Source organism: Salmo salar, chromosome ssa18, assembly GCF_905237065.1.
Source record: "Salmo salar chromosome ssa18, Ssal_v3.1, whole genome shotgun sequence".
Classification (NCBI taxonomy): domain Eukaryota; kingdom Metazoa; phylum Chordata; class Actinopteri; order Salmoniformes; family Salmonidae; genus Salmo; species Salmo salar.
Genome location: NC_059459.1, coordinates 67,315,740 through 67,451,580, shown reverse-complemented (window position 1 = coordinate 67,451,580; position 135,841 = coordinate 67,315,740). Strand labels below are relative to the sequence as shown.

Sequence of the window (135,841 nt, the reverse complement as noted above, 5' to 3'; positions counted from 1 at the left end):
GCTCATCTTCTTTATTAGAAGGAAAAACAGACAAAAAACACTTATACAAAAACAACGACGAAAACAGTCCTGTAAGGCTAACAGCTATACACGGAACAACGGCCCACAAACACAGTGACAAAAACCCCCTCCTTAAATATGGGCTCCAATTAGAAGCAACGAAGAACAGCTGCTTCCAATTGAAGGCCAAACCAAAAAACCCTGAACATAGACTAAATAGACACAGACATAGAAATATACTAACATAGAACATAGAACATAAACCAAAAACCCAGAAACAAACACCCCCTGCCACACCCTGACCACACTACAATAACAAACAACCCCTTTTACTGGTCAGGACGTGACAGTACCCCCCCAAATGTGCAGACCCCGGATGCACCAAAACACAAAACCCCACAAAATAAACCCCAAACTAAAGGGAGGGAAGGGAGGGTGGCTACCGTCAACAATGGCTCCCGTGCTACACCCCCCCTCCGCAATCCTCCAACTACGGAGGTGGCTCAGGCTCCGGCCTTAGTCCCCATCCTAACCTGCCCACCCCCCTTGAAGGCTCATGGCTGTAGAGCGACTCTGGCTGCGCCGGACTGGGCGGGCGACTCTGGCTGCGCCGGACTGGGCGGGCGACTCTGGCTGCGCCGGACTGGGCGGGCGACTCTGGCTGCGCCGGACTGAGCGGGCACACTGGAGGCCTGATGCGTGGGGCTGGCACTGGAGGTACCAGACTGGTGACACGCACCACAGGGCTAGTGCGAGGAGCAGGAACAGGACATACTGAACTGGGCTGGCGCACTGGAGGCCTGATGCGTGGGGCTGGCACTGGAGGTACCAGACTAGTGACACGCACCACAGGGCTAGTGCGAGGAGCAGGAACAGGACATACTGGACTAGGCTGACGCACTGGAGGCCTGCTGCGTGGGGCTGGTACTGGAGGTACCACACTAGTCACATGCACCACAGGGCTAGTGCGAGGAGCAGGAACAGGACGTACTGGACTGGGCGGGCGCACTGGAGGCCTGCTGCATGGGGCTGGTACTGGAGGTACCACACTAGCAGGGGCGGAACACGACCCCCCCCATCCTGGGAAAAATATGATTTGTCCCCCCCAATATATCACTGAAACATAACTATGTAATTTAACCTGTTATGGCTAGGGGGCAGTATTTTCACGGCTGGATAAAAAACGTACCCGATTTAATCTGATTACTACTCCTGCCCAGTAACTAGAATATGCATATAATTATTGGCTTTGGATAGAAAACACTCCAAAGTTTCTAAAACTGTTTGAATGCTGTCTGTGAGTATAACAGAACTCAAATGGCAGGTCAAAACCTGAGAGATTCCTTTACAGGAAGTGGCCTGTCTGACCATTTCTTGAACTTCTTTGCCATCTCTATCTTTTACAAAGGATCTCTGCTCTAACGTGACACTTCCTACGTCTTCCATGGGCGCTCAGAGCCCGGGAAAAAACAGAATGTCGTCATCCCAGCCCCAGGCTGAAACACATTATCGCCTTTCTCAAGTGGCCGATCAAGGGACTGTGGGCTTAGGCGCGTGCCCTGGCCGCCCCCGTCTTTGTGATTTTTCCTCTGTTTGCCGAAAAGGAGATTCCCGGTCGGAATATTATCGCTTTTTTACGAGATAAATTGCATAAAAATTGATTTTAAACAGCGGTTGACATGCTTCGAAGTACGGTAATGGAATATTTAGAATTTTTTGGTCACGAATTGCGCCATGCGCACGACCCTGATTTACCATTTCGGATAGTGTCTGGGACACACGAACAAAACGCCGCTATTCGGATATAACGATGGATTATAAGAGACCAAACCTACATTTGTTATTGAAGTAGCAGTCCAGGAAGTGCTTTCTGACGAAGACAACAAAAGGTAATCAAACTTTTATAATAGTAAATCTGATTTTGGTGAAGGCTAAACTTGCCGGGTGTCTAAATAGCTAGCCCGTGATGGCTGGGCTATGTACTTAGAATATTGCAAAATGTGCTTTCACCAAAAAGCTATTTTAAAATCGGACATATCGAGTGCATAGAGGAGTTCTGTATCTATAATTCTTAAAATAATTGTTATGCTTTTTGTGAACCACACGACTTTACCAAGTTTGTATTTTTTTATCTGTTTTAAAACAGAAACGGGAAAAAAAGTTCCAAAATAAAAATAAATCTTCAACGGGATTTTACATGCTAATGTAAAAAGCTGGTTCTTGATATAAATATGAACTTGATTGAACAAAACATGCATGTATTGTATAACATAATGTCCTAGGTGTGTCATCTGATGAAGATCATCAAAGGTTAGTGCTGCATTTAGCTGTGGTTTGGGTTTATGTGACATTATATGCTAGCTTGAAAAATGGGTGTCTGATTATTTCTGGCTTGGTACTCTGCTGACATAATCTAATGTTTTGCTTTCGCTGTAAAGCCTTTTTGAAATCGGACAGTGTGGTTAGATAAAGGAGAGTCTTGTCTTTAAAATGCTGTGAAATAGTCATATGTTCGAAAAATTGAAGTTTTTGTATTTTTGAGGAATTTGTAATTCGCACCACGCCTATCATTGGATATTGGAGCAGGTATTCCGCTAGCGGAACGTCTAGATGTAAGAGGTTAAATAATATTTATAATACGCAATGAAAGCAATTGTGCTGATTATAGACTCTTAATAGCGCATTTTTAAGTTTCAAAAGATTGCAACCCCCCCCACCCTTTGCCTCACAATGGTTTGATCCACTGCCAGTTCCTTAGCTTGCTACGTAACTGACGTGAGGATAATCCAGTCAATCGCGCACACACACTAGCTTTATATGCAGAGCTAGCGCGCAAATATTAACTATTAAGCTAGCTAGTACCTATTCCATTTATGTGGCGTCGTCAAAGATGGAATCAGCATGCAGATGATGTAAATTAGTGCTTCAAAGTCCCTGTGATAAGGTTAGCGATAAACTGAAATCCAAACTGAACAGAACTACACTCTCTTCTAGCATTGTCTTAAATATATTTAATGGTCTCGTTGCAAAAGCTAAATTGTCGCAAGTGAACTTTTATTTATTTATTTATTTATTTTATTTCACCTTTATTTAACACGGGTAGCAAAGATTATAGCAAACACCACTGAAACTGAATTGGTGCTCGGTAGTTTTGCAAATTCAGCTACTGTTGGAAGCCAGCCAATATGAAACAAACTATTAAAATTACAAAAGGTTGCAGCATATGTTGTGTAAATGGTGAACTCATACAGCTGTCAACTCTTGTCATTTTAATCCGTTTCACATTTGCTAGCTACCTTTTAGATCGAAGCCCAAATAGAATGATAAAAGATAAGATGATGAAGCCCATCTCCTACTGTAAATAACCTACACACTGTGTGTGTAGCCAGCCAGCCAGCCAGGTAGAAAAATGGCAGAAAAATAAAAGACGGACATCAGAGTATTTTTCAATACACCAAAACGCATAGTAAGAACCCTAGTAGCCTAATATCTCAAATACTAGTTGATAAAATGTTCATAAGAAAGAAATTAAATTCTAATGGAAATGTTTCACAATGATGTAATTAGGCAGAGCAGGCAACAGATGGCACACAGACAGCAGAGTTGGGGACAGATATGCAGGGACAGACTGGCAGAGACAGGGAGTCTCAGGTAAGTTTGTTGAGTCTTTGTTTGGCAACATTATGAAAGGTTCTCAATTTTTTTGACTTGTAAAATAGGAACATAATTGGAAAATGCCATGGATATCCCCACTCTCAACTTAAACTGGTGACTGAACTAAGATTTGTTAAAGGCAATGGTATTGCTGTTGTGATTAGTTGTGTAGTTTTGGGTACCGGTAGTTAGGAGTACGGCAAACACCTTATTTCTTTGGTTCCTCAATATACATTTACCATATTACAATGTAGGCTATGTGTTACAGCACTATTTTTGGTGTCCCCCTCAGGAATTGCTCTTGAGAAAATTTCATGTAATTGTCCCCTCCAAAGTTGATATCAGATTTTCGCCAATGCACACTAGTCACACGCACCACAGGGCTAGTGCGAGGAGCAGGAACAGGGTAAACTGGACCCTGGAGATGCACTGGAGGTCTGGAGCATACGGCCTGCACAACCCTTCCTGGCTGAGTGCTCAACAAAGCCTGGCCATACTGAGGAGCTTTCACCAATTGCACCGGCCTGTGAGTGCGTCTGGGCAATATGCGCATTTCCACATAGCTCGGTGCCTTCTTCATCCGTCGCTCCCCGTAATCAGCACGAGGAGTTGGCTCAGGTCTATTGCCTGACTCCACCAATCTCCCTGTGTGCTGCCCCCCCAATTTTTTGGGGGGCTGCCTCTCAGGTTTCCTTGCCAGCCTTGTTCCAGCATAACGTTCCCGATCCTCTCCAACCTTCCTCCATGGTCCTTCTCCAGCTAATATTTCCTCCCATGTCCACGACTCTAAATAGCTCTCCCGTTGCTCCTTCTTCCGCTGCTTGGTCCTTTCTTGGTGGGTAGTTCTGTCACGTTCGTCGTATGGATGAGACCAAAACACAGCGGGAATGTGAATGCTCATCTTCTTTATTAGAAGGAAAAACAGACAAAAACACTTATACAAAAACAACGACGAAAACAGTCCTGTCAGGCTAACAGCTATACATGGAACAACTACCCACAAACACAGTGACAAAAACCCCCTCCTTAAATATGGCCTCCAATTAGAAGCAACGAAGAACAGCTGCTTCCAATTGAAGGCCAAACCAAAAAACCCTGAACATAGAAATAGACTAAATAGACACAGACATAGAAATATACTAACATAGAACATAAACCAAAAACCCCGAAACACACTAAACAAACACCCCCTGCCACGCCCTGACCACACTACAATAACAAACAACCCCTTTTACTGGTCAGGACATGACAAATGTAAATACAACCCATATTTATGTTTATTTATTTTCCCTTTTGTACTTTAGCTATTTGCACATCGTTACAACATTGTATATAGCCATAATATGTATATTGTCTTGGAGCTTTTGTGAGTGTAATGGGTGCAGTTTATTTTTAATTGTTGATTTAACTTTTGTTTACAATCTATTTCACTTGCTTTGGCAGTGTAAACATATGTTTCCCATGCCTATAAAGCCCTTTGAATTTAATTGAATTGAGAGAGAGAGACTGAGAGACAGAGACAGAGACAGAGACAGAGAGAGAGAGAGAGAGAGAGAGAGAGAGAGAGAGAGAGAGAGAGAGAGAGGATGTGATAATACAGCATGACAACAGTGTGTGGGCAGTTCTTCATATAGGCCTCATATGCCTGCAGAAGGGTTTGCATTAGCAATCCGGCATACTCATGGTACTGTACATGAAAATCCCATCCACTTGTGTGTTTTCAGGAGGAAGTGGTTCCTATGTTACTTACAAAGGCCCACTTCTACGTTTCAATTTACATGTTGTTGAGGTGTAACTTCCTGTGACTGGTGGTCTCCATGGCGACCTACTTCTGTTTCTCAGGAGCAGTGACCAAAGAGATTCTATTAAATTAATAGAGCGGCTATGTCAGACCCAAAATGGGGTAAAGATGGCAGCCATATTGTTCAGGGAGAAATCCAAACCAGTCTAATTGGAATGAACGGCAGAATAGGCAGAATCCTGATTTTACTTATGCAGGAAAATAAAAGTAAGGTAATATATCAGAAATTGTGTAATATAATTATTTTAAACCTAAAATATTGTAATATAATTATAAATCGACTTTATACAGGTTTTATACCAAATGTCCCTATAAGTAGCCTCTAAAATATACACAGAGAATACAAAACATTAAGAACACCTGCTCTTTCCATGACATTGACTGACCAGGTGAATCAAGGTGAAAGCTATCATCCCTCACTGATGTCACTTGTTAAATCATTAAAGAAGGATTTTTAAGCCTTGACACAATTGAGACATGGATTGAGGTGAACGGGCAAGACATAAGATTTAAGTGCCTTTGAATAGGGTATGGTAGTATGTGACATGCGTGTCAAGAACTGCAACGCTGCTGGGTTTTTCATGCTCAACAGTTTCCCGTGTGTATCAAGAATGGTCCACCACCCAAAGGACATCCAGCCAACTTGACACAACTGTGGGAAGCATTGGAGTCAACATGGGCCAGTATCCCTGAGGAATGCTTTCGACACCTTGTGGAGTCCATGCCACTACAAATTGAGGCTGTTTTGAGGGCAAAACGGGGGGAAGGGGGTGTGAAACTCAATATTAGGAAGGTGTTCCTAATGTTTAGTATGCTCACTGTATGTGAACAGACCAAAAATGTCTAAATGTGTGTATTATTGGAAAGCTGTCATGCTATTATTATACAATACCAGTACATGTTGCATTTAAAACTGTTCTAAGTCCTGTTGTAAACTGATTTCAACCAGTGTATGGCTGTGGATTGCTTTGTTTGAATGGAATGTTGGCATATTGGCAGTTAATCTAAAACATACAGTGCAGATTTTATTTTACACAAAATCTTATCACAGAACTGGCAAACCATGATTGACCAACTCCCTAACCAAAATGGCTGACATTTATCCCATCATAAGAAGGTTCATGTCCATTCTAGTATTCTAATTCCTAATTATATGGCCGTGACACTATGACCTCTGTCTGTCTGTCTGTCTGTCTGTCTGTCTGTCTGTCTGTCTGTCTGTCTGTCTGTCTGACCACATAGGTCTAAACACATAGACACATACAGCCCCTAACTGGAACAGTGGTCTTACCAACCATGCAGGTAAATATCAGAGTCAGACAACCACTAATGTCATGAATCACCTTGACCTTGTCTGTATGATGAGGAGGCAATATGCAAGAACTGTTAGTCATGCATAGGCAGGTGTAGGTAGGTTAGCACTTGGAATTCAACACAGTGATGGAAACATTCAATATTGTTACCATGTTATATCACATTCTGACTTATGAGTCTGACCTTTGTTTACTTGGAAGACCCCTTTGCAATCATAAGTGTGAATGTCCACATTTCATTTTTCATTTTATTAAAAACAGTCAAGGCATTTGTGTGTGTTGGTTGTAGAACTACAGTAGTATAATGTTAAAGTATAGTGAGAGGTCATTACTATTTTAGATGAGGGGGGTTATAAAATGTTGCACATCACTATATTTTTATCAGAGAAAGCATGTCATATGTCTCAAGTTCTTGATATGTATTTCTGTTAGTATTTCCTGATGTTACAACTGAACTATAACTGATCAACCTAAAGTAGTAGTTTGGAGAGTTCTATTGTATTGCATTATACTGTATTGTATTCCATTATATTATCAGGGGTATTAGTTGTGTAGTCAGTGTCAAATGTAATACCTGACATTTCATTATAGAGTGAGGCTGTCAACAATGTAGTTTAATTAAACGCTGAAATGTTGCCTTCCTAACACTTTTCCTGTAATGTTGAGGAGCCCAACAACTCTATTAGGCTGAAAGGAGAGCTGAACAAAGTAGGTTGGTTGTATGGAAGAGTTGACCATGAGGACAATATCTGTTTACTGTAACAAAGCATTCATTCCATCTGGTGGATAAAATATAAAGGTTTATTAAAAAAAAGCACAATGCAAAGACATTGTAAAAGTACAGGTCATTAGAAGCGAACATGTATATGTGACATTCATATAGAAAATATGTTATTCTATCATCTGAATGACAGAAATAACGAATCAATGATAATACATTTCAGTACATTTACAACCCAACAATTCAATACACAATACAAAGCAGATAGAATTACTGTAGCTTTTTATAAGATCTACCATCATTACACCATATCATTTATTTAAGCTGTTACAGTAATACACACGGTTAAATGTAATATATTTGTTGTATTTATCTGGTAAATTAAAATAACATACAAATCCTTAATGTACAAGGTGTTATTGTGTGTGTCCCACACAGAAAAAACACATGAGAAATGTAAAGTGAAATCACGTTTTCACATGTGCAGTTTCTGTCATCACATGTTGCTTCATATGTTGTCACATGTTATCACACTAACTTCACATAAGATCACATGTGATCACATTAACTTAACATAAGATCACAAGTGCTTTTGGAATACTGCACATGTTCACTTGTAAAAATGAATGTGTTTTTTCTGTATTTGTGTGTTCGTGGGCATGTGTGTGTACGTGCGCGTTTTTATTTGTGTGTGTGAGCATGCCTGCATGTGTGTGTGCTTGCGTGCGTTGAGCATGCATAACCCATGTTCCCAGATTGCTCCCTCTCTGATGGCGTGTCCCTCCATCTCCCTCAAGGACCTGTAACATATCACCACACAAAGTTATTTATCCCTCCATCTCCCTCAAGGACCTGTAACATATCACCACACAAAGTTATTTATCCCTCCATCTCCCTCAAGGACCTGTAACATATCACCACACAAAGTTATTTATCCCTCCATCTCCCTCAAAGACCTGTAACATTTCACCACACAATTTTTTTTTTGTGCTTGCAGTCAAACAAAGTCCTAAGAATAAAACAGAGATATACTGTATCTATTTACAGTATACTATGATATATGAGCATTAGTTCCTTGTAAGTGTAATACCCTGATAAACCATGTATTAGAAACATGCAGTTTACTTACGGCCTCTGCTGTTCAGCCTATGTTGTGTTACTTTCATGTGCAAGCTTCAAAGAAAAACATCAGTAATTTAAAGATCCAATGCATTCGTTTTCATCTCAATATCAAATCATTTCTGGGTAACAATTAAGTACCAACCTGTGATTGTTTTCAATTAAAATGGTCAAAAACAAACAAAAAGCTTCTTTGCAAAAGGTAATTTCTCAAGCAAGAATTTTGCTAGGACTCTCTGGAAGTGGTCTGAGTGGGGAGGGGAAAACTGAAAATTAGCTGTTATTGGCAGAGCTGTTCGGAACTCTTTCTTACTGGTGTTTAACACATTTTCGACATGGTGATGTCACCATGGAAGGCCAAACCTCCATCCCACCAAAACAGGTGGAAATTTCTATCGGTCTTTTCAAAACAGCTCTTAAACTGGAAGGGCATTATCATAAACTAAATGGGCCTATCACATGAACACGGGACTTTTGAGGCACTGGAAGGGATGATGCTGCTCGAGACACGAGGAGAACTGAGACGGACATTATAGTTGTTGAACTTACAACTTTTCCATTTGAAGGGATTATGGATTGCATTTAGCAAAGAGACTGTTGTTCAATTTCACTTACCTCTGTCACGAATCCCACCGAAGGTGGCTCCCCTGCCTGCTCGGGCGGCGCTCAGCGGTCGTTGTCACCGACCTACTAGCCGCCGCTGATCCTTTTTTCCTTTTCGTTTGGTTTGTCTTATTGTTTGCAACTGTTCCTCATTTGTCTTTTGATTTTGGTTATTTAAGCCTGGTTAGCCCGCCCAGTGTTGTGCGGGATTATTTTAGCGTCAGGTTGTATTTTTTCATTGGATGTGCTGGCGATTTACAACTGTGATATTGTAGGCTGGCTGTGCACCTGTTTTGGGTACTTGGCATTTTTTCCACGCCATTTGTGTTGGCGTTGTTCGTGTTGTGTTTTTGGATTAAAATAAACACACAGTTCCGTACCTCTGCTCTCTGCGCCTGACTCCTACCACCACTCCTAGCAATCGTCTGACAGAATCCCGCACCAGCTATGGAGTCAGCAGGAGCAGCCTCCCCTCCTCTCCCATCGATGGAGGAACGGGTCCTTCACCATACCACCATCCTCCACCGAATCGGCTCAGCGATGGAGCAGATGATGGAGAGGATGGACCGATGGGAGAGGAGTGGCCTCCCTACCGCATCCCCAGCACCAACTCCCCCTCCACGATCTACCCCTCCACCGATGTCCGGACCCGGAGCCCTACGCCTGGCTCTCCCCAGGGAGTACGATGGAGCGGCGGCTGGGTGCCAGGGGTTCCTACTACAGTTGAATTTGTACCTGGCTACCGTTCATCCAGCTCCCTCCGGAGAGGAGAGCGTAAGCGTCCTCGTCTCCTGCTTAACGGGACGTGCCCTGGAGTGGGCCAACGCAGTGTGGTACGGCCCAGACTCGGCAAGGGATCACTACCCTGAGTTCACCCGCCGGTTCCGGGCCGTGGTCGACCACCCAGCAGAAGGCCGGGCGGCGGGTGAACGGCTGTTCCACCTGCGTCAGGAGACGAGGAGCGCACAGGACTTTGCTCTGGAGTTCCGGACCTTGGCTGCTGGAGCGGGGTGGAACGACAGGGCCCTGATGGACCACTATCGGTGTAGCCTCCGGGAGGACGTCCGCCGTGAGCTAGCCTGTCGGGACACTACCCTGTCGCTAGACGAACTAATCGACATGTCCATTCGTCTTGACAATCTGCTGGCTGCGCGCGGGCATCCAGACGGGGTCCTGTTGGTTCCACCTCCAGGTCCTCCAGCTCCCATACCTATGGAGCTAGGGGGGGCCGCGTCCAGGGGAACCGGAGGAGGAGGCTCCCCTTGTATCCAGTGTGGTCGGAGAGGACACACTACCGACAGGTGCTGGGGGAGCTCCTCTGGGAATCGGGATGGCAGGCGGAGCACTCCTCGTCCATCTCAGGTGAGTAAGCACCAACCTCACCAGAGCTCCCTGTTGGTCACATGTTCGTTTTAGTAACTTTCCCCTTGTTTTCTCCCTCTTTTCAGCATAAGGCGCTAGTCGATTCAGGCGCAGCTGGAAACTTTATGGATCGTGGGCTCGCATTAAGGCTAGGGATTCCCCTGGTGTCGTTGGACCAACCTTTCCCCGTGCACTCCTTAGATAGCAGACCATTAGGGTCAGGACTGGTCAGGGAGGCCAAGGTGCCACTGGACATGGTAACGCAGGGGGATCATGGGGAACAGATTAGTCTCTTCCTCATTGATTCTCCTGCGTTTCCGGTGGTGCTGGGGATTCCCTGGCTGGCCAATCACAATCCCAATATTTCGTGGAGACAGGGGGCTCTCAGAGGGTGGTCAGAGGAGTGCTCAGGCAGGTGTAAGGGAGTTTCCATCGGTGCGACGACGGTGGAGAGTCCAGACCAGGTTTCCACTGTGCGCATTCCCTCAGAATATGCCGATTTGGCTATCGCCTTCTGTAAAAAGAGGGCGACCCGATTACCACCTCATCGACGAGGGGATTGCGTGATAAATCTCCAGGTAAACGCTGCACTTCCCAGGAGTCACGTGTACCCATTGTCACAGGAGGAGACGTTGGCTATGGAGACATATGTCACGGAATCTCTGAGACAGGGGTATATTCGGCCCTCCATGTCACCCGTCTCCTCGAGTTTCTTTTTCGTGAAGAAAAAGGATGGAGGGTTGCGTCCGTGCATTGATTATCGAGGTCTAAATTCCATCACAGTAGGGTTCAGTTACCCACTACCTCTCATCGCTACGGCGGTGGAATCATTTCACGGCGCGTTTTTTTCACGAAACTGGACCTCAGGAGCGCGTACAATCTGGTGCGTATCCGGGGAGGAGACGAGTGGAAAACCGCATTCAGTACCACATCGGGCCACTATGAGTACCTCGTCATGCCGTACGGGTTAAAGAATGCTCCAGCCGTCTTTCAATCCTTTGTTGACGAGATTCTCAGGGACCTGCACGGACAGGGGTGGTGGTGTATATTGACGACATCCTGATTTATTCCGCCACCCGCGCCGCGCATGTCTCCCTGGTGCGCAAGGTGCTTGGGCGACTGCTGGAGAATGACCTGTACGTCAAGGCTGAGAAATGTGAGTTTTTCAAACGAGCCGTTTCCTTCCTGGGGTATCGCATTTCCACCTCGGGGATGGTGATGGAGGATGACCGCGTTAAAGCCGTGCGTAATTGGCCGACTCCGACCACGGTAAAGGAGGTGCAGCGGTTTTTAGGGTTTGCCAATTACTACCGGAGGTTTATCCGGGGCTTTGGTCAAGTTGCTGCTCCCATTACCTCACTGCTGAAGGGGGGTCCGGCGCGCTTGCGCTGGTCAGCAGAGGCGAACAGAGCGTTCAGTCGCCTGAAGGAGCTGTTTACCGTCGCTCCAGTGCTGGCTCATCCGGATCCCAATTTTGGCATTCATAGTGGAGGTGGACGCGTCCGAGACTGGGGTGGGGGCCGTGCTATCACAGCGCTCGGGCACGCCACCCAAACTCCGCCCGTGCGCTTTCTTCTCTAGGAAGCTAGGGCCGGCGGAGCAGAACTATGATGTGGGGGACAGGGAGTTGTTAGCTGTGGTCAAGGCTCTGAAGGTGTGGAGACATTGGCTTGAGGGGGCAAAGCACCCTTTCCTCATCTGGACTGACCACCGTAATCTCGAGTACATCCGGGCAGCTAGGAGACTGAATCCGCGTCAGGCCAGGTGGGCCATGTTCTTTACCCGTTTCCGGTTCACGATCTCTTATCGGCCAGGTTCACTGAACACGAAGGCCGACGCACTGTCCCGCCTATATGACACCGAGGAGAGGGCCATCGATCCGGCTCCCATTCTTCCGGCGTCGTGTTTCGTAGCTCCGGTGGTATGGGAGTTGGACGCGGAGATCGAGCGGGCGTTACGGTCGGAACCTGCACCATCGCAGTGTCCGGCAGGTGTTCAGTACGTACCGCTTGGTCTCCGTGATCGATTGATTCGATGGGCCCATAATCTCCCCTCTTCGGGTCACCCTGGGATCGAGAGGACAGTGCGGAACCTGAGGGGGAAGTACTGGTGGCCCACCTTGGGTAAGGACGTGCGGTTTTATGTTTCCTCCTGCTCGGTGTGCGCTCAGAGCAAGGCTCCTCGACACCTGCCTAGAGGGAAATTACACCCCCTTCCCGTTCCACAGCGGCCGTGGTCACACTTGTCAGTGGACTTCCTCACTGACCTTCCCGTATCGCAGGGGAACACCCCGCTCCTCTGCTCTCTCCACTGGCTTCCAGTTGAAGCTCGCATCCACTACAAGACCATGGTGATTGCCTACGGAGCTGTGAAGGGAACGGCACCTCCATAACTTCAGGCTCTGAACAGGCCCTACACCCAAACAAGGGCACTGCGTTCATCCACCTCTGGCCTGCTGGCCCCCCTACCTCTGAGGAAGCACAGTTCCCGCTCAGCCCAGTCAAAACTGTTCACTGCTCTGGCACCCCAATGGTGGAACAAGCTCCCTCACGACGCCAGGACAGCGGAGTCAATCACCACCTTCCGGAGACACCTGAAACCCCACCTCTTTAAGGAATACCTAGGATAGGATAAAGTAATCCTTCTAACCCCCCCCCTTAAAAGATTTAGATGCACTATTGTAAAGTGGTTGTTCCACTGGATATCATAAGGTGAATGCACCAATTTGTAAGTCGCTCTGGATAAGAGCGTCTGCTAAATGACTTAAATGTAAATGTAAATGTAACACCACTATCCTGGTTGTTGTGGATCGGTTCTCGAAGTCCTGTCGTCTCATCCCGTTGCCCGGTCTCCCTACGGCTCTGCGGACTGCGGAGGCCCTGTTTACCCATGTCTTCCGGCACAATGGGGTGCCCGAGGACATCGTTTCTGATCGGGGTCCCCAGTTCACGTCCAGAGTTTGGAGGGCGTTCATGGAACGTTTGGGGGTCTCGGTCAGCCTGACCTCGGGTTTCCACCCCGAGAGTAATGGGCAGGTGGAGAGGGTGAACCAAGAGGTGGGTAGGTTTCTAAGGACGTATTGCCAGGACCGGCCCAGAGAATGGGCGAGATACGTGCCATGGGCAGAAATAGCCCAAAATTCTCTACGGCACTCATCAACCAACATGTCACCGTTCCAGTGCGTGTTGGGCTACCAGCCGGTCCTGGCTCCATGGCACCAGAGCCAGACCGAGGCTCCTGCGGTGGAGGATTGGGTGCAGCGCTCGAAGGACACCTGGAGAGCCGTCAAAGACGCACTTACAAAGGCGAGTGGACGGCAGAAGAAGAGCGCTGACCAGCACCGCAGTGAGACCCCTGTGTTTGCACCAGGGGATCGAGTCTGGCTCTCGGCTAGAAACCTGCCCCTCCGCTTGCCCTGCCGGAAGCTGGGCCCGCAGTGTGTAGGGCCGTTTAAAGTCCTGAGGAGGATAAACGAGGTGTGTTACCGGTTACAACTTCCATCTTACTACCGTATTAACCCCTCGTTTCATGTGTCTCTCCTCAGGCCGGTGGTGGCTGGTCCCATGCAGGAAGGTGAGGTGCCGGAGGTTCCTCCCCCCCCGCTGGACATTGGGGGGTCCCCGGCGTATAAAATACGCGCCATTCTGGACTCCAGACTTCGGGGGGGGCCTACAGTACCTCGTCGACTGGGAGGGGTACGGCGCGGAGGAGAGGTGCTGGGTACCCAGGAGGGACATTTTGGACCCTCCACTACTGAGGGAGTTCCACCGCCTTCATGGGGATCGCCCTGCGCCTCGTCCTCCGGGTCGCCCTCGAGGTTGGTGGCGGCGCGCTGCGGGAGCCGCGCGTCAGGAGGGGGGTACTGTCACGAATCCCACCGCTGCCTGCTCGGGCGGCGCTCGGCGGTCGTCGTCACCGACCTACTAGCCGCCGCTGATCCTTTTTTCCTTTTCGTTTGGTTTGTCTTATTGTTTGCACCTGTTCCTCATTTGTCTTTTGATTTTGGTTATTTAAGCCTGGTTAGCCCGCCCAGTGTAGTGCGGGATTATTTTAGCGTCAGGTTGTATTTTTTCATTGGATGTGCTGGCGATTTACAACTGTGATATTGTAGGCTGGCTGTGCACCTGTTTTGGGCACTTGGCATTTTTTCCACGCCGTTTGTGTTGGCGTTGTTCGTGTTGTGTTTTTGGATTAAAATAAACACACAGTTCCGTACCTCTGCTCTCTGCGCCTGACTCCTACCACCACTCCTAGCAATCGTCTGACAACCTCTTACAAGTGTACAGAAAGTCTTGTTAAATATCTATAGAATTTACCTGAATTGACCTCTGCTGTGTGGAGAATTTTGTCACGGTAGCTTACCTTGTCAGATCAGGAGCTGTTTTGCTGCTTGCTAGGTCCAACAGTGTCAGTGACTGAGTTTTAAGAGTACACTGTACCCGGGGTTATATCTTTATTCCTATATTGTAATTGATTGTCTGGTATTTGTGTAACTGCTAATGTTTTATTCAAAATATATTCTCGTAAAATTGCATTCTTTGTGTGTTTGTATTTTCAATGAGTCACTCATTTTGTAGTGTCGGAAAACATTCTGAAAACAGTAACATAAGCCTTTATGTATCTATTAGTAATATCCCTAGTCTCTCGTTTTTCCTCTAGTGAGTAAATATCATACTAGTTCATACACTGAGATGTACTTTTCACAATTATTCCCTTGCTGATCTATCCAAGTCTGTGGTGAGAGGCTGACATATGTATCAATAGCATATTGCTATTAGTCTTACCTGGGGTTGTGCCTGGCTTCACTTGAGAATAGACTGAATCTGCCTCAGGTGGGGTTGTTGTTTCTGTAGGGAGTGAGGACAAAATACATAGATATTCAATATAGGTTCAGAGGTGTGAGGTTCTGATAGGGGGAATATGGAGGGAGGGATGTCCAGTCTTACCTCTCTTCTTCTTGGCTTTGGTCATCTTTTTGAGGACAACCTCAGCATAGGTCACATCAACAGGTCCAGCTGCTGCTGACAAAGGACATTTCCAGTCAACAAATTAAGTAACTAATTATCTAATATTCTGCCTCTTCATAAAAACTCTCAAATTGTGAATTTAGTGACTAACTGCCAACTTGTAGAATGGGTCTTACCTGTGGCTTTCCCTGTCTTCACCTCAGAGTAGACTGGACTTTCTTTTGGATCAGCTGGCTTTTCCGAGGAGCAGGAAGAGGGGCAGAGATTTTGTACATTTAACTTTATTTTTAAATATTGTAAATGTTTTAACTAAACTTTTATACACTGCACATTATTAATTGATGTCACAGTTGAAAGTCACCTTTCTTTTTCTTGTCCAACTTTTTGAGTTGAATCTGGGCGTATGTCACATGACTTGGTCCAGCAGCAGCATCTGAAACATACAGGTGATACACTAATATCTCTACTTAGGACTCTATTCAGTCTGTATTGATGAAGGGTTACAGATTGACTGACAGAAATGTAAAGGTCATTTCTGATTGAGCCGACATATACAGCGTTTACCTTGAATGCTGTCTCCACTAACGTGGGAACATTGCCTTTAAATTTAAATCACACTGAAACGTTTAACTTCCACGATATGGACTGAATACAGCCCTTAGTCTTAGTGTGTTAGTCATATTAAACACATGAAGAACATCAACAGTAACTCTATACTGTATTCATATTAAACACGTGAAGAACAGTAGCAGTAACTCTATACTGTATTCATATTAAACACATGAAGAACAGCAGCAGTAACTCTATACTGTATTCATATTAAACACATGAAGAACAGCAGCAGTAACTCTATACTGTATTCATATTAAACACATGAAGAACAGCAGGAGTAACTCTATACTGTATTCATATTAAACACGTGAAGAACAGCAGCAGTAACTCTATACTGTATTCATATTAAACACATGAAGAACAGCAGCAGTAACTCTATACTGTATTCATATTAAACACATGAAGAACAGCAGCAGTAACTCTACACTGTATTCATATTAAACACATGAAGAACAGCAGCAGTAACTCTATACTGTATTCATATTAAACACATGAAGAACAGCAGCAGTAACTCTACACTGTATTCATATTAAACACATGAAGAACAGCAGCAGTAACTCTATACTGTATTCATATTAAACACATGAAGAACAGCAGCAGTAACTCTATACTGTATTCATACTAAACATAACATACACAATACAGTACCATTAACATTGTTGTCTGAGGGATTGATCGTGTCGTAGATGTGACCACCACCTGTTGGTCAAAGAAGAGAGAGACAGGTTAGTTAGGTTGGTTCTCCCTCAACTTGTCTAGGGACAGAGAGTACAGTAACATGTTGTTATATAAAGTGGATGTTGATGAGTCAGTGTATGAGGTTACAGAGAGAGGAGTGGTAGAGGTCTGGGTTGAGAAACTGACCATGCTGCAGAAGTGTATACCCAGCATCAGGAGCCCGGCCCTGGGTAGATCCTTGGTCCTGTTGGGGGTCCTGGTTGGTGCTCTGGGGCTGGAGGTTCCTAGAGCGAGAGATATACTCATGAAGAACTAAGATGATACGTTACTGAATTAATATTGTTGAGAGACAGGTATACTCACGAGAATGTTCTGTTAAAACAGGAACCTGTAAAGAGAAATGCATTCTATTATATAAGGTAAATTCTGTTTTGAACTATTGTAATTACACATTTTTATCCTAAACATGAACTAAAAAGTTTAATGATGAATGAAAAAATCTCACCTTTGGTGTTTTTAAATCTCCACAGCAGGACTTAGAGAATGACCAGTAGAACACCAGCAACAACCAGACCCACAACCACTCCTACTAGGACTGATGTAGAGGATCCAGGAGATACGACTGGAGAGAGAACAGCACAACACCATCAGACTCTGAACAAAAATATAAATTCAACATGCAACAATTTCAATGTTTTTACTGAGTTACAGTTCATATAAGTACATCAGTCAATTGGGGAAAAAATTATTAGGCCCTAATCTGTGGATTTTACATGACTGGGCAGGGGCGCAGCCATGGGTGGGCTTGGGAGGGCATGGGCCCGCCTACTGGGGAGCCAGGCCCAGTCAATCAGAATGAGTTTTCCCCCTGAAAGTGCTTTATTAAATACAGAAATCCCCCCCTCCTCCTCAGATTACCGGATGTGGAGGTCCTGGGCTGGCGTGGTTACACTTGGTCTGTGGTTGTGAGGTAATAATCTGTGTAATGATCATGCTGTTTTATCAGCTTCTTGATAAGCCACACCAGTCAGGTGGATGGATAATCTTGGCAAAGGAGAAATGCTAACTAACAGGGATGTAAACAAATGTCTTCACTAAATTTGAGAGAAATAGGCTTTTTGTGGGTATGGAACATTTCTGGGATCTTTTATTTCAGCTCATTAAACATGGGACCAACACTTTACATGTTGCGTTTATAATTTAGTCAAATAGGTGTATAGACCAGACTGTATCTTTTGATAATTTAGTTGAGAGGTCATATTTTCTATGGGAATACAAATCCAAACATCAACACTAAAATAACTATCACACAGATGAGGAAAAGGTAACTTGAGATCATAATCGTTTTCTCACCTCTCACTGTCATCCAGCTCTCTGGTGATTCTCCCTTGTCAGGGGATTTGCATTTGTAGAATCCTTCATCTGACTTGGATACTGCAGGGATGGTCATCTCTCCTGTGGTCTCATTCTTGATGAGTACTCCATCTTTGTAGAAATCAGCCTTGATGTTTGAGCTGGTTGTCCAGTATTTGCAGGTCAGAGTCACAGAGTCTCCTTCAGTCATGGGATGGACAGGGCTCTCCAGGATCACATCACCAGCTGTTTAACATAATATATAAATAATACTGTAAATCTGAATACTGGAGTCATCACCCTCAAAATATTATGATCTTGTATTTTATAAGAGATGCAATTCAGTTACAGAATTGAACATCCTATCATACATTGAAATGTTGTTGTTTTTTGTGTATGAATGTCGTATAATAGACGTACCATCCACTGTGATGTTGACAGCATTACTGTACTCTCCTGATCCAGACTCACACCAGAACACTCCACTGTCCCCTGTGTATGTGGACCTGATGGTACATGTTGACCCTGTTATTGATCCCCAGTTAGAGACACACCCTGACTCTACTCCTCTCTCTGTGTATCTCATCAGTCTCCATCCAGTAGAGTTCCCCTTCTCCTCACAGCTCAGTGAGAGAGACTTTGATCTAAAGTGTTGAGTTGTGTTGGGACTTATTCTGAGAGACACTGAAGGCTGCAGATCTGAAACAAAGAGAGACAGAGTCAAACCTTTAGTTAAATAATATATATTATACACATGAGGGAGACTTACATATGTTTTAATGCAGTTAGTTACCTCCTGACCAGAGAAACTGAGGTTCACTGTAGAGTGAATTATAGACTGGGTCTCCTCTCCCAACTCTACACACATATCCTCCTGTGGGAGTAGGACCAGCAGGAATCAGAGTGTAGGAGTCTTCAGTAGTCCCATTGTCAGATTGGGGCAGTAGAGAGTAAGACTTGTCTGATAGGGAGGGTAACCCAGCTCTGTAGAGAACAGTCCTGTACCAGGAGAACCTCCAGCCTGTAGACGTCTTGTCAACTTCACAGCTCAGAGTCACTGAGTCTCCAGGGTTCAGCCACTGAGGAGAGATACTCAGGACAGGTTGGGGTTTATCTGTTATGAAGGAAGTATTTAACCTTAAAAATATTTGAGAGAACAATCATGACACATGTAGGCTTAAGTAGACTTACCAGACACAGTCAGTTGTACAGCATCACTGGTTTCAGAGCGCTTGTTTCCCTTCACACCCTTACAGGTATATGAACTACTGTTAGACATGTAGACAGGACGGATTCTGTACTCTTGGTTTGTATTGGAGTAGACTAACTTCCTGTTATTATACCACTCATACTGCCAGTCAGAGTCTCCTCCCCCCTGTATGTCACATCTAATACTGACAGTCTCTCCACTGAATATCTGGGACCAGTTGGGTTGGAGGGTCAGAACAGCTACAAGTCTCTCTGCACAGACACAACAAATAGTGAATATGTTGCACACATCAGAATACAAATGACACTCATCAATACTCACAACAATAGAGCCTGAAGACATGAAAGGTATGCTGTAACATATGGACAACACGTAGACTACATATTATTAATCCACATAGGAACCCACTTTCCTAAACAGTATAAACTCACCAGTAACATTTATCTGGACTGGGTCACTGTACAGGGTGTAGTAGACTGGGTCTCCTCTCCCAGCTCTGCACCAGTACTGTCCTCCATCAGAGACACTGACCCAGCTGAGTGTGTAGGAGTATCCAGAGGTTGTGGTTACTGGTGTAGAGTCTGGTCTGTGTCTGTACCAGTATAACTTCCATCCAGGAGACTCTACAGTACAGCTCAGTGTCACACTGTCTCCTGTGAATACGTCCTCCTTGTCTGAAGTCAGTGTAGTCGACGGCTGATCATCTGGAGTACTACATTATTATAATGATTTATGAACCACTTATAGCTCCAGATACGGGCATATCCGACTGAACACGTCAGAGTGACTGTCTCTCCAGGGAACACAGGGTTTCGCTCTAGATTCAGTTCAGCTTTGGGAAGAGCTGCACAAACACACAAGACATTTTGTTACCACTAAATAGCATAATTAAAACGTGGCCCAATGTCACGTGCTTACGGGCATGAAGGCACTGATGTGAATGAGAGATAAGATGACTTACAGTATGTCCAGAAAAAAGCAGCTTTAAAAATCACTAATACAGAAATAGGATGAAGCATTAAGAGATGAAGGCTTGATGAAGAGAACAAATATCTACCATCATCATCTTCAGAGTGTCCAGAGTTGATGTGTATATTCAGCACTACAACAAAGATAGTCACATTGCACCAATATTAGCTTGAAATAAATAACAACATGCCAAATTCATGTTTCTGATTACCAAATCTGTCCTGTACTTTATTTTAAAGGGGCAATCTCAAACTTTTAAATGAATCATAGCAATTCATTTTTTAAGAGTATTTTTTAATTGCCTCATTACCTTAGTACAACTGTCTTATCCCACCATTACTGAAAATATACAGTTATTTTATGACAACATTTGTTAGCTAATGTCAGTGTATGTAGATGAATGAACTTCTCTAGCCCCATACATTTTACACTCTTATCCGGAGAGAATTACAGGAACAATTAGGATTAAGTGACTTTCTCAAGAGCACGTGGAAAGATTTTTGACCTAGTCGGCTCTGAAATTCCAATCAGCAACCTTTTGATTACTGGGCCAACGCTTTAAACTCTCGGCTACCTGCCACCCTGTATACCACAACAAGTGACAGGGTGAACGTTTTGTGGTAGTTGGAATTACGGACTGCAGCTTTAAATGGCCACTGACTTTCAATGTTCTGCATACAGAGAGAGTACAGAGACCAAAAACGAAATAACCACTCATTAATCTCTTAGCACAGTTTACTATAACTGTAGAGAAGGAGCTCTCAACCATTTACAACAATCACAACTTGATACTATATGTCACGTCCTGACCAGCAGATGGAGCTAGTGTTTTAGTTTTGGTCAGGACGTGGCATGTTTGTGTTGGGTATGTTTGTATTGTTGATTGGGACTTCCAATTGAAGGCAGGTGTGTTGAGTTGCCTTTGATTGGAAGTCCTATATAGGTGTGTGTGTTTTTCTTTGGGGTTGTGGGTGGTTGTTTTGCACTGTGTTTTTAGCCTGCAAACTGTTGCTGCTGTCGTGTTATTGTTTTCCTGTGGATGCCTTACTTGAGTCTATTAAAGTATGAGTATTCACAGTCTCGCTGCGCCTTGGTCCATTTCTACAGAAGGAAGCCGTTACACTATAACACATCCAACAAATATAGCATTTTGCATTCCTTGGCAATTACAGCACATTTTGCAATGACTGAGTTAGCACTACTTTTTATTTCCTGAGTGATGACCTGGTTAAATGCACACCACACCACCACACTAACCAGGTCTGCATGGCATCTGCTATACAAGCTCAGGTTCTCTCACTTCATATACATGTACATACATACATATACTCATTACATATACATAAATGGCTGTAAAATAGTCATATGTTTGAGAAATTGAAGTAATAGGATTTTTAAGGTTTTGAAAATCGCGCCACAGGCTGGCAGTGGCTGTTACGTAGGTGGGACGAATTCGTCCCGCCTAACCCCCCCCTTAAAAGATTTAGATGCACTATTGTAAAGTGGTTGTTCCACTGGATATCATAAGGTGAATGCACCAATTTGTAAGTCGCTCTGGATAAGAGCGTCTGCTAAATGACTTAAATGTAAATGTAAATATACAGATGTAGGATCTTCATTTGTCACAGCGTAATGTTGCTTGATCAGTCATTAGGCTATTAGCTGGCCAAAAGTACACTACATGAAATGAAAAGTATAATATTGTTAGTACAACCTTGTGTTAGTGTGGGTTTTAGGTTCATTTATGTAAATCACTAAGCTCATCTGCATCTGCATTTTTTTTATGTCTTATTCGTTTTTTCCATCAAGGCTTAGAAAATCAGGCAATTAGTGTTCATACTCAAACACTAACTCAGTACTTACAGAGTTGCACACAGAGCAAGGTGTTCTCCATTCTGTCCTGCTGACAATCTCTAAACAACAATTATTCTAACAAACCCCTCAACTTCCTATTTGAGGACAAACCGATTAGTTTGCGTCTCTTTACTGTCAACTTCCCTGTGGCTCAGTTTGGTAGAGCATGGTGTTTGCAATGCCAGCATGGTGTGTGCAACGCCAGGGTTGTGGTTTTGATTCCCACGGGGGGCCAGTACAAAAAAAATTGATGAAATTAAATGTATGCAGTTGCTCTGGATAAGAGTGTCTGCTAAATGACAAATATGTCACACTGAGAAAGAGAGTGAAATAGACTTTAGAGAAATGTACAGAGACTTTGAGGAAAAGAGACTAACAGTTGATGGAGTGTTTATTTTCTGACCAACTTCTTGGCCTCATACTGGTTCACACGTCTTTATTGGATTAAAGGAGGATGGAACGAGAAAAGAGATCTGAGATGAGATCAGAGCTTGTGGTTTGATATCAGAATGTGCAGATGTTAGTTCCATTTTTATACCCACCATGCACAGATAGATGCCTCCCCTCAAACCTTTGCTATGGTGACTACTGGTATCCCAGCTAGCCTCAGCTTCAGCTATCCCCTCCATACACACATACACTATTTCTATAGGAGGAGCATGTGTCAGAACCACAGTCAGCTAGCTGACTCTTCTCAGGGGTTTGGTGGTTGACTTGTTCATTAGTCAGATGATTCTGAGGGACACTTTTAGTTAGATAGTGTCTACATTGATATGTCTTTGTTATTGTGTTGTTTATGGTTGCGTTTCAATTTGTTTGTTTATGTGATGTGTGTCAGTGTGTCAATTGTTTATTCGTTGTGTGTGTGTGCATGTGTGCAGTTTTTTTGTTGAATTATAGCACGTAATATTCTTTACTGACACGGACAAAGAATGAATGCAGTTCAGTGAAGTTTTGGTGGGAATTAAAGTATTACATTTGTCAAATGTCTGTTTTTTTTCTTCTTATAATGCGTTCATATATACATTTTATTATTGTATCAGTTTTTTTGGTCTTTTGTGTTAAAATAAAGACAATGATGTGTTCCTCATTTGCATAAATACACCAGTTGTATTAGTAAATATGAATAAAGTAACATAAAGGGGAGGAACAGGGTGGCTGTCACGATTGTCGTAGAAAGGAGCGGACCAAAGTGCAGCGTGTGTGTCGTTCCACATTTTTATTGAACTGTGAAACTATGTAATACATACACAATAAACTGAACGTACAAAAAACAACAAACCGTGACGCAGAGTAAACACACACTATCTCAAAAACAATCTCCCACAAACCCAGGTAGAAAAAAAACTACTTAAGTATGATCTCCAATTAGAGACAACGAGGACCAGCTGCCTCTAATTGGAGATCATCCCAAACAAAACCCAACATAGAAATACAAAACTAGAACATAACAACATAGAAAAACTAAACTAGAAAACCCTCCCGTCACGCCCTGACCTACTCTACCATAGAAAATAACATCTTTCTATGGTCAGAACGTGACAGCTGCACCCACCAAACACTTGCTCTGTGTTTCCTTCCTGTACTTTCTGGACTGCCTCTTTAATTATTTTTGTTGTCACGTTCTCTTGCAGAATCCAACAAGTGTGTCAATAGCAGGATAACCTCAGATTAAAACCCAACAGGCTTGGCTATAGATTACACCTATCTAAACATATTTTACATTATTTGCAAGGTCGGACATGCTATCACTATAATTTCAGGGTTCATTTTCCGAAGTTGCTTTCATTTCATCTAATTGAAAAAATGGAAACTGTATTAAATTATAACTTTTTGTGGAATTGAAAAATGTTAACACTGATCAAAATGAAGTTATCTTTCTTGTCTTTATTGTGATATAAGTGTCGAGACAGTACGTTAAATCCCTGATGAAGCTTTAGCATTCTTATAGATTCAATGGAAAGCCATTGTATCCCATTGAGCCCATTTCATCCATTACCGGAGTGTGTTTGACACATTTCCACGGTTGAAACGTTAACCGGAAAAAATGACAGGCAGAAGCACGAGTATGAAAGACTCTCAGCAGTAAAATGAAAGTAATCAATCCATCGAACCCCTCAAACTCAGGAAATAGATGACTGGAATGACAGATCCTCAGGTGGGTGGGGCATGTATGTTTCTACAGTCACAGACTCACCATTAGTGGGTACAGTCAGGTAAACATCTGGGGGTTTCTTACACCACCCACAGGGACAGGCCTGTAACTAACTACTCCACATTCTGGTAGACCACAATTCTTATTATTGTTTTACCTTTATTTTAGCAGGGAGTCCCATTGAGACCAAGGCCTCTTTTCCAAAGGAGCCCCGCATGAACACAATTTACAACATTTACAAAATTAAATCGTACAATGTAGTAAGAACATACAATACCACAAGCAATTTAAGAAGCAGACATTCCTCAACAATGAGGACCTCCATTAAAATCTTGAACTGCCCTAGAGTCACCAGATCATCAAGGTGCAGAGAGCAGATCATTCCATACACAGGCCCCCAAACAACTGAATGCAGATTTCGCTAATTCAATCAAATGTATTTATAAATCCCTTTTTACATCAGCAGATGTCACAAAAGGGTGCAACAGGTCAGTACCTCAGGAGTAAATGTTAGTTGTCTTTTCATAGCCGAGCATTCAGAGGTCGAGACAACAGGTGTGGTAGAGAGAGAGAGAGAGAGAGAGAGATAGAGAGAGAGAGAGTTGAAAACAGCAGGTCCGGGACAAGGTAGCACATCCGGTGAACAGCTCAGGGTTCCCTAGCCACAGGCAGAAGAGTTGAAACTGGAGCAGCAGCACAACCAGGTGGACTGGGAACAGCCAGGAGTCATCAGGTCAGGTAGTCCTGAGGCATGATTCTAGGGATCAGGTTCTCCGGGAGAGAGAGAGAATTACAGGGAGCATACTTAAATTCACACAGGACACCAGATAAGACAGGAGAATTAAACCAGATATAACAGACTGAACCTAGCCCCTCGGCTCATGGACTATTGCAGCATAGATACTGGAGACTGAGACAGGGGAGAGTATAGCCCATGAAGATCTCCTAATTCTGTAAGGATCAACTCTAGAATTAGCCATTCCTGTGATGGGGTCTGGTGACTCGTATGTCTGTAATTTAACAATGAATTAAGGTATGGTGGAAGTTTGAACAGGAGGGCTTTATCAACAAAAAGAGAGCAGTGCATTGATCTACGAGCCTTAAGAGTGCCAGCCTACTTTCTGATACAGAACACAGTGATGTGTACTGAACCTATCAGCCATAATAAAGAGTGGTGTGCTATGATAAACTGCGTCCAATGGCTTCAATACGGTTTCAGCTCCATTCATATATAGAAGTCGATATCGCCATAGTCTAAAACCAAAATGTATGTTGACTGAATGATTTGTTTTCTGCTGTTTAACGAAAGGCTGTTTAACGAAAGGCCCTATTCCTTTAATGGAATCCCATTTTAATTTAAAGGTTACCCACAGATTTCTAACATAACACATTTGCCTTTGCCTACTAAATTATCCTTGGAACTAATAAGCATATGAACTCACCAGCAGCACGTAAATGCCACAATTGTAGCTGTCTCTTTGCTTGGTGTGTGGTATTGTTGTTGCCTGCCAGGGAACATTGCTGAACACAGATTGTGTGCCGGTTCTGTGTGTTCGTTCCTCAAACCAGTATCTGTTCGGGGAGGAAAACATGAATGAATAGGCTATGCCATTCTCTCCTCACTGTTATAGTTCCAACAATATTCATACACCTGCATAGTGTCTCATAACACATGAATGGTTGCTCGGGATTGAGACGGCATGCTTGAACGGAAATCAATAATGCTTGGGGCAGCAGGGTAGCCTAGTGGTTAGAGCGTTGAACTAGTAACCGAAAGGTTGCAAGATCAAATCCCTGAGCTGACAAGGTAAAAATCTGTTGTTCTGCCCCTGAACAAGGCAGTTAACCCACTGTTCCTAGGCTGTCATTTAAAATAAGAATTTGTTCTTAACTGACTTGCCTAGGTAAAAAATAAATAATTATCCCTTCATAGCCTACAACATTTATAACATAATACATAGGCTTATTAAGTCGTGAATATGCAACTGGACTATAAATGTAACAATAGTCTCAACATTGACAGGTCAACTTAACTTGCCATTATGGAGTTCTGTATGCTGGACGTTGGAGAAATGGTTTTAGAATCTTTTTGCCAGACCATACAATAGTGGTGGAAATAGTACCAATTGTCATACTTGAGTTAATAGTTAATAGAAAATGACTGAAGTAAAAGTGAAAGTCACCCAGTAAAATACTACTTGAGTAAAAGTCTAAAAGTGTTTGGTTTTAGAAAAAGCAAATGTAAAATATACTTAAGTAACAAATGTAAAAGTTTAATGATAAATAATTTCAAATTCCTTAGATTAAGCAAACCAGAAGGAAAGATTCTTGTTTTTTGAATTTTCAGATTGCCAGAAGCACATTCAAACACTCAGACATACTAACAAACAAAGCATTTGTGTGTAGTGAGTCACCCAGATCAGAGGCAGTAAGGGTGACCTGGGATGTTCTCTTGATAAGTGCATGAATGCTAACATTTTCCTGTCCTGCTAATCATTCAAAATGTAACCACTACTTTTGGGTGTCAAGGATGTATGGAGTAAAAAATGTATGGAGTAAAAACTACATTATTTTCTTCAGGAATGTAGTAAAAGTAAAAGTTGTCAAAAAATATAAATAGTAAAGTCAAGTACAAATACCCCAAAAAATTACTTTCAAGTATTTTTACACAACTGGATTTACCATACCTGATGTGCTTGACCAGGTTCTCGCTCATATGGTGCTCCGCGTTAGGGGAACCAGTAGGGTCCAGGACAATGGCAGAGTGGGTCCTGTGATTGACATACTAAACGCAAGTGGTAATACCAAGTCAGTATATCAAAATGGCCTCACTCATAACATATTCAAGTATAGTACTGTCCAATCTCTCACTAAATTATCTATCTTGTGCAGCTTACCAAGAGTATCCAGTGGTAGTTTGCCACGTTGCAAGCTCCAATCAAGCAACTGTGCTGCTCCAGACTGGTCTACAGGAAGAGGAATGAAGATACATTTATATGGTGTTGCAGGCCATCTTTTGTCAGGAAGGGGGCAGCTCTCCACACATTGACCCCTCTAGCCTCTTATTTTGAACCATGGCACAAAAACAACTCTGCAGACATGCATTTACCTTTGACAAGGTGCTCTTGCGCATCACCACCTTATCCCCATGCAGGATATTCCCTGCCAGAAGGTGATCCACAATAAAAACATCCCTCTCCACTTGAAGGTGTCATGACGTTGGCCTGTGGATAAGGTTTATGACCCCCCCCATAAATACCTTTCTCCCTTCCCCTCTCTTTCTGACCCTACTGAAGGACTGTTGAATAGCCTGTGTTAAATATAGAGAGTCTGGGAACATCAAACAAATCGGGAAAAGGAAACATATTTTGGTAATAAAACCAGTTGGAAATATGCTTTGGAACGTAATGAGTATGGATGTCAGATCGGTTGTCATCTGAGACATTTTGACTGATGACAGGACGACATAAACTGTACCTGGGAAAGTATTCACCCTCTAGTTATCAGAGTCACATGGAATTGTTATGCAATTGAAATGTTTGATATTGAAATTGTTTGTTAGGAGATTAAATGTAATTTTAGCTTCCAAATGAGAGAATTGGGTTTTCATAAGGAAAGTGCCCTGCTTGATCAGTGGCCCGCCCCTGTGAAGAGACAGGGGTTATAAACGATGAAACACATCTTTCCCCCTCTCCACTATATAAGCCTTTGATGAAAAGATAACCACATGTTCCAGTACGTGAGGTCTGCAGCCTCTACGTTAGAAGGACACACATGTCAAGTACAGAACTAAGCCAACCTCGGCGTGAGCTTTGGTGGCGAATGGTATGAACTTTGAGCTTATTCACTACAGAAGTGATACTTCCTAGCCGTTGAGTTAGCAGCGGCCGCTGTAGACGTGGGCTAGGAAAGAACGGACGACGGATCCAGTCTAACAACCAAAGATGAAGTTACCACCACGTATCCAATTTATCCCCAGAGACATTCTTCCCAGGACCGGAAGATCTGTTGGCCAACCCGGCCAGCATCTATGACCAATCTACCGAAGCGCAGCTCAGAGTAAATATTTATTGCATTTTCCTTTTCCAAATGGGCGGTAATTTAGAATGCATAAGATAATGTATTTACGATAGCATAGCTGCTGTTTCTTTGTTCCTAAGTCTTCCCGCTTTTTCATTTAAGCCAACCCCCTTCCTTTGTGTAACAAATGTCGGCTCCGCCCACCAGGGACGTTTTCTGTATGACATAATTTGTATTCTGTGTATATGTAATTCTGTGTGATTAGTTTAGGTATTTAGTAAATAAATAATTAAACCCAATTTTGTATTGCTGATTCAACTTGTTAGCCAGGGTTCGTGAAGATAACCAAGAATTTACAACTTTCATTATGAGACTGAAAATAAGATGACGGCTATCGATGTAAAATATTACTAAGTATTTTAAGAGTTTATTCGGAAGATAACGGCTCTATAAACGTTCTTCCGTGGTGCCCCGACTTTCTAGTTAATTACATTTACATGATTAGCTTAGTCAGGTAATATTAATTACAGAGAAAGGATTTTATAGAATAGCATGTCCTATCACTTAATCTGGCATAGCCAAAGACACGACAAAGGTCAATCCTTTTCAGTTGGAGGTAAAAGTCAATTACCTTAAGCAGAATGGCATATGGTTGGTCAAAGTTGACATGATTCCCAGGCAATACAGTTTAAATGTACTTTATACCAACTGCACCCATGGAAATGTCATACAATTCAACCATAACATGTAGACGACCTGAACATACCTCCCCACTAAGCCACTCATGTGGCTTCAATGTAAGGAAGTCATGGAGGTGCAGGATGGCAACGGATCCCTCCAACAAAATCCTTGCGGTTGCCCTGTCCACGCTATCTGACGACATTGCCCACAGGTTCTTCACCTATACAAACAGATTATGTTCATAAAAATGGTGTCCAAACTGCCTAACTGTACAGTTGCGATCAACATGCAGTAGGAAAACATGCAGAATGTAACCGAAACAGTCACATTCCACTTACTCTATTCTCCAATTCGTCACCCCTGCTGGGGTGTTTCTCAGACAGAGACTTTTGGAATGGGTCACCCTATTGAATAACAGTGACAGTTCAGTTTGGGACAGGCCTGCATTTTGTGTTCATGGATATACATAAAACCCATGAGGACCACATGGCTTAGTAAAATGGTCAACATTTTGTGACATCCCCAAATGAGATAAAAATCTGTTGATCAACGGTTGATTGTTCTTCCTGGCGTTTGGCAGTCGTCTGGACATGCTCCTTGGTGGCACACTCATGGCCATAGCGTTTTGCGCCCAGATGCCTTGTCCTTAGCTTTATTGGCATAGGACTGTCCACACTTCCGACAATGGCCAGTACAGCTGCTAGTCGGAGGACACACCTCTGGGCACTGTCCGATGCAGAGTAGGAGCACGTCTCCGTTGGCAATAGAGTAATGACGTGCTGTTTGTCTGAGACTCCCTGGTAGAGGAATGATTAGGTGATTGGCACTGAAGGGGTTATACCAAGGTCTCATACCTTTTAAAGGGTTAATACATTGTTTTATGATAAACTGTAAGGTCTCCTCTTCTAGGAAACCGCTTAAGCTCATACTCCTCCTGTCTGGGCCCCACAGTGGCTATCTGTAACGGGCGTCATATAGAGGGGACCAAGGCGCAGCGTGATGAGTGCTCATAATAGTATTTTAATGAAAAACGAACACTTTGACAAAAGAAACAAAACGACAGCCAACAGTTCTGTCAGGTTACACGAACTAAACAGAACATAACAACCACAAAACAGAGGTGGAAAAAAACCCTACTTAATTAACCTCTTGGGGCTAGGGGGCAGTATTTTCACGGCCGGATGAAAAACGTACCCAATTTAAACTGGTTACTACTCTTGCCCAGGAAATAGAATATGCATATTATTAGTAGATTTGGATAGAAAACATTCTGAAAGTTCTAAAACTGTTTGAATGGTGTCTGTGAGTATAACAGAACTCATATGGCAGGCAAAAACCTGTCTGACAATTTCTGTTCCTTCTGTAGCATCTCTTTCGAAATTACAGTATCTGTGCTGTTACGTGACACTTTCTAAGGCTTCCATTGGCTCTCTGAAGGCGCCAGAAAGTGGATTGGGGCGTCTGCTGTCTCTGGGCAAGTTACAGGAACTCTGTTTGTGAGTGGTCTGTCTAAGGACTCACAGACTGGAAATCCGCGGTCACGAGAGATCACCATGTTTTTCTTTCCCTTTTTGAATGAACACAATGTTGTCCGGTTGGAATATTATCGCTATTTTACAAGAAAAATCGCATAAAAATTGATTTTAAACAGCGTTTCACATGCTTCTAAGTACGGTAAAGGAACATTTTGAAATTTTTTGTCACGAAATACGCCCGCGCATCGTCCTTTGTATAGTGACCGAAACGCACGAACAAAACGGAGCTATATGGACATATCTATTGGTTATTTGGAACCAAAACAACATTTGTTGTTGAAGTAGAAGTCCTGGGAGTGCATTCTGACGAAGAACAGCAAAGGTAATCCAATTTTTCTAATAGTAATTCTGAGTTTACTGAGCCTCGACGTTGGCGAGTGTCTGAATAGCTAGCCTTGATGGCCGAGCTATGTACTCAGAATATTGCAAAATGTGCTTTTGCCGAAAAGCTATTTTGAAATCTGACACCGCGATTGCATAAAGGAGTTCTGTATCTATAATTCTTAAAATAATTGTTATGTTTTTTGTCAACGTTAATCGTGAGTAATTTAGTAAATTCACCGGAAGTTTTCGGTGGGTACGCTAGTTCTGAACATCACATGCTAATGTAAAAAGCTGTTTTTTGATATAAATATGAACTTGATTGAACAAAACATGCATGTATTGTATAACAATGTCCTAGGAGTGTCATCTGATGAAGATCATCAAAGGTTAGTGCTGCATTTAGCTGTGTTTTGGGTTTTTGTGACATATATGCTTGCTTTGAAAATGGCTCTGTGATTATTTCTGGCTGGGTACTCTCCTGACATATTCTAATGTTTTGCTTTTGCTGTAAAGCGTTTTGAAATCGGACAATGTGGTTAGATTAATGAGAGTCTTGTCTTTCAAATGGTGTAAAATAGTCATATGTTTGAGAAATTGAAATTATAGATTTTTTGAGGTTTTTGAATTTCGCGCCATGCGACGCCATTGGCTTTTGGCTAGGGGTTCCGCTGGCGGAACGGGGTTCCGCTAGTGGAACGTCTAGATGCAAGAGGTTAAGGTCCTGGAGTAGCCTAGCCAGTCTCCAGACCTTAATCCCATGGAAAATCTGTGGAGGGAGCTGAAGGTTTGAGTTGCCAAACGTCAGCCTCGAAACCTTAATGACTTGGAGAAGATCTGCAAAGAGGAGTGGGACAAAATTCCTCCTGAGATGTGTGCAAAACTGGTGGCCAACTACAAGAAACATCTGACCTCTGATTGCCAACAAGGGTTTTGCCACCAAGTACTAAGTCATGTTTTGCAGAGGGGTCAAATACTTATTTCCCTCATTAAAATGTAAATCATTTAATAACATTTTTGACATGCGTTTTTCTGGATTTTTTTGTTGTTATTCTGTCTCTCACTGTTCAAATAAACCTACCATTAAAATTATAGACTGATCATTTCTTTGTCAGTGGGCAAACGTACAAAATCAGCAGGGGATAAAATACTTTTTTCCCTCACTGTATCTCCTCCCATGTCCACAGGTCCATATCACGCTGCTTGGTCCCTTGGTGGTGGGTTGTTCTGTAACGGCGTCATATAGAGGGGACCAAGGCACAGCGTGTTGAGTGCTCATAATAGTATTTTAATGAAAAACGAACACTGACAAAAGAAACAAAACGACAGCTAACAGTTCTGTCAGGTTACACAAACTAAACAGAAAATAACAACCCACAAAATACAGGTGGAAAAAAACCCTACTTAAGTATGATCTCCAATTATAGACAACGAGGACCAGCTGCCTATAATTGGAGATCATCCCAAAAACACCAACATAGAAATAGAATACTAGACTTAAACATAGAAATATAAAACATAGAAAACCACCCAAATCCCCCCGTGTCACGCCCTGACCTACTCTACTATAAAAAATGACATCTTACAAGGGTCACGACGTGGCACTATCTGAGGTTCTGAAATTACGACTGGTTTTCTGAGAACACAAGGCTGCCGCAGGCCTGATGAAAACAGCCACCTGTCAGAAGATGCTTAGACTCGTTCACCCTGTTATGAACCTATACTTGTGATGAAAGGTTAAGTTTCGGTCAAACCCACTTCTGAGCTTTTAATTGCTCATGAGATGGTTGCTGCTGTCAGGGGCAGGGTAGATTTATTAAAATATTGTTGCCAGGGAAAGTCACACAAGGGGGACTGGGGAGGCTATATAAGTTAGAGGATGTCTTAGACTTTTTGCAGACCCTGGGGAGCGCTCTCATATTAAACCGTACTCTGTACCAACTTCTGCCTACAATTGTATTACTAAAGGAGAATTGTAATACTTAAATAAAGAGTCTGTGTTTCCTTTCCATTACTAAAATATGTTTGATAATTATATAGACCTGATCATCTGTTGAAAAAATTGACCAACAGCACCAGGAGGATTCGTCCTTTTGCCACAATCATCCTGCCCAAGGCCTCCGCTCCAGTTTCTGCCATGCAAACCTCTTCCTGTGCCACACATGCCTGCATGCCTTCAGCAAAGGACACCGTGTGATTCTCCGACATGTGCTAAGTGAAACTGGTGGTGGGCATTCACCTGGAAAACCAGGTAGCCCCCAATAACACACCTATTTCCCAGGTGCTCTCATTTGTTGACTTCTGTAACTGTAAAAGCCTTGGTTTCATGATCAGAAGCCTACTCCCTAAGTTTGTTTTATTCACTGCTTTAGCACACTCCGCCAACCCTGATGTCCTAACCATGTCTGAATCCTGGCTTAGGAAGGCCACCAAAAATTCAGAAATTTCCATCCCCAACTACAACATTTCCCGACAAGATAGAACTGCCAAAGGGGGCGGAGTTGCAATCTACTGCAGAGATAGTCTGCAGAGTTCTGTCATGCTATCCAGGTCTGTGCCCAAACAGTTCGAGCTTTTACTTTTAAAAATCAACCTTTCCAGAAATAAGTCTCTCACTGCTGCTGCTTGTTATAAACCCCCCTCAGCCACCATCTGTGCCCTGGACACCATATGTGAATTGATTGCCCACTATTAATGTTCAGAGTTCGTACTATTAGGTGACCTAAACTGGGATATGCTTAACCTGTTTGGGATAGGGGGCAGTATTTTCACGGCCGGATAAAAAACGTACCAGATTTAATCTGGTTACGACTCCTGCCCAGAAACTAGAATATGCATATAATTAGTGGATTTGGATAGAAAACACTCTGAAGTTTCTAAAACTGTTTGAATGGTGTCTGTGAGTATAACAGAACTCATATGGCAGGCCAAAACCTGAGAAGATTCTATACAGGAAGTGCCTTGTCTGACAATTTGTTCTCCTTCTAGGGCATCTCTATCAAAAATACAGCATCTCTGCTTTATCTAACCACACTGTCCGATTTCAAAAAGGCTTTACAACGAAAGCAAAACATTAGATTATGTCAGCAGAGTACCAAGCCAGAAATAATTAGACACCCATTTTTCAAGCTAGCATATAATGTCACAAAAACCTAGAAGACAGCTAAATGCAACACTAACCTTTGATGATCTTCATCAGATGACAACCCTAGGACATTATGTTATACAATACATGCATGTTTTGTTCAATCAAGTTCATATTTATATCAAAAACCAGCTTTTTACATTAGCATGTGACGTTCAGAACTAGCATACCCCCCGCAAACTTCCGGGGAATTCGCTAACATTTTACTAAATTTCTCACGATAAACGTTCACAAAAAGCATAACAATTATTTTAAGAATTATAGATACAGACCTCCTCTATGCACTCGATATGTCTGATTTTAAAATAGCTTTTGGTGAAAGCACATTTTGCAATATTCTAAGTACATAGCCCAGGCATCACGGGCTAGCTATTTAGACACCCGGCAAGTTTAGCACTCACCAATATCAGCTTTACTATTATAAAAGTTTCATTACCTTTTGTTGTCTTCGTCAGAATGCACTCCCAGGACTGCTACTTCAATAACAAATGTTGGTTTGGTCCAAAATAATCCATCGTTATATCCGAATAGCGGCGTTTTGTTCGTGCGTCCCAGACACTATCTGAAATGGTAAATCAGGGTCGTGCGCGTGGCGCAATTCGTGACAAAAAAAATCGAAATATTCCATTACCGTACTTCGAAGCATGTCAACCGCTGTTTAAAATCCATTTTTATGCAATTTTTCTCGTAAAAAAGCGATAATATTCCGACCGGGAATCTCCTTTTAGCTAAACAGAGGAAAGAAAACAAAGCATTCGGTCGACGCGGGCACGCGCCTGAGTCTCACAGTACTGTAACCAGCCACTACCCAAACACGCTACTTTGTTTCAGCCAGAGCCTGCAAAGCCACGATTCAGCTTTTTACCGCCTTCTGAGACCCTATGGCAGCCGTAGGAAGTGTCACGGGACAGCTAAGATCCTCACTCTTCAATAAACAGAGACAAGAAGAACGACACCTTGTCAGACAGGCCACTTCCTGCCTGAAACCTTGTCAGGTTTTTGCCTGCCAAATGAGTTCTGTTATACTCACAGACACCATTCAAACAGTTTTAGAAACTTTAGGGTGTTTTCTATCCATATGTAATAAGTATATGCATATTCTAGTTACTGGGTAGGAGTGGTAACCAGATTAAATCGGGCACGTTTTTTATCCAGCCGTGAAAATACTGCCCCCTAGCCATAACAGGTTAAAGAAGAAGTTACAGGTCTGTGAGAGCCAGAAATCTTGCTTGTTTGTAGGTGACCAAATACTTATTTTCCACCATAATTTGCAAATAAATTCATAAAAAATCCTACAATGTGATTTTCTGGATTTTTTTTCTCATTTTGTCTGTCATAGTTGACGTGTACCTATGATGAATTACAGGCCTCTCTCATCTTTTTAAGTGGGAGAACTTGCACAATTGGTGGCTGACTAAATACTTTTTTGCCCCACTGTATGTGTGTAAGACATCTACTGTTTGTGTGGAGGTATGTGCATAAGTAGGGAGTGAGCATAAAATTAATGTCTTTGTATAATGGACTTCAGAACGTTCTCTGAATACACTGTACGAACCTTTTGCAGAAGCTGAGTCTTTGCCTAATTATTATTAACCCATTGTCTTACAAACCTTGGGGATTGGGCAAAGCTTATTGATTGTTAGTTATTATCATTGGGATAGAAAATTCTTCTGACACTTCCGCACCCTTAGTTTTGGTGAACGGCGCGGAAGGCTGTGGGATCCCTTCTGAATCCATCGCTTTTGGTCCGCCTTCCAGTCATCACATGACGAGGAACTACCCGCAAACATAAAAAATCTCTCCAGGCTGGAGTGGTGGAAGGTGGGAAACGTTAGCGGGATCAACCGTTTCAAACATTTCAGCTGCTTGTGCTGGTGTTAAAGGCAGCAGGCGTGTGGTCTATACTTGCTGGGGTATTGATTGGGGGAACTGGGGTAGAGATGGGGCAATCTGGGAGACGGAGGGGGGTTGCGCATTGGCTATCCTTGCCTTACTCCACACGTCGTAGAGTTGACGACGATAGCTGAGGGTGTTCAACCTTTCTAGTTCAATGACCAGCACAGAAGATAATACATTTTCCTGATGGTAGCACGCTGCTGTAATTTCGTCTGGTGAGAGGCCTAGCCTTTTAACAACTGAGGCAATGCCATCAAAAGTTGGGGCCCTCTTTCTTTTTGGCATTCTGATAAGTATGGAGATGACACATAGGACAAGTTTTGCAGACAGTTACAGGCTAACTATATGGAATGTTATATGGAAAAATGTCCCCTAGTGCTTTAAATAGTTTACCAAGCCAGATTGGGGTCCATTCAGAATTAAATTGAGACCTGTTACATTCTACATCAGTGTCACGTCCTGACCAGTAAAAGGGTTCATTTGTCATTGTAGTATGGTCAGGGTGTGGCAGGGGGTGTTTGTTTTGGGGGTTTTGGTTTAGGGGATTTTTGTTCTATATTTTCTATTTTTATGTTTATTCTAGTTTTCTTTTTCTATGTTTGGCCGAGCATGGTTTCCAATCAGAGGCAGGTGTTTTTCGTTGTCTTTGATTGGAAGCCATACTTAGGTAGCCTGTTTTCCTTTGGGTTTTGTGGGTGGTTGTTTTCCGTTATAGTCTTTGTACCTGACGGGACTGTTATCGGTCGTTTGTTGTTTTTTGGTTGAGGTGTATTCATTAAAGAAAAAGAATGAGCACTTTACATGCTGCGCCTTGGTCCCCTTTGTACGACCCCCGTTACAATCAGTTACTTCTTTTTGAATGGAAATAATCAGTATGCAGAATTTGACATTGAATGTAAAGAACATGGATTGAAAGTGAATTACATTAGTTAAATTTTTTTAATCCATATCCCCCCTGTAATCAGTGATCATTTCTAAATACATGACTTGGCCAATCATGTCTAAGCAATGATTACTTCCAGGGAGGATGGAATTGTGCTATGACGCATAACCACAGTGAGCTGCAGGCATAATTCACATAAGCAGTAGCTAGGAGGCCACTGACCATTATTATCATGATTATTTATTTTTTAACAGCGGTCACTTACTGTTGTGTTACAATAGTAAAATACAGAAGGTGAAATTTCGAGATTTGGTTGTGCATCAGCAGTTTGTTAGCAAATAAACGTTTGTCACATACACATATGTTATCGCAGGGGCAGAAAAATGTTGGTTTCTACCTCCAACAATGCAGTAATACCTAACAATACAAAACACACAATCCTAAAAATGTATATAGTAAATATCAGAACAAGTATTGTCAGTCACTGAGTCACAATTAGCCATGTCAGCTACAAAAATGTAGATTGGTAAGTTAGTCAAGCCAGTTATCTAATCTTCTTGTAATAATGGCCTGATACCGACTGGGCATGCAGGGCATGTGCCCAAGGTCCCTGACCTCCAGGGGGCCCGCAATGATTTTGTTAGTCACTCTCACTAAGATATGGTTAACATTGCATAAGTCTTGGCAAAATGTGTAGAACTGCAGCAAATTCACTGTAATACTGCACCTTTTCTCTGCTCCATGGCAAAATGAGTCTAATTGCATGAAATGTTTTCAAAATTGCTAAACCTTTCCCCGCACAATGGCAAAATGGCCACAATTGAAATGCAAATAATCATTTCAATTTCGACGTCAAGAGGGGGGGTGGGCGGGGGCACTACAACGTTTTGCCAGCGAGGCGGGGAGCCCCCAAACCGAATATCGGTTAGGGCCCCCAAAAGGCATGTTAAGATCAAAATGAAAAACATAACATGGACAGAGGAGGACCTGGGACTTCTTCCACAAATCATCTTACAGTCAGTGCTGATCTAGGATGTGTCTATAATCTTATTCTTGTTGTAAACTGCAAAACTGACCCGAGAGGAACACTCCTACTCTGAGACACTTGATACGTAAGGCCCCAGGTTAGATTGAATGTCGACACTTGGCCCCTGGGGTTGAGTGGGGTTATATGGGAATCAAACTTCATGCTAATGAATTTACCTGGAGTAGGAGTGATGAGTTATTGCTGACGTGGACAAGGCAGAGGCTCAAGTGTTTCCAATGTATGAGATATCTGTGGAATGGTTACAGACAGTATACAGGTCAGAGGTCAAAAGTATATTATATGCAAATAACAGGATTTGGTTGTGCGGCTGACAATAGTGGCTCGCTCAATCTTTTACATACATCCTTCCTTTCTTCCTCCCTAGAAGTAATCACTGATTAGAAATTACTAGACAGGTTAAAGCCATGTAGTGGAGGCCTTGGTTTCACCTGCCCATTCCTGTCTAAGCAGTGATTACATAAAGGAGGGAGGAAGGAGTTACACAGTCATTTGTATCAAACATCTCAGTTTTCCCAAAGTGCCCCCTTTCTATTATCTGCATGAACAGGAAATATGGTGGAAACTCCTTTTGGGCCATGCATAAGCCAATCTAACGCTTTCACATTTATGGCGAATAGTGAATCATATCATGTACGCCCTTCAGGAGAAGTGAGTGTTTGATGTCATTACACTAAACTGAAATAATGATCATCATAAGTGATTTCTTACAGACATCCCACCAAATGATGTTAAATATATTTCAAAACAACAAATTAAGAAAGACTACAAATGAAATGCTTCACTCACATATTAAACATATTCAAAGTATGTCTACAAGAACAAATATAGCGATGTGCAGAATTAGCTATTTCAATTGTCATTGATTGACATTTCCCCTCATCCCAAATCACATGTCATGTCTACATCAAGTAGCACCTTTCCATTTAACTGTGTAGTAGGTCAGCCAACATGGGACAAGTGCTGGGGAAAAAAATAGTCACACGCTAGATCAAACAATGAAATGCGAACAAAGTTCAGCAGGATGTCATCCAGAATGTGGAAATTTAAGGCCCTTTGCAAGGGGTCAAAGGTCACAATAGGGCAGAATGGAAAGTATCACCAATAACCAGAGACTGGATGCATTATTAGTGTATTTGTATATAGTTCTGCATATACACAGAAAAAAAACAGTTAATTTGTCACCTGTCAGTTGGAATTTCTCTACCCCACACTGTCAGATTGTGAAGTTATAGTTGTCGTAGTTCATGAATGTCTTTGATAGGAAAGTTGTGGTTAGCTAATGGCCAACTTCCACCAAAATTGAGATTTTTTTTTTTTGTGTGTATATGTAAGACTTAAAGCATAATAAATGCAAAAAGTAACTAAATGTTTTCTGATAGGGTTTACTACATCATAGGCCCTGTCCGGGGGTATCATTGGACGGGGCCACAGTGTCTCCCTCCCTACCCCTCGTATCTCAGCCTCCAGTATTTATGCTGCAATAGTTTGTCAGAGGGCAAGGGGCAATCTGTTATATCTGGAGTATTTCTCTGGTCTCATGCACCCTCTAATTCTCTTTCTCCCTCCCCTCCCAGAGGACCTGAGCCCTGGAACCATGCCTCAGGACTTCCTGGCCTGATGATAACAACCTCTCCCTCAATGTGAGCAAGACAAAGGGGCTGATCGTGGACTATAGGAAAAGGAGGGCCAAACAGGCCCCCATTAACATCAACGGGGCTGAAGTAGAGCAAGTCGAGAGTTCCAAGTTCCTTGGTTTACACATCACCAGCGAACTATCATGGTCGAAACATACCAACACAGTTGTGAAGAGGGCACGACAAAACCTTTCCCCCTCAGGAGACTGACAATATTTAGCATGGGTCTCCAGATCCTCAAAAAGTTCTACAGCTGTACCATCGAGAGCATCCTGAGAGGTTGTATAACCGCCTGGTATGGAAACTGCTGGGCATCTGACCATAAGGCGCTACAGAGGGTAGTGCGTACGGCCCAATACATTACTGGGGAAAAGCTTCCTGACATCAAGGACCTATATACTAAGCGGTGTCAGAGGAAGGGCCAAAAAATGGTCAAAGACCCCCCCAGTGTTTTTACACTGCTGCTACTTGCTGTTTAATATCTATGCAAAGTCACTTTACAAATTACCTCAACTAACCACTGGACTTGAAAGAAACACCTCAATTACCTCAACTAACCGGTGCCCCCGCACATTGACTTGCTACCGGTACCCCATGTATATAGCCTCGTTATTGTTAAGTAATTTTCTTGTGTTACTTATGGATTTTATAAAAATGTTGGACTTTAGTTTACTTAGGAAATATTTTCTTAACTCTATTTCTTGACCTGCATTGTTGGTTAAGGGCTTAAGGGCTTGTAAGTAAGCACTTCACGGTAAGATCCACAGCTGTTGTATTCGGCGCATGTGACAAATAACATTTTATTTGATTTGGCTTGGTTTTTGCTCTGGCATGTACTGTCAACTGTGGGACCTTATATAGACAGGTGTGTGCCTTTTCAAATCATGTCAAATCATTTGAATTTTTCGTAGGTGTCCTCCAATCAAGTTGTAGAAACAGCTCTAGGATGATCAATGGAAACAGGATGCACCTGAGCTCAATTTGAGTCTCACAGGGGATGAATCATTATGTAAATAAGGCATTTCTGTTTTTTATTTGTAATGAATTTGCTAAAATGTATAAACCTGATTTTCGCTTTGTCATTATAGGGTATTGTGTGTTGATTGAGGGAAATTTAAATGTAATCAATTTTAGAATAAGGCTGTAAGGTAATAGCATGTGAAAAAGGGGAAGGAGTCTCAATACATCCAAATGCTCTGTCTGACTGGTAGAGTAGTGGTTATGGTGGTTGATCTCCAAAGGAGGTTTTGAGAGTTCAAATCCCAGAGAAGCAATTAATATAGCAACATTTTTCTTGTTGCCTTTGAGGGCCTGAAAGAGAACTTGAGGTGTGTAGGGGGACATTTACATTTACATTACATTTAAGTCATTTAGCAGACGCTCTTATCCAGAGCAACTTACAAATTGGTGCATTCACCTTATGATATCCAGTGGAACAACCACTTTACAATAGTGCATCTAAATCTTTTAAGGGGGGGGGGTTAGAAGGATTACTTTATGCTATCCTAGGTATTCCTTGAAGAGGTGGGGTTTCAGGTGTCTCCGGAAGGTGGTGATTGACTCCGCTGTCCTGGCGTCGTGAGGGAGCTTGTTCCACCATTGGGGTGCCAGAGCAGCGAACAGTTTTGACTGGGCTGAGCGGGAACTGTGCTTCCTCAGAGGTAGGGAGGCGAGCAGGCCAGAGGTGGATGAACGCAGTGCCCTTGTTTGGGTGTAGGGCCTGATCAGAGCCTGAAGGTACGGAGGTGCCGTTCCCCTCACAGCTCCGTAGGCAAGCACCATGGTCTTGTAGCGGATGCGAGCTTCAACTGGAAGCCAGTGGAGAGAGCGGAGGAGCGGGGTGACATGAGAGAACTTGGGAAGGTTGAACACCAGACGGGCTGCGGCGTTCTGGATGAGTTGTAGGGGTTTAATGGCACAGGCAGGGAGCCCAGCCAACAGCGAGTTGCAGTAATCCAGACTGGAGAGGACAAGTGCCTGGATTAGGACCTGCGCCGCTTCCTGTGTGAGGCAGGGTCGTACTCTGCGAATGTTGTAGAGCATGAACCTACAGGATCGGGTCACCGCCTTGATGTTAGTGGAGAACGACAGGGTGTTGTCCAGGATCACGCCAAGGTTCTTAGCACTCTGGGAGGAGGACACAATGAACTGACAGTGGCTAGTTCCCATCAAATGGCACAAATTAAGTGACACCTTGTATAGAATGTCCTTATAAAAGAGTTGTGATAACATATTATGTCGTGGAGTAACAATACAAACCTTCTCTACAAAAGCCTACTTTTAACTGGGGGCATGCTTTGTAGACCATTCAAAGGCGTTCCGATACCAGGTCCCCCTGAAAAAACCACATGTTATGATAGCTTAGAAACAGTAGTAGGCAAATTAAGGGTAAAAGGTACAATTATATGATGATGGTATATCATTTCTAGCGTCTATTTGCTGGTAATTGGAAACATGTAACTTTCGAATTGCGTCCCCCATTCCTAAACACATCCATCCTATAATGTAGGTTTTGAAGGTTCATAATCTATGCTTGTAGTCATCAGAAGAAGATTGAGGAACAGTTGGTGGATCCAAGAAGTACAAGCCCCCACATCATTCTCCAACCTCTGAAATGTTGTCTTTGGTGTGTGCCATTCAAAGGTGTTCCTAATCTTGGTCCCCCTGAAGAAAGCCACATGTTAAGATAGTTTAGAAATAGTTGTAGTAGTGGTTATGGTGTTGAAATTCCAAAGGAGAGGTTGTGAGTTAAAATCCTTGCAAGAGCATGCCAACTTGCTTTTGTTGCCTTCACAACAATGTTGAGGTCGGGTTCCAGAAGGACATTAGACAGCAAGGGAAATTGGATTATAAAATGTTAGGTTAAAGCAACTGGTGTTGAGTAGGAGTGCTGTTCTACGATCAAATCCACACGTCCATATAATCTTATTCCAGAGACAACTGATTCAGTATGATCTAGGCAAAGCTGATCATAGAACAGTACTCCTCTGTACGCATTTATGAAATGTCTCAGGCTAAGAATGCTGAACTGGAATCAGTCCCCCCCCACCCCCCGTCAAAATAATGTTATTCATTCTACTCAGAAATGCTAAACAGATTTACACACAAAGTAAAGATACGCTAATAGAAAATGACTCAAGTAAAAGTGAAAGTCACCCAGTAAAATACTAAGTAAACGTCATTGCTAAAATATACTTAAGTATCAGTGGTAAAAGTATGAACGATTTGACTTTCCATATATTAAGCAAACCAGACAGCACGAGTGTCTTGTTTTTTATTTAAGAAATAGCCATGGGAACACTCCAACACTCAGACCTAATTTATAAACGAAGCATGTGTTTAGTGAGTCCGCTAGATCAGAGGCAGTAGGGATGACCAGGGATGTTCTCTTGATAAGTGTGTGAATTGGAACATTTTCCTGACTAGCTTAGCATTCGAAATGCAACAAGTACTTTTGGGTGCCAGGGAAACTGTATGGAGTAAAAAACACATTATTTTAAAATTAAAAGTTGTAAAGAAACAGAAAGAGTAAAAGTACAGATACAAAAAAAAAGATATATAAACGGAATGTAGTGGAGTACTTGAAATACATTTTTGTTAAGTATTTTACACCACTGGACTTGAAAGGAACACCTCAATTACCTCGACTAACGGGTGCCCCCACACAGTGACTCTGTACCGGTACCCAATGTATATATAGCCTCGCTATTTTTATTTTACTGCTGCTCTTTAATTATTTGTTACTTTTATTTCTTATTTTTTACTTAAATTGTTTGTTAAGGGCTTGTAAGTCAGCATTTCACTAAAAACGTTGTGAACCTGGTGTGACATTATTGAAACTGTGCTGACACCTAGTGGACATCAAGAGAAACTACACACACACACACACACACACACACACACACACACACACACACACACACACACACACACACACACACACACACACACACACACACACACACACACACACACACACACACACACAATAACCTTAAAACAGATGGGATGCTTTACATACATTGCTCTTTTTTATGAGACACTAATATACAGTATATGTCCAATAAACAGACATTCAAAAGTCGGAATGTAAAGTCAGAATGTAAAGCACAAACGACTGGAAAGTTCTTCAAAAGCTGCTGTAGTGAGACAAGCATCTTGAGGTTACCTGAAGTAGGTCAAAGCATATATGTGTAATTTTCTAATTTATTTAATCTTTATTTAACTAGGCAAGATGAACTCAACAACATCGAAACAGACACAAGTTACCTGCTGTATTTGGAAAACAGGATTAACACAGAGAGAACTTGGCAAAATACAATGTATGTTTCTGTAGTACGAGTAGGCTGGTATATACAGTATCATCAGCAACAATTGTGTACACACCACCTAGATAATAAAATACTTGGGCTAGCGGTCATCAGTAACATTTCAACCATAGCCATAGCCTAATTGAGGCGCAACAGAGTTCCCCGGCAAATGCCGGAACACCGGAAATAATAACTAAACCAACAAATGAGAAACGGTGGAGGCTACCAGAATGAAGAGAGACATTTTTCAGAATAAACGTGGTGAGTGAAAAACGTAATTACATAGCTTACTCCCTACCCGGTATCTCATTCTATCACTATATGACTTTGTATGCGTTGTTTGTTGGCAACCTTGATATTTACAACGTTTTTGGAATGGATTCCTGTTGGAATGTTCCACAAATTATACCCACCCCTGCCAAATTGAAAACCCTAGTCATTGGCTACTCCATTAACCGCAGTTATCCTTAAAACGAATCATCCAGCGATCATACACTGTTTACCAGGGGGCAGGGCTACCAACATTAAGGCTAATCTGAAGATGGTGCTGGCTAAAGCTAAAACTGGCGAGTGTAGAGAGTATAGAGATATTGTTATCCACGTCGACACCAACAATGTTAGGATGAAACAGTCAGAGGTCAGCAAGTGCAACATAGCTTCAGCGTGTAAATCAGCTAGGAAGATGTGTCGGCATCGAGTGATTGTCTCTGGCCCCCTCCCAGTTAGGGGGAGTGATGAGCTCTACAGCAGAGTCTCACAACTCAATCGCTGATTGAAAACTGTTTTCTGCCCCAAAATATAGAATTTGTAGATAATTGGCCCTCTTTCTGGGACTCACCCACAAACAGGACCAAGCCTGGCCTGTTGAAGTGTGACGGACTCCATCTTAGCTGGAGGGGTGCTCTCATCTAATCTACGAACAAAGACAGGGCTCTAACTCCCCTAGCTCCACAATGAGATAGGGTGCAGGCCAGGCAGCAGGCTGTTAGCCAGCCTGCCAGCTTAGTGGAGTCTGCCACTAGCACAGTCAGTGTAGTCAGCTCAGCTATCCCCATTGAGACTGTGTCTGTGCCTCGATCTAGGTTGGGCAAAACTAAACATGGCGGTGTTTGCTTTAGCAATCTCACTGGAATAAAGACCTCCTCCATTCCTGTCATTATTGAAAGAAATGGTTATATCTCACATCTCAAAATAGGGCTACTTAATATTAGATCCCTCACTTCCAAGGCTGTTATAGTCAATGAACTAATCACTGATCATAATCTTGATGTGATTGGCCTGACTGAAACATGGCTTAATCCTGATGAATTGACTGTGTTTATTGAGGCCTCACCTCCTGGTTACACTAGTGACCATATCCTCTGCGCATCCCGCAAAGGCGGAGGTGTTGCTAACATTTACGATAGCAAATTTCTATTTACAAAAAAAAAAAGACGTTTCGTCATTTGATATTCTAGTCATGAAATCTATGCAATCTACTCAATCACTTTTTATAGCTACTGTTTACAGGCCTCCTGGGCCATATACAGCGTTCCTCACTGAGTTCCCTGAATTTCTATCGGACCTTGTAGTCACGGCAGATAATATTCAAATTTTTGGTGACTTTAATATTCACATGGAAAAGTCCACAGACCCACTCCAAAAGGCTTTCTGAACCATCATCTACTTTGTGGGTTTTGTCCAACATGTCTCCGGACCTACTCACTGCCACAGTCATACTCTGGACCTAGTTTTGTCCTGTGGAATAAATGTTGTGGATCGTAATGTTTTTCCTCATAATTCTGGACTATCGGACCACCATTTATTACGTTTGCAATCGCAACAAATAATCTGCTCAGACCCCAACCAAGGATCATCAAAAGCTGTGCTATAAATTTCCGGACAACCCAAAGATTCCTAGATGCCCTTCCAGACTCCCTCCACCTACCCAAGGACGCCAGAGTACAAAAACAGTTAACCACCTAACTGAGGAACTCAATTTAACCTTGCGCAATACCCAAGATGCAGTCGCACCCCTAAAAACAAAAAACATTTGTCATAAGAAACTAGCTCCCTGGTATACAGAAAATACCCGAGCTCTGAAGCAAGCTTCCAGAAAATTGGAACGGAAATGGCGCTACACCAAACTGGAAGTCTTCCGACTAGCTTGGAAAGACACTACCGTGCAGTATCGAAGAGCCCTCACTGCTGCTCGATCATCCTATTTCTCCAACTTAATTGAGGAAAATAAGAACAATCCAAAATGTATTTTTGATACTGTCGCAAAGCTAACTAAAAAGCAGCATTCCCCAAGAGAGGATGACTTTCACTTCAGCAGTGATACATTCATGAACTTCTTTGAGGAAAAGGTCATGATCATGAGAAAGCAAATTACGGACTCCTCTTTAAATCTGCGTATTCCTCCAAACCTCAGTTGTCCTGAGTCTGCACAACTCTGCCAGGATATCTCTTGACACATTGATGAAAATAATCATGGCCTCTATACCTTCAAGCTGCATACTGGACCCTATTCCAACTAAACTACCGAAAGAGCTGCTTCTTGTGCTTGGCCCTCCTATGTTGAACATAATAAACAGCTCCCTATCCACGGTATGTGTACCAAACTCACTAAAAGTGGCAGTAATAAAGCCTCTCGAAAAAGCCAAACCTTGACCTAGAAAATATAAAAAAACTATTGGCTTATACCGAATCTCCCATTCCTCTCAAAAAAATTTAAAAAGCTGTTGCGCAGCAACTCACTGCTTTCCAGAAGACAAACAATGTATACGAAACGCTTCAGTCTGGTTTTAGACCCCATCATAGCACTGAGACGGCACTTGTGAAAGTGGTAAAGTACCTTTTAATGGCGTCAGACCGAGGCTCTGCATCTGTCCTCGTGCTCCTAGACCTTAGTGCTGCTTTTGATACCATCGATCACCACATTCTTTTGGAGAGATTGGAAACCCAAATTGGTCTACACTGACAAGTTCTGACCTGGTTTAGATCTGTCAGAAAGATATGTTTGTCTCTGTGGATGGAAATTTCGATGTTCCTCAAGGCTCTGTATAAGTACCACGATTGTTTTCACTATATCATTTACCTCTTGGTGATGTCATTCGGAAACATAATGTTAACTTTCACTGCTATGCGGACGACACACAGCTGTACATTTCGATGAAACATGGTGAAGCCCTAAAATTGCCCTCCCTGGAAGCTTGTGTTTCAGACATAAGGAAGTGGATGGTGGCAAATGTTCTACTTTTAAACTCGGACAAAACAGAGATGCTAGTTCTAGGTCCCAAGAAACAAAGAGATCTTCTGTTGAATCTGACAATTAATCTTGATGGTTGTACAGTCGCCTCAAATAAAACTGTGAAGAACCTCGGCGTTACTCTGGACCCCGATCTCTCTTTTGACAAACATATCAAGACTGTTTCAAGGACAGCTTTTTTCCATCTACATAACATTGCAAAAATCTGAAACTTTCTATCCAAAATGATGCAGAAAAATGTGTCCATGCTTTTTCCACTTCTAGGTTAGCCTCTTCAGCATCTGATCCCGTTAGCGGGATCAAAATCCAGCGAAAAATCATATCGCCAATTAGCATTAAAAAAATATCATAATTTAAAAAAAATAATAATAATATATATATATTTTTTTTATAGATACACCTCTCCTGAATCGACCCACGTCGTCCGATTTCAAAAAGGTTTTACAGGAAAAGCAAATCATTAGATTATATTAGATGAGTCCATCGTAAAAAGCAGCTTCATAGCCATTTTCCGACCAACCACTTGCATCACATATAATCAATAAACAGCTAAATGCAGCACTAACCTTTTACAAACTTCATCAGATGGCACCCCTAGGACATCATGTTATACAATGCATGCATTCTTTTGTTCAATAAAGGTCATATTTATATATAAAAACAGCATTTTACATCTCTGTCTGACGTTGACTACCTAATTTCCCCTCAAAAGCGTCCCGGTAAACAATGCTACATTTCAATAAATTGCTATACTATAACGATTTTTTAAATGTATATTGTCAATCTAACATTTATAGATGAATATCTCTTGAGAACACCCGTCATACCAGATTTTAAATTAACTTTACTGGGTAATCACACTTTGCGATAAAAGGAGATGCGATACTCAGAAAATGAGCTAATATACAGAGCTCGGCGCCATCTTGGACGCAACAGTATGAACCATCTCATCTTGTATAATATTGTCAATAATCGCCTACCTTTAGTTGTCTTCATCAGAAAGCATCCCAGGTCCACAACAGATGTATTTTCGGTCAAAAAGTCCATACTTCACGTTCCATTAGCCTGATGTTGGTAGCGCGTCCTATGGCTCTCTCCAAGCGCAGCTCTGAAGTTCATAATAAAAGCAATCCTCGCGCATGTAGGTTCGTTCAAACATGTCAAACGTTGTATAAAATAAATCTTCAGGGCCTCTAACACCAAGAGAGCCAATAAGATTCGAGGGGGATGATGTCATGGCCTTTAAAACCGTTTCCAAAGGTGGGGGCAGACATGGCCGCCGCGGCGTCATAATGGTGATGGCCCATCCCCTGTGACCAATTTCAAACTCGTGTCATTCACTGAGTTTTGACTCTATAAGGCTCAAACCACTGTGAAAGGACTGGCGACATCTAGTGGAAGCAATAGGAAGTGCTCACTGAACCATGGTTAACGGTGTGATTAATAAGGAAAGATGAGAAGTCAAGTCCACAATTCAGAATTCCACTTCTTGTTTCAATCGGTCTCGGGGTTTTGACTGCCATTTGAGTTCTGTTATACTCACAGACACCATTCAAACAGTTTTAGAAACTTTAGAGTGTTTTCTAACCATATATAATAAGTATATGCATGCCCTATCTTCTGAGTTTGATTAGTAGGCCGTTGAAAATGGGAACGATTTTTTTTCAAAATGCGCTGTGGCGCCCCCTATCCTAGGGTATCCTTTAGACTACTGCAATGTTCTACTTTCCGGCTACCTGGATAAAGCACTAAATAAACTTCAGTTAGTGCTAAACACGGCTGCTAGATTCTTGACTAGAACCAAAAAATGTGATCATATTACTCCAGTGCTAGCCTCTCTACACTGGCTTCCTGTTAAGGCAAGGGCTGATTTCAAGGTTTTACTGCTAACCTACAAAGCATTACATAGGCTTGCTACTACCTATCTTTCCAATTTGGTCCTGCCGTACATACTTACACATACGCTACGGTCACAAGACGCAGGCCTCCTTACTGTCCCTAGAATTTCAAAGCAATAGCTGGAGGTAGGGCTTTCTCCTATAGAGCTCCATTTTTATGGAATGGTCTGCCTACCCATGTGAGAGACGCAGACTCGGTCTCAACCTTTAACCTCTTAGGGCTAGGGGGCAGTATTTACACCGCCGGATAAAAAACGTACCCGATTTAATCTGGTTACTACTCCTACCCAGTAACTAGAATATGCATATACTTATTAGATATGGATAGAAAACACCCTAAAGTTTCTAAAACTGTTTGAATGGTGTCTATGAGTATAACATAACTCATATGGCAGGCAAAAACCTGAGAGATTCCTTTACAGGAAGTGGCCTGTCTGACCATTTATTGGCTTTCTTTGACATCTCTTTCCAAAACAAAGGATCTCTGCGGTAACGTGACACTTCCCACGGCTCCCATAGGCTCTCAGAGCCCGGGAAAAAGCTGAATGTTGTCATTCCAGCCCCAGGCTGAAACACATTATCGCCTTTGTCAAGTGGCCGATCAGGGGACAGTGGGCTTAGGCGCGTGCACTGGTCGCCCCCGTCTTTCTTTTTTTCCCTCTATTTACCGAAAGGCAGATTCCCGGTCGGAATATTATCGCTTTTTTACGAGATAAATTGCATAAAAATTGATTTTAAACAGAGGTTGACATGCTTCGAAGTACGGTAATGGAATATTTCGATTTTTTTTGTCACGAAATGCGCCATGCTCGTAACACTGATTTACCTTTTTGGATAGTGTCTAGAACGCACGAACAAAACGCCGCTGTTTGGATATAACGATGGATTATTTTGGACCAAACCAACATTTGTTATTGAAGTAGAAGTCCTGGGAGTGCATTCTGACGAAGAACACCAAAGGTAATAACATTTTTGTTATAGTAAATCTGATTTTGGTGAAGGCTAAACTTGCTGGGTGTCTAAATAGCTAGCCCGTGATGGCTGGGTTATGTACTTAGAATATTGCAAAATGTGCTTTCACCAAAAAGCTATTTTAAAATCGGACATATCGAGTGCATAGAGGAGTTCTTTATCTATAATTCTTAAAATTATTGTTATGCTTTTTGTGAACGTTTATCGTGAGTAATTTAGTAAATTGTTAGTAAATTCCCCGGAAGTTTGCGGGGGGTATGCTAGTTCTGAACGTCACATGGTAATGTAAAAAGCTGTTTTTTGATATGAATATGAACTTGATTGAACAAAACATGCATGTATTGTATAACATAATGTCCTAGGGTTGTCATCTGATGAAGATCATCAAAGGTTAGTGCTGCATTTAGCTGTGGTTTGGGTTTATGTGACATTATATGCTAGCTTGAAAAATGGGTGTCTGATTATTTCTGGCTGGGTACTCTGCTGACATAATCTAATGTTTTGCTTTCGTTGTAAAGCCTTTTTGAAATCGGACAGTGTGGTTAGATAAAGGAGAGTCTTGTCTTTAAAATGGTGTAAAATAGTTATATGTTTGAGAAATTGAAGTAATAGCATTTTTAAGGTATTTGAATATCGCGCCACGGGATTAGACTGGCTGTTGCGTAGGTGGGACGATTTGGTGCCACCTACCCTAGAGAGGTTAAGTCTTTATTGAAGACTCATCTCTTCAGTAGGTCCTATGATTGAGTGTAGTCTGGCCCAGGAGTGTGAAGGTGAACGGAAAGGCACTGGAGCAACGAACCGCCCTTGCTGTCTCTGCCTGGCCGGTTCCCCTCTCTCCACTGGGATTCTCTGCCTCTAACCCTTTTATAGAAGCTTAGTCACTCGCTTACTGGTGCTCTTCCATGCCGTCCCTAGGAGGGGTGCGTCACTTGAGTGGGTTGAGTCACTGACGTGATCTTCCTGTCCGGGTTGGCACCCCCCCTTGGGTTGTGCTGTGGGGGAGATCTTCGTGGGCTATACTCGGCCTTGTCTCAGGATGGTAAGTTGGTGGTTGAAAATATCCCTCTAGTGGTGTGGGGGCTGTGCTTTGGCAAAGTGGGTGGGGTTATATCCTGCCTGTTTGGTCCTGTCCGGGGGTATCGTCAGATGGGGCCACAGTGTCTCCCGACACCTCCTGTCTCAGCCTCCCCCAACCCCTCCTGTCTCAGCCTCCAGTATTTACGCTGCAATAGTTTGTGTCGGGGGGCTAGGGTCAGTCTGTTATATCTGGAGTATCTCTCCTGTCTTATCCGTGTCCTGTGTGAATTTAAGTATGCTGTCTAATTCTCTCTTTCTCTCCTTTCTTCCTTTCTCTCTCTTGGAGGACCTGAGCCCTAGGACCATGCCTCAGGACTACCTGGCCTGATGACTCCTTGCTGTCCCCAGTCCACCTGGTCATGCAACTGCTCCAGTTTCAACTGTTCTGCCTGCGGCTCCAGTTTCAACTGTTCTGCCTGCGGCTATGGAAACTTGACCTACTGTTTTCAACTCTCTAGAGACAGCAGCAGCAGTAGTGCTACTCTGAATGATCGGCTATGAAACGCCAACTGACATTTACTCCTGAGGTGCTGACCTGTTGCACCCTCTACAAACACTGTGATTATTATTATTTTTACAGCTTGGCCATGTTCTGTTATAATCTCCAACCGGTACAGCCAAATGAAAACTGGCCACCCCTCATTGCCTGGTTCTTCCCTAGGTTCTGGCCTTTCTAGGGAGTTTTTCCTAGCCACCGTGCTTCTACACCTGCATTGCTTGCTGTTTGGGCTTTTAGGCTGGGTTTTTGTACAGCACTTTGTGACATCAGCTGATGTAAGAAGGGCTTTATAAATACATTTGATTTGAATCAGTTGTGTTGTGACAAGGTAGGGGTGGTATACAGAAGAGAGCCCTATTTGGTAAAAATACCAAGTCCATATTATGGCAAGAACATCTCAAATAAGCAAAGAGAAACGACAGTCCGTCAATCCAGAACATTTCAAGAACTGCAGTCACAAAAACCATCAAACGCTATGAGGAAACTGGCTCTCATGAGGACCGCCACAGGAAAGGGAGACCCAGAGTTACCTCTGCTGCAGAGGATAAGTTCATTAGAGTTAAAGAAAAATAAAGAAAAACCCTTGAATGAGTAGGTGTGTCCAAACTTTTGACTGGTACTCTATGTTAGAGGCTCAGTAATTGAGGAAGACACCAATCTCACCATGACTTGCTGCTGATATCTTTAAGATACCAATTACCTCCATTAATCACACTGAAGCAGAGAAGGGAAATGTCCCTTAATGTAATCCAAGAGATTTTCATCAGCATTCAAAAATGTATTTGACAGAGAGGAACCCTTATTCACAAAAAATGTAATTCACATGAAATAATATCAGGATCGGTATAGGTCTTATTTCCAACAATATATTGAGATGGAATAGTTGCAGATTCCTTTTTCTTATTCAACAGTTGATGATTTTCCAAGTTGACTTTATATTATTTAAGCCTTCTTGGAATTTGTTAGTAAAATATATTTTGGGGATATCCGAAGTAGGTGAGTAAATGTTCTTACACTTTTTGTAATTTGCAGAATCCAGGGGAGGGTTGTAAGAAACCTTTTATACAACTTTTTTTTTTACTGAGACCAGTTGTAAACCAAGGTTTCCAGAACTCTATTGCTGCTCTCTTATGTGGTTTAACTAAGGGAAAGCAGTGGTGAAATATAGAATTGAAAGATGTATGAAAAGTCTGGTAAGCAGACTCCACATCAGCCTGATTACAGACATTTTCCCATGAAATATCAATCAACATCTTAAAGCGCTCACTAATACTTTTGTTAAATATTCTACATTTAATGCTATTAATCATTCCCATCTGTTCATTTCCAGCTGCCAAAGAGAAGTGGACAATTGAAAAGTGTTCAGATATGCCAGTATACCTGTATAAACCACAGTAGTCCAATTAAATAAAAAAATCAATAAGGGTGGCAGATGAACTGGTCTGTCACTCTTATGGGCTTAAAGATGAGGGGATACAGATGGCTGGAGTATAAAGTTAATTTTTTTTTATCTGTCAGTGAGTGGTTCTCACTTTAACACATTTATGTTGTAATCACCCAATGTAAAACACATGTTATCTTCATTATAATCAAATCCAAGGTTGATGCAAGGATATCAATGAAACTACAGATGTCAGAATTGGGTGGCCGATCGATTACCACTTCTTTACCACCAAAAAATGAAAAGGAGGGAATATCTGTGAAAAGAGATTCAACATCAATGTTAGATGTAAGTGCGAGGTTCTCTTAAACAATTGCAAATGTTTATGAACAAAAATAGACACTCCTCCCATTGATTTTCTACAGTAGTGAACAGCATTAAGGAGACATGTCAAAGCATGGTTGTCTCTTCAGTCAACCATATTTCTGAAAAGGCAACAACATAAAATTCATGACTGAGGAAAGACAGATAACTATCTACAAAATAAGCTTGTCTTGGAATTAGATAAGCAATTTAAGTTGTATAACAGTTTAACATTATAGTAATCACAATTGATACTTATTGCTGGCAAATTTCAAGAAATTTGAATCTGTATCAACACAATCATATTTCTTATTCGCTTCATTATTATGTAATGGGTTAAAGACCATGTTATCAGGGTTGATAGCCAACCCTATCAGGGTTGATAGCCTGCCCTACTTAGTGAGATATGCAGTCGGCATCATCCAGAGAGTGGAACGGAGAAATAGAAGTGTATGCCTCATGTCTTATTGGTGTTGGGAATTTTTATATTTAGGTGTGAAGTGTAGAATCAGAGATGAAATCGTACAACAATGTAATGGCAAAAGAAAAGGTTTAATTCAATGCACTGGAACACGTGGAAGCATATAACATCTCTGAATACAGCAGAGGGTGACCTCAACTTATAAGTGCAGTCAGTAAATCAATATAATGTCATGGTAGCCAAGATAGTGATGTTTATGTATACATAAGGCTAAGGAACTTTACAGAACTCACAAGAGATGATAGAACTGAGAAACAATAATCAAATAATTACTGGTACTTAATCGATACTCAAGGACACTTAATCTCTCATTGTAAATCACTAAGCATTGTATGCAGTGACTCGAAAAGGGGCCTGTCATTTTCTTGCATCATCCAGCAGGCCGACATGATCTGGTACATGTTCTCTGGACAGTCTCTTGGGCAAGGCATCCTGTACCCTCCGGTAACCCTCTTGATCAGCTTGTTGTTGTTTTTAATGTCTGGAACAATAAGAAACTGATTATAGTGTAATGTTATTGATTTACTGTGTGAGATCAATCAAGACTGAAGCATGTAGCATAACACAGCAGATTTTGTGTAGGCTACATTCAATTTATTATCAGCCAATGCTGGATAAAACCTCAATGTCTTTACTGAGGGCATGTTATTCACACAATCCTATTCCTAACTTGCTACCTCACATATACTCTCCACATGGCACTATAGTAAGTTGTAGGGTTATTATGCTAAATGCTAATTTGAGGTGCAGAACTCCGATTTGTGCTTCAATCATGCACTGTCTATGCCTGCTCAATGACATTAGGATACAGATCAACATTTTTCATAAAGATCTTGGCCCTCAGTGACCCTTTTTCTGTAGAGATAAAATCAAATATCAGGGATTTTTAAAAGTTGGGATAATACTTGTTCAGCAGGGAAACTTGTATTTGGTCGTATTATTTGAGTTAAATTACATTTAGGGGGATTTTATAAAGGGAAAGATTTGCTTTTGGAATTGTCTTAATATTTTCAATTTCCATGTCAGAAATGCCCTTGTCAGGAGCAAATTATCCAAATTTCAAACCCTCCAAAAGTTCTAACAGGCAATTATGAATATTAACTGGAAAATGATCTTAGTTGTTTCTTGCAATAGCCCTCTGAGTTTAAATAATATTTATTTCAAAACTGTGATTCCTAAAAAAAGGTCTGGAGATTTGGTCAACTCCATCATAAAATCCTAAATTAATCAGGAATGACCAGGGTCAGTCACCCCATTAGGACCCCTTCTTCATGTCCTCATTACGTGTAGTGCAACAAGAACACTCATAGTCTGTAAAGTTCTCTACTTAGATTTCAACAAACAATATTGATATCCTCTTGGTCACAACCATAAACTACATCTCCTTGAGAGATTAAGAAAGTATGTTTATGTTTATTTTAATTAGGTTTAAGAGTCATGAAGCAACAGAGGAAGAACTTGAATGAAGAAAAATTATATTTTTGTCAACTCCGTAAAACCTCAAATCCGAGCACCAGGGAGGGGGAGCAAGCGTGACAGTTCTGCAACATATGCTTAAACTATTGAAGTACTTGCTGTGCTAGATCGAAGGGATGATGTTTGCTTTATAAATGCTGTTTTGTGTTCTGAATCTAGAAAAAAAATGCTAAACTTACCAAAATGCTAACAAATTAGCCCTGGAGCATTATATAGCTACATAAAATGAAACAAAAAAAGTTCAGATGTGCATTACATATGAGTAGTCTAATGTTAGAATAAAATAAACAAGGCCTTTAAACACTTGGACAATAAATGTCAAATGTCATGTCTTTTATGGGTTAGTGTCACGTCTATTCCTGCTCCTCTCCTCCGGCGCGCGACGTCGCCGTAATACTAACCACTGGTCCTTGGAATCATTGCGCACACCTGGCACTCATCATTGTGATTCACACCTGGACCTCATTACCCTTACTTTTGTTCATTCCTCAGTTGGTATTGCACCTGTGTTCATGCTACCTCGCTTCTGTTACGCTGTTTTGTTTCATGATTGTTGTTTTCATTAAGTTTTACCTGCACCTGCTTCTCGACTCACGGCGTCATCGTTACAGTTAGTTGCATTTTATAAATGTAAGAATTAGGTTTTTCATTTACTTGATGTAATAGCTCATGCTTTGGTGTATCAAATGATATATTTAAAATGTTGTTCATATCAAGAAAAATATAGAAATTGTCCTGTCTTTCAAGAATCCCAGAAAAAAAATCTTACTTGCATAGGGTTCCATCCCAAACGTCATGATCTCATACAGCAAGATGCCGAAAGACCACACGTCATTCTTGATGGTGAACCTATTGCTGACAATGGCATCAGGAGCAGTCCATCTGATAGGGAGACATACACCCTCAATAACTCTATAATATTGACTGTTCGGGCTGTCAGATGGGGCTTTTATTAAGACCCTGGCAAGGCCAAAGTCAGCCACCTTGTAGACATTCTCTCCAACCAGCACATTCCTGGCTGCCAGGTCCCTGTGGATGTATAAATTATTCTCCAGATAATCCATCCCACAAGCCACCTGGACTGCCATCTCAATCTGGTGGGAGATATCTAGAGTTTGACGGTTTTCTGTGTAACAGGGAAGGAAAGCACAATGAGAAAAAGTCTCAGACAATTCAATGACATGAAGGGTATAATTTTCACTTTTAATTTAAAAGGAACTAGTGGAAATTTGAAAGCTCATATTTTCACAGATAGAACTTTTCAAAATAATTCTGTACTACACTTGTTCAAAATGTCCTATAGTCAGTAAAGTACTTAACTAGTCCTTTAAAGTATTTTTACATAAGTCATTTTTGGGGGTATCTAGTTTACTTTACTTATATTTTGACTATTTTTACTTTAATACATTCATAAAGAACATGTACTTTTTTAACTCTATACATTTTCCCTGACAACCAACAGTTACATTTTGAATGGTTAGCAAGACAGGAAAATGGTCTAATTCACACACTTATTGGGAGAACATCCCTGATGATCCATACTGCGTCTGATCTGGTGGACACATGCTTCATTTGTAAATTATGTCCGAGTGTTGAAGCATGCCACCTGGTTTGCTTTACATAAGGAATTTGAAAAGACATACTGTTGATACTTAGGAATATTTTAGCAATTACATTTACTTTTGATACTTAAGTATATTTAAAACCAAATACTAAGACTTTTTCTCAAGTGCTATTTTACTGGGGGACTTTCACTTTTACTTAGTCATTATCTATTAAGGTATCATTACTTTTACTCAAGTATGACAATGGGGTACTTTTTCAATCACTGCCTAATGTTATAGTTCACCACAATTGAGAGCTTAAGTAAGGCCAAGAGTTTCTGACCATGTGACCTGATAACTATAACCTAGTAAATTATAGACTACAGCCCTTCGATTTTTTGGACCGGGTTATATGTCATATAATTAGGAAAAACTCCTAGGCATGTACTGCATGGCTTTGGCTGGCACATACAGCAGTGTACTCTTACTCTTGAGGTATTCTAGCAGACTTCCTTTCTTCATCAGTTCAGTGATGATGTAGATGGGTTCTTTCTTAGTGCAGACAGCCAAAAGCTTGATAATGTTGGGATGCTCCATGGTTCTCATGATCTGGGCCTCGTTTAGGAAGTCCTGAGGATTCATGGAGCCTAGGAGCAGAACAAGCACAGGCCGTTTATTTTATTCCAACACTGGCTGGAATTCCATCAAACCTGAACCTTGGAAGGGCACGTTGTGATGAACAACAAAGGATAGTCAAGCAATCAGGCTCCTTTTGCTCAATGCAATGTTCTACCTGCCATTACAAAATGACTGCTGTGGCTTCTGAGTGTTTCAAATCTTCTCATTTTATAATTTTGGATATTGGGGTAATCAGGAGTACAGGAATCTAACCCTGGATTCATGTACATTTTCCCAGCCATATCCTGCACCGGCTCCACGTTGTCCACCTTCTGGCAGCTGTGCGTTCCGACCTGAAGGGAAGTTATGGCCAGTGGCGTGTATTCATAGATTTCAAGGGAAGCCAGGTTTCCCCCAAAAAAATCAGACTTTTTTTTTTACTTCAATTCGCAAGAGACTGAATGAATCTCACCGGCGAACGTATCCGAGCGAGTATTACTATTACTGTCACGTCCTGACCAGTTAAGGGTTATTTGTTGTTGGAGTTTGGTCAGGATGTGGCAGAGGGTATTTGTTTTATATGGTTTGGGGTGGTGGTGTAGGTAGTAGGTTGTTTTATTTATGTATTCCGGGGGTTTTGGGCACTGCTCTGTGTTTATGTATTTCTAGGTTTAGTTAGTTAGTTGTGGGTATAGGTTCTAGGTTTGTTTTCTATGTAGAGTTAATTGGGATTGGACTCCCAATTGAAGGCAGGTGTGTTGAGTTGCCTTTGATTGGGAGTCCTATATTAGTAGGGTGTGTTTGTCTGTGTTTGTGGGTAATTGTTTGTGAGCACTGCGTTTATTGAGCCTGCTACACTGTCTAGTCGTGAGTACTGTTTATTGTTTTGTTTTTCCTGTGGATGTTTTTCGTTTTTTCCATTAAAAGAATGAGTAACCACATACCCGCTGCATTTTGGTCTTCTCTCCACTACGACACCTGTGACAGAATTACCCACCAAACCAAGACCAAGCAGCGGAGAGAGGAGCAGCACGCTAAGTATATGGACTATGGGGAAAGATGGACTTGGGAGGAGATTTTGGACGGGGCTGGACCTTGGCATCAGGCTGGGAAATACTGTCGCCCACGGGAGGAGATCGAGGAAGCGAAGGCTGAGAGGCGGCGTTTTGAAGCCATGAACACGCTGGCGAGGAAGCCGGAGAGGCACCCCCAAGATTTTTTTAGGGGGGGCACACGGGTAGTTTGGCTAGGTCTAGGAAGAGCCATAAGCCAGCTACCCGTGAGTATGTGGAGATGCGTAGGGAGGTGAGAGCACCGTGTTTCGCTGAGGTGCGCACTATCTCGCCTACACGCACGCACACCCCAGTCCGCCCTGCACCAGCACCCCGCTCGTGCAGGGCTACTAGTTCCATCCAGCCAGGACGGGTTGTGCAGGCGGTGCGATCACGGCCACCTGCGTGCCTCCATGGCCCAGTCTTTCCGGTTCCTGCCTCTCGTGCTTTCCCAGAAGTGAGTACCTCCAGTCTGGCACGACCAATACCAGCAACCCGGACCAAGCTTCCCAGTAGTCAGCCTAGTCCTGTTCAGCCTGTTCCCGCTCCCCGCACTAGCCCGAAGATGCGTGTGCCCAGACTGGCACATCCAATACCAGCCCCACGCATCAGGCATCTAGTACGTCAGCCAGAGTGGCCCGACTGCCCGGGTCTGCCAGAGTGGCCCGACTGCCCGGGTCTGCCAGAGTGGCCCGACTGTCCTCCGGCCCAGCCCGAGTGGCCCGCCTGTCCTCCGGCCCAGCCCGAGTGGCCCGCCTGTCCTCCGGCCCAGCCCGAGTGGCCCGCCTGTCCTCCGGCCCAGCCCGAGTGGCCCGCCTGTCCTCCGGCCCAGCCCGAGTGGCCCGCCTGTCCTCCGGCCCAGCCCGAGTAGCCCGCCTGTCCTCCGGCCCAGCCCGAGTGGTCCGTCTGCCAGGGTCAGCCCGAGTGGCCCGTCTGCCCGGCGCAGCTATCGGCGCCACCGAAGTGGGTGACGCCGAAGGTGGAGTGAGGTCCACGTCCTGCACCTGAGCCACCTCCAGGATAGGTGGGTTGGGGAGGGAGGGTGTAGCACAGTGCCGTCGTTGACGGCAGCCACCCTCCCTTCTCCCTTATTGTTTAGGGGGATATTTTTTGTTTGGGGGTTTGTTTTTTCTTTTAGGTGCATTCCGGGGTCTGCACCTTTAGGGGGGGGGGGGTACTGTCACGTCCTGACCAGTTAAGGGTTATTTGTTGTTGGAGTTTGGTCAGGATGTGGCAGAGGGTATTTGTTTTATATGGTTTGGGGTGGTGGTGTAGGTAGTAGGTTGTTTTATTTATGTATTCCGGGGGTTTTGGGCACTGCTCTGTGTTTATGTATTTCTAGGTTTAGTTAGTTAGTTGTGGGTATAGGTTCTAGGTTTGTTTTCTATTTAGAGTTAATTGGAATTGGACTCCCAATTGAAGGCAGGTGTGTTGAGTTGCCTTTGATTGGGAGTCCTATATTAGTAGGGTGTGTTTGTCTGTGTGTTTGTGGGTAATTGTTTGTGAGCACTGCGTTTATTGAGCCTGCTACATTGTCTAGTCATGAGTACTGTTTATTGTTACGTTTTTCCTGTGGATGCTTTTCGTTTTTTCCATTAACCTGTTAGGGCTAGGGGGCAGCATTGACACGGCTGGATAAAAAACATACCCGATTTAATCTGGTTACCACTCCTACTCAGTAACTAGAATATGCATATACTTATTACATATGGATAGAAAACACCCTAAATTTTCTAAAACTGTTTGAATGGTGTCTGTGAGTATAACAGAACTCAAATGGCAGGTCAAAACCTGAGAGATTCCTTTACAGGAAGTGGCCTGTCTGACCATTTCTGGAACTTCTTTGCCATCTCTATCATTTACTAAGGATCTCTGCTCTAACGTGACACTTCCCACGTCTTCCATAGGCTCTCAGAGCCCGGGAAAAAACAGAATGTCGTCATTCCAGCCCCAGGCTGAAACACATTATCGCCTTTCTCAAGTGGCCCATCAAGAGACACTAGCTTATGCGCGTGACCCCGACCGCCCCCGCCTTTGGGATTTTTTCCTCTGTTTGCCGAAAAGGAGATTCCCTGTCGGAATATTATCGCTTTTCTACGAGAAAAATGACGTAAAAATTGATTTTAAACAGCGGTTGACATGCTTCGACGTACGGCAATGGAATACTTTGAATTTTATTGTCAGGAATTGCGCCAAGCGCGTGACACTTCTTTACTATTTCGGATAGTGTCTGGAACGCATACGAACAAAACGCCGCTATTCGGATATAACGATGGATTATTTTGGACCAAACCAACATTTGTTATTGAAGTAGCTGTCCTGGGTGTGCATTCTGACGAAGACAACAAAAGGTAATGACATTTTTATAATAGTAAATATGATTATGGTGAGTGCTAAACTTGCCGGGTGTCTAAATAGCGAGCCCGTGATGCCTGGGCTATGTACTTAGAATATTGCAAAATGTGCTTTCACCAAAAAGCTATTTTAAAATCGGACATATCGAGTGCATAGAGGAGGTCTGTATCTATAATTCTTAAAATAATTGTTATGCTTTTTGTGAACGTTTATCGTGAGTAATTTAGTAAAATGTTAGCGAATTCCCCGGAAGTTTGCTAGTTCTGAACGTCACATGCTAATGTAAAAAGCTGGTTTTTGATATAAATATGAACTTGATTGAACAAAACATGCATGTATTGTATAACATAATGTCCTAGGGTTGTCATCTGATGAAGATCATCAAAGGTGAGTGCTGCATTTAGCTGTCTTCTGGGTTTTGGTGACATTATATGCTGGCTTGAAAAATGGGTGTCTGATTATTTCTGGCTTGGTACTCTGCTGACATAATCTAATGTTTTGCTTTCGTTGTAAAGCCTTTTTGAAATCGGACAGTGTGGTTAGATTAACGAGAGTCTTATCTTTAAATGGCTGTAAAATAGTCATATGTTTGAGAAATTGAAGTAATAGGATTTTTAAGATTTTGAAAATCGCGCCACAGGCTGCAAGTGGCTGTTACGTAGGTGGGACGAATTCGTCCCGCCGGTCCCATAGAGGTTAAAAGAATGAGTATCCACATACCCGCTGCATTTTGGTGTTCTCTCCACTACGACACGTGTGACAGAATTACCCACCAAACCAAGACCAAGCAGTGGAGAGAGGAGCAGCACGCTAAGTATATGGACTATGGGGAGAGATGGACTTGGGAGGAGATTTTGGACGGGGCTGGACCTTGGCATCAGGCTGGGGAATGTGGTCGCCCACGGGAGGAGATCGAGGAAGCGAAGGCTGAGAGGCGGCGTTTTGAAGCTATGAACGCGCTGGCGAGGAAGCCGGAGAGGCACCCCCAAGATTTTTTTAGGGGGGGCACACGGGTAGTTTGGCTAGGTCTAGGAAGAGCCATAAGCCAGCTACCTGTGAGTATGTGGAGATGCGTAGGGAGGTGAGAGCGCCGTGTTTCGCTGAGGTGCGCACTATCTTGCCTACACGCACGCACAGCCCAGTCCGCCCTGCACCAGCACCCCGCTCGTGCAGGGCTACTAGTTCCATCCAGCCAGGACGGGTTGTGCAGGCGGTGCGATCACGGCCACCTGCGCGCCTCCATGGATCAGTCTTTCCGGTTCCTGCCTCTCGTGCTTTCCCGGAAGTGAGTACCTCCAGTCTGGCACAACCAATACCAGCAACCCGGACCAAGCTTCCCAGTAGTCAGCCTAGTCCTGTTCAGCCTGTTCCCGCTCCCCGCACTAGCCCGAAGATGCGTGTGCCCAGACTGGCACATCCAATACCAGCCCCACGCATCAGGCATCTAGTGCGTCAGCCAGAGTGGCCCGACTGCCCGGGACTGCCAGAGTGGCCCGAATGCCCGCGTCTGCCAGAGTGGCCCGACTGTCCAGGTCTGCCAGAGTGGCCCGACTGCCCGGGTCTGCCAGAGTGGCCTGACTGCCCGGGTCTGCCAGAGTGGCCCGACTGCCCTCCGGCCCAGCCCGAGTGGCCCGCCTGTCCTCCGGCCCAGCCCGAGTGGCCCGCCTGTCCTCCGCCCAGCCCGAGTGGCCCCCCTGTCCTCCGGCCCAGCCCGAGTGGTCCGTCTGCCAGGGTCAGCCCGAGTGGCCCGTCTGCCCGGTTGCAGCTATCGGCGCCACCGAAGTGGGCGACGCCGAAGGTGGAGCGAGGTCCACGTCCTGCACCTGAGCCACCTCCAGGATAGGTGGGTTGGGGAGGGAGGGAGGGTGTAGCACAGTGCCGTCATTGACGGCAGCCACCCTCCCTTCCCTCCCTTATTGTTTAGGGGGATATTTTTTGGGGGGGGGTTTGTTTTTTCTTTTAGGTGCATTCCGGGGTCTGCACCTTTAGGGGGGGGGGGGTACTGTCACGTCCTGACCAGTTAAGGGTTATTTGTTGTTGGAGTTTGGTCAGGATGTGGCAGAGGGTATTTGTTTTATATGGTTTGGGGTGGTGGTGTAGGTAGTAGGTTGTTTTATTTATGTATTCCGGGGGTTTTGGGCACTGCTCTGTGTTTATGTATTTCTAGGTTTAGTTAGTTAGTTGTGGGTATAGGTTCTAGGTTTGTTTTCTATGTAGAGTTAATTGGGATTGGACTCCCACCTCTGGCCTGCTCGCCTCCCTACCTCTGAGGATGTACAGTTCCCGCTCAGCCCAGTCAAAACTTCGCTGCTCTGGCACCCCAATGGTGGAACAAACTCCCTCACGACGCCAGGACAGCGGAGTCAATCACCACCTTCCGGAGACACCTGAAACCCCACCTCTTTAAGGAATACCTAGGATAGGATAAAGTAATCCTTCTAACCCCCCCCCCCCCTTAAAAGATTTAGATGCACTATTGTAAAGTGGTTGTTCCACTGGATATCATAAGGTGAATGCACCAATTTGTAAGTCGCTCTGGATAACAGCGTCTGCTAAATGACTTAACCTCTATGGGCTAGGTGGGACGCTTGCGTCCCACCTACTCAACAGCCAGTGTAATCCCGTGGCGCGATATTCAAATACCTCAAAAATTCAAAAAATTCAATTTTTCAAACATATGACTATTTTACACCATTTTAAAGACAAGACTCTCGTTAATCTAACCACACTGTCCGATTTCAAAAAGGCTTTACAACGAAAGCAAAACATTAGATTATGTCAGCAGAGTACCCAGCCAGAAATAATCAGACACCCATTTTTTCAAGCTAGCATATAATGTCACATAAACCCAAACCACAGCTAAATGCAGCACTAACCTTTGATGATCTTCATCAGATGACAACCCCAGGACATTATGTTATTCAATACATGCATGTTTTGTTCAATCAAGTTCATATTTATATCAAAAACCAGCTTTTTACATTAGCATGTGACTAGCATGTGACTAGCATTCCCACCGAACACTGCCGGTGAATTTACTAAATTACTCACGATAAACGTTCACAAAAAACATAACAATTATTTTAAGAATTATAGATACAGAACTCCTCTATGCACTCGATATGTCCGATTTTAAAATAGCTTTTCGGTGAAAGCACATTTTGCAATATTCTCAGTAGATAGCCCGGCATCACAGGGCTAGCTATTTAGACACCCAGCAAGTTTAGCACTCACCAAAGTCAGATTTACTATAAGAAAAATGTTATTACCTTTGCTGTTCTTCGTCAGAATGCACTCCCAGGACTTCTACTTCAATAACAAATGTTGGTTTGGTCCCAAATAATCCATTGTTTTATCCAAACAGCGGCGTTTTGTTTGTGCGTTCTAGACACTATCTGAAAGGGTAAATAAGGGTGACGAGCATGGCGCATTTCGTGACAATTTTTTTTTTAAATATTCCATTACCGTACTTCGAAGCATGTCAACCGCTGTTTAAAATCAATTTTTATGCCATTTTTCTCGTAAAAAAGCTATAATATTCCGACCGGGAATCTGCGTTTAGGTAAAAAAGGGAAAGAAAATAAAGCACGGTGTCGACTCGTGTACGCGCCTAAGCCCATTGTCCTCTGATCGGCCACTTGCCAAACGCGATAATGTGTTTCAGCCAGAGGCTGCCTCGATATCATTCAGCTTTTTCCCGGGCTCTGAGAGCCTATGGGAGCCGTAGGAAGTGTCACGTTACAGCAAAGATCCTCAGTCTTCAATAAAAAGAGCCAAGATGAACAACAACTTGTCAGACAGGCCACTTCCTTTTCAGAATCTTCTCAGGTTTTTGCCTGCCATATGAGTTCTGTTATACTCACAGACACCATTCAAACAGTTTTAGAAACTTTAGGGTGTTTTCTATCCAAAGCCAATAATTATATGCATATTCTAGTTACTGGGCAGGAGTAGTAACCAGATTAAATCTGGTACGTTTTTTATCCGGCCGTGTCAATACTGCCCCCTAGCCCTAACATGTTAAATGTAAATGTAAATGTAAAAGACAGGTGTGTTGAGTTGCCTTTGATTGGGAGTCCTATATTAGTAGGGTGTGTTTGTCTGTGTTTGTGGGTAATTGTTTGTGAGCACTGCGTTTATTGAGCCTGCTACACGTCTAGTTGTGAGTACTGTTTATTGTTTTGTTTTTCCTGTGGATGCTTTTCGTTTTTTCCATTAAAAGAATGAGTATCCACATACCCGCTGCATTTTGGTCTTCTCTCCACTACGACATCTGTGACAATTACATTGTTGCCGCCTGTAGCATTGAAAGCAAGGGAAGCCAGAGAGCATATGGCCTCCCTTGATAAAAAGTTATAATAATAGCCAATCAGCGTTAAGCTAAACTTAGTGAGCTCAACTGTGAATGGCCCTGGCACACCAAAAAAAAACTGTCAAGGGATGCTAGTTTGGATTTGGCTTTACACCAATCACATCAAAATCCATACGTCATTCCCAGAAAAAACTTGAATTGTTGCATCTCGTGGTTTAGAAACTGCGGCGTCGTTGACCTCCAGTGGCTAGCAAGCTAGCTAAAATCATGCCTATATTAGCCATTGATCGAGATAGGGATTTGAACTTGTGGTTTTACTTAATTCTCCAGACTGGCCAATGATTATAACAGCAATTCTGATCCAACTATAAATTCATACATTGTGCCCCTGGCCTGAGAGGATGGAAGTTCAATATGTAGCTATATGTAGTAGGCTGATGTTAACTAGCTGGCGTGGCGCATCGTTGCCCATGAAAGGAAGTTAGGCTAGCGAGCAAGCATTTTAGCCCAACCTGTCTCATTTAGCCAGGTTGTGACAGTACGTCAAGTACAAACTCATGGACCCAGGCACAGAGAAACACAGCAGGCAGAGGTGAGGGTAAATCCAGAACATTTACTAAAGTCTTCACAGAAAAAACAACAAAGCAATAGCAAATGAGTACACTACACAAAACAATAGACCTGAGCAACCGGCCCAGTCCACAGAAAAACCTAAATAGTCATAGAACAGGTGAACCCAATAAGCCCAAATCAGGTTCACCTGGACACTAGAAATAACCTAAGAGTGCCCTCCAGTGGCGCCCTCAGGGAGTACACTCAATGATGACACCTTACCTGTGACAGGACTCCCCCCTCAAGGAACGGCTTCTGACGTTCCACCAGGGCTAGCTGAACATTGACGGAAGTCCCGAATGAGTCTGGGGTCCAAAATGTCCCGGCCCGGAACCCAGGAACGTTTCTCAGGGCCGTAACCCTCCCAGTCCATGAGATACTGAGTTCCCCGCTGGATCTAATGGCTGGAGAGGATGCATCGCACCTTGTAGGCTGGCTGTCCCACTATCATGCGAGGCGGAGGTGGAGGCGGAGTGGCCAGAACGAGAGGACTGAATACCACAGGCTTGAGTCTGGAGATGTGGAAGGTGGAATGGACCTTTATGGACCGGGGAAGACAAAGACGATATGCCACTGGATTGATGCGCTGTAGGACCTCAAATGGCCCAAAGTCCTAGATTCCACATGTAGGGGCAGATCCCTAGTAGACAACCAGACTATTTGGCCTGGACGCAGGAGGGGACTCGGGCGACAAAGACGGTTGGCCTGTCATTGAACCCGAGCTGAGGACCTCAGAAGCGCTGACCAAGCCCTCTTCCAGGTACGGCGGCAACGAAAGATGAGGCATTGAGCGGAAGGAACCGTCACTTCGATCTCCTGATCTGGAAACAGGGGGGGCTGGTAATTGTACAATGCCTGGAATGGTGATAGACCAGTGGAGGAACACTGGAGAATGTTGTGTGCATACTCCACCCAGGGAAGGTGCTGACTCCAAGTGGTGGGGTTGGCGGACACACAGCACCGTAAAGCAGTCTCCAGATCCTGGTTCACCCGCTCATTTTGACCATTGGACTGAGGGTGATAACCCGAGGACAGACTGGCTGATGACCCCAGAAGAGTACAGAATGCCCTCCAAAATCTGGAGGCAAACTGGGGACCCCGGTCAGAGACTATGTACAGAGGAAGTCCATGAAGGCGAAAAACGTGTTGAATAACTAGCTGAGCAGTCTCACGGGCAGATGGAAGCTTAGGCAGTGGAATGAAATGTGCCACCTTGGAAAAGCAGTCCAAAATGACCAGGATGACCGTGTGTCCCTCTGAGGATGGAAGGCCCGTGATAAAATCCATAGAGAAATGGGACCAGGGTCAAGAAGGTGTAGGCAGCCGATGAAGAAGCCCCAGAGGCTGCTGACAAGGAGTCTTGTTCTGGGCGCAGGTCGGACAAGCAGCCATGAAGGTCCGAGTGTCCGCCTCTGCCTCAAACTCTAGTGTTCGCTGCCCTCCCGGATGAGAGGTGAGACGCAACAAGTGAGCCCACTGAAATACCTTGGACCGTGCTCCAAGAGGAAAAAAGTCTGTTAACCTCTATGGGCTAGGTGGGACGCTAGCGTGCCACCTGTGGTGCACTCCATCAACAGCAGGTGCATTTCAAGAGCGGCAAATTTGAATCCAAATAAATGACAAAATTCAAATTTTTCAAACATACAACTATTTTACACCCTTTGAAAGATAAACATCTCCTTAACCTCTATGGGCTAGGTGGGACGCTAGCGTGCCACCCGTGGTGCACTCCATCAACAGCAGGTGCATTTCAAGAGCGGCAAATTTGAATCCAAATAAATGTCAAAATTCACATTTTTCAAAAATACAACTATTTTACACCATTTGAAAGATAAACATCTCCTTAACCTGTTGGGTCTAGGGGGCAGCATTTGCACGTCTGGATAAAAAAAATTTACCCGATTTAATCTGGTTACTAATCCTACCCAGTAACTAGAATATGCATATACTTATTATATATGGATAGAAAACACTCTAAAGTTTCCAAAACTGTTTGAATGGTGTCTGTGAGTATAACAGAACTCATTTGGCAGGCAAAACCCTGAGACATTTTCTGACAGGAAGTGGATACCTGATGTGTTGTATTGACTTTAAACCTATCCCATTGAAAAACACAGGGGTTTAGGAATATTTTGGCACTTCCTATTGCTTCCACTAGATGTCACCAGCCTTTACAAAGTGTTTTGAGTCTTCTGGAGGGAGATCTGACCGAACAAGAGCCATGGAACGGTGATGTCCCATTAGACACCTGGCGCGCTACTTCATGTTGGGTACCCTCGTTCCAATACGTTATAAAAGAGTATGCATTCGTCCACCTTGAATATTATTCATGTTCTGGTTAAAAAAGGCCCTAATGATTTATGCTATACAACGTTTGACATGTTTGAACGAACGGAAATATATTTTTTCCCCTCGTTCATGACGAGAAAGTCCGGCTGGCTTACATCATGTGCTAACGAGACGGAGATTTTTGGACATAAATGATGAGCTTTTTTGAACAAAACTACATTCGTTATGGACCTGTGATACCTGGAAGTGACATCTGATGAAGAGAATCAAAGGTAATGGATTATTTACATAGTATTTTCGATTTTAGATCTCCCCAACATGACGTCTAGTCTGTATCGCAACGCGTATTTTTCTGGGCGCAGTGCTCAGATTATTGCAAAGTGTGATTTCCCAGTAAGGTTATTTTTAAATCTGGCAAGTTGATTGCGTTCAAGAGATGTAAATCTATAATTCTTTAAATGACAATATAATATTTTACCAATGTTTTCTAATTTTAATTATTTAATTTCTGACGCTGACTTGACTGCCGGTTATTGGAGGGAAACGATTTCCTCAACATCAATGCCATAGTAAAACGCTGTTTTTGTATATAAATATGAACTTGATAGAACTAAAAATGCATGCATTGTCTAACATAATGTCCTAGGAGTGTCATCTGATGGAGATTGTAAAAGGTTAGTGCATCATTTTAGCTGGTTTTATGGTTTTGGTGACCCTGTCTTTGACTTGACAAAACATTACACACAACTCTTGTAAATGTACTGTCCTAACATACTCTAAATTTATGCTTTCGCCGTAAAACCTTTTTGAAATCGTAAAACGTGGTTAGATTAAGGAGATGTTTATCTTTCAAATGGTGTAACATAGTTGTATTTTTGAAAAATTTGAATTTTGACATTTATTTGGATTCAAATTTGCCGCTCTTGAAATGCACCTGCTGTTGATGGAGTGCACCACGGGTGGCACGCTAGCGTCCCACCTAGCCCCAAGAGGTTAATCTAACCACGTTTTACGATTTCAAAAAGGTTTTACGGCGAAAGCATAAATTTAGAGTATGTTACGACAGTACATTTACAAGAGTTGTGTGTAATGTTTTGTCAAGTCAAAGACAGGGTCACCAAAACCATAAAACCAGCTAAAATGATGCACTAACCTTTTACAATCTCCATCAGATGACACTCCTAGGACATTATGTTAGACAATGCATGCATTTTTAGTTCTATCAAGTTCATATTTATATCCAAAAACAGCGTTTTACTATGGCATTGATGTTGAGGAAATCGTTTCCCTCCAATAACCGGCAGTCAAGTCAGCGTCACAAATTAAATAATTAAAATTAGAAAACATTGGTAAAATATTATATTGTCATTTAAAGAATTATAGATTTACATCTCTTGAACGCAATCAACTTGCCAGATTTAAAAATAACCTTACTGGGAAATCACACTTTGCAATAATCTGAGCACTGCGCCCAGAAAAATACGCGTTGCGATACAGACTAGACGTCATGTTGGGGAGATCTAAAATCGAAAATACTATGTAAATAATCCATTACCTTTGATTCTCTTCATCAGATGTCACTTCCAGGTATCACAGGTCCATAACGAATGTAGTTTTGTTCAAAAAAGCTCATCATTTATGTCCAAAAATCTCCGTCTTGTTAGCACATGATCTAAGCCAGCCGGACTTCTCGTCATGAACGAGGGGAAAAATATATTTACGTTCGTTCAAACATGTCAAACGTTGTATAGCATAAATCATTAGGGCCTTTTTTAACCAGAACATGAATAATATTCAAGGTGGACGAATGCATACTCTTTTATAACGTATTGGAACGAGGGTACCCAACATGAACTCGCGCGCCAGGTGTCTAATGGGACATCATAGTTCCATGGCTCTTGTTCGGTCAGATCTCCCTCCAGAAGACTCAAAACACTTTGTAAAGGCTGGTGACATCTAGTGGAAGCAATAGGAAGTGCCAAAATATTCCTAAACCCCTGTGTTTTTCAATGGGATAGGTTTAAAGTCAATACAACACATCAGGTATCCACTTCCTGTCAGAAAATGTCTCAGGGTTTTGCCTGCCAAATGAGTTCTGTTATACTCACAGACACCATTCAAACAGTTTTAGAAACTTTAGAGTGTTTTCTATCCATATATAATAAGTATATGCATATTCTAGTTACTGGGTAGGATTAGTAACCAGATTAAATCGGGTACATTTTTTTTATCCAGACGTGCAAATGCTGCCCCCTAGCCCTAACAGGTTAAGTGGACAGCCGTCTGGAGCTGCCTTCCTACTTTGCGCCTTCCTCACTACCGTCTCTATACCCCAGGACAGGGGTGCGAGGATGAGTGACCTGGGGATGATTGATTTAAGCTGCCAATACTCACTGTTGCTGCGTAACTGGTGAGAAAGGGCATCTGGCTTCACGTTCTTAGACCCCGGACGGTACGATAACGTGAATCTGAACCGAGTGAAGAAAAGATTCCAGCGAGCCTGTCGGGGATTGAGACGTTTAGCATCCTGGATGTAGGCTAGGTTCTTGTGGTCAGTCCAAACCGTAAAGGGATGTTCCCGAGCCCTCCAACCAGTGCTGCCACTCCTCCAAAACAGTTTGACCGCAAAAAGCTCCCGATTGCCGACATCATAGTTCCTCTCCACTGGAGTGAGACGTCTGGAGAAGACGGCACAGGATGAAGCTTTTGGTCTTTCGCAGAGCTCTGAGACAGAACCGCACCCACGCCCACGTCAGAGGCATCCACCTCCACCACGAAGGGAAGAGAAGGATCCGCATGAACAAGAATGGGTGCCGAAGGTCCTGGAACGCCTTCTCAGCAGCAGAGGTCCAACATACATGCCCAGCCGAGCCCTTGGTGAGTGTTGTCAATGGCGCCGCCACAGCACTAAAGTTTCTCAGAAATCTCCGGTTGAAATTAGCAAAACTCCAAAAACGCTGAAATTGCTTGACCGTGCTGGGTGGCGGCCAGTTGACCACAGCTCCTACCTTTTGGGAGTCCATCTGTACACAGCCCTGAGACACGATGTACCCCAGGAAGGAGAGCTGAGGAACGTGAAACTCACACTTCTCGGCCTTCACGAACAAGTGATAAGCGAGGAGTCTTTGAAGAACCTTGCGGATATGTTGGACGTGTTCAACCATGGACTTGGAGAAGATGAGGATGTCATCCAAGTACACAAACACGAACTGGTGAAGGAAGTCGCACAGCACATCGTTAACCAGAGCCTGGAAAACAGCTGGAGCATTAGTAATTCCAAGCGACATGAACCGGTACTCATAATGTCCATTGGGAGTGTTGAACACTGTCTTCCACTTGTCTCCTTGTCTGATGCGCACCAGATTGTACGCCTTTCGTAAATTCAACTTAGAAAATCGTAGCTCCCTGGAGTCTCCCAGACATTGATTACTTAAGAGGAAGGAGGTAACGGTTCTTGATGGTAATGTTATTAAGACCCTGGTAATCGATATAGGGACATAATCCCCCATCCTTCTTCCCAACGAAGAAAAAGCCCACTCCTGCAGGTGAAGTGGATGGCTGAATAAAATCAGCCGGCAGCGCCTCCTTAATATAACTGTTCATGGCTGCAGTCTCTGGACCTGAGAGAGAATACAGCTCTCCTCTCGAAGGAGTGATGCCGGACAGTAGGTCGATGGCACAATCGTAGGGCCTGTGAGGAGGTAGTTTCCTGGCCCTTTGTTTGCTGAAGACCTGACCCAAATCACAGTAATCCCGAGGCACGCGGGAAAGATCAGGCTTGTCATTCCCAGCCCGAGGAACAGGAGGGTCGGAAGTCTCCAGACGAGCAGGACCGGAAAGGTGTGGAGAGAGTTGCTGGCAGGTATACTGGCATGAAGGATTCCATCCCAGAACTCTTCCCGAAAGGCCAGTCAATTATGGGTGGAAAGCCACGGATGTCCAAGAACCAGTGGCACCTCAGGAGAGTCCACCAGATGTAAATGGATAAGCTCCACATGGTCATCCAGAACTCATAGCTGAATAGGCATGGTGCATAGGCATTGCTTCACCTTCCCAGACCCTAGGGGTTGTCCAACTTAGTGAGTGGTAGCCTCTGTTGGCGAGCTAATGTGAAATCCAGAATATAGCTGGTACCTGAAAGCAGGAATGTCCAACTGCCCATTGTCCCACCGCAGGTTGGCCGGAACCACGGTGCGTACCGTTTTGGCAGCAGGAGACTATCTGACTCGCCGGTATTCTCCCATCTACTGACGAGTCATCCCGTTTCCCGTCAGCTCGGTACAGGAAGCACGGAAATGTCCAGACTGTGCACAGTAACGACATTGTTGCCCGTTAACCTGTTAGGGCTAGGGGGCAGTATTTGCACGGCTGGATAAAAAAAATGTACCCGATTTAATCTGGTTACTAATCCTACCCAGTAACTAGAATATGCATATACTTATTATATATGGATAGAAAACACTCTAAAGTTTCTAAAACTGTTTGAATGGTGTCTGTGAGTATAACAGAACTCATTTGGCAGGCAAAACCCTGAGACATTTTCTGACAGGAAGTGGATACCTGATGTGTTGTATTACCTTTAAACCTATGCCATTGAAAAACACAGGGGCTGAGGAATATTTTGGCACTTCCTATTGCTTCCACTAGATGTCACCAGCCTTTACAAAGTGTTTTGAGTCTTCTGGAGGGAGATCTGACCAAACAAGAGCTATGGAACGATGATGGCCCATTAGACACCTGGCGCGCGAGTTCATGTTGGCTACCCTCGTTCCAATACGTTATAAAAGAGTATGCATTCGTCCACCTTGAATATTATTCATGTTCTGGTTAAAAAAGGCCCTAATGATTTATGCTATACAACGTTTGACATGTTTGAACGAACGTAAATATATTTTTTCCCCTCGTTCATGAAGTGAAGTCCGGCGGGCTTAGATCATGTGCTAACAAGACGGAGATTTTTGGACATAAATGATGAGCTTTTTTGAACAAAACTACATTCGTTATGGACCTGTGATACCTGGAAGTGACATCTGATGAAGAGAATCAAAGGTAATGGATTATTTACATAGTATTTTCGATTTTAGATCTCCCCAACATGACGACTAGTCTGTATCGCAACGCGTATTTTTCTGGGCGCAGTGCTCAGATTATTGCAAAGTGTGATTTCCCAGTAAGGTTATTTTTAAATCTGGCAAGTTGATTGCGTTCAAGAGATGTAAATCTATAATTCTTTAAATGACAATATAATATTTTACCAATGTTTTCTAATTTTAATTATTTAATTTGTGATGCTGACTTGACTGCCGGTTATTGGAGGGAAACGATTTCCTCAACATCAATGCCATAGTAAAACGCTGTTTTTGGATATAAATATGAACTTGATAGAACTAAAAATGCATGCATTGTCTAACATAATGTCCTAGGAGTGTCATCTGATGGAGATTGTAAAAGGTTAGTGCATCATTTTAGCTGGTTTTATGGTTTTGGTGACCCTGTCTTTGAATTGACAAAACATTACACACAACTCTTGTAAATGTACTGTCCTAACATACTCTAAATTTATGCTTTCGCCGTAAAACCTTTTTGAAATCGTAAAACGTGGTTAGATTAAGGAGATGTTTATCTTTCAAAGGGTGTAAAATAGGTGTATGTTTGAAAAATTAGAATTTTGACATTTATTTGGATTCAAATTTGCCGCTCTTGAAATGCACCTGCTGTTGATGGAGTGCACCACGGGTGGGACGCCTGCGTCCCACCTAGCCCATAGAGGTTAATCCTGCGCTTTCTCTCCAGAGCGGAAAATCTGGTGCTTCCCAATTGCATCAGCTCTGCTGAAGGATATGAAGGAGCATCATAGCCAAATTGATAACCCTGATGGGATACAGGGCAAGCAGGCCCATTATACAGCAATGGCCCAAATGAAGAATCGACTCCCTTAGCGGAGCCAGAAACACTGGAACCAACTCGGAATCCCTCCATCCTCTCATGATGACATTCCCGAAGCCGGTTGTTAATCCGGATGGCCAGAACGATAAGCTCCTCCAGAGTGTCAGGGTTGTCCCAGGAAGCCAGTTCATCCTTGAGAACCTCAATGAGTCCATTCAGAAACACTGAGTGAAGTGCCTCTGTATTCCAACTGCTCTCAGCAGTGAGAGTCCAAAAATCAATGGCGTAATCAGCTACGCTCCGGCTGCCCTGCCGAAGCGCAATGAGTCTTTGAGCAGCATTCCTGCCACTGATGGGGTGATCAAAAACCCTCCTCGTCTCCTGGGTGAAGCTTTGCCAATTGAAACACATGTCTGTTTGCTGCTCCCATATGGCCATGGCCCAGGCCAGAGCCTGTCCTGAGAGCAAGGAGATGACATATGCCACTGGAACGCTCGGTTGAAACGTTGATGCCTGCAGCTCGAAGACCAGCGAACATTGAAGCAGGAACCCATGACACCTCCCAGGATGCCCCTCATAGCGCTCTGGTGCCAGGAGATGAGGCTCCCGAGGGGAGGAGGACAATGAGCTGTTAGGAACCACCACAGGTGCAGCAACCGTTGCTCATGTCTATCCGGTCTGCAGAGTGAACACAAGAGTTTCTAAATCCTCCGACAATGTCTTCAGCCGCGCCTCATGGCGACCAATCAAAGTTCCATGGTGAGTGAGAGCCGACCGTAAGTGGTGGAGTGTCCCTCGGACGACAGAGACTTCTCTGTTGGGTCCATTGTTGGCTCAGGTCTACTGTGACAGTACTGCTTGTACCAACTCGGACCCAGGAGCAGAGAAACACAGCAGGCAGAGGTGAGGGTAAATCCAGAACATTTACTAAAGTCTTCACAGAAAAAACAACAAAGCAATAGCAAATGAGTACACTACACAAAACAAGAGACCTGAGCAACCGGCCCAGTCCACAGAAGAACCTAAATAGTCATAGAACAGGTGAACCCAATGAACCCAATCAGGCTCACCTGGATACTAGAAATAACCTGAGTGCCCTCCAGTGCCACCCTCAGGGAGTACACTCAATGATGACACCTAACCTGTGACACAGGTAGCCTAGGACAACGACACCACAGTTTCTAAACCACGAGAGTCATAGACCATTTCGGCAACATGAAAGAGAGGAGGATGACATTGGCATGTAATAGGTAATAGTAATAGGCAATCAAGAAATGTTGGAGAATGGAATTCTAAATACAAGTGTATTTAATTACTTTGTCAAATGAATGGATTCACATGCAAGGCATACAGCTTAAATTAACATTAACAAAGCCTTATTCTAGGCAAAGATCCTAAGGTTAACAAGACAAAGCATGAATAAAGAGATTCTTACATGGCCAGAGGCCTAGAAGCCTAGGAAATGAGAATTGATCATACGACCTTCCTGCATGGCCTGGAGACAGGATAAGATAATTTAATTCCATTTGTAACATATGAAGGTGTAACCTTCTCAACCCAAAACCAACCACCATTGAGGTGTAACCTGACCAGCAAGGCCCAATCTCCACAGGGTGTCCCAGCAACTAAGAGCTTGCGTGGGGGATGAGACCAATGTAAATGAGACAGAATTCCTGAGAACACCATAAAACCTCTTCGCATAGAGTAATTTAGAGTTCACCCTGTACAGATATCGGTTACCACAGAGAGCATTCATCCATATAGATAGCATCAGAGTTATCCTCACTGAACAAATTTCAGATAGATACCAAACATGGATAATATATTATTATTCTATCACATTCAATAGTCAGTCCTCTGCATACTGTAACAGAGATACATTTTGACCCCTCAGAGGAGGAAGGGTTGGCTAGTCCTTGGGCATTGTCCTTTGTGCTTTCCTTGTGTTCCTGGACCATTTGGCATGCAATTACAAGTGACAGAGAGCACATAAATTAGCGCCAAGCCTACAGCTGTCCTTCTAATTATCGCATTATCCAAAATGACACATTGAGAATATTAAAATACTGGTCGTTTTTAACCTCTACGGGATCGGTGTCCCATCCCACGGGATGGTTGAATTAACATGTGCTAATGGGATTAGCATCACATTCTAAGTAACAAGAACATTTCCCAGGACATAGACATGTCTTATATGTGCAGAACACTTAAATTCTTGTTAATCTATCTGCACTGTCCAATTTACAGTAGCTATTACAGTGAAAAAATACCATGCTATTGTTTGAGGAGAGTTAACAACAACAAAAAACTTTTATCACGGCAACTGGTTTTATACACTCACCTCTGAAGGTAAATAATGTTCTTACATTCAGTAATCTTGCTCTGATTTGTCATCCTGAGGGTCCCAGAGATAAAATGTAGCATAGTTTTGTTTGATAATGCAATTAATTGGATTCGACAACACCTCCGGTAGCTACTTATCCCAATGCTTCTCATCTTCATGAAATCCAATGGGATGCTATGGCATTAGCTAGCCTAGCATGCTGATGAAAACGTCTGTTTAATTAAAAACTAGCAGTATTCCAATCTTCTCAATTCACCATTCATAATTTTGGGATACTTAGGAGTACAGCGACATATTCCATCATTGGATTGAGGTACGTTTTTCCAGACATATACCATGCCGGGCTCTGCATGTCCACATTCTGGCATTGCACCGTTCCGACTAGAGAGAAAGTCAGGTTCTGGCTACCCATTCAACCAGCTAGAAATGGGCAGCTAGCTAGCTAAATATTTATAGTACAGAAGAGACATTCTTCAAGTCGAAGTTGGATATTAGTAGTGGTGTAGTAAATTATCTATTATTCTGCAATGAATGGCTTGAATATGATTTAAACCTAAAACTATAGCATGTTAATTTCAAGCAAAACATATGTAAGTGAATGGATTTTCCAACGTTCTGAAGGCTGTCTTTACCCTTCGCAGTCATTGCTAAGCTAAACAATGGGCCTCATGTCATTGATGACACAAACCTGTCTTCCTCCATAGGTCTATTCAAAACACGGAAAATGTCAGAATGCTCCTATCCCATCCATTCTCATCCTGGATTTCATAATTACTGAATCTGGATCATTGTTATACAGATTATACATTTGGAAAAACTGGGCACAGGTGTTTACCATCTTGAACGATCTTCACTGCAACCTTTTCGCCTTTATAATGGCCTTTAAAGACCACTCCAAAGAAACCTTTGCCCAGTTGTATACGCTCTTTGGCTTTTCGACAGAAATATATAGAGCTGCGTTTAATCTCGAAGATTGTCTCCTGTGGAGGGAGACACAAGAGAGAGATTCAAGGTCAGACAGATTATCAGCAGATCAGACCTCAATTTGAGTCACCTAAAAAACCTAACAATTGTAACTTGTCCTCTGTAATCAGTAAACAAATCTCATTATGAAATACCCATGTAGTGGGATGTATGTACTGTATGTGAACTTCCCAAGAAGTAAAAAGATCTGAGAGCAGGATGTTGTACGCCTATTTTATTTCAGAATCATAGTTTGAATGGAAATGTTTTATTTTGGGTTTAAGTTAAAGATCTCCATAGTGCTTCCGAAAGGGAAAAAACACATGCCAAGACAGATTTTAAAATACAGCTGGCAAGTGTCTGTAAGGGTCCAAGCACTGTAGGTGGGTCGTTCCACAAAATGAGTGCCTTTTGCGTCCCTTTGACATTTTAAGTAGAAATTGTGCACCAATATTGCATTTTAAAAGCCTGTTATATGCAATGAAGTGCCTTAAAATACAAAAAAAGTAATACACATTAGGAACACCTTTCTTTTTATTTTTTACCTCCCCAATTTCGATCTTGTCACATTGCTGCAACTCCCCAACCGGCTCGGGAGGCGAAGGTCGAGTCATGCGTCCTCCGAAACATGACCTGCCAAACCGCGCTTCTTAACCCCTGCCCTCTTAACCCGGAACTCAGCCATTCACCTAACGACCAGGGTCAGCCTGCAGGTGTCGGCCCGCCACAAGGAGTCGCTAGAGCGAAATAAGCGAAATAATGCCAACACAGGCCAAACCCTCCCCTAACTCGGACGGTGCTGGGCCAATTGTCCGCCACCCTATGGGACTCCCGATCACGGCCGGTTGTGATACAGCCCTGGATTGAACCCAGGTATGTAGTGACGCCTCTAGCACTGTGATGCAGTGCCTTAGACCGCTGCGCCACTCGGGAGGCCAGGAACACCTTACTAATATTGAGTTGCACCCCCTTTTGCGTGCAGAACAGCCTCAATTTGTCAGGGAATGGACTCTACAAGGTGTCGAAAGCGTTCCACAGGGATGCTGGCCCATGTTGACTCTAATGCTTAGCACATTTGTGTCAAGTTGGCTGGATGTCTTTTGGGTGGTGGATCATTCTTGATACACACGGAAACAGTAGCCTGCTTGATGGGTGAACTGCTGACTGCTCATAACTTGTAGCTGATTGTTGACACATTAATCAGGATTAATGGGCAGGGCAATTTATGTCTGTTGTCCTTTTAGTAGTCAGTGGCTGTATTGGTGGGAGAGTGGTTTCTCCTCTCCTACGTAATCAGCAATTAGTATCAGGAGGTGTGCTCTTCACCTCTGCTAAGCAATTAGCAAGGTATTAGTACTTCAGTCTCCCCTGTTTTCTCAGGGGCAGATGTAAGTGTTGGTTGTGTCAGCGGCAGTCTCGTTGCCGAAACAAAAACGTTTTTGCCGAGTTATGCGATGAAGGAAAGAGAGGACGGCTCCACACAACTCTTTCGCTTGAGTATCTCACCTAGTTATTTTCAGATGATCAACTATGTTTGTTTTCTACACCTGTTCCCTCCCCGTAGGCTTTATAGATGCTCCCCACCCCTTGCCTGCAACCCTTCTAATTTAGTGTACCCTGCGCACAAACCATGTGGAATTCCTGGTCCCCAGCAGTGTTTGGAACTGCCGATCTGCGGTCAAGAACACTGAGTTAATCTCAGCCTATGCTTTTTTTTATAGCTGATTGTTTCAAATCACAAGCTTGTAGGCCTTTACCTATTTGGGAAGCCTGCAATTTGGGCAGAGCACGTGGCAATAGCTGGGGATGTCAGTGAAAAGCAACTAAATTATGTGAAGATAGTGAGTATAATTTAACATCTTGAGACAAGAAGGGGAGGGGTGTGTTGCAAAGACATAGGTGAGTCTCTCTCCAGAATGTCTCCTGCCAAATCTTGCTCATTCATTTTGTGAATTGTTTGTCCTTCGTTTCTTTTTTAACAATTCCACATTACATGTCACCAGTAGTAATATGTAATGGGGAATGACAAAAAAAGAGCAGCTCAAGACATACAGAAAGGTAGGCATAACAGACTGAGTAGAGAGATGAACACAATTAAAATAACCTGAACTCATCATATTTTTGACTTTTTATTTGTCGGCTTCATGTATTTTGACAGGCCTACTGCTGCATTGCCCTATAGGCTATGAGTTCCACGCGCTCATTTCTTTAGCCACCAATGGATCACGCTTTATCAATGTGTCCATATGGCAGAGGCTGGTGCTCTGCATTAGTTGAAATGTAACTTTTAGATTTTTACCATTTTAATTCAGATTTGTATTATTAACCACGTGACATTTATAAAAATCTATCGAAAGGAAACTTCCACAAATGTGCATATGAAAATCATAACTGTCACAGATCGGTATAAATTGTAAGCTTCCCCTGACTTGAAACTCACGCCTTAAGGGCACAGGGCGAGATGCAGATGGTCGAGTCTTTCATATTTATTATAATCCAAGGGGCAGGCAAGAGAATGGTTGTGCACAGGCATAAAGTCAGAGTCCAGGAGGTACAGAGTGGCAGGCAGGCTCGAGGTCAGGGCATGCAGTAAGGTCAGGCAGGTTCAGAGTCAAGGCAGGCAAGGGTCAAAAACAAGGAGGACAAGCAAAAGAGAGAAGAAAAAGCAGGAGCACGGAAAAACACGCTGGTTGACAAGACAAGACGAACTGGCAACAGACAAACAGGGAACACCGGAATAAATACCCAGGGACTAATGGAGAAAACGGGTGACACCTGGAGGTGGGTGGAGACAATCACAAGGACAGGTGAAACAGATCAGGGCGTGACACACGCACCGCCTATGAAGTCTTTATAAAATAATTGCTTCTATGGTTGGATTTGCCAATAGGCTAATTTAAAGCAAAATAAGTAATGCCAAATAATATAAAATAGAACATTCAGGTTTCAAACAATTAAGTAGGCCTATGTTTTCAAAATGCATATGGTCTCCAGCTCACATTGTAAAGTGGTGGTGATGTGCTGATAGCCTGTTGCCGCCACTTGAATTTTTAAATGGGAGGCGCTTCAATTAGGCTACAAGTTGAGAAATAGAAATAGTAGGCCTAGCTCTTTTTGATCATGCACCAAAACAGTTTTTAACACGCAATTTCATTTAGAATTGTTGCACAATGAATGGGCTTATAAAAGCACATATTGTACTTCAGCAGCAACCAGCTGAGGAGTTGCAGGAGATATCCAGCTCAAATCATCCTCTGTGTGCTGTGTGCGTGTGATAGTTGTGTTGGATAAATAAGATAGGCTACATGATGACTAACAAAATGCATGCACACAAATTTAATTCCACTGTTATGCAAATTACCTCATTGACCTATAAGCATGATGGTCTAATGTACTGTATTGCCATCAATGTATAAAAAGCATTAATTTGCGATGGGGAATTTTTTTTTCCTGTTCACTTTGGCCGGCAACAGTTTTATTTATCGGCTAACGGAAACCCTGGGTCTAATATGTGTAATTGTGCCAATCGTCAGTGGGAGAGTTTAAGTGGTTGATGGTTATGTTGTTAAAGGTTGAGCACCTCTTTTTAACACTGTCAGCTCTGCAATCTTTGTAAGAGTGACATTAAAGAGCTGACATGAATTTCACATCAATTTAATGGAAGTTAGTTGCCTGGAGGTTGTTGTGAATTCTGCTTAACCTAATTGCCAACCAGTTGTCAGTAAGTTATGGCAGAATTCACAGTAACTTAATAGCCAGTTACTGCTAGTAACTCACAGGCAACTAACTGCCAGTAACTTACTTGCAGCTTAACTGGCAACCAGAGGTCAGTAAGTTATTCTAAAATGCACAGTAACTTACTTGCAACTAGCTGCCAGTAGCTCATTGTACCTTTTCTGATTACATGAAAGCTTATACATTAGGTGACAACTCCTACGCATTCTTTGTGTTGAGCACGCTTGGGACCCTGCCTCACCTGGCCTCAACATCTTGGGTGACGGCAAACTGACCTTCATCCCACCATCAGATCAGTGAGTGTGACAGATATCAGCCACAGTAAGTTACTGTGAATTTTACAATAACTACCTGCAGCATGCTGACAGTAAGTTTTTGAAAATAAAACATGAACTTCCCGGTATCCAACTACTATTAATTTACTGGAAAATGCACAACCAGGTCATCTGTGATACAAGTCAGTATTTGACGTCCATCCATGCTGAGGACATCTGGAGATAACGTGGAAATCGTCCACTAGGGGCAACAGTGAGTGCTGTTCAAGTAGTTTTCAGTTTTGATGGGACGTTGTGGATGGGGAGGGCAAATGGGCATAACCATCTGCCTCTGATTCCAAAGAACCAAAGGTTGCAAGTTCAAATCCAGTGATAAGTTGCTTTTAATATTTTGGTTTTAAGCCTATCCCAAACCTTAACCCCGTAACCATTCGGAGTTAAGGCCTAACTTTAACCTTAAACACAACTTCGACATTTGACATGAGACTGTGAAAGCTGGTAGAAAATGCCGCTTCTTAACAGTGCAAAAGCTCTTACAAAGATTGTAGAACTGGAAGTGCACAAATGAAGTGCTCAACCTCAATCAACATAACGATAAAACCACTTAAACAGGTACAACACTTGCACTAACAGTTGGCTCAAATACAAAATATTTTAGACCATGCCCCCAAATATGTCAATGAGCTCCCACCAGCAAAATGCCTCATCTACATTTCAAAGTACAGTGAATGTAAGGTAAACAAAAACGTATTTTACAACAATAACACCTCAATTGAACTATAAAAATAAAGTATTTTTTACTCCAACTCAGTAGCTGGTAAATTGTTTACAGTGTGTACCATAAGCACATTGAAGTATCTTATAAGTATAACTGTAGAACATCTCATTGGTTCTACATGGTAACCTGCGTGTTCTTCATGAGAGTGTTCTAAATGGAACTCAAAAGTGTTGCCCTACAGGGACAAATCCAAGGCTTCTATGTGGCACCCAATAAGGTTCCCCCATAGTGACAAATTACATAACTATGTAACCAGAGGGTTCTTCATGACCTGGTCTACAGTGCCAGAAAATATTCATACCCCTTAATTCCACATTTTGTTGTGTTGCAGACTGAATTCAATAAATAGTACCCGCAAACACCAGTCTTAATATCAACAGTGAAGCGACGACTCCGGGATGCTGGCCTTCTAGGCAGAGTTGCAAAGAAAAAGCCATATCTCAGACTGGCCAATAAAAAGAAAAGATTAAGATGGGCAAAAGAACACAGACAGAAGGCCAGCATCCCGGTGTCGCCTCTTTACTGCTTCACTGCTTCACTGCTTCAGATCCTCCTCTCCACTCACTCAGGGCTTGGCGTCTCAGGCTCTGCACACTCTTGGATTGCATCCTACCTTGCAGACCGCTTCTGCAAGGTAACATGGAGAAGAACTGTGTCTGCACCACATACTCTCACTACTGGTGTCCTTCAGGGTGTGATTCTAGGCCCTCTGCTCTTCTCCAAGCCCAAGTCACTTTGTAATATGCTCAAATGGTCTCTCCTATCATTGCTATGACACTCAATTACTTTTCTCCTTACCCCCTTCTGACACCGAGGTGGCGACACGCATCTCTGCGTGCCTGAAAAATATCTAGGATTTCGGATTTCGAAGCTGCTCTTCCTCACAGGGAAAGGCCTGCCTGATCCAAGACCTTTCCATCACAGTTGACAACTCTATGGTGTCTCCCTCCCAGGGCGCAAAGTCCCTGGACAACACCCTGTCGTTCTCTACAACCTTTAAAGCAGTTATTCGCTGCTGCAGGTTCATGCTCTACAACATCCATAGAGTACGACCCTACCCCACACAGTAAGTGTCACAGGTCCTAATCCAGGCATTTTTCATCTCCAGTCTGGACTAATGCAACTCGCTGTTGGCTAAGCTCCCAGCTTGTGCCAAATCCCTTCAACTAATCCAGAACTCTGTAACCCACCTGGTGTTCAACCTTCCCAAGTTCTCCCATGCCACCCTGCTCCTCTGCACACTTCCCTGGCTTCCAGTCGAAGCTTGAATCCTGTACAAGGCCATGGTACTTGCTTATAGAGCAGCAAGAGAAACTTCCCCTCCCTACCTCCAGGCTAGGCTCAAACCCTACACCCCAAACGGAGTACTCTGTTCTGCCACCTCTTGGCCCTCACACCCTTATGGCCCAGTAAAAGCTCTCCTCTGTCCTGACACTGCAATGGTGGAATGAGCTTCCAAGCTAGGACTTAACTTAAAATAACTTTACTTAATTTTTACTTATTGTGTACATAATGTTGCTGCTACCGTCTCTTATGACCGAAAATAACTTCTGGACATCAGAACTGCGATTACTCACTGCGGACTGGAAGAAACGTTTTCCTTTAACGAGGCAAACGAGATGGATATCCTGCTTCACTGGAACAGGTCCAGATCCACAACTTTTGCATGAATAAAAGACACAGGAAAGGGGGCAGCATATCGGGTAGCCTTCTGAGAATCTGTAGGCGAGCGAGTAAACTCCCACTGCCATCAGTTCTTCTTGCTAACGTGCAATCATTGGAAAATAAAATTGATGACCTACGATTAAGATTATCCTACCAACAGGACATCCAAAACTGTAAAATCGAATGTTTCACCGAGACGTGGTTGAACAACGATACAGACAATATAAAGCAAGCAGGATTTTCCATGCACCGACAGAACAGAGATGCTACCTCTGGTAAGACGAGGGGTGGGGTGTGTGTCTATTTGTCAATAACAGCTGGTGCGCGATGTCTAATATTAAAGAAGTGTCGAGGTATTGCTCGCCTGAGGTAGAGTACCTTATGATAAGCTGTAGACCACAGTATCTACCAAGAGAGTTCTCATCTATATTATTTGTAGCCATCTATTTACCACCCCAGAACGAATATGGCACTAACACCGCTCTCAACCAACTCTATAAAGCCTTAAGCAAAAAAGAAAATGCTCACCCAGAAGCGGCGCTCATAGTGGCCAGCATGTCACGTGCAAACAGAGAAAAATCAATCCTAGACCACCTTTACTCCACACTCAGATATGCATACAAAGCTCTCCCCCGCCATCCATTTGGCAAATCTGACCATAATTCTATCCTCACTCTCATTTCTATCCTCTATCCTCCTAAAACAGGAAGTACCAGTGACTTGCTCAATATGGAAGTGGTCAGATGACGCGAATGCGGCACTACAAGACTGTTTTGCTAGCAGAGACTGGAATATGTTCAGATTCATCCAATGGCATTGAGGAGTACACCACCTCAGTCATCGGCTTCATCAATAAATGCATCGACGTCGTCGTCCCCACAGTGGCTGTACGTACATATCCCAACCAGAAGCCATGGATTACAGGCAACATCCGCATCGAGCTAAAGGCTGGAGCTGCCGCTTTCAAGGAGCGGGAGACTAATCAGGATGCTTATAAGAAATCCTACTATGCCTTCAGACGAACCATCAAACAAGCAAAGCGTCAATACAGGATTAAGATTGAATCCTACTACACCGGCTCTGACGCTCGTCGGATGTGGCAGGGATTGAAAACTATTATGGACTACAAAGGGAAACCCAGATGCAAACTGCCCAGTGACGCGAGCCTACCAGACAGGCTAAACGCCTTTTATGCTCGCTTCGAGGCAAGCAACACTGAAGCATGCACAAGAACACCAGCTGTTCTGGATGACTGTGTGATAACGCTCTCGGTATTCGAAGTGAACAAAACATTTAACCTATTATGGCTAGGGGGCAGTATTTTCACGGCTGGATAAAAAACGTACCCGATTTAATCTGGTTACTACTCCTGCCCAGTAACTAGAATATGCATATAATTATTGGCTTTGGATAGAAAACATTCCAAAGTTTCTAAAACTGTTTGAATGGTGTCTGTGAGTATAACAGAACTCAAATGGCAGGTCAAAACCTGAGAGATTCCTTTACAGGAAGTGGCCTGTCTGACCATTTCTTGAACTTCTTTGCCATCTCTATCTTTTACAAAAGATCTCTGCTCTAACGTGACACTTCCTACGTCTTCCATGGGCGCTCAGAGCCCGGGAAAAACCTGAATGTCGTCATCCCAGCCCCAGGCTGAAACACATTATCGCCTTTCTCAAGTGGCCGATCAAGGGACTGTGGGCTTAGGTGCGTGCCCTGGCCGCCCCCGTCTTTGTGATTTTTCCTCTGTTTGCCGAAAAGGAGATTCCTGGTCGGAATATTATCTCTTTTTTACGAGATAAATTGCATAAAAATTGATTTTAAACAGCGGTTGGCATGCTTCGAAGTACGGTAATGGAATATTTAGAAATGTTTTGTCACGAATTGCGCCATGCGCACGACCCTGATTTACCATTTCGGATAGTTTCTGGGACGCACGAACAAAACGCCGCTATTCGGATATAACGATGGATTATTTGGGACCAAACCAACATTTGTTATTGAAGTAGCAGTCCTGGGAGTGCATTCTGACGAAGACAACAAAGGTAATAACATTTTTGTTATAGTAAATCTGATTTTGGTGAAGGCTAAACTTGCCGGGTGTCTAAATAGCTAGCCTGTGATGGCTGGGCTATGTACTTAGAATATTGCAAAATGTGCTTTCACCAAAAAGCTATTTTAAAATCGGACATATCGAGTGCATAGAGGAGTTCTGTATCTATAATTCTTAAAATAATTGTTATGCTTTTTGTGAACGTTTATCGTGAGTAATTTAGTAAATTGTTAGTAAATTCCCCGGAAGTTTGCGGGGGGGTATGCTAGTTCTGAACATCACATGCTAATGTAAAAAGCTGTTTTTTGATATAAATATGAACTTGATTGAACAAAACATGCATGTATTGTATAACATAATGTCCTAGGTGTGTCATCTGATGAAGATCATCAAAGGTTAGTGCTGCATTTAGCTGTCTTCTGGGTTTTTGTGACATTATATGCTAGCTTGAAAAATGGGTGTCTGATTATTTCTGGCTGGGTACTCTGCTGACATAATGTAATGTTTTGCTTTCGCTGTAAAGCCTTTTTGAAATCGGACAGTGTGCTTAGATAAAGGAGAGTCTTGTCTTTAAAATGCTGTGAAATAGTCATATATTTGAAAAATTGAAGTTTTTGTATTTTTGAGGAATTTGTAATTCGCGCCACGCCTATCATTGGATATTGGAGCAGGTGTTCCGCTAGAGGTTAAACAGGTCAACATTCACAAATCCGCTGGGCCAGACGGATTACCAGGACATGTACTCAAAGGATGGGTGGAACAACTGTCAAGTGTCTTCACTGACATTTTCAACCTCTCCCTGACCGAGTCTGTAATACCTGCATGTTTCAAGCAGACCACCATAGTCCCTGTGCCCAAGGAAGCATAGGTATCCTGCCTAAATGATTACCACCCCGTGGCACTCACGTCAGTAGCCATGAAGTGCTTTGAAAGGCTGGTCATGGCTCACATCAATAGTATCCTCCCGGACACCCTAGACCCACTCCAATTCACATACCGCCCCAACAGATCCACAGATGACGCAATCTCAATCACACTCCACACTGCCCTTTCTCACTTGGACAAAAGGAACACCTATGTGAAAATGCTGATCATTGACTACAGCTCAACACCATAGTATCCACAAAGCTCATCACTAAGCTAAGGACTCTGGGACTAAACACCTCCCTCTGCAACTGGATCCTGGACTTCCTGACGGGCTGCCCCCAGGTGGTAAGAGTAGGCAACAACATGTCTGCCACACTGATCCTTAACACTGGGGTCCCTCAGGGGTGTGTACTTAGTCCCCGCCTGTATTCCCTGTTCAATACCATGACTGCGTGGCCAAGCCCAACTCCAACACCATCATTAAGTTTGCTGACAACAAAACAGTGGTAGGCCTGATCACTGACAACAATGAGACGGCCTATAGGGAGGAGGTCAGAGAACTGGCAGTGTGGTACCAGGACAACAACCTCTCCCTCAATGTGAGCAAGACATCGGAGCTGATTGTGGACTACAGGAAAAGGCAGGCCGAACAGGCCCCTATTAAAATCGACGGGGCTGTAGTGGAGGTGTCCACATCACCAACGAACTATCATGGTCCAAACATACCAAGACAGTTGTATGAGGGTACGACATAACCTTTTCCCCCTCTGGAGACTGAAAAGATTTGGCATGGGACCCCAGATCCTCAAAAGGTTCTACAGCTGCACCATCGAGAGCATCCTGACCGGTTGCATCACCGCCTGGTATGGCAACTGCTCGGCCTCTGACTGTAAGGCGCTACAGAGGGTAGTGCGAATGGCCCAGAACATCACTGGGGCCAAGCTCCCTGCCATCCAGGACCTATACAATAGATGGTGTCAGAGGAAAGCCCATAAAATTGTCAGAGACTCCAAACAGCATAATCATTACAGAGTTGCACCTTGTGCTGGGGACTATAAAATACCCCTTTAAAATGTACAGTTTTGTCAAACACAATGCCACAGATTTATGCGCTGCATGAGGTAAATGGTGGTCACACCAGATACTGACTGTTTTTCTGATCCACACCCCTACCTATTGTTTTAAGTTATCTGTGATCAACAATGCATGTCTGCATTCAAAGTCAAGTAAAATCCATAGATTACGGTCTAATGAAAATATTTAAATGGACTGATTTCCTTATATCTGTGAATTGTTTCATGTTACATTTAATATTTTTGTTCAGTGTAATAGTCAAATCATAGTGTTAAAGCAGGTATGCTGTTTTCTGGTGTTTGTGGTGGAAAACTGAGTGGTTTGAGCATAAAAGGTCAACCCTGTTACCCATAGATAGACAGGCTAGACATTTTTTAAAGGCCCAGTGCAGTCAAAAAATTTATTTTCCGGTGTTTCATATATACAGTCAGGTCCATAAATATTTGGACATTGACCAAGTTTTTATTATTTTAGCTGTCTACCACAGGATATTGGAGTTGACATTAAATAATGAAAATTAGCTGAAAGTGCAGCTTTAATTTGAGAGTATTTACATCCAAATCGGGTGAACGGTGTAGGAATTACAGCACTTTTTATATGTGGTCCCCCCTTCTTAAGGGACAAAAAGTAATTGGACAATTGGCTGCTCAGCTGTTCCATGCCAGGTGTGTGTTATTCCCTCAATAGTTCATTTATAAGTAAGCAGATACAAGGTCTAGAGTTGATTTCAAGTGTGGCATTTGCATTTGGAATCTGTTGCTGTTAACCCTCAATATGAAGTCCAAAGTGCTGTCACTGCCAGTGATGCAAGCCGTCATTAGGCTGAAAAATCTAAACAAACCCATCAGAGAGATAACAAAAACATTAGGTGTGGCCTTATCAACTATTTGGTACATTCTTAAAAAGAAAGAATGCACTGGTGAGCTCAGGAACACCAAAAGGCCTGGAAGACCACAGAAAACAGCTGTGGAAAGCACAGGTGAGCTCAGGAACCCCAAAAGGCCTGGAAGACCACGGAAAACAGCTGTGGTGGATGACAGAATAATTATTTCCCTGGTGAAGAAAAAGGTGGGCAGATGAGACAAAGATCAACTTGTACCAGAATGATGGGAAGAGAAGAGCATGGAGAAGGGAAGGAACTGCTCATGATCCGAAGCATACCACCTCATCTGTGAATCATGGTGTAGGTAGTGTTATGGCGTAGGCATATGTGGATGCCAATGGAACTGGTTCCCTTGTATTTATTGATGATGTGACTGCTGAAAAAAGCAGCAGGATGAATTCTGAAGTGTTTAGGGCTATATTATCTGCTCAGATTCAGCCAAATGCTTCAAAACTCATTGGACGGAGCTTCACAGTGCAGGTAGACAATGCGAAAGCAACCCAATACTTTTTTAAGGCAAAGAAGTGGAATGTTCTGCAATGTCCAAGTCAATCACCTGACCTGAATCCAATTGAGCATGCATTTCACTTGCTGAAGGCAAAACTGAAGGATAAACGCCCCAAGAATAAGCAGGAACTGTAGACGCCCGCAGTAAAGGCCTGGCAGAGCCTCACCAGGGAAGAAATTGTTAAAAAAGAAAAATGCTTTTGCAACCTCTTTGCAATAAGGAATTGAGACCAAAAGCTCAAGAGAAGTTTCAAGTGTTTAATACCAAGGATACAGTGAGCTGAGTGCATACATTTAGAAAGTTCACAACACATGTTATACTTTTCCCTTGTAGGCGTCACCTCCCCAGCTATACATTTTATGCCCCCAATGAGTTTCCCTCCTTTCCCCTGTGGAATGTCCATGGTCCTCTCTTTGTTTAGCTAGATGTCAGAATCACACCCCTCCATCTTCTGTTCTGGGCCTGACCCTGCTCTCTGATCCTAGGCAATTTCCTCTTATCTGATTCGTTCAACCTTTCTAAATTAGCATACAAACAGTTTCATGGACTAAACTCCATTAATACTCACAGTAATCTTGTGCTAAACAGGATACAAATAAACTACAGTTTAACTTGAAACATGTTACATTTTAACAGAATCCATCAAAACACAGCATCTGGTGATGTCTATGGGTTCCAGACTTCAGGCAGTCATTGACTGCAAAGGATTTGCAACCAAGTATTAAAACTCACAATTTCATTTATGATTATGTTTGTTTTTCCAATTACTTTTGAGCCCCTCAAGGCTCTTCCTAGAGCTAGCCGCCCGGCCAAACTGAGCAATTGGGGGAGAAGGGCCTTCGTCAGGGAGGTGACCAAGAAACCAATGGTCACTCTGGCAGAGCTCCAGAGTTCCTCTGTGGAGATGGGAGAATCTTCCACCAGGACAACTATCTCTGCAGCACTCCACCAATCAGGCCTTTATGTTAGTGTGGCCAGACCTCAGTAATAGGCACATGACAGCCCTCTTGGAGTTTGCCAAAAGGCACCTAAAGGACTCAGACCATGAGAAACAAGATTCAATGGTCTCATAAAACTCTTTGGCCTGAATGCCAAGCGTCACGTCTGGAGGAAACCACGCACCATTCCTACAGTGAAGCATGGTGGTGGCAGCATAATTCTGTGTTTTTTTTTCAATGGCAGGGACTGGAAGACTAGTCAGGATCAAGGGAAAAATGAATGGAGCAAAGTACAGAGAGATCCTTGATGAAAATCTTTTCCAGAGCACTCAGGACCTCATACTGGGGGAAAGGTTCACCTTCCAACAGGACAATGACCCTAAGCACCCAGCCAAGACAATGCAGGAGTGGCTTTGGGACAAGTCTCTGAATGAACTTGAGTGGGCCAGCCAGAACCCGGAATTGAACCCGATCGAACATCTCTGGAAAGACCTGAAAATAGCTGTGCAGCAACGCTTCCCATCCAACCTGACAGAGCTTGAGAGGATCTGCAGAGAAGAATGAGAGAAACTCCCCAAATACAGCTGTGCCAAGCTTGTAGCATCATACCCAAGAAGACTCGAGGCTGTAATCGCTGCCAAAGGTGCCTCAACAAAGTAATTAGTAAAGGGTCTGAATACTTATGTGAGTGTGATAGTTTTTAAAATGTCTAAAAACAGTTTTTGCTTTGTCAATATGGGATATTATCTGTAGATTGATGAGGGAAAGAAACAATGTAATCCATTTTAGATTTTTTTTTTTAACCAGGCAAGTCAGTTAAGATGAAATTGTTATTTACAATGACAACCTAGGAACAGTCGGTTAACTGCCTTGTTCAGGGGCAGAACAACAGATGTTTTACCTTGTCAGCTCGGGGATTCGATCTAGCAACCTTTCGGTTACTGACCCAACACTTTAACCGCTAGGCTACCTGCCACCCCGAAGAAAGAATAAGGCTGTAATGTAACACAATGTGGAAAAAGTCAAGGGGTCTGAATACTTTCCAAATACACTGTATATGCTTCAGTCTACTAATTATACAAATAGGCCCTGTTATATTTCAAAATTCTAATCAAATTCTCTAGCCTATACTTTGTAGGACGCATGTTCTGCACCAGAATCATATGTTCTCTCCCTGCTTTATCATGGTTTGAACGATGTGCATAATTCCAGTTTATATAATATAGTATAATACAATACAGTACAGTCATACAGTTCACACTCAAAAAGATTAGCCTACTGGAGCTAGTTTCATTTATTTACCCAACAGAGCATATAGCGAACTACATCTATCTATTTATGTTTTTCTGTCATGCATAATGCGCAGTAGCCTGTATCATATACTTTATGTATTGGATAACTGCACAATGATTTGAGCTTTTTTGGACTTGGTCTCATTAAATGTCTTTAATGTAGAGCTCTAATTTTAGATCAAAGGCTTGAATTTTAGATCAAAGCTCTAATCAAATCCAAACATAGGCCTATTTATACGCTTTATAATGCTTTTGAGTGACACGTCCCGGTTTTGGCGGGACATTATAAAGCATATAAATAGGCCTATGTTTGGATTTGATTAGAGCTTTGATCTAATGTTACCCGGGAGAAAAGTGATTTATTCTCGGAATAGATTGTTACCCAGAATAGATTTAATGTTTATTTATTATTTTTTGGGGTGAAGGTTGCATTCAATTTTGTCTCCCTGTCGCACACAACAAGCTTCCATTTCCCCTGCCACAAGTAGATTTATGGCTGATTTTAGATGATCGTCAACCCTGTTACTTTATTTGGGACTTAATTTATAACTTCTTAAATTGGGATTTTTTTTATTTTTATGAATTGAACATGTGATAGAATGTGAAAATGAGGTGAAATCAAAAGTGAAGAGAAGTTATACATATCAAAAGGCACCGAATTGGTAGAATGACCCAAGTGCTGTTTAAAAGCCCATTGCTTTTGGAAGTGTTGGTATAGTCATTTTTGCCCTGCCAGTTGACCACAGGAACTTATCGGAGGAATCACCTAGGCCCAGTTTTTCAGAAGTTATCTATCCGGATTTCTGCTGTCGGATTAAATGCATAAAAATAAAATGGGAGTCCCCATTCAAGTCAATGATTCTCTGTTCAATTCATTCTGTTGCTATGCATTTAATCCTATTGGATAGGCAAAATCCAGATGGATAACTTTTGAAAAACTAGGCCCTAGAGTAAGAAAGGAATTCTTCCCTTCATATGAACATTGCACAGATACACACAAGGTGATCCTGTACTACGATGTTGAATGTAAAAAAAAAATGCAACCTGGGAGGCCTGTTTGAGTTACAAAATCTGGTATAGGCCCCTCTTAAGAGGAACCAAATTTCCCTTAAAGACAGAACTTGTCCATCCTGCTCTCCTTTGTTTTCCTTTTTCAAATTTCTGCTCTATTCTTCTTATTCTTCCAGACTTACAGGTTGGGCCGCCGCCATCATTCACTCTTTTCCTCTCTGCCTGGGATTACTGGATAGATTCCAAACCTGAAGGTTAAAGACACAAAAGCAAAATCAAAATGGTGCATCCAGGCAGCTGATGTAGAAAGCTATACCGACTAAAGAAAACAACACCTTTTTATCGGGTTCTCTTTAGCCGGTATGGCTACTGAACTAGGCCTACAGAATGTGCTTGTAGCCTAAACTCATTAGCCTATGTCTAATGGCATGACATTGGAATGTTGAACGCTGATAAAACTTAGGCTTACATGCTGACCACACCACTCGCTTCGCATGCGCGATCGTTGCAAAATAAATGTACACTTACATGTTATTCAATCATTGCACCCACACTACTCGACGCGCCAAAGAGCGTCTGAGTTGCCAAGCACTAAAATATAAGTCGGTTCTATTTGTGACGCTGAACGCGGAGCAAGTCCTGCCTCTCCCATCTCCTCATTGGTTTATAGAAGCAGATACGCACGTGCCATCTCCTCATTGGTTATACCCACATGGGTGATTGAAAGATGAACTCAGGTTGGTCGGTCGTCATGGTAATACTTTGAAAGTTAGATGCCAATCGCCATAAAAAGTCCAAAGAAGAAAAAGCCTGGAAGGAGGAGAGATGACTAGAAACAATTTGGTTGACCGTTTTTTGTGTGGATTAATTTTCTGAGTAGAGGACCTTGTGCATTTCAGGTAAAATAAGAACTCAACATTGAGTTTTTTTAGCTATCAACAGCAAGCTAGCTAAATAGGACAAATGAACTAGCATCGGCAAGCTAGCTAGCTAAACTGCCATAAATGTTTAATGCTTTTTGACCTGTCCCCAAATTAATATAATTGGTTCAGAGTATGTTTTAATATTTCAACCTGCGTGTTGTGATCGCGTTGGTGTGGGGGGACAAAATGAATTTGTGCGCGATGGCGCACGTGGACGCACGCACGCACCCGGTTTGGGCATGGTATTAGGCTACCTATTTTATTGTTGAATGATAGTCTAAACCTAAGCAGAATAGCTCTACATTTACATTTACATTTTAGTCATTTAGCAGACGCTCTTATCCAGAGCGACTTACAGTAGTGAATGCATACATTTTATACAATTTCATACATTTCATACATTTAAAAAAATAATAATAATTCTCTCTACATCAACTAACTTAGCTAGTCAGGGTGGAGGAAAAATCTTGAAGGTCAAATGGCTGATCTCCTATTTATACATATATTGCTGAACTGCCCCTGATATAGCCTATACCTTGACAGGCAGCGATCACTTTTGATTTTAACACCTTATCACCTCGATGATACAAGTGATTGTAAGTTACTGATCAGGCTATAATAGTGATGATTGTCCCAAATATTTACTGTGTTGTAAACTATAAAAAAAATCTCACTCTCAATTCGTGCAAATATGTACAAAAAGTATATCAGTAGATTCTGTGCGTTTTTGTGTGGATTAATTGGTGTGAAAATACACACCATTTTGTGCAACTTCATTTGTAGGAAAATATTTTTTTGGGGGGAAAAGTTTGGAACAATTTTTAGAAGGTTATTTGAGCAATGCATTTTGGGCAATGGTAGCCTAGTGGTTAGAGCATTGGGCCAGTAACTGAAAGGTTGCTTGATTGAATCCCCGAGCTGACAAGGTAAAAATCCGTCATTGTAAATAAGAATTTGTTCTTAAACTGACTTGCCTAGTTAAATAAAAACCTTCCTTTTTTGTCACACATTTATGTACACTAAAAAACAATGTGTTAACAACCCAGTATTGTTCATCAACTAGGTTGTCACCTAAATAGCTATTATATAATAATAGCCTTACGTTTATTTATTTTTATTATTAATGCCAATGCTGTTTTCCATGCTTGTTTTCATTTAATACTTTGGGATACTGGTTCTATGTCGGATTTTATAAGGGTTGCCAGATTGGAATAGAAAGCTGTATTTGTCAGTTTTTTTTGTGGTATTGATGAAGGTATTTAATTGGGGAATGGGGATACATTTTCATGATGGGAAATTAATTAATCAATAAATGTGGGGAAACAGAAGACCTGCAAAATAAATCAGTTTGGTTTATATTCCCCTAGCAACTGCATGGTATTTGCAACTATAACAAGTATGGACTATGATCAATTAAGCCATATCAATGCAGTTAAACAGGTTCATGGTAAAATAATACATTATGTTGGCTTACACTTATGGCACTTCCAAGGCTGTTTCATGATGATTATTATGCTAGTGTCAATCATGTTATATGCTTAGGCTATTGTAACAAGACATATGCCAGCATTGTAGGCCTGCTGCCTCTGCACTGAGGCCTACTAGGCTTTGATGGCAACGACCTTTAGAGCTCACTTTGCCACGTATGAGCCCTGGTTAGAGTCCCTGTTGCAGGTTTCACTTTTTTCCATTACATTGGTGACAGCTTTACTATTTATATTTTTGACAACTTTTACTTTCACTTCACTATATTCCCAAAGAAAATAATGTACTTTTTACTCCATACATTTTCTCTGACACCCAAAAGTACTCGTTACATTTTGAATGATTAGCAGGACATGAAAATGGTCGAAATCAGGCACAGTATCAAAGAGAACATCCATGGTCATCCATATTGCCTCTGATCTGGCGGACTCACTAAACACAAATGCTTTTTATGTAAATTATGTCTGAGTGTTGGAGTGTGCCCCTGGCTATCAGTAAAAAAAAATGGTGCCATCTGGTTTGCTTAATATACGTAATTTGAAATGATTTAAACTTTTACTTTTGTATATTTTAGCAATTACATTTACTTTTGACACTTAAGTATGTTTAAAACCAAATACTTTTAGACTTTTACTCAAGTACTATTTTACTGGGTGACTGTCACTTTTATTGAGTCATTTTCTATTAAGGTATCTTTACTTTTACTCAAGTATGACAATTGGGTACTTTTTCCACCACCGCGTCTAGTTATGTGATCTAGTAGTGGGATGCATGCATTCTGTTTTTCAACATTGTGTTGGGTGTAATTACATTGATATATCTTTTGAACAATGGATAAGCAACAATCGGCGTGATGGATAGAAGTAGTAGAACAAGTGTAGAACAAGTGTGATCAAGCCTTACATCAAAGTTGCCGGAAGCTGAGTGGTAAGTGGTATGCCATGATCAGTTATACAGAAGAAAATCCTTTCTGTCTAATTTACAAAAGTTAACTAATCAGTTTGGACCCAAAACAAACACATTTTACACATTTACAAACTACCTGTTTAAAGTGTTAATAAAACAATGGTGTTCTTTTGTTACTGAAGCTTATACATCAAAAGAGCTGACATTCATCAACATCACATATGGGTAAACAAGTAATGTAATTGTGTTATGCAGCTAAACACAACTAGATTTTTTTAGGATACAAGCCAGTAACATGAATTACTGTTGATCCAGGTAATCAACAGGTAATCAAATGGCTACCCAGACTATTTTCATTGTGCTTCCCCCAACCCCTCTCTTACGCTGCTGCTACTCTCTGTTTATCATATATGCATAGTCACTTAACTATGTCACTTAACTTAACCGGTGTCCCCGCACATTGGCTACCCGGACTACCTGCACTGTGTCCAGCCACCCACCACCTGCCAACCCCTCTTTTATGCCTGTTTATCATATATACATAGTCACTTTAACCATACCTACATGTACAGTTGAAGTCGGAAGTTTACATACACCTTAGCCAAATATATTTAAACTCAGTTTTTCACAATTCCTGACATTTAATCCTAGTAAAAATTCCCTGTCTTAGGTCAATTAGGATCACCACTTTATTTTAAGAATGTGAAATGTCAGAATAATAGGAGAGAGAATGATTTATTTCAGCTTTTATTTCTTTCATCACATTCCCAGTGGGTCAGAAGTTTACATACACTCAATTAGCATTTGGTAGCATTGCCTTTAAATTGTTTAACTTGGGTCAAACGTTTTGGGTAGCCTTCCACAAGCTTCCCACAATAAGTTGGATGAATTAAGGCCCATTCCTCCTGACAGAGCTGGTGTAACTGAGTCAGGCTTGTAGGCCTCCTTGCTCACACACACTTTTTCAGTTCTGCCCACAAATGTTCTATGGGATTGAGGTCAGGGCTTTGTGATGGCCACTCCAATACCTTGACTTTGTTGTGCTTAAGCCATTTTGCCACAACTTTGGAAGTATGCTTGGGGTCATTGTCCATTTGGAAGACCTATTTGCGACCAAGCTTTAACTTCCTGACTGATGTCTTGAGATGTTGCATCAATGTATCCACATAATTTTCTTTCCTCATGATGCCATCTATTTTGTGAAGTGCACCAGTCCCTCCTGCAGCAAAGCACCCCCACAACATGATGCTGCCACCCCCATGCTTCACGGTTGGGATGGTGTTCTTCGGCTTGCAAGCCTCCCCCTTTTTCCTCCAAACATAACGATGGTCATTATGGCCAAACAGTTATATTTTTGTTTCATCAGACCAGGGGACATTTCTCCAAAAAGTTACGATCTTTGTCCCCATGTGCAGTTGCAAACTGTAGTCTGTTTTTTTTATGGCGGGTTTAGAGCAGTGGCTTCTCCTTGCTGAGCAGCCTCTCAGCTTATGTCGATATAGGACTTGTTTTACTGTGGATATAGGTACTTTTGTACCTGTTTCCTCCAGCATCATCATAAGGTCCTTTGCTGTTCTTCTGGGATTGATTTGCACTTTTCGCACCAAAGTATGTTCATCTCTAGGAGACAGAACGCGTCTCCTTCCTGAGCGGTATGATGGCTGCGTGGTCCCATGGTGTTTATACTTGCGTACTATGGTTTATACAGATAAACGTGGTACATTCAGGAGTTTGGAAATTGCTCCCAAGGATAAACCAAACTTGTGGAGATCTGCAATTTTTTTCTGAGGTCTTGGCTGATTTCTTTTTATTTTCCCATAAAGTCAAGCAACAAGGCACTGAGTTTGAATGTAGGCCTTGAACTACATCCACAGGTACACCTCCAATTGACTCAAATTATGTAAATTATTTCAATTAGCCTATCAGAAGCTTTTAAAGCCATGACATAATTTTCTGGATTTTTCCAAGCTTGTTAAAGGCACAGTCAACTTAGTGTATGTAAACTTCTGGCCCACTGGAATTGTGATACAGTGAATTATAAGTGAAATAATCTGTCTGTAAACAATTGTTGGAAAAATTACATGTGTCATGCACAAAGTAGATGTCCTAACCGACTTGCCAAAACTATAGTTTGTTAACAAGAAATTTGTGGAGTGGTTGAAAAACGAGTTTTAATGACTCCAACCTAAGTGTATGTAAACTTCCGACTTCAACTGTATATGCTACGTTGGGGTAGGACTATTATGTGGCAGCAAAGTAGCTGGTTATACATTTCCTTCAGGCATTCTTGTGCAGTCATCATAATAGCTAGAAAAATTGCTCAGGTAACTTGTTAATTATGAGCCTGTTTAATGCAGGACTCTAAGAGATCGAAAGAGATTTTAGAAACACTAAGCCTATTTTTGTCAAAGTAGGCCTACATCTTGACTTACATCAATCATAACCTTGTAGGCTACAACACAGATATTCACAGATGTCAACCAAGCTTCTGATGTCATAACATTTGCTGATTATTTTTCCATCGAATGGAATATATTTAAACTTCTCAATGTAAAGCTTTTGACTAGTCTAATCATGGTGCATTCCAAGCTGTGTCATGATTTTGCACTCTATCAGGAAATCAAATTATCCTCATTGTTTGCATCGTTTTTGTCTAGGGATATTTGAGTGCTGTGTTTCAAGAACTCATTGACAATGAAACACATCTTCACCAACAACTTCGCACCTGGCTGTGCTTCTTATATCAGGTTTCAAACAAGACATCTATCAAACACAGACCCAGCTGTTAACAGACCAAAGGAAATCATAGCTGAAGGAAATAAACCATAAGTAAACACAAATAAGGGCATAACCATCACTTTTAATTTGATAGACTACATTCAATATCCATAAAGTAAGATACATAATTTAGGCTGCAGTCGAACACAGCACAGTAGGTCACAATAAATAATGTCACTGGACATTCACCGTTTCCCAATAATAAATGTACAAGAAGATTCACCAATTCTTCCATATTTTCACTCACCTTCGACAAATCTTGACCAGACAAAGAGAGCTATGTCATGATACTACAAAAGGTACGCTACTCTGAGAGCTGGAGTTTCATTTACTTCCTGTAAAAACATTGTAAAGTTGTCTGACAGGTTGAGCTGCTCTGGCTATGCAAAAAAGGGAGTTTTCCATTTAGGGTTTAGCAAAAAAGGTTTCAGAACTGGTTCTACATGAACCCAATAGAGTTCTACCTGGAACTAAAGGGGTTCTACCAGGGGGAAAAAGGGGGACAACAGAATAACCCTTTTAGGTTGTAGATAGCACCTTTTTTCTAAGGGTGTATGAAATATGAGCTGGAAGTCATCAGGCAATCAGGTGTCAGCATCAAGCACACAAAGCATACGTTTTTAAATGCAGAGAACATTCTTCCAGTCTTGTCGTGCTCCACGACAAGACCGGCTGGCACGAATGGAGGGGCTGTCAGAGGGCACGAATGGAGGAGCAGTCGGAGACCCCCATACCTGGTGCAGAGTGGTGGTCTTGCAGTTCCAGGTCTTGGTTGATGCAGAAATTGCTTTCAGAGTGGGAGTGGGACCTTTCCACTACTTCGCATGGAGATTAATTAATATATAGAGATTAATAGTCAGTATGGCTACTGATATAGACTAAGCCTACATACAGTAGCTAGCACTATGTGTAATAACATTTGAACATTCAACACTGAAAGACCACTGAATAAAACTAAGCTGAATGTAATTCATCCAAACTTACCCATTTTATTGCAGATTCTCTCTGTCTGTTCTCATGTCTTTTAGCAGTGCTTGGAGATATATAGAGAGGGGTTTTTTGTTCTTTATTTTGGTTAGGCCAGGGTGTTACATTGGGTGGGCGTTCTATGTTTCTTTTTCTATGTTTTTGTATTTCTTTGTTTTGTGCCGAGTAGGGTTCCTAATCAGAGGCAGCTGTCTATCGTTGTCTCTGATTAGGAATCATACTTAGGCAGCCTTTTCCCACCTGTGCTTTGTGGGATCTTGTGTATGTGTAGCTGCCTGTGAGCAGCCCAGAACGTCACGCTTCGTCTGTATTGCTTTGGTGAGTTTTCATATTTATTAAACATGTGGAACTCTAAGCACACTGCGCCTTGGTCTACTCCTTTAGACGATCGTGACAGAAGATCCCACCAAAGAAGGACCAAGCAGCGTGCCCAGGAGGAGCAAGGATCCTGGACCAGGGAGAGAAAGGACTGGACATGGGAGGACATCCTGGACGGCAAGGGATCGTACACTTGGGAAGAGATCCTGGTCGGAAGGGATCGCCTCCCATGGGAACAGGTAGAGGCACTTAGAAGAGCGGAGGCAGCAGGAAAGAAGGAACAACGGCAACGGTATGAGGGAACACGGCTGGCAAGGAGGCACGAGAGGCAGCCCCAAACATTTTTTTGGGGGGGGGCACACGGGGAGTGTGGCGGAACCAGGAAGGAATTCTGGGCCAACTCCCCGTGCTTACGGCAGGCAGCGTGGTACAGGTAAGGCACCGTGTTATGCTGTGAAGCGCACGGTGTCTCCAGTGCGCGTGCATAGCCCGGTGCGCTATAGGCCAGCCCCCCGCAAGAGCCATGCTAGAGTGGGCATCGAGCCAGGACGGGTTGTGCAGGCCGTGCGCTCTAGACCTCCAGTGCGTCTTCAGGACCCGGTCTGTCCTGTGCCTACGCCCAGAGCCAGGCCTCCTGCATGTCTCCCCAGCCGGGGGAATCCTGTGCCTGTGCCCAGAACCAGGCCTCCTGCATGTCTTCCCAGCCTGGTGAGTCCTGTGCCTGCGCCCAGAGCCAGGCCTCCTGCATGTCTCCCCAGCCGGGTGAGTCCTGTGCCTGCGCCCAGAGCCAGGCCTCCTACATGTCTCCCCAGCCGGGGGAATCCTGTGCCTGCGCCCAGAATCAGGCCTCCTGCATGTCTTCCCAGCCTGGTGAGTCCTGTGCCTGCGCCCAGAGCCAGGCCTCCTGCATGTCTCCCCAGCCTGGTGAATCCAGGCCGGAGCCACCAGAGCCGCCCGCCAGTCCAGAGCCGCCAGAGCCACCCGCCAGTCCGGAGCCGCCAGAGCCGCCCGCCAGTCCGGAGCCGCCAGAGCCGCCCGCCAGTCCGGAGCCGCCAGAGCCGCCCGCCAGTCCGGAGCCACCAGAGCCACCCGCCTGTCCGGAGCCGCCAGAGCCGCCCACCTGTCCGGAGCCGCCCGCCAGCCTGGTGAGTCCTGTGCCTGCGCCCAGGGCCAGGCCTCCTTCATGTCTCCCCAGCCTGGTGAGTCCTGTGCCTGCGCCCAGGGCCAGGCCTCCTTCATGTCTCCCCAGCCTGGTGAAACCTGGGCCAGAGTTGCCAGAGCCGCCCGCCAGCCCGGAGCCGCCAGGACCATCCGTCAGCCGGGAGCCGCCCGCCAGCCCGGAGCCGCCGGGGTCGCCCGCCGGCCGGGCGCAGCCAGGGTCGCTCGCCGGCCGGATGCAGACAGAATCGCCCGCCAGCCAGGCACAGCCAGGGTCGCCCACCAGTCCTCCGGCGCAGCTAGGGGTGCCACCTAAGTGGCCGAAGCCAAGGGTGGAGCGGGGTCCACGTCCCGCACCCGAGCCGCCGCCGTAGGAAGGTCCGCCGCACCTTTGGGGGGGTACTGTAACGCCCTGGCCATAGAGAGTTTTTTTTTGTTGTTTTGGTTAGGCCAGGGTGTTACATTGGGTGGGCGTTCTATGTTCCTTTTTCTATGTTTTTGTATTTCTTTGTTTTGGGCCGAGTAGGGTTCCTAATCAGAGGCAGCTGTCTATCGTTGTCTCTGATTAGGAATCATACTTAGGCAGCCTTTTCCCACCTGTGCTTTGTGGGATCTTGTGTTTCTGTAGCTGTCTGTGAGCAGCCCAGAACGTCACGCTTCGTCTGTATTGTTTTGGTGAGTTTTCATATTTATTAAACATGTGGAACTCTAAGCACGCTGCGCCTTGGTCTACTCCTTTAGACGATCGTGACATTAACTGTATAGTAAACTGTGGCCAAACAGTCTCAATAGTATCTTGAAAGTACCTAATTTAAAGACTTTAGGAACATACTGTGTCTACTTGTCATGTTTAATATTTTCAAATTGAAATGCAAATATTAATCTGAACTGAATCCTTAGATCAGCATAATCACATACAGTGCATTCAGAAAGTATTTCCACATTTTGTTAAGTTACAACTTTATTCTAAAAGGGATTCAATGATTTTTTCCCCCTCATAACTTTACACACAATATCCCATTAATGACAAAGTGAAAACTGTTTGTTAGACATTTTTGCAAATAAAAAAACATTTAAAAAATGAAATATCTTATTTGCATAAGTATTCAGACCCTTTGCTATAAGACTTGAAATTAAACTCAGGTGCATCCTATTTCCATTGATCATCCTTGAGATGTTTCTACAACTTGATTGGAGTCCACCTGTGGTATATTCAATTGGTTGGACGTGATTTGGAAAGGCACACATCTGTCTATATAAAGTCCCACAGTTGACAGTGCATGTCAGAGCAAAAACCAAGCCATGAGGTCAAAGGAATTGTCTGTAGAGCTCTGAGACAGGATTGTGTCGAGGCACGGATCGGGGAAAGGGTACCCAAATATTTCTGCAGTGTTGATTGTCCCCAGAACAGAGTGGTCTCGATCATTCTTAAATGGAAGAAGTTTGGAAAGACCAAGACTCTTCCTAGAGCTGGCCGCCGGGCCAACCTGAACAATTGGGTGAGAAGGGCCTTGGTCAGGGATGTGACCAAGAACCCGATGATAACTCTGACAGAGCTCCAGAGTTCCTCTGTTGAGATGGGAAAATCAGGCCTTTATGGTAGAGTGGCCAGACAGAAGCCACTCCTCAGTAAAAGGCACATGACAGCCCGATTCTCTGGTCTGATGAAACCAAGATTGAACTCTTTGGCCTGAATAACAAGCGTCTTGTCTTGAGGAAACCAGGCACCATCTCTACGATGAAGCATGGTGGTGGCAGCATTATGCTGTGGGGATGTTTTTCAGCGGCAGGGACTGGTAGACTAGTCATGATCGAGGGAAAGATGAACTAAGAAAAGCACAGAGAGATCCTTGATGAAAACCTGCCCGGGACCCCAGACTAGGGTGAAGGTTCACCGACCAACAGGACAAAGACCCTAAGCACACAGCCAATACAAGGCAGGAGTGGCTTCAGGACAAGTCTCTGATTGTCCTTGAGTGGCCCAGCCAGAGCCCAGACTTGAACCCAATCTAATGTCTCTGGAGAGACCTGAAAATAGCTCTGCATCAACGCTCCCCATCCAACCTGACAGAGCTTGAGAGGATCTGCACAGACGAATGGGAGAAAGGTGCTTCAACAAAGTACTGAGTAAAGGGTCTGAATACTCATGTATTCAGAGGTTTTACTTCTTGGCTTACGTAGAAATGTCCTGGTAAAATAGGTATTCAATTTGTCAATAGCTGACAGAAATGTTCTGTATCCGGACTCTGGGTCTTCAATGCGTAATAGATCAGACAATTCAATTTGACTTATAGCTGCATCGTAGATACCCTGCTCACTTTTCTAGATTTTTTTCATTGTACTGCTGCACATTGATATGGTTCTTAAATCTCTTTCTAGTAAGCTTTCTAACCACCAATGTATCATTGTGGTCAGATATGCCAGGGATAGGCGTCCTGTTTACGGGACAGTTGTAAATCATGTAGCGCGTTATGTCAAGATCGCAGATTTTAGATAAACAACAAATGTCAGTATATATGTCTTATATTGGCTGAAAGCTTAAATTATTGTTACTATAACTGCACTGTCCAATTTACAGTAGCTATTACTGCAAAAAAAAGGTCATGCTATTGTTTGAGGAGATCTCCTAACAACAAAACACTTTTTTCAATGCGATAGGTTTGATAAATTCACCTCTGAAGGTGAAATGTGTACTTACATTCTGAAATCTTGCTCTGATTTATCATCCAAAGTGTCCCAGAGATAACATTAAGTGTCGTTTTGTTAGATAAAATCAATTTTCATATCCTATAAAGGTCCATATAGCATGCACGATCGATTTTGTATTTCCACTCATTCAATTTGCAAAGAAAGGAATCTGAAAATGTCACCCGAAAAGTTGTTCGAATGAGTCAAATCACATTCATCTCTATTCTTCAGAGATCCTAAAAGGTAACAAGACTTCACTATTTCATTAGGGGTGTAGTATATCCTATAGGACACCATATTTGGTCAGAGAGCGACGCCTTCATGGCCCACCGATGACGCGGACAGCGATCACTTGAAGGACTGTATCTTTGTCAAATAAGTACCAATCTGGGTCAAACAAAGGTAGCTAGATAGCCAATGAGCTGGGCTTTATGGGAGTATCTGGAAACCCCATATCGGTAGCAAAATGTAGGCGCTAACCTTTTGCGACAGCATGCCTTTTCCTTTTGGACACAACGTATAAGAATATTCAGAGTTATGAAGTTATGAAAACTGGTTGTTTTGCAAATGTTGAACTTATAATATGGCTACTAATACTTGGAAAGCTAAATCAAAGTCCAAATATACAGATTTGATGATATTCTTGCAGAAAAATGTAATATGAATGCGAATGTCCCATTCACGATTTGCCTAAATGTACCTGGGGACTCACTAAAAGTCTTCAGGATCAGTCATACTCCAAGGTATCCATCTGAAACTTTTCACATACACTGCAGCCATCTTGTGGACACTATCGGAATTACAACCAGAGTGATGGCTTTAACAGTGACCTTTCTCTTGCATTTCAAAGATGGTGGTAAAAAAACACTGGCTGATTATTTCTTTGTATTTTCTTCTACCAGATCTATTGTGTTATATTCTCCTATATTAAATTCACATTTTCACAAACTTCAAAGTGTTTCCTTTCAAATGGTACCACAAATATGCATTTCCTCGCTTCAGGGCCTGAGCTACAGGCAGTTAGATTTTGGGTATGTCATTTAGGTGAAAATTGAACAAAAATGGGGGCTATCCCTAAGAAGTTTTAAGGGACTTAGTTATTCGATCAGGTCTGTTAGTGAACACCAGATCAATGAGTCTGGGATGACTGTGTTACTCTGGTTGGTCCTTGTATTATTGGAGTCAGGTTGAAATGGTCTGTGATCTCTTTGAGTTTTTTCCTGCAAGTTTTGTTTTCCCAGTTTATATTGAAATCTCCCATGAAAATGATCTCCTTCTTATGATCACATGCTTTAAGCATAGCATTTAGATGGTCAGGTAAAACTGATGCATTCTGTTCGTGTCTTATGATAAACTTGGGAAAATGTATAATTTTTCATAATTTAGTTGATTCCCTATAGGTCAATACATTTTTTGTAAATTGTTGAATTTCGTTTTAATGCCTGGAATCCATGAGGGCCCTAATTATCATATTTGGACCAGAATGAGGCTTTCCACTACACTCTTAGAAAAAAAGGTGCTATCTAGAACCTAAAAGGGTTTTTCGGCTGTCCCCATAAGAGAACTATGAGTTGTCATAATGCTTCAGCAAATGTACATTATGCCAGGGGCGTTGGAAGACGCAATGCACGTAACCTAATGTATGTCCCTCTAACTGCCTCTGCTGATCCTATAGCTATCCTACAGCTATTGTATGGAGTAATCACATGCCTATGAACCAGAGTTATACACAGTAATTTTGAAAGTGTTAAATCAACACTTTAAGTGTAAAATGTAACACTGTCAGCGAGTACATATGGTCCCACTCTACACAGAGTAAAAAGTACACTGATCAAAGTGTTACATTTATAGTGTTGATTTAACACTGAGGAGTGCAAAAAGTGAACACTGCACTACCCTGGCCGGTGTTGATCAAATTGAACACTAACAGGTAATCAACACTTTTGAGTGTTATAGTGACAATCACTAGTGTTGATCTAGGGTGACTCCTATTAGAGTAAACATGTGTTTACTCTATTCAGTGTTAATGTATTTACTCTTCCTTCATGTAAATGGTAATTATGTTTTGTAAAAGCACTTGGAATTTCACAATAAACTCTAGCAAAGCTGTTTCAACATTCAAATATGTTTTTTATGACCAAACCATAAATCTCAGCCCTGGCTTAAACTCTTATCAAGTGACATTACAATGTAGTCAAAATAATCCCTGGCTCCATATGACATGAGCAAATCGATAGGTTTGTTGGAAAATTATGACATTTACATTAAAAACAAATATGTTTCTCACAACCTAACCATAAGTCTCAGCCCTGGCTAAAACTGTTATCAAATGACAGTAGGGGACAATGTAGTCAAAACAATCCATTGCTCCATATGACATGAGCAAATCAAAAGGTTTGTTGTACATGATGTCATTTACATGAAATACCTTGCATGGTGGACTTCGCTTCAAAACAACTTTAAATGCATGCAAATTATCATCAGAACTCAAGGTTTCAAGAGCTGACCAAACCAAAAAATAATTTTCCTATTTCAGAACAATAGCCTTAATTTTGTAAAATACTGGCATTTCAATGATTACCTCACCTCATATGACCAAATCAAGACGATATTCTGTACCATGGTGCTTTACCCATTTAACTGACAAAACATGTGTGTGCACTGAGACATTCAACTTGGCAGCAATATCATGGCCTTCTTTCTGGTCATTGAGCCTTGACATGGGCCCAATATTCCTTATACAACGAAGATAATGTATCATGAAGTGATGTTTCGGTAACAGGTTTCTATCAGGAAAGCCTATGATGTTCAGCAATTAAGAGCTTCAGATAGATAGTCATGCCCTCTGTTAGTATAGGAGAAAACACAATATTTAGAATTTGTAGTAGTATCAGAAGCAGCTGCCAGTATTTATCATCTTTCTGTACCAGATCACCAAATATTAATGGCAAATTACGGAGGAGACACCAAGACTGAATAGCATTTAGACCCAAATAATTTCTCCCATCATCCAATTTGACTGCAGGTGGACGATTCCTCCTCTCTGTGTAGCCATAGTTAAAATAATGAACTCTACCGTACACATCTTTAGCAGTCACAAAGTTGGCTTGTATATACTGTAACACAAGTTTTACCTCAAATTGTGCAACTCCTTCTAAAATGCAATGCATTTTATCAACAGATATTGAAGTACTGCAGAGTGTTCAATAAGCAAGCATGCTTCACACCGTACATATGAGGTAGTGTTGGGTTTGACTGAATAGTTTGACAATGGTCTAAGTGCATGTGTTTTGTTCGTAAAGTAACTCTCGGGTCATCCTCAAAGAACACAGTTTGAAAATCCACTTTCTCAGTATGGCAAAAACGGCAACAATAACGAGCACTAAATGATTCCACAAAACCAAACAGGCAATGTATACCAAGATTATCTCCATTTACTTGGACAATACTGCCATGTATACAACCATTGAAGAAGGGAACTTCAATACCCTCAGTCTCAAGCACTTTCAAATCGCTTACTATTGGCTCAAGAATGTAATCAACTCCATAGGTTTTAAGGTCCTGGGTATGGAAGAGTGAATATTTACCAAAATTGAATTAAACTTTGGGGGAAAATTTCTCAAACGTAAAGTATATACCTTCCAACTTGTGAATACCCTTTTTTTATCCCAATGGATTAGCATTCTCAAAGTCGTCACAAAAGAGTTGAATTTGCAGTGCATTTTTCTCTTTAGAAAAGAGAGGATGTCTCTTCATAAATGGTCCATCTTCCAAATCAAAGTAAACTCCATCTTTAAAATTGGGCCCTGAGTTAAACATGCCATTTGTGTTTGGGTTCTTCAAAATTGACTGCAATGTCTCAAGAATTGGAACGTAAGAAAATTGATCAGTTATGACTATTTGATCATAAGTTTCAGTAGTTTTGTTTCTTCTATTGTCAAATCTAACACCAAGGACTTTCTCAATTGGGTGAACTGTTACCCATTTTTGTATGAAATAAGCACTTAGTTTTGATTCAACAATGTGAAAGGATTTTCATGAAAGTTTCTGTGTCTTTTGAAGATATACATGTAAGAGCGGTCACTTTAGCTTGAACCTGAATCTCTTGAAATTCTTCTTCCATGGAAGATACAAAACTATTTACAGTTGTCTGACCTACACCTGCAGCCTGCAGTTGTGCAATAGCAGACACACACATATCTAGTGTGTTCGTTCTTGTTAGATATTGGTACAACATGGTTACAAATAGAATTTGAAGGAAAATCAGCATTACTTGGCTGATTATCAACGGCAGTATTAGCATCCAAGTTGGCGTTTCACAAAATTTGACAGTCTCCGGAATATGCCCTTCCTAAAGCCTGAAAATGTACCAAATACACGACAACAATCTGCTTGACTACATTTTTGTCTAAGAGTTCTACCAGGGCACATTCCATGCATCAACTTGAGCTTCTTCATGAGCAAGTTGGTACTTCCAGGACTCGCATGGCAAACAAAACATATCATCATAACTTACTCGGCATTAGTGAAGGAGTCTAGCTCTGAGCTCAGCAACCCTTAGAGTCTACTTAACAATTTCCCTGTGTCTATGTTGTACACAGTTGTCTGTATGAAGGTGTATATGTTGCGCAGCATTGTATTTTAAGCAGTACCAAAAACAAAGTGAGTCTTGAAAAGCTTATCGAAGGCACCAAGAGTACTCGTAGACTTGCACGGCAAGGCTCGCTTGTCCAGGATGATGAAGTAAGCATGGATGCTGCTCTTCCTGGTTCCGACTGCAAGAAGATATGGTTGGTCAATCACATCAAGGTGCTCCTGGATACTGGTTCCTGCCTGAAGATGATAAAAACAAACATCATCATTAGTTCATCATAACGGCTGCAGCACTGTCCAAGAATAAGAATGCGAATACAAACCTTTTGGAATATCACAAGATGCTGTTCAGCTTGGGATACAGACATCTTGCCTGGTCTTTTGTGGCCTTGCGATGAAGGAGGAATCAAATGGAGTAGGAGAAGGATGGAGGAAAGGTCACCATTACCATCAGTGACATTAACATTTCAGAGTTATTTGAAATATAAATTATAAATTATGATCCTCTAACCGTCAGCATTCATGTCAGCTCCCTCAACAACTGCAGATTCTGCCATCTGGATCAGCTCCTGAAGTTCAGTTCCCTGAGTGACCTTGCTTAGGGTCTTGCTTAGCATGATGATCTTTTGCTTGAATGTAGTTGGCCACCTCTCCAAAAACTTGGCTGATGTACCCTCTCCAAACAGCAGCACAAAATCCTGTTCAATCTGAAACAAATAAGACAAAGAACAAAACATTAGTTTCATGCAAGTAAATTTCTTTCTCAGAAAATATTCCACTTTATCCTCCAAAACAGAGTTATGAGTAAATCACCAGCCTACACATAAATTGAACTACTGTTAAGGAAGTGTTGTTTTTGTTTAAGTTTACTGGCCAACCTGAATTGGCATCTAGAGATTAAACCCAATTTATACAACGTAAAACATGTTATTTAAAAAAAGTATTACCAAGCCCTTCACATCCAGAAAGCGTGGACATTTGGTTAGGATTGTCACGTCCTGACCAGTATAAGGGGTTATTGGTTATTGTAGTTTGGTCAGGACTTGGCAGGGGGTATTTGTTTTATGTGGTTTGGGGTTTAATGGGATATGTATTTATGTAAGAGGGGTGTTTGATTTGTGTTCCGGGGTTTTTGGGTAATGTTCTTGTTTTGTATTTCTATGGTTTTCTATGTTGTGTATTTCTTTGTGTTGACCTGGTATGGCTCTCAATCAGGAAAAGCTGTACATCGTTGTTGCTGATTGAGAGTCATACTTAGGTAGCCCTGTTTCACCTGTCCCTTTGTGGGAAGTTGTTTTTGCATAGCTGTGTGTGTTAGCCTGCAATACTGTGCGTTCATGCGTTTTCTTGTTTTGTTAAGTGTTCAATAAAGTTAAGATGAGCACTCAACCCACTGCGCCTTGGTCTACTCCATACGATGACCGTTACAGAACTTCCCACCACAAATGGACCAAGCAGCGGGGTAAGGAGCAACAGAGGAATTATGTGGACTATCTGGAAACTTGGACATGGGAGGAGATCCTGGACGGGGCTGGACCATGGCACCAGGCTGGTGAATATCGTCGCCCACCGGAGGAGATAGAGGCAGCCAAGGCGGAGCGACGCCGGCATGAGGCTCTATACGCGCCGATTGGGAAGCACAAGAGGCATCCCCAATACATTTTTTTGGGGGGGGCACACGGGTAGTTTGGCTGGGCCAAGGGTGAGCCCTAAACCAACTCCCCGTGCTTATTATGGGGAGCAGAGTATCAGAAGAGCACCGTGCTATGCGTAAGTGCGCACGATCTTGCCCATGTGCACGAACATTCCGGTGAGAGTGATTCCAGCCCCTCGCAAGTGCCATGCTCGATTGAGTATGCAGCCAGTAGGGGTTGTGTGCTCCAGACCTCCAGTACGCCTTCACGGCCCAGTGTATCCTGTTCCCGCTCCTCGCACCAGCCCCGAGGTGCGTGTATCCAGTCTGGCGTATCCAAAGCCAGTCCTACACACCAGGCCTCCAGTGCGTCAGCCCAGTCCAACTCGTCCTGTTCCTGCTCCTCGCACTAGCCTTGGGGTGCATGTCTCCAGTTTGGTACCTCAAGTACCAGCCCCACGCATCAGGCTTTCACTGCGCAGTCCCTGTCCAGAGCTTCCGACGACAGTACCCCGTCCAGAGCTTCCGGCAATAGTGCCTCGTCCAGAGCTTCTGGCAACAGTGCCCCGTCCAGAGCTTCCAGCGACAGTGCCCCGTCCAGAGCTTCCAGCGACAGTGCCCCGTCCAGAGCGTCCGGCGACAGTGCCCCGTCCAGAGTGTCCGGCGACAGTGCCCCGTCCAGAGTGTCCGGCAACAGAGCCCTGTCTAGAGATGGCCCACAGTCCGGAACCGAGAGAGACGGCCCACAGTCCGGAACCGAGTGAGACGGCCCACAGTCCGGAACCGAGTGAGACGGCCCACAGTCCGGAACCGAGTGAGATGGCCCACAGTCCGGAACCGAGGGAGACGGCCCACAGTCCGGAACCGAGTGAGACGGCCCACAGTCCGGAACCGAGTGAGTCGACCTACAGTCCGGAGCTCCCAGAGTCGCCCTTCTGCCTGAGGTCTACAGTGACGTGCCTCAGCCAGAGGTATTCAGCGGGGGTGGACAGGTTAGGTGGTGGACTAAGGCCAGAGCCTGAGCCACCTCCACAGTAGGAGGATTGGGGAGGGGGGGTGTAGCACGGGAACCTTCGGGGACGGCAGCCACCCTCCCTTCCCTCCCTTTAGTTTGGGGGGTTTATTTTGTGTTTATTTTTGTGTGAGGTGCATCCGGCGTCTGCACCTTTGGGGGGGGGTACTGTCACGTCCTGACCAGTATAAGGGGTTATTGGTTATTGTAGTTTGGTCAGGACGTGGCAGGGGGTATTTGTTTTATGTGGTTCGGGGTTTAATGGGATATGTATTTATGTAAGAGGGGTGTTTGATTTATGTGTTCCGGGGTTTTTGGGTAATGTTCTTGTTTTGTATTTCTATGGTTTTCTATGTTGTGTATTTCTTTGTGTTGACCTGGTATGGCTCTCAATCAGGAAAAGCTGTACATCGTTGTTGCTGATTGAGAGTCATACTTAGGTAGCCCTGTTTCACCTGTCCCTTTGTGGGAAGTTGTTTTTGCATAGCTGTGTGTGTTAGCCTGCAATACTGTGCGTTTTCTTATTTTTTATTTTTTTAAGTGTTCAATAAAGTTAAGATGAGCACTCAACCCGCTGCGCCTTGGTCTACTCCATACGATGACCGTTACAAGGATGGTGGAGCATTTACTCGGGTCGTGAGTCATCTTCTTCCTGTACTGAAATTACTTCGCTACTATGGCCTATTTATTGCCTTACCTCCTCACGCCATTTGCACTGTACGCTTGTTTATTCCATGTGTAACTTTGTGTTGTTGTTTGTGTCGCACTGCTTTGCTTTATCTTGGCCAGGTCGCAGTTGTAATGAGAACTTGTTGTCAACTAGCTTACCTGGTTAAATAAAGGTGAAATAAACAACAACAAAAAAAAACTGAAATGTAAATTTCATCTTCTGTTTAACTGTTTCTTCATCAGAAGAATGCTTTATAAGAGAAATGGCCACTCTACACTGGTCGTCAGTCAGGGTAACCAAAGTGGATGGACTGGACTCCCTCTCCGCAGTTGGACCTCCAGAGTATAGTTGAGAAGGCCATTTCTCAGATGAAGCCAAATTCCTCTGAACGGTTTTGATTATATACGAGAGGTACCCTACTCCACTTGGGTCGTAATAATGTTCCTTAAGAAAATGAACATGGTTACTAATCTTGAAAGAAAAATTAGTAACCATTTGTTCAGATACCATACCAGACAAATTAAACGCAGATGCCCTTGATCAGTTGTAATGTATACTTACATATCCATTTGCGGTGCAGTGATCCTTCAGGTATGGGAACAAGGAGACGATGCCTTGCGCAAACAATGCAGTCTGACAACAAAGTATAAAGTATTTAAACTAAAATGGTGACATAATATTTCACTTTTTCCACATGTTGTTACATTATAGCCTTATTCTAAAATTCATTTTAAAAAACAATTTCCTTATCAATCTTCACACAATAACCCATAATGGCAAAACAAAACCAGTTTTTTTTTAAAATATTTGCAGATATACAACAACAAAAAACTGACCCTTTACTCAGAACTTTGTTGAAGAACCTTTGGCAGCGATTTAAAGCCTTGAGTCTTCTTAAGCTACAAGCTTGCTAAATCTGTATTTGTGGAGTTTCTCCCATTGTTCTCTGCAGATCCTCTCAAGCTCTGTCAGGATGAATGGGGAGCGTCGCTGCACAGCTATTTTCAGGTCTCTCCACAATTTTTGATTGGGTTCAAGTCCAGGCTCTGGCTAGGCCACTCAAGGACATTCAGAGACTTGTCAAGAAGCCACTCCTGCGTTGGCTTGGCTGTGTGCTTAGGGCCGTTTCCTGTTGGAAGGTGAACCTTTGCCCCAGTCTGAGGTGCTCAGCTTTCTGGAGCAGGTTTTCATCAAGGATCACTATGTACTTTGCAAAAGGGCAAAGGAAGAGTATTCTTAATGTTTCCTACACTCAGTGTATATATATATAGCAAAATGGAGAGGGGAGGTGCAACTCAGTATTAGGAAGGTATTCTATATATACACACTAAATAAAAAATATAAATGCAACATGTAAAGTGTTTCATGAGCTGAAATAAAAGATCCCAGAAATGTTCCATATGCACGAAAAAATGTATTTCTCTCAAATTTGGTGCACAAATTTGTTTACATATCTGTTAGTGAGCATTTCTCCTTTGCCAATACAATCCATCCACCTGACAGGTGTGGCACATCAAAGAAGCTGATTAAACAGCATGATCATTATACAGGTGCACCTTGTACTGGGGACAATAAAAGGACACTCTAAAATGTGCATTTTTGTCAGACAACACAACGCCACAGATGTCTCAAGTTGTGTTTACATATTTTTATTTTTAAAAAAATATTTGAAAAAAAAAATGCCATTCATAAGAAAAATCATTTAATCTGAGAGTTATCTGAAACCAAACCAAAATTCCTCTCTATCCACAATATCAATCTTAATCTTAAAGTGGCAATATGTAACTTTTGGGGGGACCCAACAAAATTCACATAGAAATGTGAATTAAAGATCTATCATTCTACTTCAAAGCAAGTCTAATAACTGGTAGATCTGTTTTCTGTTGCGCTATTTCTATGCTTCCCATTCGTACATTTTCTTTTTGTGTCTTTTACTTTTGAACACGATCGTCAAACAGCTGAAACAACAATATTGTTGGTTATGGGAAATATATATCACCAAGATTTAGATGGTACGATGATTCTCTTCACTATACTATCTTATATTGTCACATAAACTGAAATGAGAATAACTATTAGAATATTTAGCAACCAGGAAATGGCGGAGCGATTTCTGCACAGGGCAACTTTAAAGGAGAAGTTAGCTTTTTTACAATGAAATCTCTATTTTTGATGTAAATGGCATGTTGTAAAAGGGTCCACATGTTTATGATTTCATGTTTTTGAGAAATTTACCCCAACTAGTGATTTATTTCCTAATACCTTAAAATATGAACAAATTCTCCAAAAACAGCCAAATAGATCCTTTTAGAAATGTAAACGTTCTTAGTATAGTGATGCAGGTCTTTAGATGTTATACACATGAAATTGTGACATTCGGAACTTTGCCTCGAGTCGTCTCTCCTATCCAGCTATTCCATTCTGTGTGTAGCCTGCTGCTAGAATGGACTGAGAGGTATTGCTCAAGTCGCAAAACATTGTTAAATAACGTTTGCAAAAACGTGTCTGGACTCTACATAATGCTATTTACATAAACAATGTGTGATATAAAAGTCTTGCATTGGGCAAAAAGATGACGATTTGAATAATAAGCCAAATTGTATAGCCTATATGGTTTTTCAACCATTCACATTACATATTTATCAAAGAAAGTGGACTGTAAGGACTGGTTTCCCAGATCCAGATAAAGCCTCTCCCATGACTAATAAGCACTTTCAATGGAGATTCTCCATTCAGCATGCTTTTTAGTCAGAAGTAGGTATAATCTGGGTCTGAGAAACCAGCTCTAGATTTTACCATCCATCAATCTATTAAACATTCAATAACATTTGAAATTACTATAAAATCTATTGACACACATAGTTGCTGTGATATTTAATTGTGATCCACCCACGAAAGATACAGTTGAAAGGTGATTAAGATCTGTAAACAAGGAACATAGTTTAAATAATTGGAAGACCTGCCCAACTCAGGAATGTTAGAATTCTTTCATGCTAATTACAGATAACTGGTTCCAATGGATTTTAAAGTGTACTGTTGGCAGGAAAATATTACTAATATTCCTAAGTGTTAACAAATATGATTTCTAGTATTATTAATTTTAAGCTGCATGAACTATAAAATAGAATAATAAAATTAATTGATGTTGAAGGAAGACTGCTATAAAACTATTTTTGGGGATTGTCACACTTGTTGTTGAAATGATCGGACCCAGGTGCAGCGTGGTAGGCGTACATTATACATTTATTAAATTAACATCGAAAGAAAGGAAAAAAACAAATACAACCGAAACGTAACGTACTGGACTGCTAACAGGCAGCTAACCAAAAACAAGATCCCACAATCAACAGGTGGGAAAAGACTGCCTAAATATGATCCCCAATCAGAGACAACGATAAACAGCTGCCTCTGATTGGGAACCATATCAGGCCAACATAGAAATACATAAACCAAAGTACCCACCCTAGTCACACCCTGACCTAACCAAAATAGAGAATAAAAAGGATCTCTAAGGTCAGGGCGTGACAGTACCCCCCCAAAGGTGCGGACTCCGGCCTCAAAACATGACTCTATAGGGGAGGGTCCAGGTGGGCATCTAGCCTCGGTGGCGGCTCCGGTGCGGGACATAGACCCCGCTCCGCTTGCGGATCCGCCATCTTCGGTGGCGACTCTGGTGCGGGGATTGTCGCTGTAGGCTCCGGACCGTGGATCGTTGCTGGAGGAAGCGGACCGTGGATCGTCGCTGGAGGAACTGGACCATGGATCGTCACCGGAGGAACCGGACCGTGGATCGTCGCCGGAGGAACCGGACCGTGGATCGTCGCCGGGGGACTCCGGACCGTGGATCGTCTCTGGGAGGTTCCGGGCCGTAGGGCGTCTCTGGGAGGTTCCGGGCCGTGGAGCGTCTCTGGGAGGTTCCGGGCCGTGGAGCGTCTCTGGGAGGTTCCGGGCCGTGGAGCATCTCTGGGAGGTTCTGTGCCGTGGACCGTCTCTGGAGGGCCCGGGCCGTGGACCGTCTCTGGAGGTTCCGGGCCGCGGACCGTCTCTGGAGGTTCAGGACGTACCTGACTGGGAAGGCGCACTGGAGGCCTGGTGCGTGGAACTGGCACAGGTGGCGCCAAACTGGTGACACGCACTTCAGGGCGAGTGCGGGGAGCAGGCACAGGACGTACCTGACTGAGGACACGCACTTCAGGGAGAGTGCGAGGAGGAGGCACAGGAAATACTGGACCGTGGAGGCGCACTGGAGGTCTGGAGCGTAGAGCTGGCACAATGCGTCCTGGACAAATGACCACCTTCGCACGGCAAGTGCGGGGAGTTAGCACAGGACGCACTGGGCTGTGAAGGCGCACTGGGGACACAGTGCGTAAAGCCGGCGCAGGATATCCTGGACCAAGGAGGTGTACTGGAGACCAGGAGCGCTGAGCCGGCACAACCCGTCCTGGCTGGATGCTCATTTTCGCACGGCAAGTGCGGGGAGCTGGCACAGAGCGCACCGGGCTGTGAATGCGCACTGGAGACACAGTGCTTATCACCGCATAACATGGTGCCTGAACGGTCACACGCTCCTTAAAGCGAGTGCGGGGAGTTGGCTCTGGTCTGAAACCTGGCTCCGCCAACCACCCCGTGTGCCCCCCCCCCCCAAAAAAAAACCCGAAGCTCCTTGTCCAATCCCCCTAGCTACCTTGTGTTTAAGCCTGAATTTAAAATGGACAAAATTTAGATTTTGTGTCAATGGCCGACACACAATAACCCATAATGTCAAAGTGGAATGATGTTTTTAGATTTTTTTTTACTCATGAAAAATGAAAAGCTGAAATGTCTTTAGTCAGTAAGTATTCAACCCCTCAGGGTTGAACCCATCAGGAGGAAAAAATATATAGTCACATAAGTTGCATGGACTCACTCTGTGTGCAATAATAGTGATTCAAATGATTTTTGAATGAATACATAATCTCTGTACACTGTACATATAATTATCTGTAGGGTCCCTCAGTTGAGCAGTGAATTTCAAACACAGATTCAACCACAAAGACCAGGGAGGTTTTCCAATGCCTCGCAAAGAAGGGCACCTATTGGTAGAAGGGTAAAATAAAAATTAAAAAGCAGACATTGAATATCCCTTTGAGCATGGTGAGGTTAGTAATTACACTTTGGATGGTGTATCAATACACCCAGTCACTACAAAGATACAGGCGTCCTTCCTAACTCAGTAGCCGTAGAGGAACACAATTGTTTAGTGATTTCACCATGAGGCCAATGGTGACTTTAAAATATTTACAGAGTTTAAGGGCTGTAATAGGAGGAAACTGAGGATGGATCAACACCATACTAACCTAAATGACAGAGTAAAAAAAAAGCCTGTATAAAATAAATATATTCCAAAACATGCATCCTGTTTGTAACAAGGCACTAAAGAAAAACTGCAAAAAATGTGGCAAAGAAAGTAACTTTATGTCCAGAATACAAAGCGTTAAGTTTGGGGCAAATCGAAAACAACACATCACTGAGTACCGCTCTTCATATTTTCAAGCATGGTGGTTGTTCCATCATGTTATGGGTATGCTTGCCACCAGCAAAGACTAGGGATTTTTTTAGGGTAAAAAGAAACGGAATAGAGCTAAGCACAACATCTATCTTATTTTATTTTATTTCACCTTTATTTAACCAGGTAGGCAAGTTGAGAACAAGTTCTCATTTACAATTGCGACCTGGCCAAGATAAAGCAAAGCAGTTCGACAACATACAACAACACAGAGTTACACATGGAGTATAACAAACATACAATCAATGATGCAGTAGAAAAATAAGTATATATATAATGTGAGCAAATGAGGTGAGATAAGGGAAGTGAAGGCAAAAAGGCCATGGTGGCAAAGTAAATACAATATAGCAAGTAAAACACTGGAATGGCAGACTTGTAGTAGAAGAAAGTGCAAAGTAGAAATATAAATAATGGGGTGCAGAAGAGCAAAATAAATAAATACAGTAGGGGAAGAGGTAGTTGTTTGGGCTAAATTATAGATGGGCTATGTACAGGTGCAGTGATCTGTGAGCTGCTCTGACAGCTGGTGCTTAAAGCTAGTGAGGGAGATAAGTGTTTCCAGTTTCAGAGATTTTTGTAGTTCGTTCCAGTCATTGGCAGCAGAGAACTGGAAGGAGAGACGGCCAAAGGAGAAATTGGCTTTGGGGGTGACCAGAGAGATATACCTGCTGGAGCGCGTGCTACAGGTGGGTGCTGCTGTGGTGACCAGTGAGCGGAGATAAGGGGGGACTTTACCTAGCAGGGTCTTGTAGATGACCTGGAGCCAGTGGGTTTGGCGACAAGTATGAAGCGAGGGCCAGCCAACGAGAGCGTACAGGTCGCAGTGGTGGGTAGTATATGGGGCTTTGGTGACAAAACGGATGGCACTGTGATAGACTGCATCCAGTTTGTTGAGTAGGGTATTGGAGGCTATTTTGTAAATGACATCGCCGAAGTCGAGGATTGGTAGGATGGTCAGTTTTACGAGGGTATGTTTGGCAGCATGAGTGAAGGATGCTTTGTTGTGAAATAGGAAGCCAATTCTAGATTTAACTTTGGATTGGAGATGTTTGATGTGAGTCTGCAAGGAGAATGTACAGTCTAACCAGACACCTAGGTATTTGTAGTTGTCCACATATTCTAAGTCAGAACCGTCCAGAGTAGTGATGCTGGACGGGCGGGCAGGTGCAGGCAGCGATCGGTTGAAGAGCATGCATTTAGTTTTACTTGTATTTATGAGCAGTTGAAGGCCACGGAAGGAGAGTTGTATGGCATTGAAGCTCGTCTCGAGGGTTGTTAACACAGTGTCCAAAGAAGGGCCAGAAGTATACAGAATGGTGTCGTCTGCGTAGAGATGGATCAGAGACTCACCAGCAGCAAGAGCGACATCATTGATGTATACAGAGAAAAGACTTGGCCCAAGAATTGAACCCTGTGGCACCCCCATAGAGACTGCCAGAGGTCCGGACAACAGGCCCTCCGATTTGACACACTGAACTCTATCAGAGAAGTAGTTGGTGAACCAGGCGAGGAAATCATTTGAGAAACCAACGCTATTGAGTCTGCCGATGAGGATGTGGTGATTGACAGAGTCGAAAGCTTTGGCCAGGTCAATGAATACGGCAGCACAGTATTGTTTCTTAGGTGCGGTGGGATTCGAAATGGTTGGTAATCTGTTTGTTGACTTGGCTTTCGAAGACCTTAGAAAGGCAGGGTAGGATAGATATAGGTCTGTAGCAGTTTGGGTCAAGAGTGTCCCAGCCTTTGAAGAGGGGGATGACAGCAGCTGCTTTCCAATCTTTGGGAATCTCAGACAACACGAGAGAGAGAGGATGAACAGGCTAGTAATAGGGGTTGCAACAATTTTGGCAAATAATTTTAGAAAGAAAGGGTCCAGATTGTCTAGCCCGGCTGATTTGTAGGGGTCCAGATTTTGCAGCTCTTTCAGAACATCAGCTGAATGGATTTGGGAGAAAGAGAAATGGGGAAGGCTTGGGCGAGTAGCTGTGGGGGGTGCAGTGCTGTTGACTGCGGTAGGGATAGCCAGGTGGAAAGCATGGCCAGCCGTAGAAAAATGCTTATTGAAATTCTCAATTATAGTGGGTTTATCGGTGGTGACAGAGTTTCCTATCCTCAGTGCAGTGGGCAGCTGGGAGGAGGTGTTCTTATTCTCCATGGACTTTAAAGTGTCCTAGAACTTTTTGAATTTGTGTTGCAGGAAGCAAATTTCTGCTTGAAAAAGCTAGCCTTGGCTTTTCTAACTGCCTGTGTATATTTGTTTCTTACTTCCCATGGAAGTATCTTAGAGGAAAACCTGGTTCAGTCTGCTCTCCATCAGAAACTGAGAGAAAAATTCACCTTTCAGATGACTAATAACCTAGAACACAAGGCCACATATACACTGGAGTTGCTTACCAAGACAACATTGAATGTTTCTGAATGGCCTAGTTATTAAAGTTTTTGACTTAAATCGGCTTGAATATCTACTGCAAGACTTGAAAATGGCTGTCTAGTGATGATCAACAAGTACCTTGAATATTTTTTTCATAATAATGTGCAAATATTGTACAATCCAGGTGTGTAAAGCTCTTAGAGACTTACCCAGAAAGTATTGACTCAGGGGTGTCAATACCTATGTAAATTACATATTTCTGTATTTAATTTTCAATACATTTACAAAAATGTCTAAAAACATGTTTTCACCATGTCATTGTGGGGCATTGTGTGTAGATGGGTGGGAAGAAAATCTATTGAATCCATTTTGGATTCAGGCTGTAACACAACAACATGTGGAATAAGTCAAGGGGTATGAATACTTTCTGAAAGTAATTTATATCCAGAAATCTAGCAGTGATCTGCACGGGAACAAACTGCCAATTGGGACGTTTTATTTTTATAGCGTGGTCCTAGTCCAGTTCGCCAGTAAACTAGCAGCTTATAGTCAGTCCTTGGCCAATCAGAAGATGCATGTACAGCTCATGTACAATGTCTGGGGAGAGTGAGTATCTGCTGATTGGCTGAGACCATGGGTTGTGGCTTATAGCTGTGCATGTCAGGACATGAGAACCAGATTCAGTGGCGACATCCAGACACAAACAATTCCCAAAGAATTCTCTATAGATACAGCCCTGCCAACTGGGTGTTGCATAGAGTAAAACATCCCAACCGTCTCTTCCCACCAAACCAGTAGTCGACACCTCCTCTCACGAAGTCAGGTGATTTCGGAGAAGAGAGATCATGATTGCGTGTGCGTTTCAGGCTGACTACATTGCAAATTGCATTGTATCAACCAATGTAATCAGATCAAATCAAACTTTATTTGTCACATGCGCCAAATACAACAAGTGCAGACTTTACCGTGAAATGCTTACTTACAAGCACTTAACCAACAGTGCAGTTCAAGAAGAAGAAAATATTTTTCATGTAGACTAAAATAAAAAGTAATAATAAAAGTAACACAATAAGAATAACAATAACGAGGCTACATACAGGGGGCACTGGTACCGAGTCAGTGTGCGGGGGTAGAGGCTATTTGTACCCCCGACAGCACAGTCAGGCATCAGCACAGTAATCGACAGCACAGTCAGGCATCAGATTACTATATCACACGATGGGGTTAGCTGATGTGTAAAACACCTATTGAACAGCGTGAAGTAGTCAGCCAGCTGGCAATGTAGTCAACTAGGAACCCAACCCATTTCTTCAGCAGAGCAGAGTGTATACAGTTGTGCTGGTTAAAAGGTTGCTTCAAAAGGCCTGTGATGCAGCAAACGGCAACACTTTAATGTGACATAATCTCTCCCAGAATGATGCCAAGCGCCAAGTGTGTTTGCTAACAATAACCCATGTAGTGAAATGTGAAGTATTCCTGAAATACGCCTCCGATGATGAAGTTACATCTACTTCGTGTAAATCCCCTAACAAAATAGTATTGTTCACAATGTTATTGCTCACAATGTATACATAATGCAAGGTCCATTTAATATGTTGTGACAAGAAAAGCTAGCTGTCAGAAGCCATATTTGATTCCACAGTTTGTCATCTTACTGACATTGTTGACATTCTCTAGCATTCCAAGGGTGAACCTTTTCGACAGTCATTCCAAGGATGAACTTGTGCTCTAAGGGGGGACATGTGCCGTAATGCTGCGGCCTGCAGACATCCTCTCAGAAAGTCAGCTGATAGAGCATGTATCCTTACTCCATGCTGAGCTGTCTGGAACTGGAGTCTTTGGCTCCAATGGACTCCAATGGTCCCTTTTGTCAGAATGTAATCCATGAGTATGGTCCCAAAACAATAAATCAAAAGGAAAAGCAAACTGCTTCTAAACCCTTCAGTGTCACTTATAGGTAATAAAAGTCTGTTGCTGACTGGTCAGGTTGATAAGTGATGAGTCAGTTTTATATCTAACAGCAATATAGTCATCGACTGAGTTTCTAACTGGACATTTGCCATGCCCGAAACCCATATGTGTGTCCTAAATAGTAACCCATTTGAGTGTGCACATTTTTGGTTTTGTAGTTTGCGACATTTTGAAAATTGTGTTTACTTTAAATGGCCGGATGTTATACTAATTTCAGCTTTGACAACAGATGATAATCAAATATGGAGATGTGTTACCGAAATTAACCAATAACGTGAAACAACGAAATCGGCATGACACATTCTCAGTATGTGAAAATAGAATGTTTTATAGTATGTGCATTTTCTAAAATCGAGTATGGTTTAAATGCCAGGATTTTATACAAATTTTGTTTCTTCATCTAGTAGGAAGTTGATGCAAACTTTTCCACAATGCATTGGAAGAGGCAGGCTGCAACTGATAGGCACTAGTTCACTTCAAGTAACCAAACAACAAAACCAGGCTACTTAATTGGGAAGATATCGAAAGGCTCTGCAGTGATTTTCAAATGTAGGCTAAGTATACTGAACAAAAATACAAATGCAACATGAAACAATTTCAAAGATTTTACTGAGTTACAGTTCATATAAGGAAATCAGTCAATTGAAATAAATTCAATACGCCCTATTCTATGGATTTCACATGATTGGGAAAAAAAGGTACATTCATGGATCAGGAAACCAGTCAGTATCTGGTATGACCACCATTTGCCTCATACAGTGTGACACCTCTCCTTCACATAGAGTTGATCAGGCTGTTGATTGTGGCCTTTGCAACATTTTCCCACTCCTCCTCAATAGATGTGCGAAGTTGCTGGATATTGGCGGGAACTGGAACCCGCTGTCGTACACGTCGATCCAGAGCATCCCAAACATACTCAACAGGTGATATTTCTGGTGAGTGGGGTTGTGCCGAGGACTCTGATAAAGCCAGTATCGTAACGGATATGGAAAATTTTCTGAATACGATTACGACTAAGGCATTTTTTGTAATTATCTGTGATTGATTGATCTCTATTTCACTCAAACAGTGTCAAGCGCTGTGTGCTCTGTCTGTAAAAAAAACTGATGGCGTATCCATTGAGCGTGCTGCAACGATTGGATTATAACAAGCCACTCTCCGTCTGCTCTCACTTCCCCAGACAGACACACGTGCGGCTGTTTCACTTATAGTCACTCATCTCAGGGCACAAGTCTCCCCTTCTCCAAACATCATGTATGAATCAGAATCCGTAGCTAGTCATTGTTGTTCAATCTAGTTATTTTCTGTAGACTTTGCTGAGGCCATATGGTTGTTTATGTCAGTCTACTTGGTGTTGTTCAATAGGCCTACTTGTGCTTTCCATATAAATATTCCTTTGCTAATGACATTTGTCATTATGTCATGATCCAAGCCCATGCTTCTTGCTATTATGATTTATTCTGGCCCAGGCATGTTAACCAAGCGACAGATCATTAGAAAATAAAATGACAAATGTAAATAGTTTATTTTGATAGTGTCAGTAGATACATTTAGCTCCTCTTGAAAGTAAAACAATATATGGGGCAAGTGAATTAGCCTACCTTCATGTAAATCTTTGTCTGGAATAAATAAAGATAGTAGTAGCCAGCCATGCATTAGGGTATTTATTAGCCTATTTAGTTGATAATTGAATAGGACTAAGCAAGTAAATAGCTCTAATGTGCATTTTCATCTGTCGTGGTCGTGTACCTTTCAACAATGTGTGTGAATGAGTGAAGGAACATAACGACGTGATCTAAGTAACAGCGCAGTAAGTTGCACTTGAGTTATAAGCTTTACCTGCACGTTAAGCGCACTTCCGGGTTTTCCGATCACAAGTAAATACAATTATGAGTATCAAGTGTGATAAAACGGATACGATTACGAATACGAGTATGACGAGATTGGCATACCCCTACTGGTAAGTATGCAGGCCATGGAAGAAATGGAACATTTTCAACTTCCAGGAATTTTGTACAGATCCTTGCGACATGGGGCTGTGCATTATCATGCAGAAACAAGAGGTGATGGCGGTGGATGAATGGCAAAACAATGGGCCCCAGGATATTGTCATGGTATCTCTGTGCATTCAAATTGCCATAGATAAAATGCAATTGCGTTTGTTGTCCGTAGCTTATGCCTGCTCATACCATAACCCCACCGCCACTATGAAGCACTCTTTTCACAACGTTGACATCAGCAAACTGATTGCCCACACGACGCCATTTACACGTGGTTTATGGTCGTGAGGTCATTTGGACATACAGTACTGCCAAATTATCTAAAACGATGTTGGTGGCGGCTTATGGTAGAGAAATTAACATTCAATTATCTGGCAACAGTTCTGGTGGATATTAGCACAGTCAGCATGCCAATTGTACGCTCCATCAAAACTTGAGACATCTGTGGCATTTTGATGTTTGACAAAACTTCACATTTTAGAGTAGCCACTAAAATGTGTAACGATCATGTGTAATGATCATGCTGTTTAATCAGCCCCTTGATATGTCACACCTGTCAGGTGGATGGATTATCTTGGCGAAGGAGAAATGCTCACAAACAGGGATGTAAACAATTTTGTGCGCTACATTTGAGAGAAATAAGCTTGTTGTGTGTATGAAACATTTCTGGGATCTTTCATTTCAGTTCATGAAACATGGGCCCAACACTTTACATGTTGCGTTCATATTTTTGTTTAGCATAGTTTTCGTTCTCTTCATTTGTATTTATTCATTTATAGTTTTTTTTTTTACTGAAAGTGGATTTATTTTTTCTCATTGAGAAGTGTTTCTTGTTGTCTTGGCCTTCGTCAGATCTTTGAAATTCAATTCTAAACCATCTTTTGATTTCTGAATGTGTCGGCACCGGGGTCTCGGGATGTGGCTGCGTTATTGATGCCATGTTATTCAAGCCTTTTGATTTGAATAAACAGATTGTTTTAGTATTGTAGGCTTGGCTACCTATTTAATTTTTGAATTGATGGATCAAGCCTTAGCAGTCATTATGATCTCGTTCCCAATGGGAACTCGAACATTCTTTTGTACATGTCGATCCAGAGCATGGTCCATCGGGTAGACAGAGTTTGTCTTTTCAGACAAATTAAATGGTTAAAAATGGGAATACTTTGTCTGCCCGGTGCGCAGGGCTTCTGAGTCAAATGCGCCAACAGGGCAACACAAATAAAAAAAGGAGCTCAAGCCTTTATTGTTGTCTTTTTCTACAGAAATGTTTGGTGATAGACTAGGAATGCTTTTAAGATCAACCAGTCGAATGTGATCAACCGGTTGATGACTACTGCTGTATGTTATTATGTAGATTGTTTTCTGTGTATATAGGTACGCCTCACAAAATCCCCATGATTGTAATGTATGTGTGTTTAGCCTAAATTAACATGTATTTCAGTTGACTGACATGTGAAACTAATAAAGTTGGTAGTTCTATGTCAAGTTCATAATAGGCCTACCTGTGTTTACTTTCAGATTTTTATAATAGTGTTTGTTGCTCCAAAATAGATCCATGTTTGAACAATCCCAACCCAGTATCCTACGGTGAACAATCCATGTAGTATACAATTATCCACTTAATGATCTGTTGAAGGGAAAACATGGGGACAATACTCACCCATTTAATCCTCTCAGATCACCTCAGGAGCTAGGGTGGGTTAATTGGGAAAGGGCACAATAATAAAATATAACCAGAATGACAGGAAACCTACCTTGCATGTTTAGAAAAATCCAGAGAATTCCTCACACAGCAACACAGGAAGAGCACGGAGAACAGTCAAACACCTTGTGTGGGCATCATGTAGTTTCTAAAGGGACATATAAATGTAAATTTTCTAACATAGGTTTACTAATCTAACCTGGTACCAGAGAAAGATTCAAATGTGTGTTTCCTTAAATCACTTTTGACATGTGCTGAACTTGGTTTAATTAGGAACCTGGTACAATGGAACCAATGGAATAGTCCCAAAAGGGCAAACTTTCAGCTGCCTTTTAAATACTTATTAAGCCTAGTTCTGGACTAAAAAGCAAGCTCAATTGAGAATCTCCATAGAAAATTATTTTAGACCAGGACTAGCCTTAATCTGTCTGGGAAATCTCTCCTCAAGGTTAAATAAGTAGTTGATATTTGCATTAGACCAATATCTGATTCCAGTGCAATGTGCAGTGCCCTAATGATCAGAGTCCTCTGTCTTACCTGTAGATCATGACACCTAAGAATGTCAACCAAAGCGTCAGCAGTCCTTTCAGTCTTCGATGCCCTCTGTCTATACAAAGTCATCAACCGATGGGTGTGACGGGCAATTTCAGCATAGAAGTTCGGCAGGTTCTAGTTTGTAATTCGCTGGAACTCTGCATACACCTACATTTGGAATAGACAGACAGCAAAGGACAGTATATTGAAGTTATCACAAGTTTGGAACACAGTATCACAGTTTAATTCAGTATAACTAATATATTAAAGCAGGTCAAATGTGTAAAAACAGGATTGCATTTTTACCTGTGACTCCATGCGCAGAGCAGGCCAGAGATCAAGGAACTCCTTTACAGGTGTAGAGTCGGTGACTATACCCTGGCACCACGGGGCAAATGTGGTCTGCATCTTCCTATCGATCAGGAGTAAGTTCCTTTCCATCTTCTGAACTTCTTGGACAATTTCCTGCCTCAGTGTTTCAAGACTCACTGAGTCCTCTCCAAGGGGGAAGTTTGGCAGAAAGTTAACTTCAGCCCGCTTAGGTTTCTTTGTGTTTTAGTGCAGTGGTTCATTCTCTGGATTGCTTCTGCTTCTTTTTCCACCGTTTACGGAGACCTCCTGACATCCTGCTCTCCTCATCTTGGTTCTGTAGTTACCTATCTTTAATTTGATGATGTTCTTTCATCCATTCCACCCAGTGTCAGATCCTGTCTCTTTCAGACAGGGGTGTTTCGTAAGAAGAGCTTCAGCTGCCTTCCCTATCTCTCTGTCATTTGGGTAAGCCTTGACACTACACAGTAGTAGCAACTTTCTTGGTCTCGAGACAACTAAAGGTATTTTCCATTCCTTTCAAAGGCAGCATTTCCTTCTCTAAGCTTCAACTGAAGCAAAAGTAGGCGTGGGAAAAACATCTGGTGGCCACCTACTGAGGCGCTCTGGGGAAGACACATCTGAAACTATTTCTGTCAGCTGTAGAACTTGTATCTCCTCCTTCCACTAAAAGGTGCAGTGTTGCCTTTTGTGGCAACTCCTCAAAGTCAGGGTCTTCATACTGCAAGCGGAAGTCGTCGTCAAACTCAAACTTAGCCTTCAAAATGTTTATCAAATCATCAACAGATGAAGGGAGCTGAGGTTATCTTCCTTGCATGGTCAGCATCAACAAAGCGAAGTATCATGGCTTGAGGAGCTGCCATTGCAGAGGAAGAATACAAAATGGGGGGGTTGCACTTGGAATGTCAAAACAATATAAATTGTAACACGGCACATAACGGCTTCATTAAACAAATAATGACTCTACATAAAATGTTCAACTCTGTCTCACTCGAATTAACCTCTTGGGGGTCAACAGCAGCTGGCCATCAATGTTGTATGCATAAAAGGGTACTGTCGTTGAGCTCAGATTGTAATTGGACAGACAGGCTAACTTGTGTAGATGATAGCTCGTAGGAACGAAGATGTTCTACATACCATAACTCAAAGTGACTGCAGAGAAAATAAACATTGTTATTAACAAGATATATGTTAGCAACTGACTCCAACTGACACAAACATGCCAAGAGCATAGTCTGTGCCATCAACTGTGACCTTCAATGTAGTGTAGATTGTGATGCTAGTCGTCTGTCCCCCAAAGTATACTGGAGCTACTTCTGGTAGTGTTGAAACTAGGATAGAGTTAACATTAGATGCTTGGGTCTATGTTGTGAAAAAGGATGGGGCACTGAGATGATACGCCATCATGTATTGGTGTTTGGTTGACAGTGTCTTCAAAATGTTCTTAAAGTTCTGTGTGTTGTGTACAACCCTTTTGAAGAAACAATGTTTGCACTCAAACCAAATTGTCCAGACGTGCACCAAGGGCCCAAAACACTTAATAAGGTTGGGATAGTGCTCAACATAGTGATGTTTAGGGCGAAGTCTATACTCAGGGAAGATCTCTTTAAGAATCTGTCTGTGGCTACTAATTTTACACTGCAAATTCTCAATGGTCTCATCTGTAAACACTGGACACAATGCCAATTCTACCACTTCCTTCCAGTCCATCAAAACTGTCCATGAACCATCACTCTCTGGGACTTCACTGCCCACCAACAATGGAAGTAATCTGAGAAGAGTGGCATTCTCATGTCCATTCCCCCCTATGGCCCCTTTAGAGGGGAATGTCTTGGGAATGGACTATGGTCTATCAACTTGTCTGTGTGCTGATATTGGAATGATGCTATGTCCCTGTTTAAATAATCAAAAGTGAAGTACTTAAGGTGAATCATTTCTTTAAGGTAAAGAGACAGCTCAACAGGCACAATACCTTCCAAAAGATCATGAAGTATATCTGGTGAAAAACCTGTGATGGAGTGGAAATACTGCAGTTACACGCAGGACACAATCCACTTTCACACCAATCTGACTGCTCAGAGTATAACTTTGCACAACATTTTGTACATTAATGCCATGGTTAGCTTTACTTCTCAGGCTAAACTCTCCTTTGTCTGACTTCATTGGACTGAAACTGTTTGTTAGTGGCCATACAGAATCTACAAACATACCCTGCTCTGAAAGACTCTAGACCCCAATGGATTCAATGAAAACGCCATCCTGTTTAAGAGAACAATGTCATGTAATAATGGTTCAAGTTGAGCCGAGTTACCATACTTTTGGAGGTCTATCACTTTACACAGTATGGCAAGCTGTTGTCATGACGTGACTTTCATTAATCTGATGACTGTTATTTATTGCATCAACTAACTATGTTTAATTGTTACTCAATGAAATTAATCATGTAACAATTAACTCATTAGGATTTGGGGCACCCCGGAAGAAGTTGTTTAAAGAGTGACCATCTCCCGAATTGGTGCAGCGGTCTAAGGCACTGCATCTCAGTGCTAGAGACGTCACTACAGACACCCTGGTTTGATTCCAGGCTGTATCACAACCGGCCGTGATTGGGAGTCCCATAGGGCGGCGCACAATTGGCCCAGTGTTGTCCGAGTTTGGCCGATGTAGGCCGTCATTGTAAATAAGAATGTGTTCCTTAACTGGCTTGGCTAGTTAAATAAAGGTTAAATAAAACATTAAAAAAATTAACCCTAAAGGTCTTTACCTATCAATATGTACAAAACAGTCAATGAATTAATCAGTACCTCTTATCATATCATCATTCTGAACAGTCGCAACCTTCTTGGATCTGCAAAAAACCCAGCTCTACTTATGATTCAGTACTACACAAATGGGATTAATTATTTATTTACTAGCTAACTAAATAATAACACCGAATAACATACACACACTTAACACATGAGAAAAAGTCCCTAGCAGACTAACAGCAACATGACTGCTTGGTTACCAAAAGAGTGAGGGGTAGAGAGAGAGAGAGAAAGAGAGACAAAGATAAAGAAACACTTCTCATTGATACATTTGGAAAATACCCTCAAAGTAATCATAATACTTTGCTCAAGAACCACCGCCCTTTTAGAGTAAGAAATCTGCGCACCTTCAGTAGTAGCACTGGCAAGAATATTACTGTCCATTAATTGCCTCCTTGATTAATGGTTGGGACCAGGACAATATCTGATTTAAGTGGTCAACAATTTATTGTGTAGCTGTTTCTGACACATGAAGGATAGACTGCATTTTTTAAAATAAAGAAGCTACATTTTGTTTCAGCTGAATCCTCAATTCACCAGTGCCATCATTGTCTGAAACATCATCTGTTTCTGTGCTCTGACTGGGATATTCTTTACATAAGTCATTGGAGCTAGTGGCAGGGAAGCTATCAGTTTGCTGACACACAATGTCAGCACGAAAATCTGACCTAACACTCACTTGGTGTGTCCTACTCTTGGGTGAATTAAATGATGAGTGTACATTTGTGCGGTAATGAAAACTCTTAAATGGGCATGCCACCATCTCATGCTTCTTTAAATGTCCCTTAAGGTGACTGAAGAGTACTGATTCAAAGAAAGGTTGCTTGAATGTACACAGAGGGCCGCTAAAAGATGCATGCTCCTGACCTGCACTATTCCTGACTTCTGCAGTGTGGTATCGCGATAGATGAGTTTAGAGTACATTGAGCAATTGAAATGTGCAAACAGAATCTTCATAGAGACATGACTGTACTTTAGACAATAGTGTTTTTGTAAATGTGTTCTAGAGTGAAATGTGGTTGCACACAACTTACATTTCCAAGCCATTCTATTATCATCAGCAACCTGGAAGCAGAATAAATTACGTTTACTAATTGGTCATGACTAATTTGCTACATTAACAGAATAATCCAAAATGTTGTTCCTGAAGTCATAGGTAAAATTCTTTAACTACTGGCCTTCAGTCTAGAGCACCAACATCCTTCAGTCAGACCTGTAGAGAGAAAGTATCAATAAAGAATTAGTATTACAATTTGTAGTCAAATCAAATTTTATTGATCACATACACGTGATTAGCAGATGTTTTTGTGGGTGTAGTGAAATGCTTGTGCTTCTAGCTCCGACAGTGCAGTAATATCTAACAAGTAATATCTAACAAATTACACAACGTATACCCAATACACAAATCTAAGTATGAATGAATTAAGACTATATACATATGGACGAGCGATGTCAGAGCGGAACGGACTGAGATATAGTATAAAAAACAGTATATACAGTTGAAGTCAGAAGTTTACATACACTTAGGTTGGAGTCATGAAAACTCGTTTTTCAACCACTCCACACATTTCTTGTTAACAAATGATAGTTTTGGCAAGTCGGTTAGGACATCTACTTTATGCATGACACAAGTAATTTTTCCAGCAATTGTTTACAGACAGACTATTTCACTTATAATTCACTCTATCACAATTTCAGTTGGTCAGAAGGTTACATACATTGAGTTGACTGTGCCTTTAAACAACTTAGAACATTCCATAAAATGATGTCATGGCTTTAGAAGCTTCTGATAGGCTAATTGACATCATTTGAGTCAATTGGAGGTGTACCTGTGGATGTATTTCAAGGCCTATCTTCAAACTCAGTGCCTCTTTGCTTGACATCATGGGAAAATGAAAAGAAATAAGCCAAGACCTCAGAAAAAAATTAACCATAAGTCTGGTTCATCATTGGGAGCAATTTCCAAATGCCTGAAAGTACCACGTTCATCTGCACAAACAATAGTACGCAAGTATAAACACCATGGGACCACGCAGCCGTCATACCACTCAGGAAGGAGACACGTTCTGTCTCCTAGAGATGAACGTACTTTGGTGTGAAAAGTGCAAATCAATCCCAGAACAACAGCAAAGGACCTTGTGAAGATGCTGGAGGAAACAGGAACAAAAGTATCTATATCCACAGTAAAACGAGTCCTATATCGACATAACCTGAAAGGCCGCTCAGCAAGGAAGAAGCCACTGCTCCAAAACCACCATAAAAAAGCTAGACTACGGATTCCAACTGCACATGGGGACAAAGATCGTAATTTTTTGGAGAAATGTCCTCTGGTCTGATGAAACAAAAATAGAACTGTTTGGACATAATGCCCATTGTTATGTATGGAGGGAAATGGGGGATGCTTGCAAGCTGAAGAACACCATCCCAACCGTGAAGCACGGGGGTGGCAGCATCATGTTGTGGCGGTGCTTTGCTCCAGGAGGGACTGGTGCACTTCCCAAAATAGATGGCATCATGAGAAAGAAAATGATGTGGATATATTGAAGCAACATCTCAAGACATCAGTCAAGAATTTAAAGCTTGGTCGCATATGGGCCTTCCAAATGCACAATGACCCCAAGCATACTTCCAAAGTTGTGGCAAAACGGCTTAAGAGGTTAAGGACAACAAAGTCAAGGTATTGGAGTGGCCATCACAAAGCTCTGACCTCAATCCCATAGAACATTTGTGGGCAGAACTAAAAAAGCGCGTGTGAGCAAGGAGGCCTACAAACCTGACTCAGTTACACCAGCTCTGTCAGGAGGTATGGGACAAATTTCACCCAATTTATTGTGAGAAGCTTGCGGAAGGCTACCCAAAACATTTGACCCAATTGAAACAATTTACAGGCAATGCTACCAAGTACGAATTGAATGTATGTAAACTTCTGACCCACTGGAAATGTGATGAAAGAAATAAAAACTGAAATTAATCATTCTCTCTACTATTTTTCTGACATGTCACATTCTTAAAATAAAGTGGTGATCTTAACTCACCTAAGACAGGGAACTTTTACTAGGATTAAATGTCAGGAATTGTGAAAAACTGAGTTTAAATGTATTTGGCTAAGGTGTATGTAAACTTCTGACTTCAACTGTACATATGAGATGAGTAATACAAGATATATAAGCATTATTAGGTGAATGAGATATCGTAGAATAGTATAGAATACAGTATATACATATGAGATGAATAATGCAAGATATGTAAACATTATTAAGTGACCAAGATACCGTAGAATAGTGTAGAATACAGTATATACATATGAGATGAGTAATGCAAGATATGTAAACATTCTTAAAGTGACTAGTGTTCCATTCCTTAAAGTGGCCAGTGATTCTTAGTCAATGCCTCTAGGCAGCAGCCACTAATGTGCTAGTGATGGCTGTTTAACAGTCTGATGGCCTTGAGACAGAAGCTGTTTTTCAGTCTCTCGTTCCCAGCTTTGATGCTCCTGTACTGACCTCGCCTTCTGGATGATAGTGGTGTGAACAGGCAGTGGCTCGGGTGGTTAATGACCTTAATGATCTTTTTGGCCTTCCTGTGACATCGGGTGCTGTAGGTGTCCTGGAGAGCGGGTAGTTTGCCCCCGGTAATGCGTTGGGCAGCCCGCACCACCCTTTGGACAGCCTTGCGGTTGTGGGTGGTGCAGTTGCCATACCAGGCGGTGATACAGCCCGACAGGATGCTTTCAATTTGTTTATTTGTAAAAATATGTGAGGGTTATAGGTGACAAGCCAAGTTTCTTTAGCCACCTGAGGTTGAAGAGGCTCTGTTGCGCCTTCTTCACCACACTGTATGTGTGGGTGGTCTATTTCAATTTGTCAGTGACGTGTATGTCAAGGAACTTGAAGCTTTCCACCTTCTCCACTGCGGTCCCTTCGATGTAGATAGGGGGGTGCACCCTCCGCTGTTTCCTGAAGTCCAAGATCATATCCTTTGTTTTGTTGACATTGAGAGGTTGTTTTCCAGGCATCACACTCCCTCCTCCCTGTAGGATGTCTCGTCATCGTTGGTAATCAAACCTATTACTGTTGTGTCGTCTGCAAACTTGATGATTGAGCTTAATGATGAGCTTGGAGGGTACTATGGTGTTGAATGCTGAGCTAAAGTCAATCAACAGCATTCTTACATAGGTATTCCTCTTGTCCAGATGGGATAGCGCACTGTGCAGAGTGATGGCGATTGCATCGTCTGTGGATCTATTTGGGCGGTAAGCAAATTGAAATGGGTCTACGGTGGCAGGTAAGGTAGAATATATATGATCCTTGACGAGTCTCTCAAAGCACTTCATGATGACAGAGGTGAGTGCTACGAGGCAATAGTCATTAAGTTCAGATCTCTTTTCCTTCTTGGGTACGGGAACAATGGTGGCCATCTTGAAGCATGTGGGGACAGCAGACTGGCATAGGGAGAGATTGAATATGCCTGTAAACACACCAGCCAGCTGGTCTGCGCATGCTCTGAGGACCAGTCCCTCCTGCAGCAAAGCGCCCCCACAACATGATGCTGCCACCCCCGTGCTTCACAATGAAGATCTGTTAAGTTATTTGGATTTTTACAAATTATCTTTGAAAGACAGGGTCCTGAAAAAGGGACATTTCTTTTTTTGGTGAGTTTATATTTTTCAACTGTGCAGTTATGTTTCAACAAACGTGCTGAACCTTTCTAAATGTATCTTTAAGATTAAATCTATTTTTGTAACTCAAATCTCATTGTGTTAATACCAAAAATATAGCCAGTTTTGAGCTGGCCTATCAACTAAAATCAGTCAGTTCTGTCTGTAGGGGCAAGAATCATGACAATTATTGTCAACTGGCCCATCAAATTACACACATTCAACCATTCCATTAGTGTCCAACACTTCCTTGCACACCACACAAACAGGATCCCAGCCCTATCTCCCCGATGATAGTATTATGGGGCTGCAGGGGCAATATTTAGCCAGCCCTTGACTGTGAGTATGCTGCACTCTTAGCACCTTTTTTTTCTATCTAGAAACAAAAAGGGTTCTTTAACTGTCCCATAGGAGAACCCTTTGAAGAACCCCTTTTTGGGTTCCTTGTAGAACCTTTTCCACAGAGGGATCTACATGGAACCCAAAATAGAATAAAAGGGCTCCAAAAGGATTCTGCGGCTGTTTCCATAGCAGAACCCTTTTTGCTTCCAGATAGAACTAAGACTGTGGCCATGTTAGGTGGATTCCAGTGGTATGCTCAGCTCCAACACAAACCAACCAGCAGTCATTATGAAAAGTCTCAATGGGTAGAAAAATTGATGGACCAATCAGTTCTCCCCTTTAACTTCACATTGTAGAGCCAAGGACACTATAGGCTAAAAGGAGGGATGACCAAGAGTTGACTGACAATATCAGTTTACTGCAACAGTGCTCCATCAAGTGGATTATCAAAAAAAAGTTTAATTAAAAAAACACAATGCAAAGATATTGTAAAAGTACAGGTCATTAGAAGAAAACATGTATATGTGAAATGTAAATACAAAATATGTTATTCTATCATCTGAATGACAGAAATAATTGATCCAAGTTCATATGTACTGAAATGTATTACAACCCAACAATACAAAACAGATAGAATTGCTGTAGCTGCAGATCAGATCCATCATAATTAAAAAACATCATGTATTTAAGCTGTTACAGTATTACAATTAAACTACGATAAAAAATATATGTTCGCAAATAAAATAAGATAAAAATCCTTAATGTACAAGGTGTTATTGTGTGTGTGTATAATCCATGTTCCCAGGTTGCTCCTGTTCCTCCTCTGATGGTGTGTCCCTCCATCTCCCTCAAGGACCTGTAACATATCACCACACACAGTTATCCTCTCCAGCGTCCCGTCCCGTATGCGGGATCAAAATCCAGGGAAAACTCCTAGCGACATTAGCATAACGAAATGTAATACTTTTTTTTTTTCAAATATATGACTGTCTCATATCGTTTTATAGATACACCTCTCCTGAATCGACCCACGTCGTCCGATTTCAAAAAGGTTTTACAGGAAAAGCAAATCATTAGATTATGTTAGAGGAGTCCATCGTAAAAGCAGCAACATAGCCATTTTCCGACCAACCACATGCATCACATATAACCAAAAAACAGCTAAATGCAGCACTAACCTTTTACAAACTTCATCAGATGACACAACTAGGACATCATGTTACACAATGCATGCATTCTTTTGTTCAATAAAGTTCATATTTATATATGAAAACAGCATTTTACATCGGCGTCTGACGTTGACTAACTATTTTCCCGTCAAATGCATCCAGGGAAACAGTGCTACAATTTACTGAATTACTATTCGAAAACATTTTTAAAATGTAATATTGTCATTCTAAGATTGAATATAGATGAATATCTCTTGAAAGCACATGTCATACCAGATTTAAAAATAACTTTACTGGGTAATCACACTTAGCGATAAAAGGGGAAGCAATACTCAGAAAATGAGCTAGTAAACGTAGCTCGGCGCCATCTTGGAACAATCGCATATCACATCTAATCTTGTATAATATTGTCAATAATCGCTTACCTTTAGTTGTCTTCATCAGAAAGCACTTCCAGGAATCCCAGGTCCACAACAGATGTATTTTCGGTCGAAAAAGTCCATCCTTTATGTTCCATTAGCTTGCTGTTGTTAGCGCGTCTGAATGCTGTATCCAAATACTCTGCCGGCCGCGGGACAGCCGTTTCGAAATATTTTTTTTTTTTCCCCATTTAGGTTCATTCAAACATGTCAAACGTTGTATAACATAAATCTTCAGGGCCTGTTTCAACAAGAGAGCCAATAAGATTCGAGTGGGACGATTGCATTGTGTTTCAAAACCTTTCCAAAGGTGGGGGTAGACAGGGCCGCCGGCGTCATAATGGTGATGGCCCTCCCCCTGTGACCAATTTCCAACGCGTCTCATTCACTTTGTAAAGACTGGGGACATCTTGTGGAAGCAATAGGAAGTGCTCAATGAACGATAGCTCACGGTGTGAATAATAGGCAACGCCGTGAAGTTGAGTCCACAATTCAGAATTCCACTTCCTGTTTCAATCGGTCTCGAGGTTTTGACTGCCATATGA

The 135,841-nt window shown here is 42.6% G+C and overlaps 2 protein-coding genes and 1 long non-coding RNA gene across 3 annotated transcripts; all 3 read right to left on the bottom strand.

Annotated features, from left to right (window-relative positions):
* Window positions 1–15,885: 15,885 nt before the first annotated feature.
* LOC123723851 (uncharacterized) lies at window positions 15,886–17,108 on the bottom strand. Its single transcript, XR_006760284.1, has 3 exons — window positions 17,017–17,108; window positions 16,801–16,851; window positions 15,886–15,973 (listed from the first exon to the last, which is right to left on the bottom strand). It is a non-coding gene; the product is annotated as an uncharacterized lncRNA (long non-coding RNA).
* A 258-nt stretch (window positions 17,109–17,366) lies between these two features.
* Window positions 17,367–19,462, bottom strand: LOC106577811 (low affinity immunoglobulin gamma Fc region receptor III-like). The gene is made up of 5 exons (XM_045700594.1): window positions 19,375–19,462; window positions 18,977–19,297; window positions 18,604–18,882; window positions 18,184–18,429; window positions 17,367–17,452 (listed from the first exon to the last, which is right to left on the bottom strand). The coding sequence occupies exons 1-5, from the start codon at window positions 19,460–19,462 to the stop codon at window positions 17,367–17,369; spliced, it is 1,020 nt and encodes a 339-aa protein (XP_045556550.1).
* A 34,358-nt stretch (window positions 19,463–53,820) lies between these two features.
* On the bottom strand, window positions 53,821–98,738 carry LOC106577785 (tyrosine-protein kinase SRK3). Its single transcript, XM_014156128.2, has 6 exons — window positions 98,638–98,738; window positions 92,481–92,546; window positions 77,092–77,236; window positions 57,277–57,435; window positions 56,014–56,370; window positions 53,821–54,249 (listed from the first exon to the last, which is right to left on the bottom strand). Exons 2-6 carry the CDS (start codon window positions 92,499–92,501, stop codon window positions 54,077–54,079), a joined length of 855 nt encoding a protein of 284 aa, XP_014011603.2. The 5' UTR covers window positions 92,502–92,546; window positions 98,638–98,738; the 3' UTR covers window positions 53,821–54,076.
* Window positions 98,739–135,841: the final 37,103 nt, after the last annotated feature.

Bases quoted from the DNA above. Each gene is read 5' to 3' on its own strand.
- LOC106577811 (XM_045700594.1), bottom strand. From the start codon at position 19,462: ATGTCTAACAGTAGTTCATATACCTGTAAGGGTGTGAAGGGAAACAAG. The intron at 19,298-19,374 runs GTAAGTCTACTT...CCTTCATAACAG, and splicing joins TGTACAACTGACTGTGTCTG to ATAAACCCCAACCTGTCCTG. The intron at 18,883-18,976 runs GTAACTAACTGC...TCTTTGTTTCAG, and splicing joins TCAGTTTCTCTGGTCAGGAG to ATCTGCAGCCTTCAGTGTCT.
- LOC106577785 (XM_014156128.2), bottom strand. From the start codon at position 92,501: ATGATGGCGGCGGCCCAACCT. The intron at 57,436-77,091 runs GTAAACACCTGT...TTCTGCTCCTAG, and splicing joins AGTGAAGATCGTTCAAGATG to GCTCCATGAATCCTCAGGAC. The intron at 54,250-56,013 runs GTAAGATTTTTT...TTATTGTTCCAG, and splicing joins TGGGATGGAACCCTATGCAA to ACATTAAAAACAACAACAAG.